The following is a 114,082-nucleotide window of genomic DNA, read 5'->3' on the forward strand; positions in this document are numbered from 1 at the left end:
CGGACTGGACCCGGAGTCGGAACCGGGTACTCTTATTAATCTGGGACACAAACCGGACCAGCACCAGGGTTTTTTAACCTTCATAAAAATCCCTTTCCCTCACTCCATGGCCATGATAGATATCCCTCTTGCTGCAGCCCGGCCACTTTGCATTGAAAGAACGACAGCAGTTTTTAATGCATATTTAATGTTTACAATTTACAAGAAAATATATTTACCTTCCAATAACCACAACAAAAGTAAAGCATAAAAAAATAAGAACATACACACGGGTGATTGTGCGATTCCATCATCATACGAGAAGTCTTCATATTGTTAATATTGATTATTCAGAAGTACAGGTTCTAGACCCTAAAAGGACCCCCCCCCCCCCCTCCCCTCCCCACCCAGAAATCTCCCCCCTCAGTATGAAATGAGAATTAAGACGGCGCTCCAGCAGTTAAAGAACGTGTCTGGAGAGACACAGCGCCGATAGCAAAACTACTGCTGTTCACTTTTAGCAGTTAATTTAAAATAAAAAAGCAAAAACACAGACCAAAAAAAAAACAAAACAAGACAAACATTTGCCAAAAATACACATTATTAAAATTTTGAAAAGAGAAAAGTTAACAAATAAACAGGTTGATGATAAGATTTTTGGCTGTGCAGTGTTGTGTTGCGTGTTACAGTGTGGTGTGTGCGTTGTGATGTGTTGTGTAGCGCTGTTCTGTGTGTTGTTGTGTAGCGCCGTGCTGTCACATCTCGTCCGCATGCACTGGCCCCGCCCCCTGCTTCACTCCGCTCCCGCTCCACCTCACGGTGGTCACTCTGCGGCCGGTGATGGGGTCAGCGCCGCTTAACCCCTCGAGCTCCAGGGCCTCGGCCTGGCTTGCGTTCAGGGCGGAGTCAACGAGGCCGTGCCCCTTCAGCAGCTTCTCGAGTGATGACACGGTGCCCGGCCCCTCCCCCTGCTCCGGCGCTGAGTAGACGTGGTCGTGCGCCACGGCGTGGAAAACACGAGAGGACTCGACGCCGTGGAGTGAGCGGGACTGCACTGTAGAGACAGAGAAACATTGGAACTGCCTGCAGTGTCGTATACTCTCAATACTGCACTGTGCAAACACATTGTCATGCAAAACACTACAGCTTCCGAGAGCACAGCACAGTGCGCGCTACAGCGCACTCCAGGAATCCGCCTCCTGGGGCTGCCTCCTCAGTATCACAGTCAACACATGGTTTTGCTGACCTCGCACTGGAATGAAGTCTCCACCCTCGTGGGCCACCTGGCTGTCAGAGAACGGGCGCAGGCTGGGGAAGAGGATTAGGGAGAAGGAGAGGAGCAGCACCTGGAGAAAGAGGGAGGGAGGGAGGGAGGGACAGCTTTATTCACTGACAACCGACCAATCAACAGCCCATTCCTCTATGGGACAGGCATGTCAGGAGCACTGCATGTGCTGGTGTGTGTGTGTGTGTGGGGGGGGGGGTGTCAGGGTGTGGGTGTGTGGGTCGGGGTGCAGGATCTCACCAGGATGCAGGTTCCAGTCTGCGCTGTCTTGTTGGAGCCGTGCATCACCAGGTCCTGCAGCTTCCTGAGCTGCGTTATCAGAGACCTGCACAGACACACAATATTCATCAGCAGTGTCAGGATGCAATCCTATACGGTTTATACAGTGGTGTATTAGACTGTATTACACAACAGTGGAATTGACTCCCCTTCGTACTTCTATGGGGGTTTCGAGTTCTTTTGAATTGGTGTCGATAGTATGAATAGCAGTGTTCAGTACAGTTTTAGTAGCAATGTGATTGGTTGTGTGAATAGCAGTGTTCAGTACAGTTTTAGTAGCAATGTGATTGGTTGTGTGAATAGCAGTGTTCAGTACAGTTTTAGTAGCAATGTGATTGGTTGTGTGAATAGCAGTGTTCAGTACAGTTTTAGTAGCAGTGTGATTGGTTGTGTGAATAGCAGTGTTCAGTACAGTTTTAGTAGCAATGCGATTGGTTGTGTGAATAGCAGTGTTCATTACAGTTTTAGTAGCAATGTGATTGGTTGTGTGAATAGCAGTGTTCATTACAGTTTTAGTAGCAATGTGATTGGTTGTGTGAATAGCAGTGTTCAGTACAGTTTTAGTAGCAATGCAATTGGTTGTATGAATAGCAGTGTTCAGTACAGTTTTAGTAGCAATGTGATTGGTTGTGTGAATAGCAGTGTTCAGTACAGTTTTAGTAGCAATGTGATTGGTTGTGTGAATAGCAGTGTTCAGTACAGTTTTAGTAGCAGTGTGATTGGTTGTGTGAATAGCAGTGTTCAGTACAGTTTTAGTAGCAGTGTGATTGGTTGTGTGAATAGCAGTGTTCAGTACAGTTTTAGTAGCAATGTGATTGGTTGTGTGAATAGCAGTGTTCAGTACAGTTTTAGTAGCAATGCGATTGGTTGTGTGAATAGCAGTGTTCAGTACAGTTTTAGTAGCAATGTGATTGGTTGTGTGAATAGCAGTGTTCAGTACAGTTTTAGTAGCAATGTGATTGGTTGTGTGAATAGCAGTGTTCAGTACAGTTTTAGTAGCAATGTGATTGGTTGTGTGAATAGCAGTGTTCAGTACAGTTTTAGTAGCAATGCGATTGGTTGTGTGAATAGCAGTGTTCAGTACAGTTTTAGTAGCAATGTGATTGGTTGTGTGAATAGCAGTGTTCAGTACAGTTTTAGTAGCAATGCGATTGGTTGTGTGAATAGCAGTGTTCAGTACAGTTTTAGTAGCAATGCGATTGGTTGTGTGAATAGCAGTGTTCAGTACAGTTTTAGTAGCAGTGTGATTGGTTGTGTGAATAGCAGTGTTCAGTACAGTTTTAGTAGCAGTGTGATTGGTTGTGTGAATAGCAGTGTTCAGTACAGTTTTAGTAGCAATGTGATTGGTTGTGTGAATAGCAGTGTTCAGTACAGTTTTAGTAGCAATGCGATTGGTTGTGTGAATAGCAGTGTTCAGTACAGTTTTAGTAGCAATGTGATTGGTTGTGTGAATAGCAGTGTTCAGTACAGTTTTAGTAGCAATGTGATTGGTTGTGTGAATAGCAGTGTTCAGTACAGTTTTAGTAGCAATGTGATTGGTTGTGTGAATAGCAGTGTTCAGTACAGTTTTAGTAGCAATGCGATTGGTTGTGTGAATAGCAGTGTTCAGTACAGTTTTAGTAGCAATGTGATTGGTTGTGTGAATAGCAGTGTTCAGTACAGTTTTAGTAGCAATGTGATTGGTTGTGTGAATAGCAGTGTTCAGTACAGTTTTAGTAGCAATGTGATTGGTTGTGTGAATAGCAGTGTTCAGTACAGTTTTAGTAGCAATGTGATTGGTTGTGTGAATAGCAGTGTTCAGTACAGTTTTAGTAGCAATGTGATTGGTTGTGTGAATAGCAGTGTTCAGTACAGTTTTAGTAGCAATGCGATTGGTTGTGTGAATAGCAGTGTTCAGTACAGTTTTAGTAGCAATGTGATTGGTTGTGTGAATAGCAGTGTTCAGTACAGTTTTAGTAGCAATGTGATTGGTTGTGTGAATAGCAGTGTTCAGTACAGTTTTAGTAGCAATGTGATTGGTTGTGTGAATAGCAGTGTTCAGTGCAGTTTTAGTAGCAATGTGATTGGTTGTGTGAATAGCAGTGTTCAGTGCAGTTTTAGTAGCAGTGTGATTGGTTGTGTGAATAGCAGTGTTCAGTACAGTTTTAGTAGCAATGCGATTGGTTGTGTGAATAGCAGTGTTCAGTACAGTTTTAGTAGCAATGCGATTGGTTGTGTGAATAGCAGTGTTCAGTACAGTTTTAGTAGCAATGTGATTGGTTGTGTGAATAGCAGTGTTCAGTACAGTTTTAGTAGCAATGCGATTGGTTGTGTGAATAGCAGTGTTCAGTACAGTTTTAGTAGCAATGTGATTGGTTGTGTGAATAGCAGTGTTCAGTACAGTTTTAGTAGCAATGTGATTGGTTGTGTGAATAGCAGTGTTCAGTACAGTTTTAGTAGCAATGTGATTGGTTGTGTGAATAGCAGTGTTCAGTACAGTTTTAGTAGCAATGTGATTGGTTGTGTGAATAGCAGTGTTCAGTACAGTTTTAGTAGCAATGTGATTGGTTGTGTGAATAGCAGTGTTCATTACAGTTTTAGTAGCAATGCGATTGGTTGTGTGAATAGCAGTGTTCAGTACAGTTTTAGTAGCAATGCGATTGGTTGTGTGAATAGCAGTGTTCAGTACAGTTTTAGTAGCAATGTGATTGGTTGTGTGAATAGCAGTGTTCAGTACAGTTTTAGTAGCAATGCGATTGGTTGTGTGAATAGCAGTGTTCAGTACAGTTTTAGTAGCAGTGTGATTGGTTGTGTGAATAGCAGTGTTCAGTGCAGTTTTAGTAGCAATGTGATTGGTTGTGTGAATAGCAGTGTTCAGTACAGTTTTAGTAGCAATGCGATTGGTTGTGTGAATAGCAGTGTTCAGTACAGTTTTAGTAGCAATGCGATTGGTTGTGTGAATAGCAGTGTTCAGTACAGTTTTAGCAGCAGTGTGATTGGTTGTGTGAATAGCAGTATTACTGTGGTTGTGACTCACGTGTTGCGTTTCTCCAGCTGGAACACCTTCCTCTGGAGCTCCTGGTTCTGAGCATTGCAGGCAGACATCCTGCAGACACAGCACAGCACAGCCATTTATCACTTGAGCCACTCTACACACTGTGAACCATTCCCACAGCCACTCTACACACTGTGAACCATTCCCACAGCCACTCTACACACTGTGAACCATTCCCACAGCCACTCTACACACTGTGAACCATTCCCACAGCCACTCTACACACTGTGAACCATTCCCACAGCCACTCTACACACTGTGAACCATTCCCACAGCCACTCTACACACTGTGAACCATTCCCACAGCCACTCTACACACTGTGAACCATTCCCACAGCCACTCTACACACTGTGAACCATTCCCACAGCCACTCTACACACTGTGAACCAGCTATCAACCACTCAATACAGCCACCAACCACTCAATACAGCCACCAACCACTCAATACAGCCACCAACCACTCAATACAGCCATCAACCACTCAATACAGCCACCAACCACTCAATACAGCCATCAACCACTCAATACAGCCACCAAGCAGCCATCGAACAGACATGCAAACCCAGGCCACGCGCACACACTCCAGCGAGCGGGGAGTCAGTGCGGAGCTGAGCCTCCCTGAGGGGCTCGTACCGGCTCTCCAGCCCGTCCATGTACTCCTTCTTCTTCTTGCGGCTCTCCTGGGCAGACTGCTTGTTGCGGATCTTCCTGCGGATCTTCTTCAGGATGCGCTCCTCGTACTGCGGGAAGAGGGGGAGGAGTGAGGAGAGGGAGGAGTGTGTGCGTGTGTGTGTGCGTGTGTGTGTGTGCGTGTGCGTGTGTGTGCGTGTGCGTGTGTGTGTGCGTGTGTGTGCGTGTGTGTGTGCGTGTGCGTGTGTGTGCGTGTGTGCGTGTGACAGTGTGTTACCTTGGTGAGTGGGAGCTGGCTGGGCAGTGTGTGAGTGTGTGTGTGTGTGTGTGTGACAGTGTGTTACCTTGGTGAGTGGGAGCTGGCTGGGCAGTGTGTGAGTGTGTGTGTGTGTGTGTGTGTGACAGTGTGTTACCTTGGTGAGTGGGAGCTGGCTGGGCAGTGTGTGTGTGTGTGTGTGTGTGTGACAGTGTGTTACCTTGGTGAGTGGGAGCTGGCTGGGCAGTGTGTGTGTGTGTGTGTGTGTGTGTGTGTGTGTGTATGTGTGTGTGAGTGTGTGTGTGTGTGTGTGCGTGTGACAGTGTGTTACCTTGGTGAGTGGGAGCTGGCTGGGCAGTGTGTGTGTGTGTGTGTGTGTGTGAGTGTGTGTGTGTGTGTGTGTGTGTGACAGTGTGTTACCTTGGTGAGTGGGAGCTGGCTGGGCAGTGTGTGTGAGTGTGTGTGTGTGTGTGTATGTGTGTGTGCATGTGTGTGTGTGTGTGTGTGTGTGACAGTGTGTTACCTTGGTGAGTGGGAGCTGGCTGGGCAGGCTCACTCCCTCCTTGGCCAGCAGTTTCTTCTCATCCTCATTCAGAACCAGCTCTTGAAAGGGCTGCTGGGATTGCTGCTGAGGCTGCTGGGAAGAAACAGACGCTGCTCAAGTAACAGGGAGTCAAACCAGACAACCAGACAATCCAGTAATCCCCACCAGGGACAAAGCCTCCCCACGAGGGACAGAGCCTCCCCACGAGGGACAGAGCCTCCCCACCAGGGACAGAGCCTCCCCACGAGGGACAGAGCCTCCCCACGAGGGACAGAGCCTCCCCACCAGGGACAGAGCCTCCCCACGAGGGACAGAGCCTCCCCACCAGGGACAGAGCCTCCCCACGAGGGACAGAGCCTCCCCACGAGGGACAGAGCCTCCCCACCAGGGACAGAGCCTCCCCACGAGGGACAGAGCCTCCCCACGAGGGACAGAGCCTCCCCATGAGGGACAGAGCCTCCCCACCAGGGACAGAGCCTCCCCACTCCCACTATCCTGCTCTTGAAAATCCTGATGGTAAACAAGCAACAAACCCACAAGAAGTTCACCACCCTGAAGAGGGCTGCTCAGGGTAAACGGATGCATGTCTCTGGAGCCCCCCCCCCCCCCCCGACTCGGGTGCAATTATGTCAGTAATCATGTTTCGTCCCCAGCGAGATGAAAAGCACAGAATTAAACTGATGCAATTACATTCTGAGCACGTGGATTATTATAATGGCAAAGAAACTCATTACAGGATGGTAATCAGAGGGTTTCAGAAAAATCTTCATCATTATTATTTTTTTTGTCACAATCATTAATAATCTCTAAACGATCAGTCACAGATTGAGGGTAAAACTTATAAACAAATTTATAATGTTCCGGCTAGTGCCTTCATCAGAGTACCGTGTCTTCCTATAATCATCCTCCCCCCTCCCCGATCCTTTCCCTGGACAGCGTCTCATTTCGCAGTCCCCCCCCCCCTGATCCTTTCCCTGGACAGCGTCTCATTTCGCAGTCCCCCCCCCACCCCGATCCTTTCCCTGGACAGCGTCTCATTTCGCACTCACCAGCTCGGAGGTGTTGGACAGCAGCAGGTCCTTCACTGTGAGTGGGAACATCTCAAAACCAGCTTGCTGCAGACGCACTCCCAGCCCGGGCTGAGAGAGGAACGAGGAGTCCCAGCCCTCTGAGGAGAGGAGAGGGTTAATAAACTGGAGAGGAGGAGAGAGGGGTGGGCATGTGTATAGTGAGCGTGTATAGCAGTGTGTATGCGTGCATTGTGTATAGCTGTGTGCAGAGTCTATAGAAGCATGTTTGCAGTGTCTATAGCAGTGTGTGAGTGTCTATAGCAGTCTCGTACCCAGGTCGATGGCGATGTCGGGCTCCAGCATGTCCATGGCCTGGGGGGGCTCAGTGCTGGCAGTGCCCAGGCAGGGGTGTTCGATTTGGGTCGGGGCAGGCTGGTAAACGGCCGGGCTGTCGGGGGTCTGGCAGTGCTGCGGACTGTCCAGCTGGTCAGAGTGGGGGTCCTCAGAGATGCCGCTGTCACTCGTGGCCGGTGACCACAAGGGGGAGCTGGACACTGAGTCACCCGCACCCAGCAGGGAGTTGAGGAAATCCTCACTGTCAGGATCTACCAGGAGCTGTGGGGAGAGGGAGTGAGAGAGGGAAGAGGGAGAGAGAGGGAATGAGACAGTGAGAAGGTAGAGAGGAGGTCAGTGTGTAGAAGAGAAAGAGAGACACACAGACAAACACACAGACAGACAGACACACACACACAGACAGACACACAGACAGGCAGACAGACACACAGACAGTTACACAGACAGACAGACAGACACACACACAGACAGACACGCAGACAGACAGACAGACACACAGACAGTTACACAGACAGACAGACAGACAGACAGACAGACAGACAGACAGACGTGCTTGACAGGTCTGCGCTGTGACTCACGTTCTGCTCTGTGATTGGCCAGCCCTGTGCGTTGCCGTGGTGCGCCGCCGCCCCCCCTAAGCCCTCGTTGCGGAGGATCCCGTCCTGCTGGTCGAAGAGGAGGTCGAGCAGCTCCATCCCTCCCAGCTCACAGCCCCCTGACCCCTGGGGGAGAGGAGGAGGGGAGAGGGGTCATCGGAGATCAGCGAGCCCTGCAGCCTTTCACAGCAGGCTGGGTGACAGCTTTAAAACCGGACTCATGCACAGACACTGGGGCTTGCAGGTAAGCACTACTCCTGCACTCAACGTCTGCTATTCAAAACCATTTTTGTTTTGTTATGTTTAAAGATTAGAGGGGCATGACCTATGTCCTCATAAGGTAGGCTGTGTCACACGCTCACACACACGCTCACACACACGCACACGCACACGCACACGCACACGCACAGCACTGTGCCAGCTCCAGATCTATTGCCTTGCTCTGACCAGTCCCAGCCAGAGCCTGTTCCAACAGTGCTGACAGGGGCGCCATCTAGTGTGCAAACAACGCAATAACAGCGTTGAGACATCTGCCTATTCCAATAGGATCAAAGACAAACGGAGAGCCAAATCTTCAACAGAAGAAAAGGACGATCCCTTACAAACGTTACCCGCAGTGAAAGCACAGCAAAGTGTAATAAAGCACAGTGAAAGCGTGGTAAAGCATGGGGAAGCATTGCAAAATGAGAGTGCGGCGTTACTGCGGTAAACCTTTCTAAGGGGTCAGTGCTCATAGTATCAGATGTCAGATAATGGCTTTCAAAGCCCTGGTCAGCACTCCTCTATAGGGAGGGGGCAGGGATACAAGCTGGTTCCAGTTTCCCGTTCCCGCAGCTGGGAGAGAGTCTCTGTCCTGCGCAGAAGCAATGGACTGTGAGCACAAACAAGGGCTGATTAGGAACGGCACAAACAGGGTAATTACTGAGCGATGCCTGATTACTGGGCTGTAAACCAGGGAGCGGTCAAGGACAATGAATCAGGGGTGAGAGAGGAGGAGGATGAGGAAGACAAACCCAACACCCTGAGCCCATGCCTGTCCAATGGCTACTCTGTGCGTTTACCATTACCCCTGGTTTGCCATGATTTTCAGCATGCTTAATCATAGCTCTCTCGGCCATGCTTTCGCTCTCTCTATCATGCTTTCGCTCTCCCCTCACCCCCTCTCCTCATCCTCCTCCCTAACTTCCTCCCTCCTCTCTTACTCCCCTGCTCCTCTCATCTCCCCTCTTCACCCTCCTCTCCCCTTCCCTCTACTAAAACTGCCACCAAGAAAAAGTATAACAATTTTTGCAATATTATTATTATTATTTTTTTTTTTTGATGGAACCCAACATCTGAAACAGTTCTGTGAAAACCCCTTCCTGTTATTTCAGTGCTGAAGGTATTCTGAGCCGCTGTTTCTACCTCTTTGTGGTCTATTCCACGGATCAAAAAACAGTGGATCAAAAATGCCTTGAACACTGAAATAAAATAAAGAGACCGCACTTGCTTTCAGAGCCGCGGATAATCGCCAGAGTCTCTCTCACAACGCTGTTCTGGAAGAATAAAATGCAAACTCTTTTAATAATGTAGCTGCGAATCCACTGGCCCCTGACAGCAGAGAGTCAGCCTGCTGCTGCTGCTGCGGCAGCTCCTCACTGTAATGCAGTGAGAACCTGGCTTGTGAAATGCTGCCTGACGCTTGTGTGGACCGAGAGAGCGAGCGATGCATTGTTTTGAGTTGAAAGCCGGATTGTTTTTGGAGTGAGGTTGGATTCGTATCAAGATTTAGAGTTTGACCTTTTTATTTAATGAGCATTAGAAACACAAACACAGGGACCCCCCCCCCCCACACACACACACGCACACACAAACACAGGGACCCCACACACACACACACACACACACACACACACACACAAACACAGGGACCCCCCCCCCCCACACACACACACGCACACACAAACACAGGGACCCCACACACACACACACACACACACACACACAAACACAGGGACCCCACACACACACACACACACACACACACACACACACAAACACAGGGACCCCCCCCCCCCCCACACACACACACGCACACACAAACACAGGGACCCCACACACACACACACACACACACACACACACACACACACAAACACAGGGACCCCCCCCCCCCACACACACACACAAACACAGGGACCCCCCCCCCCACACACACACACGCACACACAAACACAGGGACCCCACACACACACACACACACACACACACACACACACAAACACAGGGACCCCCCCCCCCACACACACACACAAACACAGGGACCCCCCCCCCCCACACACACACACGAACACACAAACACAGGGACCCCCCCACACACACACACACACAGACAAACACAGGGACCCCACACACACACACACACACACACACACACACAAACACAGGGACCCCCCCACGCACACACACGCACACACAAACACAGGGACCCCACACACACACACACACACACACACACACACACAAACACAGGGACCCCCCCCCCCCACACGAACACACAAACACAGGGACCCCCCCCCCCCACACACACACACACACGAACACAGGGACCCCCCCCCCCCCACACACACACACACACGAACACAGGGACCCCCCCCCACACACACACACACACACAAACACAGGGACCCCCCCCCCCACACACACACACACACACAAACACAGGGACCCCCTCCCCACACACACACACACACACACAAACACAGGGACCCCCCCCCCCACACACACACACACACACAAACACAGGGACACCCCCACACACACACGCACAAACACAGAGACACCTCCCCTCACACACACACACACACACGAACACACACATGTGAAACAAACATACACACAAGTGGCATACACACACACAATCACACACACAGATACAATCACATGTAGCGACACACACACACACACACACACTCACTGAATCTCAGCTTGTTCACTGTTAGTTTCTCTGCTAGCTCGCTCCTGCACTTTGTACCTACCAGTCCACGCATTGCCCTGCTGCTGCTCTGAACAGCAAACACTCCGAAAAGATTTTTTTTCAACCAAAAAAAAAAAAGAAAGTTCAAAGAAAAACAAAAAGTTAAAAGAAATAAAAGCCCCCCTCTGTGTAGGAAGCTGTCCCTTACCTTCTTCATGGTTTTCCGGTTTGAAGCTCAGGTGAGCGCTCAGATTCGAGTCAGTGTTGTGTGTTTCTGCCTCCCTGATTGATTACCTCTCAGCGCAGCTCAGCTCAGCTCTCGATCCCCTCTCTCAGCTCACAGGCACACTTCTGAGGTTCAAGATGAAACTCCAACAGGGCAAAAGTGATCTCATCGATTGCAACACCAGGCGTTCCTCCGATTGGCTGAAGCATCTGGAATCCCTTGACCGGCCAATGGGGGAGCTCGGAGGGGATTTCTGTTGTGGTTCGCAAACCCCCCCCCCCCATAGGTGGGACAGAATCATGACAGAGAGGGTCCAAAGTTCTCCCCATCTAATCACTGCGTGAACTCTGACACACTTCTGATACAGAGACTGTTACTTCCCAGAGCAGTGTCTTTATCACCAAGTCCTATCACAATAATATGTTATGTATATTGAAATATAGTAATATATATACATATACATGTTGCGTCAGTACCAGACTGTCTTGCAAAAGAGCTCCTGTCTATTGCCCTGTCTAATCATGCTGTTTCACCCTCACATGCTGAGGACTGAAGCAGCTTCTTGAAGGATCCCAGGGTGTCAGCTTCAACAACATTACTGGGGAGTTTGTTCCAGACCCTCACAGTTCTCTGTGTAAAAAAAGTGCCTCCTATTTTCTGTTCTGAATGCCCCTTTATCTAATCTCCATTTGTGATCCCTGGTCCTTGTTTCTTTTTTCAGGTCGAAAAAGTCCCCTGGGTCGACATTGTCTATACCTTTTAGGATTTTGAATGCTTTAATCAGTAAACCGCATAGTCTTCTTTGTTCAAGACTTTTCAATTCAATTCTTTTAGCTGGTCTGCATACGACATGCCTTTTAAACCCGGGATAATTCTGGTCGCTCTTCTTTGCACTCTTTCTTGCTCTGATGTTACTAACTGCACAGCACGTTGCCCCAAACGAATAGAAGACCACAGAGATGAAGTGTTTAAAACGACACGTGTGGGAAAGTTGACATGAATCCGGTTTGAGATCCCATTTTAATCCCAGTGTATTACACTGAAGAATCATGACCTGCCTGCCTACCTGCCTAGCAGCACCATTACCATGATGTGGTGCGTGTTACCAGCGCTTCCACTGTGGTACCATCTGTGCAATGGCAGCCTCATAGCATGGCTACATGTACACAACATTGCATTGCCACTGTAGTGCCCTGTCTGTCTGTCTCTCTGTCTGTCTGCATTGCAATTGTAATGCCCCTGTCTGTCTGTCTGTCTGTATTACAACTGTAGTGCTCCTGTCTGTCTGTCTGCATTGCCATTGCAGTGCCCTGTCTGTCTGTCTGTCTGTCAGTCTGTCTGTGTGTCTGTCCGCAGTGCCATTATGGTGCCGCTTGGTCCTCGGTTGGTGCCAGCTTTAGGGCTCCAGATTGTTTTATTGCTGTTTATCTGATGAGATGGAGACGGGTTTGGCTCAAAGGTTGAGGTTCGCTGGCAGGGTGGTGTGGGTGTGAGTGAGTGCAATCAGGGACAGTTGTGTGTGGTACAGCAGGGCTGGGATCCAGGGAGCAGGCTGGGACTGGGGCAATGCCATGGGTGTGTGTGGTACAGCAGGGCTGGGATCCAGGGAGCAGGCTGGGGCTGGGGCAATGCCATGGGTGTGTGTGGTACAGCAGGGCTGGGATCCAGGGAGCAGGCTGGGACTGGGGCAATGCCATGGGTGTGTGTGGTACAGCAGGGCTGGGATCCAGGGAGCAGGCTGGGGCTGGGCAATGCCATGGGTGTGTGTGGTACAGCAGGGCTGGGATCCAGGGAGCAGGCTGGGACTGGGGCAATGCCATGGGTGTGTGTGGTACAGCAGGGCTGGGATCCAGGGAGCAGGCTGGGACTGGGGCAGTGCCATGGGTGTGTGTGAATAGTGCGCGGGCTGCTAAAGACATCCCCAGTTATAGGTGTGATAATCTCTGCAGAGGCCCAGGCCTGTCCTGATTGGCTGGGTCCGGTTATTTATTTATTTATTTATTTATTTATTTGTGTATTATTAGAAGCCCTTATCCAGGGCAACTTACAATTGTTGCAAAATATCACAGTACAAAGTATCGCATTATAAAATATCACATTGCAGAATATCATAATACAGATAAGAGCAGCTATGAAAGTACAATAAAATCAATTCAAGTAAGAGCAAAATAAAGAACACAGTCAGGTATAAGTGAGAGCGAGTTCGACTCAGAGCAGCTAAAACTCATAGTAAATATTTGCTCATATGAGTAAAGTCCAGTAAGAACACATAGTAAGTATGATAAATGGATGAGAATGATTTCCCAATAAGAGCAATTATAAAAGTCATGCATACGGATACCTGGAAGAGTAAGATCAAGCACAAGATACAGGAAATATTATGATCAAGAGCAGCAGTAGAATACAGCAAAGTGTGGAGCAGCTCAGTGCAAGCTGATGCAAGTACTGCTACAACTGGGAGCCATATAGTCCAGTATAGCCGAGAGTTGAGAGGTTTACAGATGCTGTCTGTTCAGTGAAATTGTTTACTTAAATGATCTCTTATTTTTGTTTAAATCAATGTGAACACACAGCACTCAGGGGCCAACTAGTTAGCAAGCTATCTTATTATTTTACCTGTTTAAAAAAAAAAGTATATTTCAAGACAGAATGATGACGTTTCATAGAAATCCACTGTGTGTTTTCTTTCTGTAATGTATGTATTTATATTTTAATGGCAGTGCATTGGGATTGTACAGACTGCTAAACTTGAACTGCGTTGTGAAACCAGCCTCCGGGCGCTCTGAACTACTTTGTGAAACCGGTATCTGGGCTCTCTGTACTGCTTTGTAGAACCAGCATCTGGAATCTCAGAACTGCTTTGTAAAACCAGCCTCTGGGCTGTCTGTACTGCTTTGTAAAACCAGCCTCCGGGCTCTCTGAACTGCTTTGTAAAACCATCCTACTAGCTCTCTGAACTGCTTTGTAAAACCAGCCTCCGAGCTCTCTGAACTGCTTTGTAAAACCAGCCTCCGAGCTCTCTGAACTGCTTTGTAAAACCAACCTCCCAGCTCTCTGAACTGCTTTGTAAAACCAGCCTCCGAGCTCTCTGAACTGCTTTGTAAAACCAGCCTCCGAGCTCTCTGAACTGCTTTGTAAAACCAACCTCCCAGCTCTCTGAACTGCTTTGTAAAACCAGCCTCCTAGCTCTCTGAACTGCTTTGTAAAAGCAGCCTCCGAGCTCTCTGAACTGCTTTGTAAAACCAGCCTCCGAGCTCTCTGAACTGCTTTGTAAAACCAGCCTCCTAGCTCTCTGGACTGCTTTGTAAAACCAGCCTCCCAGCTCTCTGAACTGCTTTGTAAAACCAGCCTCCGAGCTCTCTGAACTGCTTTGTAAAACCAGCCTCCTAGCTCTCTGAACTGCTTTGTAAAACCAACCTCCCAGCTCTCTGAACTGCTTTGTAAAACCAGCCTCCGAGCTCTCTGAACTGCTTTGTAAAACCAGCCTCCGAGCTCTCTGTACTGCTTTGTAAAACCAACCTCCCAGCTCTCTGAACTGCTTTGTAAAACCAGCCTCCTAGCTCTCTGAACTGCTTTGTAAAACGAGACCCTTGGTCTCTGGACTGCTTTGTAAAACCAGCCTCCGAGCTCTCTGAACTGCTTTGTAAAACCAGCCTCCTAGCTCTCTGAACTGCTTTGTAAAACGAGACCCTTGGTCTCTGAACTGCTTTGTAAAACCAGCCTCCTAGCTCTCTGCTCGCACGCTCGCTTCTGCTGCAGGGGGAGGATCGCACGTCCTGCCGCGCGGGGCACGCCGGGCACGCTACGCACGGGCTACCAGCGGTATAAAAGCGTCTCTGTTGACGTCAGCACTCTCTTCCCTGCCTTTACCAGTAACTAAGGGCAGTGTTTGGTTTTTTCTGTGAAGATTATCGTCATCAATCCGCCAAAATGGTGAGTGGGAAATGGCTTGTTTTCTTTCAGCTTGAACACCTGAACCCTCTTCCCTCGCTATCGAGGGATATCGAGGAAAGAACGGGTTCAAGAGCCGTACTGTACAAGGATTTAAAAGAGGCGGCGGGGACCGGTGATGGGAGACGTCCAAAATGGCAGCTAGTGTTTTATTGTGTAATGCGACTGCCCGGCTGCGGCGTTATTACACCGCGGCGCGTTCTGCTTTCTGATTTCCAATAGGACTTTGTTGTATTTATATTTTTTAAAGAAAGCGGCTAATGTTGTCCAGATGGCTTCGGTTTAATTTTACTGTTTTATTTGAGCCGCTCCCTCTCGGCTGCGTAGCGGCGTGTGTTGTGAAGCTTGCCGGCTTGATGGTTTAAAATGGAGTCCAGCTCTGTGTGCTGCGTAGCATCTGCATTATTATTATTAACACGCTTAATTACATCAATTATACTTTCCGTTGACGCGGAGGAATTAAAAACGTCAACGCCCTGTATGTCGTCTTTTTTTAAGCGCATATTAATTTGACACGAGTGAACATGACGTCGTAATATTGCTGTTTTTTAGTGTCAGAAAGACGTTTAAATCTATTTGAGGGTTTTACAAAAATGTCTGTTTTTTTTTTTCCTCCCTCCCAGTTCACATTGCAGTAATTGTGCGGCCTCTCGGTTCGAACCCGTCCACGTGGGCCGGTTGTAGAGACCGGGGTCGACATTTTAAAAAGCGTCCGTCTTGCCTGAAAACAGTCGTCAAAAAAACAGCAGGGACACGCAGATAGACTTGATTCTTGAACAGTAGCCCCGGCTTCTTTATGGGAGACTGTGTTGCGGAGAGGTGGGGGCATTGAAAGCCGGCTCTGTTCTAGGCCCGACTTGGCACACGTTGCGCAGCCCATGCTAGCAGTATGCTGGCCGGCACAAGCGTGTAACTGGACTGTGAAGGATAATCGGCTGCAGCAGCTGAAACGCTGCGCTTGGCATTGAATTGGCGTGTTTTAAAAATGAATGCAAGCGCCTCCTGTCGCATGTAGGATGGTGGGTCTGCATGCAGCGGGTGAGGTGGCGTCCTCGCTGCAGTGTCGCGGTGTGCCGATGTGTTGAACCCGTGATTCAGAGCGCTCTCGAAGGCGGGCTGCGGTACTGCAGCCGCGCACTCTTCTATACAACAATGCGGAGCCCTACAAAATGTCTCCTGTCTACTGTCAATAAAGTCGAGTGCGCACAAGCGGGGTTATGTAATATGCGGTGATTGCGTGTAGCTTGGCAGACCGTACAGGATGTGTTTTTCTTTACTTTTTTTTTTCAAGAACAGGATTTTTAATGAGGTTTCTGCAGCATGTCTGTTGCCGCAGCGCTGCGGTTACATTGCAGTATTACAGAGAAGCAGCTTCATTTTGCAATTTTTGTACCCGTTTCAAAAACCAATATTTTAAATAGAACAATAGTTTTCGTAGACCTCCAAGTCCTATATGATTAAAGGATACGTGTGTTCTGTTTTTATGGAATTGTATTTAGCAGACTACTCCCTTTCACTGGTTTGTGGCACTAGCCCCAGTCTCTTGACTGACCCCCTCCTCACCCATTCCCTTGCCAGGTGAACTTCACAGTAGACCAGATCCGTGAGATCATGGACAAGAAGTCCAACATCCGTAACATGTCCGTGATTGCCCACGTGGACCACGGCAAGTCCACGCTGACAGACTCCCTCGTGTCCAAGGCTGGCATCATCGCCGGGGCTCGCGCTGGAGAGACCCGCTTCACCGACACCAGGAAGGACGAGCAGGAGCGCTGCATCACCATCAAATCCACGTGAGTGAACCGCACGCCCCTCCACACAGGCAAAACAATTGTAAAAACAAAAAAAAAACCTCTCAACAGGAGAAAGAAACTTGACTTCAGATGTGCGTTTTGCGTTGCGCCTCACTGCCTCTGTCTCTCCCCTGTGTGTCTCAGTGCTATCTCCTTGTTCTACGAGCTGTCTGAAAAGGACTTGGCCTTCATCAAGCAGTGCAAGGACGGCTCTGGCTTCCTCATCAACCTGATCGACTCCCCCGGGCACGTCGACTTCTCCTCCGAGGTGACGGCCGCCCTGCGTGTCACTGACGGGGCCCTCGTCGTGGTGGACTGTGTGTCCGGTAAGCAGCTTCCTTACCCTCGCAACATCAGCGAGAAATAAAGCAAAACTAGACAGACTTCAGTCAAGGGTGGTTTTGTTTTCTCTAGTGTCTTCAGCAGTGTTTGGATGTAACTTCAAACAGACTGTTGTAATATTAAAATGAGTAAACTTGTTGTGAAGCTGCATGTGAAACAGTCAAATGTATTGATTGTGTTTTCCTACTTGGTGGGAGTACAGGGGGTTAAATAGCCCTGCACTCGCTTGTGATTATCAGATACCATCCCTGCATGGGACAGCATGTGTTGCACATCAGAAACTCGGTCCAGGCTACTGATGAAGGCATCTAGCTGAGATATTGGTCTGCCTGACTTAAAAGTTCAGCTGTGTTCTGTTTTTTTTATTTGAGCTTCTAGAAGTTCTGGGCGTGTTGCCGTGGGTGACTAATAACCAAGTGGAAACTGCGTACGCTGCACTATCCTCCTAATCGCTGCTTTGACTCCATGCCAGTTGGCGTTTGTACACATTTCTTTTTTCCCCCTGGCGTAATGCACGTGACTCGGAGCAGCCTCTGAGTTTGTATCTTCCCGCTGACCCCCTCCTCTCCGCTCTCCCTGCCCAGGTGTGTGCGTGCAGACTGAGACCGTGCTGCGTCAGGCCATCGCCGAGCGCATCAAGCCAGTTCTGATGATGAACAAGATGGACCGGGCCCTGCTGGAGCTGCAGCTGGAACCCGAATCCCTGTACCAGACCTTCCAGCGCATCGTGGAGAACGTCAATGTCATCATCTCCACCTACGGAGAGGACGAGGGCGGGCCCATGGGCAACATCATGGTGAGTCGGGGTGCGGCGATTTTATATCCTGAAGAGGCTGAAGATCGCAGAATGGCTCTACAATAGTGTGTGGTGTGCTTTAAAACGTCATGGAAACAAACCGATCCCCCTGTCTGTCTGTGTGTGTGTAACTGCTGTACCAGGTGCAACTGGAGGATGACTTGAAACCAAAGTGCTTTGTGCATCCCAAGTGACGGTCGTTTTAGGGAGCGAGTTGAGACTGGACTCACCCTGTCCCCCTTTCCTCTCCAGATCGACCCGGTCGTTGGTACCGTGGGTTTCGGCTCCGGGCTTCACGGCTGGGCCTTCACCCTCAAGCAGTTTGCTGAGATGTACGTGTCTAAGTTTGCTGCCAAGGGAGATGCCCAGCTGAACGCGACCGAGCGGGCCAAGAAAGTGGAGGACATGATGAAGAAGCTGTGGGGAGAGAGGTGAGGAGGAGGAGGAGGGGCCTTCAGGGCTGGGAATGGGGAGAATCAACAGGATTTCAAAACCGCACACCCTGCTTTCACAGACCTTGATTAGCACTAATCCTGGACTGCAATGTTGTAGGTACTGTCGTTTGATTGCTGCTAATCAGGGGCTTGTGAAACAAGCCATATGTTCTCGACTACATTTTCCGCAAGACAACCTGTAACTTGTTAAAAGTTTCAGACCCCTGTTGAAAAGCAGTCTGATTGCAAAGTGTCGCACTCCAGTGCCAGTCTGTGGATTGAAGCGTGTATAAGTAACTGGCTTCCTTGGGCTATAATACATTAGGGTGGCTTTCTGTGGAAGTGTACAGTGTTTGTATGAGGGTTGCATTTGAGTTGGCGGTGCGTTTACACCATAGAGCACAGCAATGCCTAAATACAGGAGCAGTGGTCTCTCCACTTCTTTGGTTACAGATAGTGTAAAAATAGAAGTTCAGTATGCCTTTTCAGACCACCGTATGAAAATCACTTTAGCAGGCAGCATGGAGACAATCCTGAAAGATGATCACCCCCTGTAGAAAATAGCAAGCTTGCGTTACAGGCCATGCAAGCGACACGAGAGCTTTTAGATGAGAAACCCCCTCAGTGTCTCCCCTGTCTGTGGAAAGGCTGGGAGTGTGAACCCCATCTCTCTGCCCTCTAGGTTCTTCGACCCGTCCAACGGCAAGTTCAGCAAGTCGGCCACCAACGCAGACGGCAAGAAGCTGCCCAGGACCTTCTCCCAGCTGGTGCTGGACCCCATCTTCAAGGTGAGCCCTGCCAAGAACACATTGAGCAACACAGTCATAGGGCTGCCCGTCCACAGCAGGGCTTGTGTCTGCAGATGATGACTTCAAACATTCTTCACTTTGACCTGACTGTCTAGTGATGAGACTCTTCAGTCTGATGCCAGCACACTCACGGGTGCCTCAGTTAATACCACTTCAAATGGGACGGAGGTCAGCAGCCTTTTGGCTTGCTGAGGTTTCTAAATGGGTTGAGTTTACAGTCAAACACACTGAAGAGAGGCCACCTTCTGGGCTCTAGCCCGCTCTAGTTTATTGTAAATAACAATTGATACACATGTGGAAAAGTGAACTGACCAACTCGGTGACTTTGAGAAATTAACTTTGGGCTTTGGAGGTTAATAGTTGCTTGATATCCTTTGGGTTTGTCCTGTAGTTTTAATCTCTTCCTCCTCTGCCTGTCAGGTGTTCGATGCCATCATGAACTTCAAGAAGGAGGAGACCGCCAAGCTGATTGAGAAGCTGGAAATCAAGCTGGACAGTGATGACAAGGAGAAGGAAGGCAAGCCCCTGCTGAAGGCAGTGATGAGGCGCTGGCTGCCCGCCGGCGAGGCTCTGCTTCAGATGATCACCATCCACCTGCCCTCCCCCGTGACGGCTCAGAAGTACCGCTGCGAGCTGCTGTACGAGGGACCTGGCGACGACGAGGCTGCCATGGGTACGAGACTGCGCCCCAACACTAGAAAGTGATTCCTTTAGCCAGGGTAGACAGAGGCTGCTCCCCAACACTGCAAAGTGATTCCTTTAGCCAGGGTAGACGGAGGCTGCGCCCCAGCACTGCAAAGTGATTCCTTCAGCCAGGGTAGACGGAGGCTGCTCTCCAGCACACATTGCAAAGGGATAGATGGAACGCTTGAGAGACCGCTCATTTATTCAAGGGGGTCCCGACAATAGATGGCAGCAAAAAATAACGTGTTATAAAATCAGTGGCAAAAAGAAACATCATTCAAATGGGACAAAAAAAAAACCCCACTTGAAAACAATCCTAAAGTAATGTAGAATAAAAGCATACAGAAATGTGAACAGTAACCCAGTACTGGTGGGGGAGCACAGCAGAAACTCTATACGCGGTCGTGTGTTCAGTCTGCTACTGCCAGCTGCATGCACAGCCTGGTGAACTCTGTACACACAGCATGAACCCATCTGTACAGAGACTGCATCAACACTCCCTGTACAACACATTGCTCTGGGTGGGCACAGAAAACTAAACTATATACACTCCACAGAAACACTACATGCATGGCCTTTGAAATACTGTACCCTGCCATCTGTACAGACAACAAACTCTTGCATAGACTCTCCTCCCTGACTCTCTCTCTCTCTCTCTCTCTCTCTCTCTCTCTCTCTCTCTCTCTCTCCAGGTATCAAGAACTGCGACTCCAAGGGCCCCCTGATGATGTACATCTCCAAGATGGTGCCCACCACTGACAAGGGTCGCTTCTACGCCTTCGGCAGAGTGTTCTCTGGCACCGTGTCCACCGGGCTGAAGGTCAGGATCATGGGACCCAACTACGTGCCTGGCAAGAAGGACGACCTGTACATCAAGCCAATCCAGAGGTGAGGGGGTCATCCGGGGGACCCAAACATTGAACTAATGGGGAACTCAAAATCCTTCATGCATTGTCTTTTTTTTTTTTTTGTCTTAATGCTTTTTAGACCAGTGTAATGGAGTGCTGTCTACAGCCACCCAGCTATACAGAATTCCTGGGGAAAACCCTGAATAAATCTAAGTGACTCGGTAGTGCTAAATTTGATATGCTTGAATTCAATGACGAAAGTGTAAGACTTAGTCTAACTTTATTTATTTATTTATTTTTTTTCATATTGGTATAAACTGCCTCGTGTGGGTTTAAGTAAAGTGATCTGAAACCCATTAATCTACAAAATCTAACCTTTACAGCCTTGGATAACTTGGCTCTTTCATTCCTGTCCAGTGGAGCAGCCCCCTAACCTCTCCTCCTCCTCCTCCCCGCTCTCCTCAGGACCATTCTGATGATGGGGCGCTACGTGGAGCCCATCGAGGACGTGCCCTGCGGCAACATCGTGGGTCTGGTGGGTGTGGACCAGTACCTGGTGAAGACCGGCACCATCACCACCTTCGAGCACGCCCACAACCTGCGCGTCATGAAGTTCAGCGTGAGCCCCGTGGTGCGCGTGGCCGTGGAGGCCAAGAACCCTGCCGACCTGCCCAAGCTGGTGGAGGGGCTGAAGAGGCTGGCCAAGTCGGACCCCATGGTGCAGTGCATCATCGAGGAGTCCGGGGAGCACATCATCGCCGGAGCCGGGGAGCTGCACCTCGAGATCTGCCTCAAGGATCTGGAGGAGGACCATGCCTGCATCCCGATCAAGGTGAGCACAGTGGAGCGGGGAGCACCGTCCCGGCTGGGGGGGGGGGGGGGTAATGCCATGTCTTTAAAATCAGGGGATTTCCTCTACAAGGATGTAGAATTGACACCAACCCTGAGTTTGTTTGCAAATGTAAACCCTGTACTCTGCTTGCACAATGCACGGGTACACTGTTCTTGGTAAATTCTCTGCACTTGCTGGAATGCACAGCATGGGCACTTTTTAGGATTAGCTTTATGTATTTGTACACACCAAGGGAACGCACAGCTCTGTAACCCAGTTCACACGACCAGAGCAGTGCAGGATCGCGTTGTGAATGCCAATTGTGTGTTGAGTCTGCATTCAGGTTGTTTGGACAGGGTCTAGTTTTACTTTGAGGGTTTCCTATAGTGACACTCTCTTACATTGTTACCAAACTACACAGTGAATTGACTAGTTTGCCAGATACTTTCTTGACTAATTTGTAAGGTAATGCGTCTTCTGTGCTTGTCATTTCATATAAGACTCTCTTCAAAGTTGTGAGGGATAAATGTGTTTAACATTCCTGTCTGACTCTCTCCTCTTTCCCCCTCTGCAGAAATCTGACCCAGTCGTCTCGTACAGAGAGACTGTGAGCGAGGTTTCTGACCAGATGTGCCTGTCCAAATCCCCCAACAAGCACAACCGCCTGTACATGAAGGCTCGCCCGTTCCAGGACGGGCTGGCCGAGGACATCGAGAAGGGGGACGTGACCGCTCGGCAGGAGCTGAAGGCCCGCGCCCGCTACCTCACCGAAAAGTACGAGTGGGACGTGACGGAGGCCCGCAAGATCTGGTGCTTCGGGCCCGACGGCACTGGCCCCAACCTGCTGGTGGACGTCACCAAGGGGGTGCAGTACCTCAACGAGATCAAGGACAGCGTGGTGGCAGGGTTCCAGTGGGCATCCAAGGAGGTGAGCTGGGGGCTGCTGCAGGCAGTCAGTGTGTGCACTGTGTCTTCCGTTCCAGGTGACCTGGCTTAGCTGAATTACTGTGGGGATGCATTCCCAAGCGGATTTGCTTTTCTGACTCCTCCTCTTTTTACCCTGTCAGGGCGCTCTGTGTGAAGAGAACATGCGTGCCGTGCGCTTCGATATCCACGACGTGACCCTGCACACGGACGCCATTCACCGCGGGGGCGGACAGATCATCCCCACAGCCAGGAGAGTCCTGTACGCCTGCCAGCTCACCGCCCAGCCCAGACTCATGGAGCCAGTCTACATGGTGGAGATCCAGGTGAGAGATGTGCAGGGCACCTTCTCTATCTCTACACAGTTGAATTGGGGATGTGAGTGCTCCTGACTGGTTCTGTAGGGTGCTTCTCTTGGTATATGAATATTGAAGCCTGTATTCCCATCTCCCCCTCAGTGCCCAGAACAGGTGGTGGGAGGAATCTACGGCGTGCTGAACAGGAAGCGTGGCCACGTGTTTGAGGAGTCCCAGGTGGCTGGTACCCCCATGTTTATCGTCAAGGCTTTCCTGCCTGTCAACGAGTCCTTCGGTGAGTGTCAGTCCAGCAGCAATGGGGGGTTCAGGGCAGCGGTCAATCCATTTGCGCTTTTCCAGGGAATTCATTTTTAAAAGGGTTTGATCTCAACCCTGGTGCTTGCTGTTCTAAACATTGACTTGGTGATAGAAAAATGTTCAGATTTTTACTAAATTTACTGTAAGTAAAACTAGTGTTAATTGTGGGGGCTTTTATTGTGTTGGGATACAGAAAGAATGTTTAACAGGTTTGTTTTGAGATGCAATAAACAGATACATACCTCTTTTTAAATTGCTGCCTGAGTTGAACAGCTACTGTTTGTTAGTTTCACAAGAACACATTTCACATCCGACCATGTTAACTCTTCAATATTTACCAAAGCAGACTTGCAATGTAGCTTCTGATAATTTACTCATTTTGTGAACTGCAAGTGTCATCTAAATGTAATGCATGAAATTAGATAAATGCAGCTTTTGTTTTGTTTCTCTCTCTCAAATGAATGTGGTTCTCGACTCGTCTCCAACGTCTTGCACCCTCTCTCTCCTTCCAGGTTTCACCGCTGACCTGCGCTCCAACACCGGCGGGCAGGCCTTCCCTCAGTGTGTGTTTGACCACTGGCAGATTCTCCCCGGAGACCCCAGCGACAGCTCCACCAAGCCTTTCCAGGTCGTGGCAGAGACCCGCAAGCGCAAGGGGCTGAAGGAGGGCATCCCGGCCCTGGACAACTACCTGGACAAACTGTAAACTGACCACGAGAGAGAGAGACCAACCACGCCTGATGGACTATTTGCAGATCTGAAATTATTAATAATGAATCTTTAAAAAAGAGGAAAAACTTGCCAAAAACATGCAAAGAGAAAATAACAATAAAAAAAAATGAGTAACTGTAACCTGTCATTTTGACTTTTTTTTTAATTTATTTTATTTTGGGTTTTTTGAGGAACGGAGGGAGAGGAGAATTGTTGCTGTATTATAATGGCAACAAAAAATCTGAATCTGTATATATCCTGATTCCCTCGCAACAGTTGGCTGCTTTTGATTTATATTTTAAATAAAGTGGGATGCCTGCTTGCTTAATGGTGACAAACTTAAATTCCTCTGAGAAAACACTGCATTTCTTTTATTTGGCTTCAGTCAGTTTGATTCTTGACGTGAGGTTTGTTTTGCTCCGTTCTAGTGGTTGCCTCCCCTCCTCGACACTAACGGCCGCTCTAGAGGGACCCCACTTTGCCTTTTCCTCTAACCACAACGAGACTCGCTCGAGTGGGAAGTGAACGAGGCTCTGTGGATTTGCTGCTGCTTGTAAACCAAGCTGTGTGTGTTGTATCTTTAAGCCACCTGCAGAGGGCAGTATGTATTGCAAGGATACACTGGGGGTCAGACAGTTCGTTCACAGTGGGGAAATAATGACCAATAAACTTAAGATGGTGTCTATACGTATGTGTCTGTCTCCATTCTTAATGTGGGTGTAGAGGACATGGTATGGAGACGTGTTTGTTTTCCCTGGACATCAGTTGGGCCACGTCCTATAAGATGAAGATCCAAGACTCGCTCACCCTGGCGTCTGAGCCCTGCGCAGGTACCGCCTGTTCAGCAGCGCCAGGATTTAAATCTTGTTTAACTGAAAATGCCTGTGTGTTGTCCTTAAATTCTCCCACCCTGGCACTTTCCTCCCTTCTACACCAACTATCACTGTGCCAAATGGCAGTAAAACTAATGCTAGGTATTAAACTGTTGTGCAGGTGGTGAAGGAGAACTCTGTCTGCAAATCCCCTAGTAGTGCATGCTGTGCTATTACTTCAATACTGAGGACTGCTGTGGCTGTGTTTAGTGAATGAGTGTGCTGCGGATTTAACCATTTCATGCATGGCAGCCTCCTGGGAAGACCAAACTCTTCCAGACTTCATGTGGGAGACACAAATGCATGATTGCCTCGTACGTCCCTTTTTTTTTTTTTAAAAGCCTGAAAGTGTTGAACAAAAAAGGGAATTTCTGATTTTGGAAGGGATTAAGAGCCATGTCTAATAATAAAAAGCACAGGCAACATCTATAGTTTATATTTTTAATGTATATGTACAGATCTTAAACTCACAAAGCAGATGCAAAATACAGACGCTACGTTCACTTGAACACATTGATCATATTAATTATTAGTTATTTATTTTTACATTCGTTCAAGATAGTCTTTAGTACTTTTGGTGGCTGTGTGATTTCAATAGTTTTTATCTTACAGTTTGGTTTACATTACCAGTCATTTTTTTATTCCACCAAAGTGGAATATGGTCCACAGTGAAGTTGCAGATTCATTTCTTTGCTTCTTCATATTAACTCCCTAATCTCTGGGGTTCCACCACCTCGCCCCTACAGGGGTGCACCTGTACCAGTTCCACTCAATCATTGAGGAGATGTTACCAACACAGACCTGGACTCCCCTCCCAGGACAGAACCGTTTGAGCTGTTCCAGGTTCACTCTGCTGGTATTTCACTGAAAGCTAACTGCTGTGTTTGTTTCACATTTACAGAGGCTCATTAATGAGCTACCGTACACTTTCTTAATGACGCACGGAGCACACAGTGATAAGTGAATATCTCAAAACAAACAGCACCAAAGCAATCGCTGTGTCTCCTCCGAGTCACGTGATGAAAGTGCATTTTCACCATGACTAGGACAGCAAGCAGGCAAAGCCGTGCACAAGCCAAACACAGTTCAGTGGAGGAAGCTTCCTGTTGTTTTAATCACTTGAATGAAGTGCGAATGATTCTTCACCCCCCCATTCCCGAGACAAACACAGCACAGCGTCCAGGTTTCCTCCGTTTTATAACTCAGTTTTCTTTTGAAACTGACAGAGATGCACCAGAGCAGCAATGGGAAGCTTTGTGTGAACGTGGGAATGTACAAGCCGAGCTCCGGAGAGAACGCTGCTTAGGGAGCCGTGGGCTTTTTGTTTTGTTATATAATGTTAGTGATGAGGAACAGCAAGACTGCACCGGACCATTTCTGTACTCCTCTCAGTCTCTCCGTGTCTATGTGTAGAAGATGAGCTCTGGTATCTCAGCCCCTCTCAGTCTCTCTCCTCCCAGCCCCTCTCAGTCTCTCTCCTCTCTCCTCCCAGCCCCTCTGTCTCACTCCTCCCAGCCCCTCTCAGTCTCTCTCCTCCCAGCCCCTCTCCTCCTCCCAGTCTCTCCGTGTCTATGTGTAGAAGATGAGCTCGGGGATCTGCCCATCCTCTACCGAGGTTCCGTTGTTGTTCCCGGCCGCGTAGCAGAATGTGAAGCAGGTCTTGGTTCCGGTGGTGGAGGCCTCGTGGATCACCTTCCGCAGTCCCTTCGTACCGTAGTGAGAGTCCGGGCCCTGCGACAGAACCACAGACATGTCAGAACCACACTGGAGCAAACACACCTATCAGAACCACGCAGAGCATCAGAACCAGAGCCTGGGCCCTGGGGCAGAACCACACAGAGCTATCGGAGCCACTAAGACATCGGTGTAGTTTAGTCCCTTGCCTGCTTTAGCTCCCTTCCTCCCTGTGTAGTTCCCCCCGTCTCTCTAGCCCCCCCTGGTGCTGGTACCTTGAGCGTGGCGCAGGCAGTGTAGTTGACGTTGGGCAGGATCTCGACCGGCTCCTTGAACATCACGCGGAAGGTGCTGGCCGTGCCGTCGCAGCTGAAGCCCGTGTCGTTCTGACCCAGAGCCGTGTTACTGTCCGTGTGGATGATCTGGAACCACGAGGAGAATCACAACAGGGATCAGTGCAGACCGGCTCTCCCGCCCCACACGTCACTAACACGGACACGGTTCACTCCCCTTACCTGGATATTGACCTGGTAGTCAGTGGGCCCGTGGATCGAGCCATACAGGCCGAACCCGACCACGAATATCCTGCGATTCACCGAGAACCTGCCGGGAGAGAAAGGGTTAACATGAGTGAGTGTGTCCAGTGTGTGCAGTGCAGTGTGTCAGTGTGTATGGTGCAGTGCAGTGTGCACAGTGTGTATGGTGCAGTGCAGTGTGCTCAGTGCAGTGTGTCAGTGCAGTGCGTATGGTGCAGTGCAGTGTGCTCAGTGCAGTGTGTATGGTGCAGTGCAGTGTGTAAGCGTGTATGGTGCAGTGCAGTGTGTACAGTGTGTATGGTGCAGTGCAGTGTGTCAGTGCAGTGCGTATGGTGCAGTGCAGTGTGCTCAGTGTGTATGGTGCAGTGTGCACAGTGTGTATGGTGCAGTGCAGTGTGCTCAGTGTGTATGGTGCAGTGCAGTGTGCTCAGTGCAGTGTGTCAGTGCAGTGCGTATGGTGCAGTGCAGTGTGCTCAGTGCAGTGTGTATGGTGCAGTGCAGTGCAGTGCGTCAGTGGCTCAGTGAGTTACCGGATGCGGTCGCTCGTCCCGCTGTACCCCCAGCGACTCTCCACCTGCTGGAAGCGGTTGATGTTGCACTCCTTCCCCCGCAGGCAGCACCGCGGCCGGTCGATGAACTCCACGCGTGGCTTCGGATTCACCGTGAAGTGCAGGAAGAGACTGACCACCTCCCTGTCCGTGAGAATACCCGACTGAGCCGGGCCTGGGGGGGGTGGGAGGGGGGGCACTGTGAACACACAGGCACTGCAGCGCGTGAAGTCCACACTGCTTCACATTAGAGACTGACCACCTCCCTGTCCGTGAGAATACCCAACTGAGCCAGGCCTGAGGGGGGCACTGTGAACACACAGGCACTGCAGCGCGTGAAGTCCACACTGCTTCACATTAGAGACTGACCACCTCCCTGTCCGTGAGAATACCCGACTGAGCCAGGCCTGGGGGGGGCACTGTGAACACACAGGCACTGTGAACACACAGGCACTGCAGCGCGTGAAGTCCACACTGCTTCACATTAGAGACTGACCACCTCCCTGTCCGTGAGAATACCCGACTGAGCCAGGCCTGAGGGGGGCACTGTGAACACACAGGCACTGCAGCGCGTGAAGTCCACACTGCTTCACATTAGAGACTGACCACCTCCCTGTCCGTGAGAATACCCGACTGAGCCAGGCCTGAGGGGGGCACTGTGAACACACAGGCACTGCAGCGCGTGAAGTCCACACTGCTTCACATTAGTTCACTGCTGCTGCTGCTGCTGCTGAATTAGCCACAGCGGACAGACATCAAGCTCAGGTGTCTTATTTGACAGTAAAACCAGGAATGGATCAAACTGCTATGCAATGGGAGTCTTATTTCCATCCCTGTTAGCAGTAGCAGTAGTATTGGAAACTAAACTGAAGAGTGGACTTAAACACAACCCCACACTCAACGCAAGCCCCGCACTCAACACTCAGCACACACCCCCCCTCAGCGCACGCCCCGCACTCAACACTCAGCGCACGCCCCCCCTCAGCGCACGCCCCGCACTCAACACTCAGCGCACGCCCTCCCTCAGCGCACGCCCCCCCTCAGCGCAAGCCCCGCACTCAACACTCACGCTCCGCACCTGCGGCGAACTCCTCGATGGTCATGAGCGGGAAGCGGATGAGGGGCAGCGCCTTGCCCAGGACACGACGCTTGTTCTCGGGGCTCGGCTGCAGCTGCTGCCTCTGGGACTCTGCGTCCGACCAGCGACTCACCGCCGTGAAGAGACGGACCTCCCGAATACCCAGCGTGTCCCGCTCCAGCACCGCCATCAGCGTGTCTGAGAGAGAGGGGCAGGAAAGAGCTTACTTTGAGAAGCAGCGTGCCCCGAGGACGACAGCAGGGCGGCTCAGCGGTGTGAGAGGAGGGGCTGGCTGAGCTCTCACCCAGGTCGATGTCTGTGAAGCCCTCTGCGTTGATGGCGTCAGACGTGTTCTTGTCGATGTTCTCCAGGCAGAGGCTGGCCAGCTGGGGCTCGTCGAACAACCGGGCCTGGAGCAAGAGACACAACACACAACACAGTGAGACACACACACACAACACAGCCCTCCCTCTCACTCCTCCCCCCTCACCTGTGTGAGCAGCATGAAGGCGTTGTCCGCTCTCAGGTTCTTCTTCAGGAACTCCACGCAGTGGGCCTCCAGCGCCGGCACTGCGTACTTCTTAGCCGTGTACAGCGTGGTCATCACCGTCTCCGGCCCGATCTGCACCTCGTCCGAGTACAGGAACCTGCGAGCGGGGAGAGAACACACACACACCTAGAACCAGGGAGCCCAGCCAGGAACCTGCGAGCGGGGAGAGAACACACACACACCTAGAACCAGGGAGCCCAGCCAGGAACCTGCGAGCGGGGAGAGAACACACACACACCTAGAACCAGAGAGCCCAGCCAGGAAGCTGCACTGCTGCACCTCCGCAGGGATGGAAATCAGACTCCCACTGCACAGACGTTTGATCCATTCCTGGTTTTAAGACGAGTTCGGGGTGCAGGGTCAAGTAAGTTCAGGGGACAGTTAGTTTAAAGTGCAGTAAGTATTAGTGGTTAGGGGACGGGGAGCAGTGTGTTAAGGGTTAGTGGTTAGGGGTGCAGGGTGTTGGGGTGCAGGGGTTAGGGGTGCGGTGTGTTGGGGTGCAGAGGTTAGGGGTTAGGGGTGCGGTGTGTTGGGGTGCAGGGGTTAGGGGTGCGGTGTGTCGGGGTGCAGGGGGGTCTCACTTGAGCAGGGCGAGGAAGGCCGCTGGCTCCACGTCTGGCAGCTCGATCTCAGTGGACGTTGTCGCCATTCCCCCGTTGAACATTGCATCGAACACAGCGCTGCCCACCGCTAGCACAAACCTGGAACAGGGCAGAGACACGGGCACAGGGTTACAGGGGTACACAAACACAGGGCTACCTACACAGAGCTTAAAAAACACAAACTTGTCACCTTGTTGTTCTTAAGACAGAAAATGCCATCTCAGTAGACTAACTCAAACACATTGAAAACGGCATGCAATACAATAGAGAATACTGGGGCTGATCTAAACACACACACACACACACATATATATATATATATATATATATATCTATCTATATACACACTGTACTGACTTCGCTCCCAGGATTGTACACAGTCACAGGGAGGGAGGGAGAGAGAGAGCAGCGGCGGTCGGATTCCAGAAATGGTTCAGCAACCGCAGCGCCTCCTCTATTGTCAATACTGAGAGACACGCTTCCTTTACTTTAGCGTCAAAAATAATTACTGCTGTTGATTTGATAAACCGCCCCCCTCTACAATAACAACAACAAAAATAATAATAATAATAATAATAATAATAATAATAATAATTCATGTTACCGGTATGCCCAGATTCAGTAAACCCAGTGTACACCGACTGTATTCAATATTATTTACACATTCGTATTTATCAACTAATCTTAAAATATAAAAAGATAGATTCTGAGTTTTAATGAAATTATTAATACTGTCAGACAGACACTCTGCAGGGCACAACGCCACAGCTAGCAAGCAAACATGAGAGATGCAGTGATTAGACACCGACACAGCGGGACCAGCCCATGCGTTAACAAGCATCCGTATACTGACCCAGTCAGCTAGCGCGCTGCCCACCGAACCCCGTCTGCTGCATATGTACTATTATTATTATTATTATTATTATTATTATTATTATTATTATTATTATTGTTGTTGTTGTTGTTGTTGTTAAAGGCGCAGCTGGCCTCGGTCCCTCCCTCCCTGTGTGCCGGGCCGGTGCTGCCTCCGCTCCCCCTCAGGTGATTGCTTACCTGTGCGCGGGTATCCTCTGCATTCCCATCCCCTTGCCCACCAGAAAATGCACGTCGCTGAGCACCTCGGTGTTGAAAAGGAAGGCGAACCTCTCCTTCACCGTGCTTTTGGTAGCCTGCCAGTTATACACGGGCTCCCGGTAAACGAGCACCGAGGCCGCCTCTACCCCGGCCCCCGCCGGCTGCTGGGGGGGACTGGAGGGCACTGTCACCGGGTTAGCCGCAACTGCGCCGCCGCTGCCTCCGACCGGGCCCAGCTGGGGGTTAAAGTTACTGGCGCGCCCGGATCCCCCTGCCGCCGCCGCCGCCGCCGCCGGGGCGGCTCCCCCGTTGCTGGTAGCCGAGGCGTGGGCGCTGTTGCTCGGGAGGACGTTGCCGAGCGGTCCTGGGATGGACACGTTGAGACACGGAGCGCCGCCGCCGCTCCCTCCCGCAGCCATCTTGGATTTAGGAGATTGCAGCAAGGCGAGCTGGAGAAGAGAGCAGCGCCGCATGAGAGAGGCGAAGCGGGGGGACCCGGGGCGGGGGGACCGGGGGGGACCGGGGGCGGGGGGACCGGGGCGGGGGGACCGGGGGGACCGGGGGGACCGGGGGGACCCGGGGGCGGGGGGACCCGGGGCGGGGGGAGCGGGGGGACCCGGGGGAGCGGGGGGACCGGGGGGTATTTATTATAGCACGTGTGGGGGTATGTGTAGAAATGCATGCTCTCTTTGTTGTGGTGTTTATTTTATTGGGGATATGTTCGCAATGTGTGGGGTGTGGGGGGGGGGGTGACGCTGATCTCTCAATCATGATGTCATATTTTCAGGCTGTCTGTATCAACCGCAAGAGAAGCAGCGATGCTGTCAAAACACGCGACCCCTGTGCAAATATTATTATTATTATTTATTTATTTATTTCTTAGCAGACGCCCTTATCCAGGGCGACTTACAATTCTTACAAGATATCATTATTTGTATATACAGTTAGCCATTTATACAAATATAAAATAAATAAACCACGTGTTTATTATTATTATTATTATTATTGTAATGTTTGTAAGCTGTTTCCATCGGCTGTCGTGGATTGGGTTGTGTGTGGATTGTGTGTTTTTTTACAGATAATAATAACAGTGGTAAATTTGGCCTTAAAGGAAATGCGTGTTATTATTATTATTAGTTTATTTAGCAGACGCCTTTATCCAAGACGACTTACAGAGACTAGGGTGTGTGAACCATGCATCAGCTGCAGAGTCACTTACAATTACATCTCACCTGAAAGACGGGGCACAAGGAGGTTAAGTGACTTGCTCAGGGTCACACAATGAGTCTGTGGCTGAGGTGGGATTTGAACCGGGGACCTCCTGGTTACAAGCCCTTTTCCTTAACCACTGGACCACACAGCCTCCAGTTCTTAACATTGTCACCTGAATTCAGACCCCTTTAAATTGCTCAGTGTGTTGAATTCACATATTAAATGGAATAATATGTCGGCACTGTTTTTATCATAATAGACAAACCCCCCCCAAACCGAAATGTTAGCAGTGTGTGTGTGTATTGTGTTACATGTCATTTATGCTGCAGTGCACTCGTTAAACACATTTGGGAGAGTGGGTGGGAGGGCGCGCACCTGGGTCAGACATAACATTTTAAACATTGGGACGGGGTGCTGATAAACCCCGGCACACAGAAACCATTCCCGAAGAGCCGATTGGTTAAAACTCTCCCCCTTGAAAACCTGAAACTGAACGCCAGCTTCTTGATAGGTCAGAGGAGCGTGTGGGTTTTTTTTTTTCTACAGCCAACCAATCACATCACAGGAAACAGCGTGGTTTTTACGCACCGGTTTTTTAATTGGGAAGGAACGGACCATTCAGAACGTGCCAATGCCTACAGGAGCCAATCAGCGACCGGAGACAGTCTAACCCAGTTTCACTCAAGGGTGGTTGAGAGCAGAGGCTTGATCGAAGAGGCGAATTTCTTCAAGAGGTAATTAAACACCAAAGTCTTTGTTTAATAACGTTTAATTAAACGTGTTCCGTGCACCGAGTGCGGTGCTAATTGACCTGTCGTGCGTTCACGATGTAAACCGCGCAAAATGCGAATTATTTTACGGTTAAAAACAAAACAACAAAAAAGCAGTCCGGTTGCTAATTGATGTTACAGTGTAATAAAGACTCTGTGTTGAGGTGCGGCGCTACGCAATACACACTGCACAAAACCAGCCTGTTAAAACTGACATAACGTTTAAGCATGTTAGAAAAAACTTTTATTAGTATTATTATTATTATTTGAAATATATACACAAAAAAAAAAAAAAATCTTCATAAATGCAGACGTTTCGACTGACGAAATTGAAGACGATCCCGTACATTACTAGCGGAACCCCCTTTTTTTTGTGATTGGTTGTATTCAGTTGGTTCTGTGCGAGTATTGATTAATGCTGCACCCGTGTCTGCTGCGTGTCGGAATGTGACGTCGTTTTTCTGCACAGGGACTCGGCCGCCGTGCAGTGATGTCACAGAACACTAAGCACCACAATGCGGGCCCCGCGTGAGTATGACGAGCAGTTCTGGGGTTTATTTCAGAGCTTGTTTGAGGTGTTGTGCACGTCACAGGGTCATGTTTGGTTCTGCACAAGGAGTTTCTTTTATTAGGTCGCCTGTGGTCTCTCTCGACCCCGGTGCAAAAGCGAGAGCTTCATTGTGTAGCTGAGTTAGTGGCAGCGCTGTGCTATAGCAGAGAGACACCTCACGCTGTGTTGCAGGGCCCTGCCTGCGCGGAGCCAGGCTCTGAACGGGGGAGTGAAGCTGGAGCAGAAAGAGGGGCCTCCCCGAGGGCCACCGCCTGGAGAGAGAGCAGGGGGGAGTGCGGAGGAGGTCAGTACAGCTCGCTCTCTCTGTGACTCTCTCACTGTCACTCAAACACTGTGACTCTCTCTCTCTCTCACTGTCACTCTCTCTCTCTCTCTCTGTCTGTCGCTCTCTCTCTCGCTCTCTCTCTGTCTCTCTCTGTCTGTCACTCTCTGTCTCTGGCTCTCTCTCTCTCTCTCTGTCACTCTCGCTCTCTCTCTCTCTTTCTCTCTGTCACTCTCTCTGTCTCTCGCTCTCTGTGACTCCGCTCTCTCACTTTCACACTATCACGCTTACTCTCTCTCTTGCTCTCGGTCTCTCTCGCTCTCCCTCATTTCTATAGTATCTAAGAGCTGTTTTTTGGGGGTGTATCGTCATGACGCTCAGCCTGTTCACACGTCTCCCCGCAGCCAGTGAAGAAGCGCGGCTGGCCGAAGGGGAAGAAGAGGAAGAAGGTTTTGCCGAACGGGCCGAAGGCTCCGGTGACGGGGTACGTGCGCTTCCTGAATGAGAGGAGGGAGCAGATCCGCAGCCAGCACCCCGAGCTGCCCTTCCCAGAGATCACCAAGAGACTGGGGGCCGAGTGGAGCCGACTGGGCGTGTCGGACAAGCAGGTGAGGGGAGAGGGGTGAGGGGAGAGGTGAGAGGTGAGGGGTGAGGGGTGAGGGGGTGAGGGGTGAGGGGAGAGGGGGGAGAGGAGAGGAGAGGGGAGAGGGGGGTGAGAGGGGGGTGAGTGCCTGCGTCTCTGTGTCTCTGCATTAACCCCGCGTGTGCCGGGGTCTCTGCGCAGCGATTCCTGGACGAGGCTGAGAAGGAGAAGCAGCAGTACATGAAGGAGCTGAAGGAGTACCAGCAGAGCGAGGCCTTCCGTCTGAGCAGCGACCAGATCCAGGACAAGAAGATCAAGAAAGGTGAGCCTGGCACCCTCCCCCCTGCACTACCCCTGCCCCCTGCACTACCCCTGCTCCCTGCACTACCCCTGCCCCCTCCACTACCCCTACCCCCTGCTCCCTGTCCCCTGTCCCCTCCACTACCCCTACCCCCTGCTCCCTGTCCCCTCCCCCCTCCACTACCCCTCCCCCCTGCTCCCTGTCCCCTCCCCCCTCCACTACCCCCAGCACAGTTTATTTATTTTGCTTTTGCATTTCCAGAAGAGCCACCCTCTGTGATCATCAACGCTGCTGGAACCGGGCTGGGGATGAAGGTGAGGAGGAGGAGGGAGGGAGTGAAGCCGTGGGGGTGGGAGGGAGGGAGGGAGGGAGTGAAGCCAGGGGGGTCGGTGGGAGGGAGGGAGGGAGTGAGGGAGTGAAGCCGGGGGGGTGGGAGGGAGGGAGTGAAGCCAGGGGGGGAGGGAGGGAGGGAGGGAGTGAAGCGAGGGAGGGAGGGAGGGAGTGAAGCCAGGGGGGGTGGGAGGGAGGGAGTAAAGATTGTTACAGAAGTGATTGAACAGGTCAGTGAATTCCTCCTCTCTTCTCTTCTCTTCCAGAGTTGTGACCTGTCGGACCGCTTCTCGAAGTTCGATGTTCCCATCTTCACCGAGGAGTTCCTGGACCAGAACAAAGGTGAGGCTGAACCCAGAACCCGGATCCAGACTGACAGCAGGACCCCCCCCCCCCAGGCTGTAACCCCGTCTCTCTCTCTGTTTGATCCTCTCTGTGGCTCTCGAGTCGGAGCTTCGCAGGCTGTAACCCCGTCTCTCTCTCTCTGTTTGATCCTCTCTGTGGCTCTCGAGTCGGAGCTCGCTCTGCAGGCTGTAACCCCGTCTCTCTCTCTGTTTGATCCTCTCTGTGGCTCTCGAGTCGGAGCTCCACAGGCTGTGACCCCGTCTCTCTCTGTTTGATCCTCTCTGTGGCTCTCGAGTCAGAGCTCCACAGGCTGTAACCCCGTCTCTCTCTCTCTGTTTGATCCTCTCTGTGGCTCTCGAGTCGGAGCTCCGCAGGCTGTAACCCCGTCTCTCTCTCTGTTTGATCCTCTCTGTGGCTCTCGAGTCGGAGCTCCGCAGGCTGTGACCCCGTCTCTCTCTCTGTTTGATCCTCTCTGTGGCTCTCGAGTCGGAGCTCCACAGGCTGTGACCCCGTCTCTCTCTCTGTTTGATCCTCTCTGTGGCTCTCGAGTCGGAGCTCCGCAGGCTGTAACCTCGTCTCTCTCTCTGTTTGATCCTCTCTGTAGCTCGCGAGTCGGAGCTTCACAGGCTGTAACCTCGTCTCTCTCTCTGTTTGATCCTCTCTGTGGCTCTCGAGTCGGAGCTCCACAGGCTGTAACCCCGTCTCTCTCTCTGTTTGATCCTCTCTGTGGCTCTCGAGTCGGAGCTCCACAGGCTGTGACCCCGTCTCTCTCTCTGTTTGATCCTCTCTGTGGCTCTCGAGTCGGAGCTCCACAGGCTGTGACCCCGTCTCTCTCTGTTTGATCCTCTCTGTGGCTCTCGAGTCAGAGCTCCACAGGCTGTAACCCCGTCTCTCTCTCTCTGTTTGATCCTCTCTGTGGCTCTCGAGTCGGAGCTCCGCAGGCTGTAACCCCGTCTCTCTCTCTGTTTGATCCTCTCTGTGGCTCTCGAGTCGGAGCTCCGCAGGCTGTGACCCCGTCTCTCTCTCTGTTTGATCCTCTCTGTGGCTCTCGAGTCGGAGCTCCGCAGGCTGTGACCCCGTCTCTCTCTCTGTTTGATCCTCTCTGTGGCTCTCGAGTCGGAGCTCCACAGGCTGTGACCCCGTCTCTCTCTCTGTTTGATCCTCTCTGTAGCTCGCGAGTCGGAGCTTCGCAGGCTGTAACCTCGTCTCTCTCTCTGTTTGATCCTCTCTGTGGCTCTCGAGTCGGAGCTCCGCAGGCTGTAACCCCGTCTCTCTCTCTGTTTGATCCTCTCTGTAGCTCGCGAGTCGGAGCTTCGCAGGCTGTAACCCCGTCTCTCTCTCTGTTTGATCCTCTCTGTGGCTCTCGAGTCGGAGCTCCGCAGGCTGTAACCCCGTCTCTCTCTCTGTTTGATCCTCTCTGTAGCTCGCGAGTCGGAGCTCCGCAGGCTGTAACCCCGTCTCTCTCTCTGTTTGATCCTCTCTGTAGCTCGCGAGTCGGAGCTCCGCAGGCTGCGCAAGGCGAATGTGGAGTTTGAGGAGCAGAACTCCGTGCTGCAGAAGCACATCGAGGACATGCACAGCGCCAAAGAGAGGCTGGAGGCGGAGCTGGCGCAGGACGAGCGGGAAACGCAGGTGCTGCAGAAACACCTGGGAGCCATTCGACAGGCCCTGAGCAGCAGCCTCTCGGGGGTGCCCCTGCCAGGTACCGGTGTGTGTGTGTGTGGGGGTGTGTGGGCGGGTGGGTGTGTATTTCTCTCTGTCTGTGTCTGACTTTGTGTGTGTGTGGGAGTGGATGTGTGTATCTCTCTTTCTCTCTCTCTGATTGTGTCAAAGCATCTGTTTGTTTCACAATAGTAAAATTACGTGTCTGTGTGTCATGCTGATGATGACCTCACACTGCCCCCCCCGCCAGGTTCCGGCGAGACCCCCACCCCCGGCACGCTGGACTCCTACATGACCCGCCTCATCAGCGTCATCGAAAGCAGCCCACTGGAGTACAAGAGACTCGTCACCAAGATAAAGGACATCATCAGCCACCTGGACAGGTAACCCTGCATGCAGGCTCCCCTCCCCTCGCTCTCCTCTCACCCTGACAGAGGGTTGCTCTACCGGCTTGCGTTGCTGTGCTGGTTGCAGGAGCTGGTTAGGAAGCAGTGAGGGAGATGAGGGTGTTATTTACAGGGCTGTGTGGGGATTTATTGAGAGAAGTCCAAGGTGCTGTTCTGTGGGGTTGCCAGCAGAGGGCCCTGAGGGCTGCAGTAGCACAGCACTGGCACAAGGGGGCCTTGGAAGCTGAGGAGCTGAGAGTGCGGGCTGGAATAAAGCTTCAGTTTTGCTTATTAAACACAAGGTGGCGCCCTTTCCCCACTTTGCGCAGGACAGCAGCTCTCCAGGAGCAATCTTCTGTTGTGAGTGATTGTTAAGTTGAGTGACGGATTGATGTGTTTATTGCACAGTGTGTGCACTTACTGTTAAAACCATCATGTATATTTTACAAATTTGTGTAATAAAATCAAAATTAGTGGAAATGTCTTGCCAGCAAAACATTTCATGTTTTACACTTAACATTCTCTCTCTCTCTCTCTCTCTCTCTCTCTCTCTCTCTCTCTCTCTCTCTCTCTCTCTCTCTCTCTCTCTCTCCAGTGAGAACCTGTGAGCTGCACACTACCCCCCCCCCTCCTCCTCACAGACACATCACCCCCGATCACTGCCCCCCCCCCCCCCCCCCCAGAGCGCTCCGTCACGGACCCCCCAGTCAGAGCAGCAGGACACTGTGAATACGAGGTGTATGAAAAGCATTTCAAAGCCTCGGCTTGGCTTAAGTTAAAGCTTCAGATATCTATTTCAATCATGTCGTTTAGAGTCAGGCACAGGGACTAGGAATAAAAACTGTTGTAACTGTGGGTGCTATATATATATATATATATAATGTGTGTGTGTATAATTATTATTACTGTTCTGTTTTTCTGTATGCATTGCTCTCTGAAATATATATATGATGTGTGTTTTGGGTCTCAGAAGTGGTTTTCTTAGGTTGAGTAATGAAAGCCTTATTAGCATAGAGAAACTCTCAGATGGTGAAATGTGTTTCGGATTGTCAGGGCTCATAATGTTGTGGAGTCGTGTGACTCTGTATTTGAACACACGGGTCTGCCCTCTGAAAGAGTGTTACTGAGCAACTACACAACCACACGCACACACACACACACACACAACAGAGCAATCAAACAGATACACAATAGAGCAATCAAACAGATACACAACCACACACACACACACAACAGAGCAATCAAACAGATACACAACCACACACACACACACAACAGAGCAATCAAACAGATACACAACCACACACACACACACAACAGAGCAATCAAACAGGTACAAATAATAGTTTTATTTCATCGTTATAATCAAGCCAGTGTATTTGGTATTTGGATGTTAATAAAGGCGTGTCTAAGTGTTTTTGGCTGGGTGTTGGTTGTGTTTGGATGTTAATAATTATTATTATTATTATTATTATTATTATTATTAATAATTTCTTAGCAGACACCCTTATCCAGGGCGACTTACAATCGTAAGCAAATACATTTCAAGAATCACAGCACAAGTAATACAATAAGAGCAAGATAAATACAATGACTTTGGTTCAAACAAGTACAAGTGTGACAAAATACAATTCAATAATACAGCAGATAACAGTGTCAGTGATAGTTACATCAGGATATGATTAAATACAAAATACTACAGATTAAACACTTGGCAGATTACAGTACTCTGAAGTACAGGATTAAACGCAGTAAAATAGGGGGCAGATAAGAGCAAGTAAAGCGCATTTAAGGAAGGTTGATAATAAAGGCGTGTCTGAGTGTTTTTGGCTGGGTGTTGGGTGTGTTTGGATGTTAAAGGCGTGTCTGAGTGTTTTTGGCTGGGTGTTGGGTGTGTTTGGATGATAATAAAGGCGTGTCTGAGTGTTTTTGGCTGGGTGTCGGGTGTGTTTGGATGTTAATAAAGGCGTGTCTGAGTGTTTTTGGCTGGGTGTTGGGTGTGTTTGGATGTTAATAAAGGCGTGTCTGAGTGTTTTTGGCTGGGTGTTGGGTGTGTTTGGATGTTAATAAAGGCGTGTCTGAGTGTTTTTGGCTGGGTGTTGGGTGTGTTTGGATGTTAAAGGCGTGTCTGAGTGTTTTTGGCTGGGTGTTGGGTGTGTTTGGATGTTAAAGGCGTGTCTGAGTGTTTTTGGCTGGGTGTTGGGTGTGTTTGGATGTTAAAGGCGTGTCTGAGTGTTTTTGGCTGGGTGTTGGGTGTGTTTGGATGATAATAAAGGCGTGTCTGAGTGTTTTTGGCTGGGTGTCGGGTGTGTTTGGATGTTAATAAAGGCGTGTCTGAGTGTTTTTGGCTGGGTGTTGGGTGTGTTTGGATGTTAATAAAGGCGTGTCTGAGTGTTTTTGGCTGGGTGTTGGGTGTGTTTGGATGTTAATAAAGGCGTGTCTGAGTGTTTTTGGCTGGGTGTTGGGTGTGTTTGGATGTTAATAAAGGCGTGTCTGAGTGTTTTTGGCTGGGTGTTGGGTGTGTTTGGATGTTAATAAAGGCGTGTCTGAGTGTTTTTGGCTGGGTGTTGGGTGTGTTTGGATGTTAATAAAGGCGTGTCTGAGTGTTTTTGGCTGGGTGTTGGGTGTGTTTGGATGTTAATAAAGGCGTGTCTGAGTGTTTTTGGCTGGGTGTTGGGTGTGTTTGGATGTTAATAAAGGCGTGTCTGAGTGTTTTTGGCTGGGTGTTGGGTGTGTTTGGATGTTAATAAAGGCGTGTCTGAGTGTTTTTGGCTGGGTGTTGGGTGTGTTTGGATGTTAATAAAGGCGTGTCTGAGTGTTTTTGGCTGGGTGTTGGGTGTGTTTGGATGTTAATAAAGGCGTGTCTGAGTGTTTTTGGCTGGGTGTTGGGTGTGTTTGGATGTTAATAAAGGCGTGTCTGAGTGTTTTTGGCTGGGTGTTGGGTGTGTTTGGATGTTAAAGGCGTGTCTGAGTGTTTTTGGCTGGGTGTCGGGTGTGTTTGGATGATAATAAAGGCGTGTCTGAGTGTTTTTGGCTGGGTGTTGGGTGTGTTTGGATGTTAATAAAGGCGTGTCTGAGTGTTTTTGGCTGGGTGTCGGGTGTGTTTGGATGTTAATAAAGGCGTGTCTGAGTGTTTTTGGCTGGGTGTTGGGTGTGTTTGGATGTTAATAAAGGCGTGTCTGAGTGTTTTTGGCTGGGTGTTGGGTGTGTTTGGATGTTAAAGGCGTGTCTGAGTGTTTTTGGCTGGGTGTTGGGTGTGTTTGGATGTTAATAAAGGCGTGTCTGAGTGTTTTTGGCTGGGTGTTGGGTGTGTTTGGATGTTAATAAAGGCGTGTCTGAGTGTTTTTGGCTGGGTGTCGGGTGTGTTTGGATGTTAATAAAGGCGTGTCTGAGTGTTTTTGGCTGGGTGTTGGGTGTGTTTGGATGTTAATAAAGGCGTGTCTGAGTGTTTTTGGCTGGGTGTCGGGTGTGTTTGGATGTTAATAAAGGCGTGTCTGAGTGTTTTTGGCTGGGTGTTGGGTGTGTTTGGATGTTAATAAAGGCGTGTCTGAGTGTTTTTGGCTGGGTGTTGGGTGTGTTTGGATGTTAAAGGCGTGTCTGAGTGTTTTTGGCTGGGTGTTGGGTGTGTTTGGATGTTAAAGGCGTGTCTGAGTGTTTTTGGCTGGGTGTTGGGTGTGTTTGGATGATAATAAAGGCGTGTCTGAGTGTTTTTGGCTGGGTGTTGGGTGTGTTTGGATGATAATAAAGGCGTGTCTGAGTGTTTTTGGCTGGGTGTTGGGTGTGTTTGGATGTTAATAAAGGCGTGTCTGAGTGTTTTTGGCTGGGTGTTGGGTGTGTTTGGATGTTAATAAAGGCGTGTCTGAGTGTTTTTGGCTGGGTGTCGGGTGTGTTTGGATGTTAATAAAGGCGTGTCTGAGTGTTTTTGGCTGGGTGTTGGGTGTGTTTGGATGTTAAAGGCGTGTCTGAGTGTTTTTGGCTGGGTGTTGGGTGTGTTTGGATGTTAATAAAGGCGTGTCTGAGTGTTTTTGGCTGGGTGTTGGTTGTGTTTGGGGGTCGCTTGAACGCGGTCCCGTCAGTATGGAGGAGCCGCTGTCCTCACCTCCAGCACGGCCTGACTCACTGAGCGGAACTCGCAGGATTGCCAGGCAGTGCGCTCCTGAGATACATACTAATCGGATTCGCGGAAACCCTCACCGGCGAGTCCGGAGCGGGGAGATTGATGAGCGGGGGTGAGTCACCGCTGAACCGCGGCAGAGCTGCCTCCAGCGGCCGTCACATCAAACCGTGCATTCCTCAAAAAAAAACAGGGGTTCACCCGCACGGGGGGGGGGGGTTGGGGGGGGGGGGGGGGGGGGGGATTCCCTGATGCTGTAAAGCAGTTCAAACCCAGAAACGAGCCGTGCATGGTTTACCACGATGATACGAGGGCTTATCAAGCGAGCCCCATGTACGATGGTAAGAAACGCGGTGGGATGCAAAGCGTTCTGTCTGGAACCTTGGGGCTTCGATGGAACTTTCATCTCGTTCTACAAAGTGCTCGCCGGGTTCCAAAACAGAACCGCTCGCGTTCAGTGGATATGCAAGATAACAATACTTTAAAAAATACAAATCTGCTGTAAAAATGTCTTCAAAACGAAACTCTCTGTAATTCTTTCTTAGATAACAGATGTGCGCAGCGAGGGGGGTGGGCGTTGTAGCCCAGATGCGTGTTGCATCCATACCCTGTCATAACGGAAGCAATTCAACCTCTAATCGGGGGCGAATCCATCCGTTATGTTTTAGCCAAAAGGGTTGGACCGGTCTGCGCATGAACAGACGCGCTGTGCCTTTAAGAACCCCCTCCCCGTGTTCCAGGCAGTCAGGTGTCTTCAGTCCAGGTCTCCTGCCTCTCATCAGCGCGGCGTGACGTCAGGAGCTGTCCTCGACGGCTGGTGCTGAAACAAAATGGCTGTGTGTTGAAGGGAGGCGAGCTGAGCCGAGCGGAGCCGAGCCGAGCCGAGCCGAGGGAGCGAGTGTACCTGCAGGAGCAGCCACGGCGTGCCACCTCGCACCACGCCACCGAAACGCGATTAGAAATTATAATCCATTCAAACACACGCACAGCATCGCCAAAGAGAAGAACCAGCGCGGCGGAGAGTCCCGGGATACAGACGCCAAGAGAGCCAGCCATGTCCCTGCTCTGCGTCGGCGGTAAGCAGAAAAACTACCGTGGGGTTTGTGGAGTGAGGCAGGGAGGCAGGGAAGCAGGCAGGGAGGCAGGCAGGCAGGCAGGGAGGCGCGTTACATGCGCTGGCTGTTTTGAATTGTGGTTTGTGTTTGTTTCTGACACGGTGTTTTTGAAAGCTGCTGTTAAAGTGGTGTGCGGGTGCATTCGCTGCTGCTCGGCGGACTCGTACACAGAAATCCTACACGGCAGCATCGCGGGATTGTAACCCGTCACTGTCACGGGGATCCGGAGAGAGAGGAGCGGGCGACGCCTGCCTCCAGAGCTGCTTTGAAATGTGCATCGAAAGAGAGGAACGCTGTAAATCAGAGAGGATGAAAGAGGATGCGGCTCCAGCGATCTGCCGTGGTGGGGTGGGTTCAGACGAGGATGCGCTTATGACTATTAGGGTTATGATTATTGATTATTATGGTTATTATGGTTGTATCTGATTTTATAGGGCGAGTAAAAACACGGGGAAAAAAAAACTCTGCGAAAAACATTCAGCTGAAACTAAAATGCTGGCGCGTGAAATAAACAGGAGGAAACAAACAGAAAAACAAGAGCCGTGTATAAATCACAAGAGGAGTCCTGCTGACGGCTTACTAGCGAGGAAACACGGGGGAGGAGAGGAGGAGGAGGAGGAGAGGAGGAGAGGGGAGAGGAGGGGAGGAGGGAAGAGGAGTAGAGGAGGAGAGGGGAGAGGAGAGGAGGGAAGAGGAGGAGAGGAGGAGAGGGGAGAGGGGAGAGGAGGGGAGGAGAGGGGAGGAGGACAGGGGTGGAGAGGAGAGGAGGGGAGAGGGGAGGGGAGAGGAGAGGAGGAGAGGGGAGGAGGACAGGGGTGGAGAGGAGAGGAGAGGAGGAGAGGAGGAGGAGAGGGGAGAGGAGAGGAGGAGAGGAGAGAGGAGGAGAGGAGGAGAGGAGAGGGGGAGGAGGAGAGGAGGAGAGGGGAGAGGAGGAGGAGAGGGGAGAGGAGGACAGGGGTGGAGAGGAGAGGAGGGGAGAGGGGAGAGGAGAACAGGGGTGGGGTGGAGAGGGGAGAGGAGGACAGGGGTGGGGTGGAGAGGGGAGAGGAGGAGAGGGGAGAGGAGGACAGGGGTGGGGAGGAGGGGAGGGGAGAGGGGAGAGGAGGACAGGGGTGGGGAGGAGGGGAGAGGGGAGAGGAGGACGGGTGGGGAGGAGAGGAGGGGAGAGGGGAGAGGAGGACAGGGGTGGGGTGGAGAGGAGGACAGGGGAGAGGAGGACAGGGGTGGGGAGGAGATGAGGAGGGGAGAGGAGAGGAGAGAGGAGGACAGGGGTGGGGAGGAGAGGGGTGGGGTGGAGAGGAGAGGAGAGGAGGAGAGGAGGAAAGGGGTGGGGTGGAGAGGAGAGGGGTGGGGGGGTCTCTCCGTCCTCGGGGCTTCAATTCTATAATATATTCTACAAACTCCACATGTTGTGCCGGTGGTACACCTCGTATGCGAATCTGTGAATTGCATTATTCTGTGGCGGTCCATCACCGCTACCTTACCGTGGTGTAGCCAAGACACGGGTCCTGTCGACTATATACACCCCGACACGGCAGGTGCTTTATAACACAATAACACGCCCACTAAACTAGAATATCGCGTTATTATTATTATTATTATTATTATTATTATTATTATTATTATTATTATTATTATTATTATTATTAACAAGGCACTGACAGAAGGAAAGTGATGATGCCGCTGCCCGAGCATTGATTTCCACTGATTGATTTCGCTGCTGTTCTGCTTCTCGCTTCAAAATCTTCTGCTTCCTATATTTAGAATCAGGTGCTTTTTAGTAACGAGAGGAGCCTGACGCGCCTCGGGGCTCGCCGGCTCTCGCACCGAAGAGCTGTTTCTGTGAATTCCGGGGGGAGGGGCATGGCAAAGACGAGAGAAAACAAGGGTGTTGACCAAGCAATGGCGCTTTATACACGAGGAGGATTGTGAGTGTGTAAAAAAAAAAAAAAAATAATAATACTGAAATGCATTCCCAGTGGAAGCACTAATTGCACTTGTGTTTATGTGTTATTCTCAAACATCTGTGTGGCAGGGAGTCCGGGCCGCAGTGCGTGGGTGTGCAAAGGATTAGGTGTGCGTGTTTGCTTGCTACAGGCGTGGATATGAGGGAATAATGGAGGGAGGGTTTTATTAAAGCTTGTGTGTGTGTGTGTGCGTGTGTGCGTGTGTGTGTGTGTGTGTGTGTGTGTGCGTGTGTGTGTGTGTGTGTGTGTGTGTGTGTGTGTGTGTGTGTGTGTGCGGTGTGTGTGTGTGTGTGTGTGTGTGTCAGTGTGTGCGTGTGTGTGTGAGTGTGTGTGTGTGCGGTGTGTGTGTGTGTGTGTGTGTGTGTGTGTGCGGTGTGTGTGTGTGTGTGCGTGTGCGTGTGCGTGTGTGTGTGTGTGTGTGTGTGTGTGTGTGTGTGTGCGTGTGTGTGTGTGTGTGTGTGTGTGTGCGTGTGTGTGTGTCAGTGTGTGCGTGTGTGTGTGAGTGTGTGTGTGTGCGGTGTGTGTGTGTGTGTGTGTGTGTGTGTGTGCGGTGTGTGTGTGTGTGTGTGTGTGTGTGTGCGGTGTGTGTGTGTGTGTGTGCGTGTGTGTGTGTGTGTCTGGGCGGGTATCAGGGAGTGTTGCCTCTGCGTTCATGTCTGTGTTCAGCAGTGCCCAGTTTGAGTGCGCACGCACAATCTGAATTCTAGAATGGAGAGCGATGTCGGTATTCTGAATCGAACAGCAAAGGCGCGTCCCTGCTTTCATTCACAAAGAACGAGCAAGACCTTTCACACACACACTCTCTCTCTCTCTCTCTCTCTCTCTCTCTCTCTCTCTCTCTCTCTCTCTCTCTCTCTCTCTCTCTCTCTCTCAGAGTAGCAGTCATTCATATGCAAATTGCCATTCTCTGCCTGCGATATTTGTTAGAGCAATGCTCGGGAGAACCTCCTCGACCGTCATCACTCAAGAAAATATGAAACAAAATGTGTAGCCTACTGGAAATAGAAATAAAAACGCACAGCATTTCAATGATGGGCGTTCCCAAGGAAACCCCGGCCGCTTCTACCGGATTCTATTGTATAATTGCGGGGTTGTGTTAATATGGGAGGCGCTGCACGGCATTAAAGGAATTGGCAGCGTGATGCAGCAGCCTGGCATTATAATATCACAATTTCAGGACTGCGCGCATTGTTTAATAATGGGGTTTTAATGAAAACAGTAATTGTTTGTAAGCATGGTCATGGTCTCTGCAACGCCTCGTTGCGCCGTGCCGTGACGTCACTGCCATGCTTCTGCAACGCATCTGTGCCGCTATCTCAGAACTGAATTGCAGTTGATCAGTCAGGACCACTGTCTTTAATAACTGTGAGGAGGGCGCGACACCTTTATGTTGATGTAAGAATGACTTGAAATAAAAGGAAACACATCGCATATAAACGCGTGTGTGGGGCAGCCTGGTGTTCGTGAATGCAGTAGCGCACGCAGCTGTGCATTGTACACACCCTTTGTCTGCATGTTACGTTTGTTTGTTAAGCGATATCAAACATGCATGTACATTTACTGCAAGACAGTGAAACAAACAAACAAAAAAACAAAACCTAAAACAACAATACAACATATATCTAGAAAGAATCATTTTTAAAAACGGCTCGAGTTATGATGCTGAATAGCTAGGAGACGGTGAAAACTTCAAAGCCTTTTATTTTTTATTTATCGATGTGTGTGTATTATTTATTGATAAATAGCGGTGCTCTGTGTGTGTGTGTGTGCGTGTGCGTGTGTGTGTGAGAGTGTGCAGCTGGCGGCGCGAGCCCGTCTCCTGCTCAGGGAGCAGCTCGAGAAATTTTTTTTGAATGAACCCGCCGCGTGCCAGCCTCAAGAACATACTGACTGACAGAAAACGAACTCTGCTCGAGCCCTCACCCGTCCCTCCGTCTCTCTGTCTGTCCTTTTTTTTTTTTTTTTATTCCGTCTACTTTTTCATATCTCGATGTATTTATTTGTTTCCAAAATGTACCTTTTTGATCATTTAAAGTGTACATTTCTGATGTTCTAATCTGGTATTACCTTCATTTTGTTTGTTACTTTTGTTTTTTCTTCTCTTACCTCAGCTCAGGTAAAGGCCTTGTCCTGATTAAAACCTCGCTTTTCTTTCTTTCTTTCTTTCTTTCTTTCTTTCTTTCTTTCTTTCTTTCTAGACCTTGTCCTAATGTTGTATATATGCTTGTATATATTTTGAATGTGTACACTTGGCCCCTATTTTTAAGTACACACACCGCGGCCGAGCAGGTAACACGACGTCGCAGGGCAAGTTGTACGGCCGGTGAGTTGCCGATTGATAAATTGCTTTTATTAGTATTTTGATCTATTATTATTAAGCAGCAGGTCTTTGCTTTGATTAATGCAATACCGTCTTCATTGAGCGACATGGAAAAAACGCCCTGTATCGACGGATTACAGCAGCAGGTTTTTAGTGGCCGGAGCATTTGGGTTTGTTTCAATATTGTAGAGTTTTTTTTTTTTTTAAGTCAATCGCATATTTCAGCTAGGAGCAATAAATTTAAAAGCGTGCCTGAGCTCAGTGGTAATTACAGACTATGTACTCGGACTATTAAGCTTTTTGATCATATTAACTTTTGTGCAGTTTGTCAAGACTATGAATAATGAAAGCAGGCAGAAAGTAATGGTTATGAAAAGTGTAGTCCCTAGAGTTTTATAAATCCACTCCAGAATATATCATTAGGACAGTTCTGCACTGCTCACTATATTTTGCTATATATAGTTTTATAAGCGCTTTCCTGAGGTCAGTACGGAAATTCAGAATTAAAAAAAAATGTGCATCCGAATATATTTTCCTCTGGTTGTTGTAAAGGTGTGTGAATACCAGTTTGTCGAGGTTGAGTTTTGTATTGGGGTCTGGGCTGCAATGCAATGTCTCTCTCTCTCTCTCTCTCTCTCACACACTCTCAGTTATTTTTAGCAGCCGGAGTGTGGACGGTTCTGCGTTCGCTTCAATGACTGCAGAGATTAATAGAGCGAGATGGAGGGTCTGAGCACTTGCGAGGAAACCATCTGGAGGAGAGAGAAAGAGAGCGAGAGAGAATAGAGTTTGAGAAAGAGAGTGGGTGGGAGAGAAGGAGGGAGGGAGTGAGACCTAACGGATGTACTAGCCAGTGCTCATTTTCTTATTGTGGATATATGGTAACATTAGGCTTGTTGTACCAGTAACAGCTGTTTAATCAGATTGACTTGCAGACGAACCCGTGTCCGAGGGGTCCTTGCAGAGGCACCTCTTCTTTATTTTTTCGCAGTCAGGACTGCTCTACAGATTCAGTAGATTAGAGGCATCTGAGGGGATTAATTCAGAGGTTGAATATGAATCTGCAGGGTTTGTCAGCAGGGCCAGGCATTAATAATGTATGGAGTGCTATCGGGAGTACCATCAAAGACTTTGTTAGGAGGAGATGAGTGCGATTTTGCACTCTGCGGTGGCGGGGCGGCCCCCATAGACGCCTGGTCTGGGATCCATCAATATCTCAACCAGGAGGGACTCAGTAGAAACACTAACAAGAAACGTAAATTAATTAGTTGCAGCTAGGGGGTGATTATAATGATCTGCACTAAAACCTGTAACCCTAACCATTTTCCTCCCACTGTATTCACTGTGTTCAACAAACTTCAATAGGGGGTTAGTACAGAGTTACACTGTGTTCAACAAACTTCAATAGGGGGTTAGTACAGAGTTAGTGCAGTAGTGAGATCCTGATTGCAGTCCACTTTCTAACCCCCCCAACCCCCCATCCTCTCTATTTGTGTTGCAGTAAAGAAAGCCAAGCTGGATGGACCCCAAGGTGAGTGTCTCCCTTCCTCTCTCACTCTCTTTTCATTCCTTTCCCCTTCCCTCTCTCTTTTCCTCACTGGCACGCTCCTGTTTTCCTCTGTTTGTTTACTGATCCTATCCTGCCTCTCACCCTCTCTTTGTCACTCTGTCTACCTCCCTGTTTTTTTCCTTCCTTGCTCACTGGCACGCTCCTGTTTTTCCCTCTACAGAGAAATTCAACACGTACGTGACTCTCAAGGTGCAGAATGTCAAGAGCACGACCATCGCTGTGCGGGGGAGCCAGCCGTGCTGGGAGCAGGACTTCATGTTGTGAGTGTACTGGGAGTGAGTGTGGAGTGTTAGTCTCTCCGCTGCTCAATTCGAGTGCCGCAATGGCGGCGAACCGTTCAGACTGGACAAGTCATGAATGTCAGAGAGACTTCTTAATGATCACACGGCTGTGTCTGAGGATAGACCCGTCACATCTCATCACATTACATTGCCTGTCGGAGAAACCTCAGGCTGGTCGTTAGTGTGACATAGATTACTAATCGGTGTAACAAACGAGAGACGTTACTGGTTTAGAGTTTAAAGGGTTAAGCATTTGAGAATTATTCCTCACCCTTTAAGCATTCTCAGGTGTATGCGGGTGTGACAAGAATGGCTGAGTGGGTGACGTCAGACCAGAAGACAGGAACACAAACGACAGAGAGATGTGGAGTTTGGTGGAGCTGAGCGAATGCTTTCGCTCAGCATTTAATGAATAAACAGACAGAAAATAAACGTTTGTAACAAAACACAAAAAACAGGACACGGCACTTGCGCCAAAATAAACAGACATACAAAACGACTAACCACTAAACAGACGGTGCAAGACAGACGAACAAACACGGTGAGTGAAAACACTTATCTTTACGATTTTACTTTACTTTTACTTTATAATACCCTCCGTCTCCTAACCCGTTCTCCACTCACCGAACACCAACCCCCAGTGAGTGAAAACATGCAGCTTTTATGCAGTTGTACCGAGATTCGATTGCTAGTCAATCATTCAATTGGAATCTCGGTACAACTGCACGTGAATTAATTAAAGTGCAATTCCCCGTGCTCACATATTACTTTTTACTTGCACGTGATGTGATGTGCCATCCCCGTGCCTAAATACAAATATACAATTTACACACACGTGAAACACAGACCGCTTATATCCCGTGTACCAATGCCTATACACCAACATTTACACACAACACGTAACATATAACACACACAGGGGGGGCACTTTGCCACAGCGGGTCAGTTGTATATGTTGTGCAGTGTAACAATGCTCTTATTATATTATATTATCAGCCGTCTTATCTTTTACTGTTTCTCTAAGTTGTTTGGTATATTATTAATTGTTTATCTGTAAAGTGCTTTGAGGTGATTTTCTCACGAAAGGCGCTCTATAAGCAATACAGATTGATTTCCCATTTACACAGACCTGTTCACATGCAGTCTTGCACGCATTAATGTTGCGGAGCGTCGTAAAAAACACAAATTCTCAATACGTGTAAGTTTGAACGAGTTTAATCCTCAAAAGATAACAGTGTTTGAATAGAATGTCTCCGAGTTCCAGTGTTCTGTGCACCTGTTGTATCTGCAGTGTGAATATTACAAGACTTCCAGATCCACTGCAGATGATAATGATAAAGATGCTCACTGATTTGGGAGTCTCTGAGAGTGTAATTGCAGCCCCACATTATTGACAAGGGCAAAGCTCTCAGCCCCTGTCTCGCGTTTCCCCGGCCCATTTCTTTTTTTATCTTTTCTTTTTATAATCGTCTCTCTGTGTGTTTCTGACCTCCCTTTTCCCCTTGAAAGTTGTTCTTGCTCGTTCCGAAGGCAGGGTCGAGTTTCTGCTGTCTGCCTGGTAGGTGACACGGGGAGGAAGGAGTCTTGACAGGCTCACAGTAATAATGGCTATAACATAAGCCATGCGATAACCAAAGCTTTAACAGGTCCGTGTTCAGGATCTGTTTCCCAGAAAGTACTTGAGGTAATTTCATTAAAAATGAAAAAATATTGAAACATGATAGGACGGGCAGCTTACTGACAAAATAATGTTTTCACTATGTTTTTTAAAAATGAAAAATTTGTCTCCCCTGTGTGCAGTGAGATCAGTCGGTTGGACCTGGGTCTGACAGTGGAGGTGTGGAACAAGGGGCTGATCTGGGACACCATGGTGGGCACTGTGTGGATCCCCCTTCACAGCATCCGCCAGTCCAACGAGGTACTGCAGCTCTCACTCCTCCTCCGTCACTCACTTATTCACCCTCTCATACTCTCACTTTCTCTTTCAGTCTCGCTGTCTCCATTTCACTCCCACTCACTCTTCAACACTGACAGTCTCTCTCTCTCTCTCTCTCTCTCTCTCTCTCTCCCTCTCTCTCTCTCTCTCTCTCTCTCTCTCTCTTTCAGTCATTATTCATTCAAAACTAGTTAATACTGGCAAGTCTTTGATTAACAAATGTATTAATTATTTATTTTGATTGCTAATTCAGAAAGGGTATTCCTGCAGTGAATCATGTCTGTACGCATGTCTGTCTGTACGTACCCTACTGTATATCTTTGTCACCACAAGCCCCAGTTTGAGGAATATGAGTGTGGGCATGCATTACAAGCAGTCGTTCTCTCTTCTGTGAATGCAGGGGTGTTATTTTGGCTGGGAAACTGAAGTCAGCGTAGTGTTCAGCTTGTTCAATTCAGTGTTTTATTGTTGTTCTTCAAATGTATTTTTTTGTCTCAGTATTTGATGGCTGTGCTTTTAGCAACAGCTTATAAATGTCTAGCACATCCACTTTGAAACTTAACCTAAACATTGCCTGCCTGCCTGCCTGCCCGCCCGGCCCCCTTGCTTGTGGGACACATTTCTAAGGGATGGCAGTGTGTGGCGGGCTGCAGGACTGTCCTGTTGGATGCTGCTGCCAGGTGGTGTGTCATCATCGCGCTCGCTGCCAGTCTCTCTGATCACTGTGAATCCAGGCTGGACGAGACTCAGGCATGACTCAGCTGCTGACGCGGGCAGGGTGGGGAAGTGGTCTGATTTTATTCAATAACTTATTATTCAGCTGGGGGTCACTCCCAAAGTCACCCTGTTCCACACTGCTCGATATGGAGAATGACTTCATGTATTTTGTGTGAATGAAAGCACCTCTCTCTCTCTCTCTCTCTCTCTCTCTCTCTCTCTGTCTCTCACTTTCTCTCTCTGTCTGCTTGTAGGAAGGGCCGGGGGAATGGCTGACCCTCGACTCGCAGGTCATAATGACGGACAACGAGATCTGCGGCACGAAGGACCCGACCTTCCACCGAGTCCTGCTGGACACACGCTTCGAACTGCCCCTGGGTAAGAGGGTTGGGGTTGATTCATTTTATTAGGCGAACATTTTTGCAGCTTAGTCTGGTGTCTGAAGTGATGTTTGTTTCTCCCCTCCTGCTGTGCCTCTTCTTCCTGTTTCCTGTGTCTTTCCCAGATATCCCAGAGGAGGAGGCACGCTATTGGGCCAAGAAACTGGAGCAGCTGAATGCCATGAGAGACCAGGATGTAAGGCACTGCCGTGGAAGTGGGGAAGGGGGGAGGGAAGGTCTAGGCATGGCTAGCATTCTGGGTCTGCAGAAAGACTAAGAGCAAAAGCGGGCTTTCTCCATAACTGATTAATTAATGTATGGATTGAGACAGGATTAAATGGGTTCTTTACTTAGCTGATTAATATGGGATGGGAGGAGTGCCCGAATGAAGAGTTGAGAGAAACGGAGAGAGAGAGAAAATATTTAAACCGAGGTTGGGTATTATGTCTGCTCTCAGTGTCTTATGTGTGTCTGTGTGTCTGCTCTCTCGCAGTATGCATACCAGGCAGAGCAGGAGGGGCCGCTGCCAGTGCCAGGGACTCAATGCTGTGAGTATCTCAACTAACCCCCTCACCCCCTCTCTCACTGTTTGATTGCCATGCTTCGCCAGGCTTCTTCTATCCTTTCATATGGGGTGTGCAACATTGGATCCCTGGACCTTGAGAAGTAAACAACCCCCAGCACCTCCTGGTCTCCCAGCCTCCCACACTGTACATGTGTGTCTTTATTTACTGTATCGATTATAACACAGAGTAAGCAGTGGCTAAACTGTGGTATTCGAACCCAGCTTCATCGTCTAGGTTCCAGTAGCCTCACTCACACAGTCCCAGTAACCTCGGCTATGGCCAGTAGACACACGCTGGGTTAGATAATAAGACTGCCTGTGTTGTACTTGTAATGATCTAATTTCTTATGCAAATGTTAACCTCCTGTTCTTCGCTCTGTTTGTGATGCAGGTAACTGGAGTCTATGGGGAGATCAGCAAAGTAAGTATCCTGCTTCACTTGTCACCTTGTTTTTATAACAAATTCCACACCAGGTTGGTAAAACTATACTTCAGGGCAGCTTTCTGGCTACTAGTTGTGCCCAGATTTTATAAAATACATTTCTGTGCAAAGTCCAAGCAACACACAACGGAAATTAGTTAGTTACACTGACAAAAACGCACTCCGAAACCTTAGTCTACTGCTTGCCTTGGATTCTGCAAAGCTGGATAATGTCCCCTGAGGCCCAGCCAGTTAGGGAGCATCTCTTAACTCCCTCTTGTGTTCGCAGATGATGACCCAGACAGCGCAGTGGACGACCGGGACAGTGATTACCGCAGTGAGACCAGTAACAGCATCCCGCCCCCTTACTACACCACCTCCCAGCCCAACGCCTCTGTCCACCAGTATCCCATGAGGCACCAGCAGCAGGGCTCGCGGGACTCCTACACTGACTCTATGTACAGCTGTGAACTCGATTACTCCGACAACCAGAGAGGGATGAGGTAATCGCGTCTAATCTGAGTCCTCTAGCCTGGCTTGCCTGTTGAGCTCCCCAGTGCGATCCTGAGAAGCATTCGAAAATATGCCCGGGTGGGCGAGGGGCGTCCCCATGAGACACCAGAGCCACACATTAAAAACGACTCTGGAATCCTGAGAATTGGGGTTTAAAAAATCTTTGGTGTTTTAATGGGATATATGGTGATTTCAAAAATATTGAAATGTATTCCATCACAATCTTAAGGGTTTACACAGTGTAAGTGGGTCAGTTTACTTAAATAGAGTTGAACAGCTATTGGGTTATCTGGTGTGAATTTGGCTGCCTGACCCCCCACGAGAGCCAGAGCATATATTTCGAACCCTGACCTCTGAGGGAAGTGAACAGCTTGTGTTACTGGTAGCAGTGTCTAGGAAAGGCACAGAGAAGGCAACTTTGTGATGTATGATTCAGAACCGGTTACAGCCCCAGCACCTCGGCAATGCTGAAATGTTTTTTTTTATTTTTTTAATTGCATTTTGCATTGCGTGCCCTGGCATCCGTAGATGCTGTAAAACCCAGAGAACAGATTTCGTACCAGCCGAGGTGCTGACCAATACAATCAAGCTGCTCTTTCTGAAACATAGTTGAAAACCTGGCTCTCCCTGAATCTGCTTGACCACATGCTTGATGAGAATGGATTTTCTACCTGTTTACCTGCAGACAGCAATGCTAGAGCGTAGCTCCCTCCAGGGAAGTGGGATTCTGGAGTTCAGAAACTAATATGGTGAAGATTTTTTTTTTGGTTTTTTTACACTTTATTAACGACATACAACGAGCAATCCAGCGGAAAGGGCAGGGTTTAGGACCAATTTTCTAAATGATTTGCACCCCTCAGGGTTACCAGATTTAGGGGCAGCAGCATTACGCTGTATTAGAAGACCCCCAGTGCAGCTACAGCAACACAGCGCTGGTTACTGACGATGACTACACAAGACACTGTGCTTATTCTCATGACCCCACTAGCCAGGGGTCCTGATGTGCTGTTTTTCTTTTTTAATTGAACCCGTGCCACTCAGTGGATTGCTCTGCACCTCCCAGATGGCTGCAGCAGTGCACGTTAGTGAGCAAGCGAGCGCACTGATGACTGTCTGTCTGTCTGTCTGTCTGTCTGTCTGGCTTGTGGGTACTGATGTTGGTCCTCTCCTCCCTTCCCTGGCAGAAGCTATGATAGTTTAGACTCTGCCACCAACGGCGGCAGCGACCTGGAGTCTGTCTCGGGGTCTAGCCGGCGGACCAGTCGCCAGTACTCGCTAGACAGTAGGCAGTCCCTGTCTGATAGGTGGGTCCCAGCCTCCTCCTCCTCCTCCTCCACCTCCTCCTCCTCCTCTCCTCTCCTCGCTAGCCTTGTGCCTTCCGCCAGACTGTACTGCTGTACTGTGTCAGTGGACTTGTCTTGTAGTTGAGCTGGTAGCTGTGTGCATGCGCGCTTCTCTCACTGTTTTAATAAATCTCTCTCTCTCTCTCTATCTCTATTGGGTTACTGTGAATACCTGAAGGTTCCGCTGGGAGACATTTTAAGGGGGGATGGGTACACGTGTGTGAGTTGTTCTCTAATTGTTTTCTAGCTGCCAAAGAAACAGCTTAGTTGCAGGAAGAATCATTTTTATTAAACATTCTGAGTTAGCTAGTTTGAGTAAATTCTAAGGATTCTGTTCCTCAGAAATCTTGCTTGTGCCTAAATAGGGGTTTTCCTTCCTTCCTGTGTTACAGGCAATAGGGTCCTCCCTGAGCCTGACCATCACACTGTGCGTTTTATTTTTTGGTTTTTTCATGCATCTCCAGCACTGTTAATAGTGTAAGATTACCTGCTGCGGATGTGAAACTGTGGAGCATTTGACGATCCAGTTTCAAAACTCTCTTTAGAAGTTGTGCACAAGGGCCAGGCTTGCAGGGTTTGAGTTTGAGTTTTTGTTGGTTTGAAGGCAGTAATGAGCAGAGCTCTCCCCTGACTGTGGATAGATATCCCAGCCAGTGTGGTTTCACTCAGCCTAACAACGCTCCCTCTCTTTCTTTTATACATTATTGATAACCAGATAGCCCTCCTGGATAATTAGACCCGAGATCAATACCAGAAAATGCGTGTGTGAGTCTATGTGTCTCTCTCCCTCTCATGCTATCTCCTGCAAAAGCCTCATTCATTACAGTTGATAAATATTATACCTTCCAAATTACTCCCTTAATGACCTACTTCTGTTGAGAGAGAGGGAGGGGGCAAGGAAGGAAGGAAGGAAGGAAGGAAGTACCACTATAGACTACGGTTTAATTGATTGGAAGTCCATTTCTTTCTTTCTTGCTTTGTTTGTTTGTTTCTTTCTTTGTCTTCCTTCTCTCTCAGCCCCACAGGGAGTGGTCTCGACGCTTTGCCAGTAGAGTTGAGGTACCTCCCAGATGAGTGTGTGTCAGCTCTGCTCCAGTATCTGACTCTCTCTCTCTCTCTCTCTCTCTCTCTCTCTCTCTCTCTCGCTCTCTCTCGCTCGCTCTCTCTCCCTCTCAGCCCCACAGGCAGTAGCCGCTATGCCTCCTCCGCAGAGCTGAGCAGGGGCAGCTCCCAGCTCAGTGAGGATTATGAGAACGGGAGCCTGCGGGGCTCTGGGCTGGGGGAGGACCTGGAGGGAGAGGACTCCTACCACTCCTGCCACAGCTCCGTCAGCTACGCCAAGGAGTCTACGGACTGGGATCCCGAGGACGAGGAGGAGGGGCTGGGCGAGTACAGTGATGACGGGGGGTACCCCAAAGAGGGGGGCGAGGGAATGGGGGTGGTGGAGGGAGGTCTGTGCGAAGACGGGGAGGAGCAGGACGCCATATACGAGCCTGACGACCTGTATGACGAAGAGGAGCTGTATGAGGACGAGGACCTGTACCCCGCAGAGCAGACCCCAGAACAGACCCTCTTCCCTCCCGCCGAGCCGCCCACCCCCACCACCACCTCCGCTCGCCCCCCCCTGGAGAAACAGCCCTCCCTGCAGCAGCAGCCCCAGCCCCCCTCTCAGATTCCCCCTCAGCCACCCTCTCAAACCCCCTCTCAGGCCCCTGCCCCTACCCCTGCTGTCACTGCCCAGCCATCCTTTGAAGCCCCCCCCGTCATGCAGGAGACCCCCATCCCTTCCCCTTCCGCTGCCATGGACACTGACGAGCAGGAGACTGAGAGACTGCCAGACAGGTAGGGGGCACGGGGTGCTGGCTCTGTTCTTGCTGTTGTGTTTTGAATTTATAGATGGGGAAAAATGAATGTGTAAATAACTGAAACACTGCATTTCCTTGTCCTTCTCTCCTCCTGTCTCAGCTATGGAGTGGGTGATGACAGCCAGGCCTCCATGTCCAGAGCCAAAGCTAACTGGCTGCGAGTCTTTAACAAGGTCCGCATACAGCTGCAGGAGGTACGAGGGGCTTAGAGGGTCACAGACTCAGTGGCACAGATTACACCTGAGAAACACACACACACAGCGATAGACACACACAGACAGACACAGTCACAGAGGACCTCTATGGTCACAAGGACACACACACACACACACACACAGACAGACTTAGTGTTCTTATAAAAGCACTCACACTCCATGTTTATTTGTGCTGTTCTTTCTACCTTGTCTTCATATAGTTTTATACTTTTTTTGGTTTGTTCTGTGTTTTCAAACTGTTTGCACATTATTATATAATTTTTTTTTTTTTTTTTTTATAATTATCATTGTTGATATTCACGTTTTTGATTTTGCTTCACGTTTTTTGTGTGCATCTTTTTTGTTGTTTTTTTATTTCAGTTTTACGCGGTATCCATAGCGATTTTCATATTGTCTGATTTTGATTGGTCGAAACTGGAGCAGACACACAGGTGGGTGTGAGAGTTTGGATCGCTGTGTGTAGATTGCAGCAGGTGTGAGGATATCCAGGGAGACAGAGAATGCAGTCAGCTTGCAGGCCCAACAGTCGCTTTGTTAGTAGAGGCGATACAGCGCCTACACACATGCAGTCCCACGGCCTCATTAACAGCAACTGCACAATAGATTGCACCATTCCAGTTTAAGTCTTTCACGAACACATCTTTATCAGGTACCTTGTTAATATGATCACGTTCAAGCTACCTGTCTGAGGAATCCATTCCCAAACCCTCCTCCTCTGTATATTGTGTATGCAAGCACAGTGTCTCCATGTCAGTTAAGGTGCAGTTCTGTTCGCCACCTGCCCTGGGATCCTGCAGCGCCCTCTGCAGGTAAGGGCCTGGTCTGCCTGTGGCTCTGGGGGTGATTGCTGGCCCCTAGAGGCCTGAGGGGTCAGTGTCAGTTTATCTGTACCTTGAGGAGGCTCTGCTCTGTGTGAATCCTGACTCTCCCCCCTCTCCCCCTGCAGGCCCGTGGAGAGAGTGCTGGGGCGCAGTCACTGTGGTTTAAAGGAGGGTGAGTAACACACACATTGACACACTCACACGCTCACTCACACATATACACAGACACACTCACACACATACCTACACTGGCACACTTAAACTGCCTGACGCACACATACACTCACACACATGCTGGCATTTACTTACGGTAACTGTCACACACTACCTGATACACACGTGCTAACGTTCGTTTTATATATAAAACCCTCCCATTGCAGAGCACTCTGAGCCACTCTGAGTTTTACTGTGAGCTTAGTGACAGCTGAGCTACTGTAACTGAATCAGACAGCAGAGGGAAAAAAACTCACAGTGAATCCTGGAGCTGCTCACACTGCCAGCATTGGAGGCTTCTTACTGTCAACGCCATTGAAGAGTCAGAAAACAATGGAATTGTATTATTATTATTATTATTATTATTATTATTATTATTATTATTATTATTATTATTATTACAGTAACCCCTGATGGCTCTGTCTCTCTCTCTCTCTCTCTCTATCTCTCTCTCTCTCTCTCTCTCCGTGATCCATCCCTTACTCACGTCTCTGAGACGTTGGTGTGTGTGTGGGGGGGGGCTGTCTTGAGGTGATTAGCCTTGGTGCCAAAAACTCTCAGAGTGAAACTAGTGAGGGAAGAAGAGAGAAAGAGAGGGGGAGACAGACTGGGAGGGAGAGATAAGGACCAGGAGGGGATGGATTTCTCTTGTTTTATGTTTTTTTATTTGGTTGGTATTTTTTTAAGGTGGGTGAGGGGGTGCTGGATTCTATACTCCAGAAATAAAAATACTGTAAAAATAATACTGTTAACAAAACTGTGTTGCAGCTTCCCAGTGTGTGCCATTCTGCCCACAGTTAAAGCTGCTCTGCAGTGAGTCTCCCCTCTACTCTTGTTCTCTTTACCCCTCTCTGCTGAATTCCTGGCTGATTTCACAGAGCCTGATCAGCACTATCCTTGAACTGCCTTTTACACAAGGGATCATTAGGTAGTCTATGATTGGTGCTAATCACGGGATGCTATTTCTTTTCATTTTTTTATAAGGCTTCCTAGCCAGGAAGAGGCAAATTGACAGTTCATGTTTGAATGATAAAGATTACCCCCCCTCCCCCAACAAGTGAATGCTAGATTCTGAATTCCATGGTGTTACAGGTAAGCCCCAGTTGAACAGGGTATTGTGAAACCTATAGCCTGTGGAGAAACTGGGAAAGAAGACCACGGTCCTCGAGACAGGATATAGCTTAGTATTTCTTTGCCAGTGATCTTTGTACCCAGTGATCTTTGTAAGGCCTGATTCTACCGGCCCCTTGGTGTGGCTCCCCCTACACAGGGTACGGTTTGGTTCCTCTTCCCTTATAGCCAGGGTAAGATTTGGTTCCTCTTCCCCTATAGATAGGGTAAGATTTGGTTCCTCTTCCCCTATAGATAGGGTAAGGTTTGGTTCTTCTTCCCATATAGCCAGGGTAAGGTTTGGCTCCTCTTCCCTTATAGCCAGGGTAAGGTGTGGTTCCTCTTCCATAAAGGGGCATTCAGAACAGAAAATAAGAGGCACTTTTTTACACAGAGAATTGTGAGGGTCTGGAACCAACTCCAGAGTAATGTTGTTGAAGCTGACACCCTGGGATCCTTCAAGAAGCTGCTTGATGAGATTCTGGGATCAATAAGCTACTAACAACCAAACGAGCAAGATGGGCTGAATGGGGCCTCCTCTCGTTTGGAAACTTTATTATGTTCTTATGTTCCCCTATAGCCAGGGTAAGGTGTGGTTCCTCTTCCCCTATAGCCAGGGTAAGGGGTGGTTCCTCTTCCCCTATAGAGGGGTGGTTCCTCTTCCCCTATAGCCAGGGTAAGGGGTGGTTCCTCTTCCCCTATAGCTAGGGTAAGGCTTGGTTCTCCCCGCATGGTGTTAGTCTAGCAGAGCAGATGCTGACGGTGGTGTTGCTGTCTTTCCACAGGCCGGGCGGTGCGCTCTATAGCATAGACAGTATGCCGGACCTTCGAAAGAGGAAAGCCATCCCTCTAGTTAGAGACTTGGTGAGAGCTCCAGATAAACCCTACCCTTCTGCCCTTCTACCCTTCACAAATACCTCCTCTCCCCTTATCACTCCCAGCCTCCCTCCACTCACAGCGCCCTCCCGCTCTCTCTCTCTCCCTCCATCCTCCTCCCCTCCCCTCCCTTCTCTCTAGATTGGCTCACTGACTCTCCTCTGCAGGGTGTCTGCTGTCTGGAGACTCTCAAACACTTGCCCGCTGTTGCTGCTTCTTTATTTTTATATATTTATTTGATTGTATTACAGTTTTCCTCTGTATTGCTGAGCTGGTGTAGCCTCCTCCTCCTCCTCCTTTCTTCTCTGGCCTTGTTAATCTTGTTGATGCCTCTCTATTTGTTTGTCTGTCTGTCTGTCTGTCTGTGTGCGACTGTCCTGGGTGTTGTGTTGTTTCCTTTGCTCTGAGCAGTGGAGCTGCCGCGGTTAAGTTCCTGTGCAGTATTGACAGCATGCCTGACATTAAGCCGCGCCGCAAATCCCTCCCTTTTGTCAGCGACATGGTGAGCTCATCACAAGAGGCAGAGCTTGTACTTAAAGGGGCGGCGCATCCTTCAGTGACAATTTAATAACTAACGGGAAGAGGGAAAGAGTTAAATACATTAACAACCATGAACCAACAGACCTGGCAAGGGGACCTACAGCAAATATAGCAACCAGCCGGGCCTGGTTTAACAGTGAATGGGCCTAATTAACAAACATGTTAACAAATTGGATTTCACATGACTGTAAAGATCAAATATAATGAACTAATTATTTGAAATAATTAGGTGCAGTATTATTGGTTTTGTGCAGCTGGGACAATAATTTAAATGCTCCTTTTATCTAAAACAAAGTCAAGCTTTGCACTCACTTTAGGCCGCATATGAGATGACAGGTCTATTTTAATGATCTAGTCAGCATCTGATCTAAATACCACCACCTTTGAGCTAAACAAAAACCCCCAAAAATACAGCAGAAAGAGATCTGCAAAACAACAGGTCTGTAAGCTGTATGATGGCATTATTGATTCGGGTCCAATTATCAGTTTAATTAGGTGTTAAGGAAAGATTTAAATTGTTAACTCACTGACCGTGAACGCGCCAGGACGCCGCCCCTTTAACTGAGGTCGTCGGGGGGACAAGCCCCCTTCCGCACTGGCTTCCTGTCGCTGCAGCACTTTCAGGAAGCCTGGTTTCCAGCTAATTCAATTAAACAGGAATAGTTTTGAAAATGACACTATATATATCATTTTTTTTATTTATTTTTATCATTTAAACCATTAGTTCCTTGTAGCCCTGCCTGCCACTGGTTTGCACTCTGACCACTGGAAACCAGACTCCCTCTTAATGTGCCCCTCTGAACCAGCTTGTTTTTTGGCTCCCCGTGTCTTGCGTGCGTCACGTGTGTCATGTGATCGGTTCCGTTTCTCTGGAAATCCAGACTAATGCACACATAAAGATCCTGAGAAATCCTTCACTGAGTGGCCGCATTCCCAGGCTGCTGATTGGTGGAATCCGGAGGAAGTGAAGCTCGAGCCAAGAGATTCGTCAGATTGTCTCTTAATTCATCACACATACTACAAAACCGAGTGAAATAGGATGCTAAAAGGACAAGAAAAGGATACAGAGACAGACTGACAGAAAAAAAACATGAAATGTATTAAGATCTGGTCAATTAACAATATAATGAATGTATTACTTTAAACAATTACTACACTGAGTTTATAGACAGTGTATCTATACTTTATGTACTCGCAGACATCTGTTGCTGTAAATATGTCCATAGTTGGACAAAATTAAGTTGTTGCTGACATCTGCAGTTTTAAAGTATATAGACATTCACATGACCAGATCCCCTGCGGATCAATACCAATGGTGCCCACCAGTCCACGAGTGTGATGCAAATATAGCCTTGGGAAGATCTCGAATCTTCCTTCAGGACTGACTTGAATGACCAGGTCTAGTCTGAAAGGAACAGCTCAGACTGCATCCCGCCCCCCCGACTCTCCTGCTCTCTGGCTCCCCCTAGCTTCACCTTGCCTACATGACCGTAGTGCTGCTCGGGTTTCTCTCACTCGCCACCAGGGGCCTCAGTGTCCACAGTGCTGCCCAGGACCCTGTCTGTCTGTCCCCCTGTGTGTGGTTCTCTGTGTCTCCAGTAAGCTGGTTTTGTTCTAACAGCTGTCTATATTCCTCTCTCCTCTCCTCACCCTGCTGCTGCAGGCTATGGTGAGTAAAAAGAAAAGTCTACTCCATTATTCAGAGTGCATTGCCTTAAATGTCACAGGACAGCCTGACACACAGTGCTATTATTATTATTATTATTATTATTATTATTATTATTATTATTATTATTATTATTATTATTTACATTGAATGAAACTAATGTTTTATTTGATATAAAACCGACCCATATCTCAGATAATCTGTCATTCAGATATGCAATAATGAGTTTGAATTTGTATATATGTACAGTATCCATCACAAAAAATGTAATGCATGAATACATAGAATACATTGGGGAAACAGTACTATGCAATACATTGTTCTTATAATTACAGCTATAAATCTAATGGAATCAGCCTCACAACCCACTCTCTCTGTCTTCTATCCTTCTCTCCTTCCCTTCTTTCCCAGTCTCTGGTCAATTCTCGGAAGGCAGGAATCGCTCCGGCGCTCGCCTCCAGCACCCTGAATAACGAAGAACTGGTGAGAGGCTGTGTATATCTGTGTATATTCAGCTGTGCATCTCTGTGTGTGTGTGTCACCTATACAGTGTGGTTTCTGACCCCAGCCTCTCTCTCTCTCTCTCTCTCTGCAGAAGGCCCACGTGTACAGGAAGACCCTGCAGGCACTCCTCTACCCCATCTCCAGCACCACACCCCATAACTTCGAGGTGTGGACCGCCACCACGCCCACCTACTGCTACGAGTGCGAGGGGCTGCTGTGGGGCATAGCCAGGCAGGGCATGCGCTGCTCTGAGTGCGGGGTCAAGTGCCACGATAAGTGCCAGGACCTGCTCAACGCAGACTGTCTGCAGAGTAAGAGACTAGGAGGGACTGTGGGGAAAAGTGACACCAAGGCATTGGCCGAAACATTTCTCTGCTTGACTTGCTATCTTCTGGTTTTGCCTCAATAAAAGCGATGAAGGAACTAGCTGAAACATTAGCTGCCTCGCATACACGCATTCAATTCAAAAGGTCTTCATCATCATGACCCAAAATACTGGCAAAGTTAGTGCATCCAAAATACAGAATGTAATCTTCACAATAAAAGTAGAGCAGATGCACTGAGAGGTCTGTGCTGAGTGTTGGGGTGTGTGTGGTGGCAGGTTCTCATTCTCTCCCCTCTCCCTCCTCTCCTCTCCCCCTCTCTCTCAGGAGCTGCTGAGAAGAGTTCAAAGCACGGTGCCGAGGACCGGACCCAGAACATCATCATGGTTCTGAAGGACCGCATGAAGATCCGCGAGCGCAACAAGCCTGAGATCTTCGAGCTGATCCAGGAGGTGTTTGGGTTGTTGAAGGCGCCGCACACCCAGCAGATGAAGCAGATCAAGCAGAGTGTGCTCGACGGCACCTCCAAGTGGTCAGCCAAGATCAGCATCACAGGTCAGGGGAGAAGGGAGGAGAAGAGGAGGAAGAGGGAGGGGTTGGAGATCAGTACCACAAGTTAAGGGAATTAAAGAACCAGATGTGCAAACTCTGTGAGGTTTCGGTGGAATCTGATTGAAACTCCAGCTTCGTTCCAGCTGGGATTGGCTTCTGAATGTGGTGAGAGAAACCCGGTGTGTGAGTCTAATTGTCCCCTCTCTTCTCTTAGTGGTGTGTGCCCAAGGGCTGCAGGCAAAGGACAAGACGGGCTCCAGTGACCCCTATGTGACCGTGCAGGTGGGCAAGACCAAGAAGAGAACCAAGACCATCTATGGGAACCTCAACCCAGTGTGGGAGGAGAACTTCCACTTGTGAGTGCACACTGCTGCATGCAAGGGGACACACGCACATCACTGCTACACTGTTAATGTACAGGACAGCCTCCTCTTTTTTTGTAACTTTTCTTATGTTCTTAGCTGTGCAGTGAGGAGGCTCTGTTCTGGTTAATGGTTGTCTGTTTGTAATGGTCTCCCCTCCCCTCCCCAGTGAGTGCCACAACTCGTCAGACCGGATCAAGGTGCGAGTGTGGGACGAGGACGATGACATCAAGTCCCGTGTGAAGCAGCGGTTCAAGCGCGAGTCCGATGACTTCCTGGGGCAGACCATCATCGAGGTGCGCACCCTGAGCGGGGAGATGGACGTGTGGTACAACCTGGGTGAGTACGGAGAGGAGAGGAGAAGAGGAGAGGAGAAGAGGAGATGGCGTGGAGGCACTAACCCCAATGCGTGTGTTTTGTTTGTTTGCTGGTTGGTTTGTTTGTTTGGTTCAGATAAGCGCACAGACAAGTCTGCGGTGTCGGGAGCGATCCGGCTGCACATCAGCGTTGAGATCAAGGGGGAAGAGAAGGTGGCTCCCTACCATGTGCAGTACACCTGTCTACATGAGGCAAGTACCTGCACAGCCTGTGTGTCTCAGTCTTGTGCTGTTGCTATTGCTTACCTGAGCTAAAGCAGGTGTGCCCATGTGTAAAAAGGAGATCAGAAAACCTGTTGCATTAACCCCTCACTGCCTCTGTTGTACATTAAACCTTGCTGGCTGACTCTGCCCCCCCGTGTCTGTACTGAGCCCTCGCTCTCTGCCTCCCTCAGAACCTGTTCCACTACGTGACGGATCTTCAGAATGGCGGGGTGGTGAAGATCCCGGACGCAAAGGGGGACGACGCCTGGAAGGTTTACTTCGAGGAGACGCCGCAGGAGATTGTGGACGAGTTCGCCATGCGCTACGGAGTGGAGTCCATCTACCAGGCAATGACGTGAGTGTGGGACGGGACGGGACAGGACGGGACAGGACAGAGGCATCCTGAGGTTCTGGAGGGGGGGGTGGGGGAGGGGGGTTGAGTAGTTTCACTCTTCTTGCTTTGACTCGCTCTTCTCACAGACACTTTCCCTTGTGATAGGAAGGTCTCTCTCGCTCTCTCTCTCTCTCTCTCTGATGATTTGCCTGTGTGGTGGTTCTGTAGTGTAACCCTGTCTCTCTCTCTCTCAGACACTTTGCCTGCCTCTCCTCTAAGTACATGTGCCCTGGAGTTCCCGCTGTGATGAGCACGCTGCTCGCCAACATCAACGCCTACTATGCACACACCACCGCCTCCACCAACGTGTCTGCTTCCGACCGCTTCTCAGCCTCCAACTTCGGGGTGAGTGGCAGAGCTGCAGGGTCCCTCTCTGCACACAGGCTGCCCTGGGAGAGGTAGAGTAGGGGTGGAAGGGCTGGTTTCACACACCCCTGATTAGCATTAATCTTGGACTACCCCTCCTCAAGGTAACATTAGCTACTCCGAGAGTAGTTCTAATCAAGGTCTGTGAAACCTTAGGTAAGTGTTTTATACTGAAACTGAATACAGAGTTGATAAGCTCTTTTTTCTTTTTTTTCTCTACAGAAAGAGCGGTTTGTGAAACTCCTGGACCAGCTTCACAACTCTCTGAGGATTGACCTGTCCATGTACCGGGTAAATCCAGATCACTGTATTAGACAACAGGCACCACAACACTCCAGTGTACTGCAGTGTGAAATATGGAACACAGTCCTGTTTCTATGGCCTTCATGACCTTTTAAATTGTGGGGGTTAAAGTTGCCATGGTTATATGTAGGGATGGAAATAAAACTCCTATTGCATAGCAGGTTTTAATACATGATTAAATTAGCCATAGTGTATAAGTAACATGCTCAGGTGTGTCTTAGTAAAACCAGGTATGGATCAAACTGCTATGTAATGGGAGCCTTTCCATCCCTGTTATATGGGAGGGGTGTTGGTGGGTGTGGTTATTTCATGTAACTCATCTGTCTGCCTGTCTGTCTCTCAGAATAACTTCCCCGCCAGCAGCCCCGAGCGTCTCCAGGACCTGAAGTCCACAGTGGATCTGCTGACTAGCATCACGTTCTTCAGGATGAAGGTGCAGGAGCTGCAGAGCCCCCCCAGGGCCAGCCAGGTGGTGAAGGACTGCGTGAAGGCCTGCCTCAACTCCACCTACGAGTACATCTTCAATAACTGCCACGAGCTGTACAGCCGCGAGTACCAGGCCGACCCGGTGAGCATCGCGGCACTCCATGAAAGCAAAGCAAAGTGGAATAGTGGAAGCATTGGAAAGCATAGCTGAGTGTTGTAAAGCACCCGAGATGTATGGTGCAGCGTATTGAAAACATGGCAAACTGTGATGAATGCAAACTATAACCATGGAAAAACTACAAAACTGCTTTTGCAAATGAACTGTGGTAAACTGTTGTGAAGGTGTGCTGCTCTGCAGTGTTAGCTTGTGGGTGAATCTCGCCTCTCACTCCTCCTGCAGGCTAAGAAAGGGGAGGAGCAGCCCGAGGAGCAGGGCCCCAGCATCAAGAACCTTGACTTTTGGTCCAAACTCATCACTCTCATCGTCTCCATCATTGAGGAGGACAAGAATTCCTACACACCCTGCCTCAACCAGTGAGTGCCGCCCAGCCCCAGGGACCAGGGGCTCTACACCTAAATACCTTGTGTTGTAATGATCACACCCTAATGGAAGAGGTTGTAGACTGTCCGTGCTTCAGTGAAGGTGCTGTTGACCTTCCATGCTTAGTGAATAGTGTTCCTGCGTCATCCTGTTCTAATGAAATGTGTTCTAGACTATCCCTTCCTACTCTAATGAATCTAACCCCACCCCAGGTTCCCTCAGGAGCTCAATGTTGGGAAGATCAGCGCGGAGGTGATGTGGAACCTGTTTGCTCAGGATATGAAGTACGCCATGGAAGGTGAGAGGCTGGATAATATACACAAGACAATTCATACAGTCAGCTGGGTATAGAATTCCTTATTGCTGTTACTGGGATTGTGATCCCCCTCTCTCTATCCTTCTACCCCGTCAGAGCACGATAAGAACCGTCTGTGTAAGAGTGCGGACTACATGAACCTGCATTTCAAGGTGAAGTGGCTCTACAACGAGTATGTGAAGGAGCTGCCCTTCTTCAAGAGCAGAGTGCCCGAGTACCCAGCGTGAGTGTGGGGATTCCACTACTGCCGTGGTCACTCTGACAAACAAAATATCACTCCCAGAAGCCTCTCCTAGCTAAACTACAACTCCCACAATCCTCTCCTAGCTAAACTACAGCTTCCAGCATGCTCTCCTAGCTAAACTACAATACCCACAATCCTCTCCTAGCAAAACTAGAGCTCCCACAATCCTCCCCTTTCTGAAGAACCCTTTCCCCCACACCCCCCTGCATGTCTGTCCTGATGGCTGGCTGTCTGCTCTCTCCTCAGCTGGTTCGAGCCGTTTGTTATCCAGTGGCTGGACGAGAATGAGGAGGTGTCCCGAGACTTCCTGCATGGAGCGCTGGAGAGAGACAAGAAGGACGGGGTAGGGACTGGGAGCACTGCACTGAACTCAAGGCAATGAGCCTGCCAGGAACTTCCTCTAAATATATTTTTTCTCATTCAATCTCTCCTCCCTCTCTCCCTCTCTCAGTTCCAACAAACCTCTGAGCACGCTCTCTTCTCCTGCTCAGTGGTGGACGTGTTCTCCCAGTTAAACCAGAGCTTCGAGATCATCAAGAAGCTGGAGTGCCCAGACCCCCAGATCGTGGGCCACTACATGAAAAGGTTTGCCAAGGTACGAGAGTTTGCCTGCCTGTAGCGTCCCCTGCTGATCACAGCCAGGCAGAGTAGGGCAGGGTTGCTGTAAACGCTGGTTATACACATGCTGTTATTCTGAGCTGAGTTTGCAGTGTTCTTTTTATAACAGTACATTTCAACGTCTGTCTTGTATTCCTAGATGATGCCAGGCTGTGTGTGCTTGACGTGTCTCTGATATCTCTCTCTGCCCCTCTTATTCTCTCACTTTCCCTTCTTTCTCCTTCTCTCTCCCTCACTCCACAGACCATCAGTAACGTGCTGCTCTCCTACTCTGACATAATTTCCAATGACTTTACCAACTACTGCTCCAAAGAGAAAGTGGTGAGTCTGCCTTCACTGACTGCTTGGTCTTCTTGTATTGCAGCTATCTCTTTGAGTGTGCGAAAGGGGTTTGTAATTAAGTGTTATTCTCTAACTATCAGTGTTTGTGTGTGTGTGTGTGTATATCTATTTGTGTGTGTGTGTGCTTTGTTATTTACCTGTTTGTGTAACACAGTGTGTATTTGCATCTCTACAGCCCTGTATCTTGATCAACAACATCCAGCAGCTCAGAGTCCAGCTGGAGAAGATGTTTGAGGCCATGGGGGGAAAAGATGTGAGTATTATTATTGTTATTATTATTATTATTATTATTATTATTATAATAATATCATCATGTTTGCTGGGATGCCAGGTGGTGCTGTGTGAATGAGTGAGTGACACTGTCTGTCTCTGCAGCTCAACGTGGAGGCCAGTGACATTCTGAAGGAGCTGCAGATCAAACTCAACAATGTGCTGGATGACCTGAGCAGAGTGTTCGCCACCAGGTGAGGGGATGCACTGACAGACACACACTCTGCATTGACTTCATTATAGTGTTACTATAATGAAACATCAACCCCTATAAAAAACTCCACAATGTGTTTTTTTTTTTATTTACATTTTTTTATGTTGTTCTCAATCTGTTGTTCTATAGACAATACCCCTCACCCTCTTTCTCCCTCTCCCTCTCTCTAGTTTCCAGCCCCACATCGAGGAGTGTGTGAAGCAGATGGGTGATATCCTGAGCCAGGTGAAGGGGACAGGCAACGTGCCGGCCAGTGCCTGCAGCAGCGTGGCTCAGGATGCAGACAACGTGCTGCAGCCAATCATGGACTTCCTGGACAGAAAGTGAGTGACGCGTGGTCAACCACCAACACATCCAGAACTAATCGACACCTAACAGTGCGGAATTCAGAAATACTAACGTTCAATGACAAGCGTTTCGATTTTAGATTTCTTTTTCAATGTCTTCGAAGACATTGAAAGAGACTTTGTTGAGATGATTGGCATTGTATTTGAGTTTCTTTTAGCATCTCTTAAGATCTGGGTCCAGACAGATTCGGCACACACTGACAGACGCCAGCCTCACCCTCCTCTCCCTCTTCTCCCTGCAGTCTGTCCCTGTTTGCTAAGATCTGTGAGAAGACTGTTCTGAAGCGAGTTCTGAAGGAGCTCTGGAAGCTGGTGATGAACACCATGGAGAAAACCATCGTGCTGCCGCCCCTCACCGACCAGACAGTGAGTACAGACACGCAGCGCACACGCACACACACGGCCCAGAGCTCGCTCCCAACACCTCCCCCTCACACACAGTGTGGGCCTGGAGAGCACTGAACACAGAGAGAGACTGGGCTGTCGCTGGAACCTGCTGGAGAGGAGAGAGAAAAGGAGAGGAGAGTAGAGGGGGAGAGATGAGATGGGTAGACAGATGGGGTTCAAACACTGGGAAGCAGCCTTATAGAATACAGAAGAGAAGACACAGAGTTACTGTAGGTGAAGGGAGAGTGGGGGGGAGCAAGAGACAGGTTCAACCCAGCATACACACCAAGAGATTCTCTCAGTCTGTGGGTCAGGATCAGCAAACATTTAACCCATTAAAACCAGCGTCAACCAGTGTGAAGCGGTGTTCTGTAGAAACAAAACCAAACTGAACACAGGGACCCTTAAACCTTGAAGTGAGGAGATTACAGGGGAGCGCCCCGTTCCTGTACCGTGTACCTGCTGTGTACAGACTGCTCTGTGTGCGAGACAGAGCTGTTAACATTGCCTTCTTTGAATGAAAAGTAGTTTACAATCCAGCGAAAACTGTGTTTTCAACAGCAGACCCCCCCTCCCTCCCTCCCAGCCCCTCCACTCACAGGGTGCACATCATCATTCAAACCCTGGTTCAAGGCACTTCCAGTTCAGCAGCCACAGCCAATCAAACTCAGCCAACTACATGAGCTGTATTTTATATTCGGTACTGTGATATGCATAAAAACAATCCATATCTTTAAAAAGATATCCATATCTCTGTGACTGCTAAACAAGAAACTAGCCCTGTAAATGATTAATTTCATTCCATTATGAATTCATTCATTATTATTTTATTTATATATATATATATATATATATATATATATATATATATATATATATATATATATATATATATATATATATATATTATTTTTAAAAGAGCCCCATATCCTTTCCTCTCTGGCCTGGTGATTAAAAACTAAAATGAAAGCCAGTGAAGTGCCAGTCTGGGAGGAGTGTGTTTCCACTGGTCATCTGTGCAGCCTGGTCAGTGCAAAGACACCTTCCACAGCTATATTAATGCAACGAGACAAGTTATCGAACAGTGGAGCTGATAAGCACAGGATCCCATTATAGAACAGTGGGAGCCATTCCAGGTTTCACTGGGATTAAGTGTGTCCAATGAACTGTGTGAAAACAGCAGAGGGGATCTCCCTCAATATGATTTGAATTGATTTAAAATCTCTCTTGATTTAACACATCCTTCATGTTAATCAGTAATACATTTCTTATGCCTGTGCTGTACTGAAGGGGTCTACAGGACAGGATGACCAATGGAAACTAGATGTGCTGAGACTGGGAGCTGGTTTCAATATTATTATTATTATTATTATCGTGGTTGCTGCTGTTGTTATTGCTGATTGGTTGATCTGGGGCCCTTTTGTAAATTACTGACCCTCTTCTCTAATATTACATCCCGCCTCTCTCTGGTCACTCCACAGATGATTGTAAGTACGGCACTTAAGTGTCTGTCTGTCTGTCTGCAGTGCGTCAGTGCAGGTGGCCAGTCCTTGTTATGTGTGGCTGCAACCCACTTCCTCTCTGTCCTCCCTCTCCTCTCTCCTGATCTCCCACCTCTAATCTCGCTCTCTCTTCCTAGCTCCTGTCTCTCTCTCTTGCCCCCGTCTCTCTTCAGACTGCAGCATGGTGCATTTCGACTGACTCCAGCTAGCCGCCCCCCCCACCCCCCCCGCAGTGGCTCCGTCTCACATTATCTCTCTGCATCCTGCTACCTGGATTTCCTGTTTACTATCTGCAGTGATTATTATTATTATTATTATTATTATTATTATTAAAATCCAGACGTTGTCATTTCTATCTCTCGCCCTGCCCCCTCCCTCCCCACCAGTTTTATACATCTCTATTTCTTCTTGTGGACCTGCTGCTTCAGTTCTATACTGTTTTATATAAAAGTCTTTGTAACTGGAACTTGCTTTGTTTGTTTTTCATTATTTATTTTTTTTCATTTTTTTGCATTCACTAAAAAAAAATGTCTGAACTTCTGATTTCTTCAGTTTTGTCTTTTTGTATTGTACGTTTTCAAATGAATGCTGACCTTGTTGCTGTTGTGTTCAGCGGTGTTGCAGATCTCTTTAGTCCACTAGAGGGCCTCAGCATGTGGTTTGAAATGGCCTCCAGGGGGAGCTGTTGTTAAAACACAAACAATAGCTAAACGGTGAATAAAATGTCAAGGTTGACCCTCTGCTTACCACAAGTTCTGCATATTTGTTAATGTATTAGTTCATTTGGTCTATTTATTTATTGTAATTCATAATCGCATACAACCGCTTAGAGCCTTAATTACAAAACATTGCTGCAAGTCTCAGAATGTTATTTCCTGGGTTAATAAAGACACACCCACACACTCCCTAGCAGATACCGTAACCTTAATAAAGACACACCCACACACTCCCTAGCAGATACCGTAACCTTAATAAAGACACACCCACACACTCCCTAGCAGATACCGTAACCTTAATAAAGACACACCCACACACTCCCTAGCAGATACCGTAACCTTAAGAAAGACACACCCACACACTCCCTAGCAGATACCGTAACCTTAAGAAAGACACACCCACACACTCCCTAGCAGATACCGTAACCTTAATAAAGACACACCCACACACTCCCTAGTAGATACCGTAACCTTAATAAAGACACACCCACACACTCCCTAGCAGATACCGTAACCTTAATAAAGACACACCCACACACTCCCTAGCAGATACCGTAACCTTAATAAAGACACACCCACACACTCCCTAGCAGATACCGTAACCTTAATAAAGACACACCCACACACTCCCTAGTAGATACCGTAACCTTCATAACTTTTTACCTTTGAGCAGGCCGTGCACTGGGGGCATGTCTTTGCAGCTGATTGGCTGGTTACTGAGCCGCGCAGTTCTGCTCAAAACACTGCAAACTTGTGGCAATGGGTGGGGCTTGGTTCAGCCACCGTGATTGGCTGGAGGCACTGTGATCATCCTGTGATGTCATTAACTGTACTCTCTTTGCAGGGCAGGGTGAAGCTTGTGTGTCACACTGATGTAAGGATACCTTCCCCCTGAATGTGTTTCTCTCTCTCTGTCACCATTTCACTTTGACCTCTCCTCTCCGCTCCTCCCCTCTGTGCACTGGGGTTTCTTGCATATATTTATATAAAATAATTTTTAGAGATAATAAAAAATAACTATTACTCTCTCCTTGTCTACAGTGCCCTGTTCTTCTCTTCCATGTCAGTGTTGCTGCTTCACTCCTCTAATCTCTTTTGTGGTTCAGTGTGGTTTACACTTTTTTTTGTCTTTCTTTCAGTGAATTTAATTGGGATATATATATATATAGTAATACAAAAGTAACTCCTCTCTCTCCCTGTCTACAGTGCCCTGTCCACCTGTTTTCATAGTACAACTATCCTGTCCTCTGTTACTCTCTCCCCCTCTCCCTTTGCTCTCTGTTGCATTTTCTCTCTCATTCCCCCTCCCTCTCACCCCCCTCTCTCCCCCCGTCTCTCAGTCTCCACTGTGCCCTGTTGCATTGTGCATCTCTCTCCCTCTCCTCCTTGTTCTCTCATTCCCCCTCCCTCTCTCTCTCATCCCCCTCTCTGTCACCCCCCTCTCTCTCATCCCCCCCTCTCTCCCCGTCTCTCAGTCTCCACTGCGCCCTGTTGCATTGTGCATCTCTCTCCCTCTCCTCCTTGTTCTCTCATTCCCCCTCCCTCTCTCTCTCATCCCCCTCTCTGTCACCCCCCTCTCTCTCATCCCCCCCTCTCTCCCCGTCTCTCAGTCTCCACTGCGCCCTGTTGCATTGTGCATCTCTCTCCCTCTCCTCCTTGTTCTCACTCATTCCCCCTCCCTCTCTCTCTCATCCCCCTCTCTGTCACCCCCCTCTCTCTCATCCCCCCCTCTCTCCCCGTCTCTCAGTCTCCACTGCGCCCTGTTGCATTGTGTATCTCTCTCCCTCTCCTCCTTGTTCTCACTCATTCACACATGCTCAGCCTGGGGGTCGGTGTCACAGTGTCTCTCCTCTCTTTCAGGGCACGCAGCTCATATTCAATGCAGCCAAGGAACTGGGACAGCTCTCCAAGCTCAAGGTAACCCTCCATTTATCGTAGAATTAGAAAAGCACTAACAGATGCTGTGTCAGGATGGTTTGAGCTTCTTCTGACTTTGCTGACGCAGGGTTCAAAGGTGCTGGATGAAAGGTATAAGAACGGTACTCACATGTTAGTGCCGCGCCCCAGAGCTCCCCATTGGACTGTTTCTTCTGTGTGATGCAGATTGATGCTTGCTTAGGAGCTCTGTATTGCTTTCTGATTACTGATTTTCTGTTTCAGGATCACATGGTGCGGGAGGAAGCCAAGTCCCTCTCCCCTAAGCAGTGCGCTGTGGTGGAGCTGGCACTCGACACCATCAAGGTACAGAGAGCCAGGGACAGGCAATCAAACACACTGAGAAACACAGCCTCTCTCTTACACACACGCACACACACAGAAAAACAGACAGAGCTGACACAGTCCCACTTCAAATCTGTTTGCTTCTGTTGAATCGCTGATTCAACACAAAAAACAGGACTGATTTCAAATCACTTTTTCTCCCTCCCTCCCGCTCTTCCCTCCTGTTTCTCTATCTCTCTCTAGCAATATTTCCATGCAGGAGGAGTTGGTTTGAAGAAGACGTTTCTTGAAAAGAGTCCTGCCCTGCAGTCTCTGCACTACGCACTGTCCCTCTACACACAGGCCACCGACACCCTCATCAAAACCTTCGTCCAATCACAGAATGCACAAGGTATGGGACCGCCTCCGCTCGCTCTCAGTTCAGTGCAGTATTGCTAATGCATTAATATTAACTATTAGGCACACTGGGGTTAGGGTTGGGGTTAGAGAGTTAGGGGTTTAGTTAGGGTATCTTTGTATCTCTGTACAGTGTTGTTTTATGTGTGTCTGTTTGTGTGCCTATAGACTGAGATAAGAACTGGGCAATACAGCAACAGCACAACAAACATTTACAGAAAGCGCTTTTCATGGTGCTGTAGATCTTTTAAATTGTTTCATGTTTTATATAAATGAGTTTCAATAGAGCCACGCTTCGGGGCTCTTCATCCTCCTTGTGTTTTTACACAATTGAAATGTTCATTAATTAACCTTCGTCTGTTGAGCTTCTCAGAGGACTCTGAAGTGAGTGCAGAGTTTGACTTTTAACTTTGTAAAACAGCAACAACAGCTTCCAGCAGCAAGCGCGCGCTTCTCACTAGTGTTATAATAATGTGAATAATAATAATATTCTGTAAAGATGAATCTGAGAGCCACTCCAGGACACTGCTTGCCTAGTCATTTAGCCCTGTCTGTCCTGGACTGCAGTGGTGCAGGTCCAACTGTACATATAAACTATTAGAAATCATGTTTTAATTAAATAAGAACAGTACATAGTTAATGCCGTTATCCAGGCCTTCAGAATGTTGTAGTCTAAAGTTTACAAGACAACACTTCAGTCAAAATAAGACGCACTTGAACGTTCTGATATCTACCGTTTTGTTTGGCCGAGAGTGTCTTCTTGGTTTTATAACAAACAGAATAAAATAAAAGAATAAAAATGACAGTGATCCTGCTTGCTGCCACACCTGTGTCTAGGATAGAACGGTCAATCATAAACTCTGCACAACTCAAACTAGAACAAACTCAGTCCAGCAGACAAACGACTGGGCTGCTGCCTCCTCCGTTACTATAGCACCATACTGCTCGGAGGCTGAAAGCCTTCCTCTGCTCGGCTCAGTTTCTTGTGGCGACTCGTTTGTTTTTTTGCTTCTCACCAGTGTTGTTTCTTTCTCTTCTCTTGTTCTCTCAATTCTTTTTTACTTGTTTTTTTGTGTCTTTTCTCTTCTTCCCTCCCTCCTCTCCCGCTAGTTCACGGAGGCAAGGGGGTTAGGTTCACCCTTAGCGAGGAAGTTTACCCAGAGAAGGGTACGTCTCCCGGGAGCAGTGATCCCACACAAGGCTTCCAAGACTCTGCCAGCCCCTCTCACCCTCTCCCCTTCTCCCTCTACCTCCTCGCACCCTCTCCCCACACACACAGCCAGAGTCACAGCTTAATCAGGGTGCTGTCATGGCAAATGGCATTGGGGCAAGTCACATGATAGTTGTGTCCAGCCAAATCAAGTGCATCACGGATCTCGTACTAAAGATGTTTATATAATCATTTTTAAGTAAAGTACCGTGTTATTTATAATTAAGTCTAAATTTCTACCACAATTAAACGACATGCTGGGCTTTTGTTTTGGTTTGATCTATAATGGGTTTTTATACAGTATAATAATCACAATATTTTTGTATCATAAATATTATTTATGTTTGTACCCTATTTTCAAGTGAATCATATAGTAATGGAATGCGCTGACGTATGTCTTTGCCACGACAGTTTACCCATCACTGTTTTAACCCAAGGAGCACAAACACTTTGAGAAGGGTCTGTGCTCTGGAACTCCAGCTTTAGCACAGTTTGTGCTTGTTTTAAGGTGTAGTTATTAGAATGTAATCCTGGCCTGTGTGTGTGTGTCCGCGTGTGCTATTACAGGTTATGCACATTGTCTACATGTTTGTGTACACACACACTTTTATATGCATTTACTGGGTTTAATATGTTTCGCTCCAGTGTGAAATTTACATCTGAAATCTATCAGATACAGTCACTTAACATTTGTTCATGAAGCAGGATTTGCCTTGTTTGAGGATATTGAGCTGTAAATATGCGTGCGCGCGTGTGTTCAGTTTGTTAGGAGGCAGCGTGTTCCCAGGCTCTTGGTTAATTCGCAGACAGTCCTGCAGCTCAGTCTGGTGATGGGGACAGAACTCCAATCGGACTCCCTGTGACTGGCTTGCTGGCCACAGTAGAGGCTGTGTGAGAGTACAGGAAACACTGTGGGGGTGCTGGCACACTAGCTGAAGAGAGCCATGCAGCACAGTGGATCATACAGCTCTTCTTAGACTGGACTGAATCGCATGAGGATTAGCAGCCGTGTGTAACGAGTGCTCATTGGGATCCCATTCGTTCTTCCAAGATATGAAAATGTTCCTGAGGTTGCCCTTCAATACAGAACCACTGCAGTGCCCCTTTCTGTCTGCGTTGCTGTTGAAGATGTCTTGGTGAGGGGAGTCTATGGTCCCTGCTCTGTAGGGAGGGAGATGATCCCCACTGCAGTGTGTGTGTCTCTTCAGCCACTGTCCCAGCAGACCCACTCTGGCTCTTCCCGTTGAAACCGGCACAGTGGAATCCTTTGCTCTTTCTTTACTGTGTGTCACTTGGCAGGCTGGATTAACTCCAGGACTCTGGAGCCACAATTAAGAGCAATTGCTTTCCTGGCACACTGCTGATCAGGGAAACCTGCAGCTCAGCCAGCAAAGGTCCTTCATATTTTGCTGTTTGTTGTAAACGGTGAGTTTTATGTACATTACAATCTATTAAGGGATTAGGGTATTTAGCACAACATGCTGAAGGGCCATTTTGAAACCCTGGCACAGGCACACAGCATTTTCAATTAATTTGCACAGGGGACTGAATCCAACTCACATCAGCTGTTTAAAAGCCTGCCCCTGCATACATGCTCCCTCCCTTCAGATCTCAGTTTAACATAACTTGTGGTTTTTGTGATCACTTTTCTAGAAGGAAGAGACTATATATTAATAGTCTGTGGACTATACTGATCAAAATACAGAAATATATCCGCATCTTCTACACCGTGCTGTCAGGATTCAGGGATACCTGCACAAGCAACGTTCAGATCCCGTTAGTGTCATTTGAAACATGTTTGAATGTCTAAATTACAGTAATCCTGTAGTTTTATTTTTTAGCACTGTATTTTTCAGCCAGCCTGAGTGACGGTACGCTGTGTCCTATTAATGAAACTTCAATTTGCGCGCAATTTCAAGAAGTCAGTGAGGTTTGAAATAGGAAACTGCAAACCTTCGTAAAGAAAAAAAAAAAAAGTCAAGAAAAGTTTAACGAAAGCCAGCCCCCAATTACTTCAGCAAAGGGTCATATCATTTTTCTACGGAACGAAAATCCATCTGGTAATGTTTATAAAGCTAATAACAGGCTGGCACATGTGTTGCTGCTGGTTTTGTTGCATTCAGTGTCACTGAGTGCGCAGCTTGCTGATCGGACCCAGGTGGCGTGTTTCTCCCCCAGACTCTGAGCCAGGCCTTCTAACAAACTGAGCCAGCTGCCTGAATGCAGCCCCCAGACTGGGGCAGTGCATGCCTTACCCCTGCCCGTCAGAACCCGTGGCATGGGAATGAGGTTCAGCCCGACCCGGTCACATCAGCACTGCCTCTCTCCAGGGCTGCAGGATTCCTCAGTGCCGAGGAGGAAGGGGCTCGTTCTGTGACTCCCTTGAGGGTTCAGAGATGGAATTGGAACGTCACACTTATCTGGCATTCTTAGACCTTGATCACTCCCTCCCGGTGCTGGTGGAACCTGAACCCAATGGAAGCCGCAAAGGGGTGGACTGGGTTCACTCTGGTCTGGTTCTGGTGTGTTTGGGTTCGGACTGGACCGGTCCGAATGCTCGCTGTTGGTTGTTTGCTTGCATCTGGGCAGGGGAATCAGGAATGGATCTGATTGGATGAGTTTTAGAGCATGTGACTTGCCTGCTCTTCTCTGTTGAACCAATAGGAATCTGCCATCGACCTACCCACCCAACAAATTAGAACAGCCCACATCCTTTAACCAACCTCCTGCCTCGCTTTGCACTCAGCGAGGCTCCTATTAGGTGCTCGAATGAACCAAGACTATGGATTGAAGAACGACCCTCTGCAGTCACGGACTGCAGCTAAACAGCAAGCTGACTCATCAGGACACTGCAGCCCTCCTCCCCTTAGAGAAGCATGCTTGCCCTTTAGTTATGTCTATTGACTTTCGCCTCTTGGCTGTTTTCATCACCCTGTCTGGTTGTCAGTGACTGCAGGCCATGATCCATAGTCTTGACCCCGACAGGGGAATTCCCAGCATAGGAGGCCTCCTTCCTGCCAGACCCCCAACTCCCAGTCAAACCAGTGCACACCAGCCCTCTCACAGATGTTTAGTTACGCTAGTACTTTTAATGGCCAAAGATATTGTGGTGCCACATTACAGCAAAGTACGATTTCCTAGAACTCAATCTGAAAAGCTGCTTTGCTTTTGTATTTCAGTTCAGTTCTGCTCAGTTAAGTGATCTTGTTTAAAGTAAATGTGCACAAAATTTGGTTCAGCCCCCAATAAGCTGTATAGTTGAGCTCAGACAGGTCCCTGCGTCTGTGCAGTGTGAAGGAGCCCTCCTCGCAGTTCAGACAGGTCCCTGCGTCTGTGCAGTGTGAAGGAGCCCTCCTCGCAGTTCAGACAGGTCCCTGCGTCTGTGCAGTGTGAAGGAGCCCTCCTCGCAGTTCAGACAGGTCCCTGCGTCTGTGCAGTGTGAAGGAGCCCTCCTCGCAGCTCAGACAGGTCCCTGCGTCTGTGCAGTGTGAAGGAGCCCTCCTCGCAGTGCTGGTGTTCTTGTTTGGCCCTTGTGGCCCCAGCCTCCTCTTGAGCACTGACCTGTCCTGGCTTGACCCGCAGGCTCCGGTGTGGACGATCCTGTGGGAGAGGTGTCCATTCACGTGGAGATTTTCACCCACCCCAACACCGGGGAGCACAAGGTCACAGTGAAGGGTGAGTACCCTGTACCCCTGCACCTCCTCTCTCATCCCTCTCTACTGCTGCCTCCCAGACCTCCTTTCTCTCTCTTCCTCACCCTCTCTGAGGTGTCTGTGGTCTCTCTCTCTCTCACCCCCTATTCCACTCTTTCCCCTCAGTTGTGGCTGCGAATGATCTCAAGTGGCAGACCTCTGGGATATTCCGCCCGTTTGTCGAGGTGAACATCATCGGCCCACACCTCAGCGACAGGAAGAGGAAGTTCGCCACCAAGTCCAAGAACAACAGCTGGGCTCCCAAATACAACGAAACCTTCCCATTGTGAGTGGACAGCACGCTCTCCCTTCAGTGCACTTTCAATGAGATTGCTCTGTGCTTATAATGAGGACTTGAGGTTTCTGAGCATGTTGTATTTGAAAGAGCATGTTAACTTAATTGCAGTATTGAGTTAGCAGGTGGAAATTAAGTGGAGACAGACTTCGGACAGGGGGTGGGTAGAAGACAATTCTTCACACAGAGTGGTGAGGGGATGGAATGGGTTACCTAGTCATGATGTTGATGCTGAATCATTGGGATCTTTTCAGAACCGACTTGATAAAGAGATGAACCTGATGAGCACTGATGGGCCAAATACTCTTGTTTGTATTTAAAAAAAAACAAAACAAAACAAAAAAAACAATTTAAGTGTCCTTATGTGAAATTAATTTCACCTGATTTCCATTTTCTCCCCCTTCCTCTCAGCACCCTGAGCAGCGAGGTGGGCCCGGAGAGCTACGAGCTGCAGCTGTGTGTGAAAGATTACTGCTTCGCGCGCGAGGACCGCTCGGTGGGCATGGCGGTGATGCAGCTGAAAGACATCGTGTCCCGGGGCAGCGTGGCCTGCTGGCTGCCCCTGGGCAAGAGGATCCACATGGACGAGACGGGGCTGACCGTGCTGCGCATCCTGTCACAGCGCAACAACGACGAGGTCGCCAAGGAGTTCGTCAAGCTCAAGTCAGACACTCGCTCCGTAGAGGAGGGGAGATAGAGGGGCCAGCCGGGGGACCGGGACCAGGACCTGGGTGCACTCGAGGAGCCAAGACAGGACAAGCCCTGCTGATAGAGGTCCAGGGACAAGGCTGTGTCTCGCGCACCCTACCCTCCTACCACCAGACATGAAGGACACTTCTCCGCCACCTCGAAGGAGTCTCTCTCTCAGTGCCTGCTGGGCACACTGACTGCGGTTTGCATTTTTTTTTATTGCGCATGAGTAAAACAAGAAAGGTTGTTTAAATGAAACGGTGCGTAAAAAGAAGTGCGTCTGGAAGTGAACAGTGTGTGCAGCAGTGCACTGTCATTACAGGAGAGGGACGGGTAGCAGTGTGGAGCGCTTTGAATTCAGACACAGTCTCCAGACTAGATTTTACAACACTCCTGGTGCTTGGAATTGGACTCTAAATCAGCAGGACCAAGACCTGACATCCCCCAGTCCTCCCTGACTGCTCAAGTGCCTCTGTGACTGGCCCCGGGTTCACAAGAACACAAAATAATCCACAAGAACAAAACACACATTAAAATAAAATAATAATAATAATTTTTAAAAAAATTCTATTTCCTTTCAGAAACTTTTTACTTTTTTTTTTTTTTTTTTTTTAAAACACCAAACAAAACAAATATTGAATAAAGACACTTGTTAAGCATTGCTTTGATGTTCTGAAACAATAAGTTTGCTGCATGCAACAACAAAGCGGGTTTCCCCCCTCGTCCCAGCCCGGATACAGGACTGCTGACCAGCTGGTTTCCTGGGAGGGGTTATGCAAATCCAGATGATCACGCCAGTTCCTGCCCCTGAAGGAAGGCCAGACAGAAGAGGACAGGATCGGGCAGGAACAGGAGCCTACAGCTGTTGAGTACAGACTCTCAAACTACAACTCCCGTGAGTCTTTTTTGCAGCAAAGGACCGTTTACATTTCCTGTTCCTGTTGGAGCTCACTCAACCCTGGAATGAGAGGAATGGAGCATGCAGGGCAAGTTTGAATTCAATAGCCATTGAGAATCCTCTCTCCCTTTTAATAAGATGTTTTGTTTCAAAGATACTTTAAAAAAATAATAATAGGCAATTCTAATTACCAGTGGATTTATTTATTTTTTAAAAAGCAAAAAAAAAGTCTGCACTTTGATTTTTTAATAGTAACCGGTGGAAGTGTCGTGTGTTGGTCGGTGTGCTCGAGTATCTGTGTGTCCAGGAGTCCTGTTTTGATATATAGCCACACCGTTTCTGTTCATCTGTGTCAATAGTAAGAGTCTGCATGAGAAACGGAAGCCTCCCAGCACTGTGATTAACTACACGGAGACTGACAGAACTGATATACCTCCTGTGCAGAGATCTCTATTTACCAAGGAGATTTCACCACGAGAAAGCCTGCTTAACTTCAGAACTGCCAAAGTGTCTCTTACTAAATCCCACGGATGATAAAGCTGTGTGGTTTTTTTATTTTATTTATTTGTTTTAAGAAATATATACGTATTATTTATTTATTTATTTTTTAACCAAACACATTCCACTGCTAGTGAGCCCCAACGCTATGCCCTGCTCTATAGCTGCCTGTGGGGCTGGATCACAGGGCTATGCAGGTCTGACATGGGGAGCGCATGGTTTTGACTGTAATAATGTGAGTCCTCCAGCACATTCATAATCACCTTGACCGGCACCCACCGCCGTTAGATCTGACAGAGGAGCTGTGAACCCGCACCCCGGTACTGCAGGAAAGGGGAAGCACCACCAGCGCCACCTAGCCAGCTCTGAATGGTACTGCAGATGTACTAGAGCTGTGACTCTTAAACTGCTACAGCAGCGAAGCGTGGACTTGGCATGAAAGCAGCAGCACCAGTCTAGGACAGAATGTGATAAACCAGGAGGCGTTTGAATCTGCCAGCACTCACACGGCCAGCAGCTCCAGCAAGGAGGGACTCCACAGCTCAAACCACAGTGCTGGAAAAGGATTGAGCAATTTTTTTTACCCTCTGTGGTATAAACAGTATGTTAAAAATACACACACTTGAGAAACTGTTATTTTCAGGTTCATGTTTTTTCATTGTCCTTAAGTTTTGTAAATGTTTACAATTGATATGGTTGACTTTAGCGCTGGAAATCAAGGGGTGTATTTAGAAGTAGAAGCGCAGTCTGCATTGCAAGCACGAAGCGTAGCTGGTGAAACTGGGAGAATAAAGAGAGATATAATACTAACAGGAGGAGGAAACAGCACAACAAAACTGTATTAAATGCTCATTTCGTGCTCCTTGTTTTTTGTTACAAATGTGAGAAACCTTTGATGACGGGGTAAAATCTACCGCAGTTCCACAAAGAAGCCCCATAGATTACTTAACAAGGTGACCTGAACTGCAATGGAATTGGGATGGGATCACAACCCAGACCAAACCAACACACCCCCCAAAACAGAACCCTAAACCCAACCACCTGCACAGCTATTTCATACAGTGAATTTAATAACAGTGCAAATACTGGGCCAATTATGTGTTCAAGAATAATGTATGTTCTATTTAAAGGTTAAGTCAGTGAACTGAACAGTACAGGCTTGAAGCAGTTCTGACATCAGCTTTTACAAGCCATCCGTTACTTTAGCTTAAAAACGGGGGGAACAAAAGCTTCTAAGTGCAATGCAAATTAATCATTTCTTATCCTTCAGGACTGGCTTCAGCATGCAGTTCCAAGGAACCATGCATTATAAATGGGAAAAACTGAAGCAAACATAAAACACTTTCATGCTACCCGGCCCACACAGAATGAAATGAACGCAAAGCAACGCCTGAATAAAATGTGTTACCAAAGTGGAGAGTCCCTCTCCCAGGCCCAGCAGAGCTCTGTGTGTGTGTGTGTGTGTGTGTGTCAGCATCACACACTCTGCAAGTAGAAGTGCATGCTGTGAAAGCACCCGGACCTACCTGCCAGCACGTGGCTCCTCTTCACTGGAACTGCCAACTGTCGTCTCTGTAGTTTATTTACTTTTTTAAATGAAATAAAATAAAAAAAACAACAATGTGTAGTGGTCAGTGGTACTAGCATGAAAGAGGACTTTTATACTAAAAGATATTTGTAATCCTTTTTTTAAACGGGGTGGGGGAGAGTTCAGCCTTGCACTGTCTTCTGCTTCCCATTAAAAAGGCCTCTTACCTGTCTGAAACTCCTCTCTTCTCTTCATTCTTCGGGTGATGTCCTTTCAGAACAGCGGTTAATGAGCACCAGGCTTGCACAGACCAGCAACTCGAATGCATCCGTGCAAATGCTTGAGAAGTCACACCTTTGACATGTCTGACAGTCCTGTGAATATACGGCCCATCCAAGTGGTTTGATACCTTTACACAAAGACATCTGATAACTGGAGGACAGGCACTTGCACTGATGGTTGCAGTTACAGTTCTTCACACTATAAAAAATGTTTATGTAATGTAATATTTCATTATTCCCATGTATGATACATGATACTGTATTGTCAGTTCTGTATCACTTTTAAACATTTCAGAAGACTACATTTTGTTTTCAGTTGTCCCAGTGAGAGATTTGTTATTTTTATTAGTATTAGTTGGTACACAAACAAAGCAAAAAAAAAATGTAAACTTTCATTCTGACACACAAAACAAAGTTGTGAGGCAAGGAGATTGGGAGCCAGCAGTGTATGTGAATGTTAATATACTGCACACATCTCTGAATACCCCTGACATGCTGCGGGTCAGTGCAGGCAGTGGGAGAGCACACTCCTCACCCCTCAGACCCGCCTCAGGAAGGCCAGGTTGAGGCTGTCTGGGATCTGGAGCTGCTCTGGCTGCTGGCTGGGGGAGGGGGAGAGGGAGGGGGGGAAGGTGACCGGGAAAACATGGCGCACATCCATCAGGAGCTGGCGAGCCTTCCCCCCGGGCCGCTCATTCAGCAGAGCCTGGGAGAGGGAGAGACATGCCATGTATTGGGGTGTACAGTTATATAACAACATGCAGGTCAACGGTAAATGCAATGGCAAAAAACAATACTGTGCACATTTACCCTGGTAAGCTTGTATAAGAGAGTTCAGTACAGAGAGGATTAGGGAGTCAGGGAGCTGGGAATGGGGTGTAATGTATTGTTGTATAAGAGAGTTCAGTACAGAGAGGATTAGGGAGTCAGGGAGCTGGGAATGGGGTGTAATGTATTGTTGTATAAGAGAGTTCAGTACAGAGAGGATTAGGGAGTCAGGGAGCTAGGAATGGGGTGTAATGTATTGTTGTATAAGAGAGTTCAGTACAGAGAGGATTAGGGAGTCAGGGAGTTGGGAATGGGGTGTAATGTATTGTTGTATAAGAGAGTTCAGTACAGAGAGGATTAAGGAGTCAGGGAGCTGGGAATGGGGTGTAATGTATTGTTGTATAAGAGAGTTCAGTACAGAGAGGATTAGGGAGTCAGGGAGCTGGGAATGGGGTGTAATGTATTGTTGTATAAGAGAGTTCAGTACAGAGAGGATTAGGGAGTCAGGGAGCTGGGAATGGGGTGTAATGTATTGTTGTATAAGAGAGTTCAGTACAGAGAGGATTAGGGAGTCAGGGAGTTGGGAATGGGGTGTAATGTATTGTTGTATAAGAGAGTTCAGTACAGAGAGGATTAGGGAGTCAGTGAGCTGGGAATGGGGTGTAATGTATTGTTGTATAAGAGAGTTCAGTACAGAGAGGATTAGGGAGTCAGGGAGCTGGGAATGGGGTGTAATGTATTGTTGTATAAGAGAGTTCAGTACAGAGAGGATTAGGGAGTCAGGGAGCTGGGAATGGGGTGTAATGTATTGTTGTATAAGAGAGTTCAGTACAGAGAGGATTAGGGAGTCAGGGAGCTGGGAATGGGGTGTAATGTATTGTTGTATAAGAGAGTTCAGTACAGAGAGGATTAGGGAGTCAGGGAGCTGGGAATGGGGTGTAATGTATTGTTGTATAAGAGAGTTCAGTACAGAGAGGATTAGGGAGTCAGGGAGCTGGGAATGGGGTGTAATGTATTGTTGTATAAGAGAGTTCAGTACAGAGAGGATTAGGGAGTCAGGGAGCTAGGAATGGGGTGTAATGTATTGTTGTATAAGAGAGTTCAGTACAGAGAGGATTAGGGAGTCAGGGAGCTAGGAATGGGGTGTAATGTATTGTTGTATAAGAGAGTTCAGTACAGAGAGGATTAGGGAGTCAGGGAGCTGGGAATGGGGTGTAATGTATTGCTATAGGAGAGGCTTGCTCTGAATAGAAGCCAGGGAGCTTTCCTCACCTGCACGGAGCGGATGAAGTTCAGAGTGACTCTCTCCTCAAACTCATTGAGGGGTGTGTACAGGCTGAGGATCTTCACAATCTGCAAGGGAGGGAAGAACAAGATCAACACCCAACACTGACAGAGCACTCAACACTGACAGTGCACTCAACACTAACAGAGTACTCAACACTAACAGAGCACTCAACACTAACAGAGTACTCAACACTAACAGAGTACTCAACACTAACAGAGCACTCAACACTGACAGAGCACTCAACGGCAAACACTTTGACTAGCAGTCTTTCTCAATGTCTTGGTATTTCTAAATTTGTGTTTTAAGTTACAGACGATTTCTCTAAAACTACCAGCTATGTATTGAAACAGTGCTTTGTGAACGACAGTAAAGATCCCTCTGCTGGCTGCAGTGATTTGCTGGTAGAGGCACTCACTCACCTGCGGAGGAGACAGGGCAGTGCAGGTCTCCTCGATGGCCCGCGCATCACTCTCTGAGCGCTTGCTGACCTGCAGGAGCTGGGCGGCCTGGATCAGCGGCTCCAGGGAATCCACAGCGCCACCTAGCTTCAGGGAGCGGCCGCGCAGCCAGTCCTCCAGCTGACTCACATTGTACCTGAGAGAGGAAGCAGCAGCAGCTCGTTCAGAGGGAGCAGGGAGGGAGAGTGAAGGAGAAACAGAGGTGAGAGAGTGAAGGAGAAAAAGAGAGAGGGCAGATTGACTGTACCTGATCTGAAGGACCTCGCTCCAGTGGCACATGTCTTTATACAGCTGGAGCTAGTGCAGAGAGTAATGTGAAGGAGACACAGAGAGAGCGAGACTGTACCTGATCTGCAGCCCCTTGCTCCAGCTGCACATGTCCTTCCTGAGCAGCAGGTTGTTGAGGGTGGTGGCTGTGAGCAGGTGGCTGATCTGGCGGAAGGCCTGTCTGCACACTTCAGGGTGGAGAGCCTGGTGGCTCAGAGTGTGGTGCAGGGAGCTGAGCTCTCGCAGGAGGGAGTCCATCGTGTGGGGCTGCACCCCCTCCCCCTTCTCCCTAGCCCCGCTCGCCGCTCGTTTGTGGGACCCCAGACTCTTCCCTCCGCTGGACAGCCCTGGGATCGTCTCACTCTCCAGCATCGCCGGCACTGAGGGAGGGGGGGGGATTATGATGAAGCACCTGGGAGAGTCACACACACACACACCCCCCAAACAAGGCAACAACCATCATCTCTCGCCATTTATAATTTTTTTTTACAATTTCTCATAAGGGTTTACAAAGTCTCCCTTGGATGAGCCCTGACACACTGACACAGTTTCTCCCTCCCACTCTCTCCCCGGCTCACCGATCATGGGCTGCAGCCTGCTCTCTGCGATACGGATCAGCTGCTGATAGGTCTGGATGGACAGGTCACTCAGGGCTTTGCGCAGGTCACTCGGGTCAAAGGTCAGCAACGTCTGCTCATCTGTCTGAGAACTCTGAGGGGGTCGCAGGGGCAAGGTCAGAGGTGCACAGCAACAAACACAAATTGTTTTTATTGTACTTTTGATGTCCCGAGCAAAATAGTTTGTAGTTACATTTTTATATGTTTCCCACTGCATATCTCACCAGCAGCCACAGTAGTACCTGAGCTGTTAAATTTAGCAAATTAGTGTTTAAGCCATTCTAGGGTTAATTAATCTCTAATCAAATCCTGGAATGAATCTAACACACGCACTGGCACACACACACACACACACACAGGCACACACACACCTCTCCAGGGCTGAACTGTCTCAACAGGTGCATCAGCAGGCAAGTGTTGGAGAGCCAGAAAGCCGCCAACTGAAAGTCGTCGGAGTGTTTCTGAAAAAGAAAAAGAAAAAGTTTTGTTCTAAAAACTGCTGAGAAAAAAAGTGGTTTTTAAGATAAACCCCGGACAGAATGCTTGTGCGCTGATCGCATTAACCTATTTGGTTTTTTTTAACCATTACATCAGTATTTAGTTCATTGGTTTTGTTCACAGTAGTGTGCTTGGTCTAACCGGATTCCCTATCCTCACAGTCAGGCAGAGACAGGTGCGCGGGTTTCACAGTTCTGCACTCTCCACATTTTAATTTCCCAGCTCCTTTCACTGCTGTATGAGCAGCTGCCTCACAGAGAGGATACAGCACCCGCCTCCGCTCACACCTCCCCCTGCCTGAGAGCCACTAATGAGACACACACAGTCTCACCTCTGTAAGCGCTCTGAGAGCTACACTCCCCGGATTGAGTATCAGACTGCATTAAACTAGAAGAGAAGAAGAGGAGAGACAGACAGACAGAAAGGAAATGTGTGAGAGTGAATTCCAGAGAGACCGAGGTGAGAATTCTGTCGCTTATCTTAGTGACACGGCTGCCCTACGTCACACACACTTCTATTCTTTCCCCAACACCTTGTTTATTTAATCCGTGTCTGTGCTGTGCTGGGAGCCCGTGAAGCCGGTGTCTAAGCAGCAATCGATGTGCTAACGACCGGCAGCCAGCCAGACATCCACACACACTCAGAGAGGAAACGAGCAGGGAGGCTGTCACAGAAGCGCTGCCATGCTTGGTAGCACCTGGCAAAACGAAAAACACTTTGTGACGGGGGACTGCCGGAGCCAGCCAGGCCCTCTGCTGAAACTAAGCTAAAGGAGGGCCCACAGCCCCACATTCCACAGCAGTCTGATCCAGCGCACAGTCAGCCACAGCACACAGGTAACTAGCTCACACTGAAACCTTGTGTGGCTCAATCAACTCTGCTTATTCTCGTTAATTCGAATCACTAATCCCCCGGGTTACTTTGTTTAATCAGAGATGTTTGTGAAATCTTGGTTCCCATCCTTATGCAGGCCTCCCCCAGTCCCCCCCTGCAGGATTCCCAGCCCTGCCCACGCTGAGCCCCTGCAGAGCGGGCAGTGTTACCTTGAGCGCCCCCTTGATGGCAGTGACGGTGGCGGTGCACAGCGCGCGTGCTCGCTGCTCCTCTCCTCGCCAGTCCGCCTGCCTCATGCACAGGAACAGGATGTGAGCTGGCAGCCCTGGTGTCAGGGTTCGAGTCACTTCCGGGCGCAGGCCTGAGGAGACACAGCGAGTACAAACTTCAAAACACTCCATCAAAAAAATACATCAGCGTTCTGAAGGCGGCACCGGACAGAACACACGACTACCTCACTTGGTTTGCTGGTATTACCTAAAACACATACAGGGAGGAACCGCTGTGGATTAACAGTAATATTTCATTTGCTGTTTGATTATTTTCACGAAGCAGACAGACATGACTTTACATCACTCAACTCTGCTACCGTAGAGAGTTCATTACAGTCTCATCCATTGTTCGCCCTGTTGAGGGAAGACAGCAGATCATTACAGGAATAAATGTCTAACATGGTCTGCTGGGCAGGGCAGTGCATCTATAGTATCTATAGGGGGCAGCGCTGGAGAACTCTCGGCTCTCTTGCTCTCTTTCTTGCTCCACAGCTAAAGAACATTTTTCTAGTTTTTTTTTCCCCCAGAGCTCTGAGTGGATTGTAACTCATCAACCCCTGACGCTTGTCCCTCAATACGCAGCTCTCCCAGCTGTCTGATCATTTTTCAAATCTTTAATTACCGCTCAGCCTCAGGCCCAGTCCCTCAGGACGCCCTGGAATGGAGAGATCATTATACCTCCCTCAGACTCAGTCTCTCACACACTGCCGGCCATTCATCCTGCTGCACTGACAGGGCTAACTGAAAAAGTGTCTGGGGTGTGTGTGTGCGAGACAGAGAATGAGAGAGAGAGAGAGAGAGAGAGAGCAATACTACAAACACATCTGTACTCTAGTTAACAAATGCTTCATCAAAAGTGTCTCTGGCTTCATGACTTTGTGATTGAGCGTTGAGGTTACGATTGCAGGACTGAGCGTGTGTGAGTTAGTGTCTTACGTGAGTGCGTGTGGGGTGGGGTGTGTGTGTGTGTGTGTGTGTGTGTGTGTGTGTTTGTGGGGTGTGTGTGTGTGTGTGTGTGTATGTGTTTGTGGGGTGTGTGTGTGTGTGTTTGTGGGGTGTGTGTGCGTGTGTGTGTGTGTGTGTGTGTGAGCGTGCATCTCGGCTGTCTCTGTGGATGAGGGAGTGTGAGTTTGAGTCTCACCTGTAATGAGGTTCTTGATCAGCCGCGCCTCGTCCTCCCTCCTGCACTCCAGCAGGCCCTGAAGCTTGGCTTCTTTGTGAGGAGCGGGCATGGCATTCCCTCCAGAGAGAACCTCCATCCCTCGAGCTGGAATGAGAGACAAGAAAGGGAATGGTGCAAAGAGGGAGAGGGATGGATCATCACAAATGATAATAATCCATGCCTGTCTGTCTGGGAACTCTGACTGACCTGGTCCTGCAGAGCCCCAGCCGGCCTGCTTCAGCGAGTGCAGCTCCCTCCTGAGCCTGCGAGAGACCTGCTCCTGACTCTCCACCTGCTCCATCAGCTCCTGGGGAGAGAGAGGATGTGAGACCAACCAACACACACACACACACACACACACACACACACACACAGACACACACACACACACACAGACCTGCTCCTGACTCTCCACCTGCTCCATCAGCTCCTGGGGAGAGAGAGGATGTGAGACCAACCAACACACACACACACACACACACACACAGAGACTCTTTGGGAGAGAGGGAGGGAGAGAAACCCTGACACGCACACTCACCCTCCCCCGCACTCCACTCACCAGGTTGTCGGCTGCCAGGTGTGCGAGTTGTTCCTGTAGCCCGAGCTGCAGGCTTGTCCCGGGGGGCAGTGTGAGAGTGTGTGCCAGTGCCTGGCTCTGCCTGTCCATCTCCTCTTTCTGAGCTCCAACCTGCAGCCGCAGAGCCTCCGTCTCGCTGTCCCACTGCTGCCGCTGGGACACCAGCTGGGACTCCAGGAACCTGCGAGGGGAGAGAGAGAACGAACAAGCTCAGCGTGATACGAACCTGATCTGCTTCAGTGTACCGGGGACAAGCTCAGGGGCGTCTGATGAAGCTCGCTTTATAAATACTAAAACAAAACTTAAGTTAAAATGACAAACATTTCGACTAGAATGCCTTTTTAAAAAAAATTTTAAAAATGAGACTTCTAGTCTAAACATTTGCAATGTATCTTATTAAGTAATAAATCTAGCTGTGCTAAGTGTTTAACAGTTATGAAACCTGAAAATCTAATTTACAGAGAATTTACTGAATATCCTCCTGCAATAGCACCCCCCCCCCCTCCCCAACATCATCCTCATGCCTGAACTCAAGACTGTAACCAGTATAGTTTCACACCTTGAAAAGATACAAAGAAATAAATGTCTATTTACAATGAACACGCTAAAAATAAATCCTGAGAACCACAAGGTGCCAAAGCGTCAGACGCCAGGCTGAGCCGAGCGTGTTCCGTGTTCTCAGCGGTTTCCAAGGTGACATTCCCGCTCTCTGGAATGACGGGCCGGGAGCAGATGGCGAGAGCAGCAGTGCCCCCACTCCTCCGACCTGGCTGAGACCTGTCAACACACCAGCCCTGGGGGAGGAGGACCACGTGCACAAGGTCTTTCTCTCGCGTTGTCTTCACAGAGTCGCACAGTTCTCCTTCTGTCACCAGTGCACCTGTGTGTCTGCTGAGCCCCTGCACTCAGTCAGTTAGTGTCACTGTGCATCTCCTTGTCCTTCAGTCTCTGTGTATCTCTCTCTACATCTGTCTCTCTATCCATTGCTGTTCAGTCTCTATCTCTCTAGTTCACTGCTCTCACAATCCCCCCTCTCAGTCTCCCTGTGTGCTTCTATCTATTTATCTATCACTCTCTCCCTCTTAATCTACCTGTATAAATCTCTGTCATGCTCTTTCTCTCTCTCTCTCTCTCTAAATTGCCTTGTAGCTATCTAGCGCAACAACAACACTAAAGCCACACTGTGCATGGAATTGCCTGATCAACAGTTTCCATAAAATCAATAAACACTTAAAGACAAAAAGGCACTCTGCCCAGTCTGGTATTCCACGTCTGGCTGTCACAAAGGCTGCAGCGGGGTCCCTGTGTTTAACTGTACTGAACGATGTTAGGGTTGGACTCACTTGTTGGCCACGCGCACAGCATCGTAGGCGTGTCTCAGATCCTCCTCCCTCATTCGCCCATCTTTAAACAAGCCGACCGCATTCAATAAAGAGTCCTGGGGGGAACAGAGACGAGACATGGGCTGGGCTGAGCAGACAGGGTCACAGCTTACACACTGTGCATCGTGCACCCAGCTGGGAGAGAGGGCGTGACTGTTGGCACACATGTGCGTAACCAGGTACAAGTCAGTCCCAACAGTTATCTGAACGGCTACAATTTGATTTACTGTGCGACACTGAAGAGTCATTAATGACAAATACATTTTTGTAACCAACTTTATGTTCAATTGCTGTATCGGGTATGCAGAAAAATGGAACACAGGCAGGCTGACAGACAGACAAGAAGAAGACAGGCGACTCTGTACCGCAGGAGAGGTTGCTATGGGGCTGCTTGGTGATGTCACAGTGACTCTGCGCACTCGTTCCGGTGATGTCATGGTGACTCTGCGCTCCAGTTCTGGTGATGTCACGGTAACTCTGCGCTGCCGTTCTGGGGATGTCACGCTGGTTCTGGCCTCTCTCTCACTGGACCCGGCTGGGATGGGCGGGCTGATATCCAGAATCAGGCTCTGTGAGGACGCATTCCTCCTATGACCCAGGAACCTCTGGAACAGAAAGAGAAGGACAAGCAACTAGTAACAACACCAAGACAATACCGTGACAACAGCATTGCAACAATACTGATACAATAGGTGGAACAAACATTACAAAAAATAAATAAATAAATAAATAAACTTCCCATGCCAGGGATAACACTCTCCAAGTGGACACTCTGTTGTCAAGATCATCTGTATTTACTTTTACCAATCACTGAGTTTCTCAAAGTTACGGAGCTCATTCAAATCATGCCTGGTATGCAATTTGAATTAACATTGCTTTAGCATTAAGGTGCTTAGGTTTTGGAGTAGGAAAGTGACTTCAGACCCCTTGACTGCAGCCTGCTATTCATGAAACTGCAGCGAATGCCTCTCTCTCTCCAGCCAGAGGAAAAAACAGGTACTGCAGGTGATACAGGGACCAGTGCAGCAGCCCCACCGCTCTCTCCTCTCAGCTCCCTTAGACTCTGCTGCCCCCAAGTGGTAGACTCTGAAACTGCTGCCTGTGACAAGGGTACCCAATACACTTTCCTCTTTGTTGTTTCTGGTAGACCTTGTTTATTTTTCATGTAAATATATATATATTTTTTAGAGTAAAATATTGTTTAAAAGTTACAAAACTTAATACAGCCATAGTTACTAAACACTTAAAAGTGCTGAATTTAAAAACACTAAAAGAAACTTCAATTCAAAATGTTCCGACTTCAAAAGACGTTGAAAAAGACTTCTAGTCTAAGTCTTATTCACAAAAAAAAAAAAAAAAAGCACACACGTCAGATATAAGTTTTTAATGTTGTTTTGAATGGTAAGGGTGGGGCGGGAGTGTGTCACCTCGCTGAAGGTCATCTCGTCCTTCAGGTTCTCGTATCGCTGCTCCAGACGGGAGAACTCTTTCAGAAGACCCTGGTACCGGCCGCGCTCCTCCTCCAACTCCGCACGCAGCCCGGAGCTCACCAGCGCCACCTGCTGACTGAGACGCTCTGTGACAGGGGAGTGAAAGAGGGAGAGGGAAGTCAGAATGAATAAAGAAAATAAATACATCAATATATAAATATAACAGGATAAATTTAGCTACAAACAGACAAACAAGAACTCTGACAGGTGCAAATAGTCAGAGAAAACACACACACACACACAAGCAATATACAGACAGGCAGGCAGGCAGGCAGACACCTTCACGCGCTCTCTCGTGCTCTTGTAAGGAGGTGTTCAGTTTCTCCCTCTCTTGTATCACAGCAGCTTTCTCTCTCTGAAGAGACTCCACGGCCTGCAAGAGTGACAGTGAGGAGGAGAGAAGAGTGAGAGGGGCCCTTCATCAGAAATAACAATACATTCGGAGGTCAAGCAGAGGTGCAGTCATATTTTTCAGTGGAACGGTTTCTCACAAGTCTTGCCCTGTAATATTTGATTGAGTGCTGCCTCCTTCACTGTGAAGACGCTAGTCTAAGTTTAAAGTGTGAGCTATCACAACGAATCTCTGAACAGCGCTCACAGTGCCCACCTGCGTGAGCCGAGTGATCTCCTGGGCCGCCCTCTGCTCTGCACTCCTCTGCTCCTCTCTCTCTCGCTCCCTCTCCCCTCGCAGGGCGCTCAGTTCCTGTGCCAGGGCTGTGCTCCGAGCCTCGTCCTGGACGCTGCCTGCCAGCCTCGAGAGCTCCCCCTGCAGGCGTGCCAGCTCAGTGCAGTGAGCCGCTCGCTCCTGGGATAGACGCTCCTTCAGGAGGCTGCTCTCCCGGGACTGTAGCACACCGACAGACAGAGAGACATTACAAACCATTAGCACATCCCAGTCAATAAACCTATGCAAGCATCACCAACAAAATGCAATCACCACACAGACACACACACATATATATATATAAGATATATATATGAAGGTTCTAGACCACATTCATCTGTTAGCTAAAACTGTGTATAAAATCATCCTTTTATATCCAAATGCAACCCTAAAAAAGGTTCCTAGGAGGTGGAGTCTATGATAAAAGTCTGTAAAAGACTGGTGAGACTTGGGCGGTTATCCAGATACTTTTTTTGTTTTTGATGGGATTTAATAAAAGTTGTCTGCAACCTTTTTGTATTGTTGAAGAGGCCAGCTTTAACAGCCTGGAACAGTTTTGTGGATGTCAAACTATTTAAAATTATCAGAAAAACTATTCTTTAACTAACTTCTGAGTTAAAAGCTTTTGTGGCAGAAACCTACCCCAACCTACCCACTCACCTGAAGCTACTCCCATTCCTGTCAAAAATTCACACACCCCACAATCTGCAGTTGCCTCACTCTCAGTACCCCCCGTACTACCTGCTCGTCTGCCCTGCGTTGAAGCTGCATCAGTTTGACCTCCATGCCCTTGTTGAGCTGTCGGTAGTGCTCCACAGAGCGGGCCTCCATGCGTCGCTGCTTCAGCTCTCTGCGCGCTCGCATGCGCCGGTAGCAGCACTGCAGGTACAGCACGGCCCCGCGAACACGCAGGAAAGAACGGCGCGCAGACCAGCCCCGCACACGAGCCTGCAGGAGCACAGCCGTCCTCTCCGCACGCAGCTGCGGACACAGGACGTATTGTATTAAAAATACTTGTGATCACAGGCAGCCAGTTACAGCATAAGCAATCACATGCTAAAGCTATTGTTTTTATAAAACGCTTTAAAAAACTGAGTGTACAATATATAATCTGGTATTAGCAATGTTTTGTATGGCAGAACCAAAAAAATAATAATATTAACTCAGTTTAATTGTATTGGTATGTTCTGGAGCTGCAGGTGAGTGTGCGACAGCGTACCTGCCGGTAGAGGCAGCGTGCAAGCGCTCCTCGTGCGAAGGCCTGGATGGTGACAGCGGCGGAGCGGATCAGCAGGTACAGCCGCCGCACCTGGACCATCCGGTAGCTCTTCTGCAGAACCAGCGCTGCCCTGGTGTAGCGCAGACTGTGTGCCAGCCTGACAGGACAGAGAGCAGGGCGTTAGAGAAGGGAGGGTCTGTCAATGCCAGTGAGCATGTGTCAGAGTGCGAGTGTGCGTCTAGTGTAAGTAAGTGTCTGCCAGCGTTTCAGCGCTCGATGAGTGTGTCAATGTGAGTGTGGGCGTGTCAGTGCGACCCCTGGTGTATCTCTCCAGTGTCAGTGAGTCAGTGTCTGATATTGTGTTACGTGTTAGAGACAGTGTGTTTCAGTGTTCGATGAAAGTGTCAGAGAGTGTGCCAGTGTAACAGTGTGTGGAGTGTGTGTGTCAGTGTAACAGTGTGTGTATCTCTGCAGTGTGTGTGTGCGTGCCAGTATAACAGTGTGTGAGTGTGTGTGTGTATCTCTGCTGTGTGTGTGTGTCAGTGTAACAATCTTCTGCACTCACCTCCGTGCCAGCCAGCCCCTGGTGTAGTTCTGCAGTGTCAGTGCTGCCTGGCGGGTGTGTTGGTAGCGCTTGCGCTCCAGCCAGCCTCGCACCCTCCTCTGCACCTCCACGCAGGCGGCACGCAGCCGGCTGGCTCTCAGCTTCTCCAGGAGCGCCACCTGGCCCGCCCGGAAGAAGATCTTTGTTTTCCCGAAGCGGTACTGATCCCGGTCTGGAATTAGGGAGCCCAGGGCGGCCCGGCACGCTGCCTGCCTGTCCTCCAAACCCGGGTCACGACACTGCATCATCACCCGGTACCGCTTAAAGAACTCGGGGTACGTCCACCTGCAGCAGCGAGAGGGGAGATGAGAGAGTAGAGAGAGGAGAAAGAGGGACATCTCTGGCAACCTCTGTCTAGGCACATTGAACAACAGTAATGAGATAACTCTGAACACTGAGAGGATTGCATGGGTTAGCTACAGTGCAGAAGGCTCTGGTTACCTGGAAGGGTAGCCGGCGGCGCTGATCCGAATGGTCTCCAGAACCCCACAGGCCCGGAGCTGCTGGACTGCACGCTTCGGGTCGAATCTGAAACCAGAATCAAAACGGGCCCCAGATAACAGAGCGGCAGAGTGTCTGGTGGGGTACAGCACCCTCCGCACAGACTGTGTGCTACAAACACATTGCTTTACAAATCTGTTTAAATGCTGTAATGTGGGTCAAGCCCACTCACAGAATAATCTAGCTTGGTGTTCATGTGAGCCTGCCTCAAGTGTGTGTGTGTGTATGTGTGTGTATTCACTCTCATACCTGCTCCGTAAAAAGCACACACACCAAAAACAGGTTTCCTTGAATGGTTAGTGTGACCCCCAAACCTCAACACTGACCCTCAGGCTGCAGGAATATATCTACCCGGTAGAAATGTCATTCTTAACACTATTTAAAACTGTAGCTCTCCAGGTTGTAATATTTGCGTCACCTCATTTATGAAGCCTGTTTCGCAGCATACTTCTTTATTTTTGGAACATGATTCACTTGAGCTGAGTTGGCTCAGGGGTTTACATAAGCTGGGGCTTTACCGGTTACAGAGCAGACAGAAACACATGAGCCTGAGTCAGGGTGCCCATGTGGATCCATGCTTACCGGGACAGTTCGGGTTTTTAAACACTCACACTCCCAACGCATTTTACCTCTCTCTTTTCTGTAAGATAGTTAAGACTACTGTCTAAATATTCAGTCAACAGAAAAAGAAAAATCCACACTGTAATCCCCACTGATTTGTTGACAACTGAATTTAAGAATGGGGGACAGCATTGCCAGTTAAATGAACCTACAATCACATGGTCACCCCAAGCTCCAGCTTATCTACCCTCAGAGACTGGGTGTAACACGTGAAACTGGGGCTGCTACTAGAGCACTGACATCACTTGCACTGCGCGCACTTTAACCCAAGCAGTCGCCCCCTCACTGCAGGTGAAGTGCACTGAGAGTTTTATCAAGGCTAGCGGGTTTAGCACAGGGACTCACAGGAAGGGCTGCTTGAGGTCGTTGGGTTTGATGCAGCGCACGTAGTGAGGGGTTGTGGAGTTGAGAGTTCCCATCAGGAGCTGCAGGGATTGCCGGAACTGCAGGGAAGAGGGGAGATTCACAATCATCGCTACGGCTGTCAGCGTTTAAAACAACTACAAACAAACTAGCCAAAAAAAAAAAAAAAAAAAAAAAACACCTTTAACGTCGTCTTCACCACCAGTTTAACTGAAAGGGTGCTCTTTATTCTTAGACTCTCTTCTGTCTTTCATTGATTACAAAAAAATAATGTATTGCCTAAGATTCAGTCCTGCTGAGTAATTATCAACCATCTACGTCAGCGATCAGGCTTGCAGTGTTCAGTGAAGTCAGCCAGCCTCTAGGGGCGCTCACCTGAAAGCCCACAGTTTGTTTGTGCTCCCTGCGTGCCGTGCTCCCGCCCTTCCTGCTGGACCGCAGGCTCCCATTGGGCACTGCAGTCGTCACTCCAGGGAGGGGTGGGCCATCCCCTCCTGACTCTTGGAACAGCTCTGCCACCAGCTCCGACTGAAACAGGGACACAAGAGGGGCAGTGAACAAACTGAACACAACAAGAACAAAGCAGTGAACAAACTGAACACAACAAGCACAAAGCAGTGAATACTGGAATCTGAAGAGACACAATGATGAGAGGAGCGCACCTTGCTGGCTTTGAGAATGTTGATTGGCTCCTCAAAGACGGTGTCTCTGTTCTTGTCTAGGAAGCCATCGCACTCATACTGCACCTGCGGATAGACACACACACACACAAATAGATAAGCAGGCACCCACCCACACACACACACAAAAGATTTGAAATTTGAAATAATAATAATTTCACCTCAACCGAATACATCAGTTGATAAGTTTTTTCCCTGATGTAAAATTTTAAAATATGTTTTTATCTGATTGTAAAAAAATAAGGTGCCTCACCGTGTCAGCGAAGTGCAGGATGATGAAGGCGGTGTTGGAGAGGCGAGGCTTGCTGAAGTGTGGGTTCTGGTTCTGGTGCCGCTCGTACAGCTTCTGGGCCCAGCTCTCGTCAGACCCCCTGGGCATCTATGATTGGACATGGAGAACTGTCAGACACAAACCACAGCCTATACCAGGCACAGAACCTAAACACTACCATTAACTAACAAAACCAGATTACAGTGATACCCTATAAAGGTAATTATTTAATAATTGTGAAAAAAAAAGTTATTAACTCCTTTGCAGAGACTCGTGACATGTTTCATTAGCTCTCCCCCTCCCCCTTACCCTGCACTCCTCGTCCAGCAGGTCCAGTACTCCCAGTTTGCCCTCGATCAGCTCGATGCACGGCTGGTTGTCGCTGAACTCGATGCGGGTCCATGGGATCTCCTCCCTCAAGTACTCCTCTTGCTCCAGCTGGAAGACGTGCTGGGGGCCAGAGAGGAAACGGTTAACCCCAAGAACACCCAAACACAACATATTTAGCGATGCCAAGCAAAAAAAATATTTAAAAAAAATAAAAGTATATTTCATCCCTAATGTCTTTCAAGGTATACCAGGAAACACACTGACAAAGACTTTCCTTTTAAAATTTTACACCTGAAGCCCTGCTTGGAAACACATAGAAGTATAAAAAAAAATGCCGAACACAAAACTCCAGACCTACCCGATTGAACTGCTGCTGTAGCTTCTCGTTGGCGTAATTTATACAAAACTGCTCGAAACTGTTCTTCTCAAACGTTTCAAACCTGCAGTGCAAAAACAAATATAAAAACTCCCCATTTTTAACTGTTTCTAAACAAAGTAGCATTACAGAAAGTTAACTCTTTAGAAAACAAACATTAAAACATGTTAGTGTCTTTTAATGAAACATAGTAAAGGGCTTTGTGATTTATTTTTTTGGCCAGGTTGAGGGCAGGATAATTTTTCTCTCGACTTAAATAAAGAATTAACAGATGGCTCAAAAGTAGAGACTGAGAGCACAGGCTAGTGCATTCTTGCAATGACTTTATTTCCTCTTCTTCTAAATCAGTCTACTGTGTCAGTTGTCATCTCGGGCACAAAACACTGGTCTCACTCTGGGTGGGCACAGCTTTGAGGAGCCTCCTTGTCCATTGCCCATGCTCACCCGTAGATGTCGAGGACCCCAATGAAGGAGTGTGGCTGTCTGCGCTGTGCCTGCAGGGCCCCATTGAGCCGGCCGACTGTCCAGGTGAACAGCTGCCCGTACACGTGCTTGGAGAGGGCGTCCCGTGCCTCGCACGCCTGCTGCCATCCCATCGGCTTCACCAGCATCTCCCCGGCAACCGCCAGCCGTCGGTGGCACAGCCAGTGAGCCATCTGAGAGCGCTCCACAGCCAGCAGCTGGCAGAAGAGATGCAGGGACCGGTCCTCCGCCTGCCAGGGAACAGGGGAGAAGAGCTAGAGTCAGTACTCTCTATCCATTCCCACGTGCTTTTCTTGGTTTGGTTTTTGTCTGTGGTTCCTGTTTAACGCCCCTAGTATCTGTGCAGCCGCTGCATGCTCATCATGTTAAATTCAGAGGCGCGGTCAGAGACTCACGTTGACGCTGCAGCGCTCGCCGTCTCGCCCGCTGCTCTGGATCCTTACGTTCCCGAGGTGCAGGATCGCTGCCAGGATCCGGAAGAGCTCCATCTGCAGGCCGGGGCGCACACCTGCAGGGAGACAGGCAGGCAGGTTACATACAGGTAACTCACCTGCCCATTCACAGCAGACAGAGCACCGAGACAGGCAGGCAAAACCTGGAATGGGTGGAACTGTTATGCAACAGGAGTCGTATTTAGGTCCCTGTGCCGCCCAATCCCAGAGTTAGACTGACTCACCCAGCACAGGAATTCAATCCCAGAGCTAGACTGATTCACCCAGCACAGGAATTCAATCCCAGAGCTAGACTGACTCACCCAGCACACTGAAGGAATTCCTGGTTCGCTCCAGATCGGCGGCGTCATCAGTCCCCGGGATCTGAACATTCCCGCCCTGGCTCGTGTACTGGAACTCTTCCGCGCGACCTGGATGGGAGCCACTCAGCTGACATAATCTAAATCCAGTACTGAAGCTGGTAAATCAATTGAACATGGCACACTCGAAGCAATTTGTAATACCTTTACAGTCAGAATGCATCACCATTTTGTACCTTACAATATCGGTTACTTACATCACCGCTAATCGGCTCGTTTGAATTATACACGAAACGTAAGGCTGCTTGCTAGGCCAGGTGACAGGCACACCGCGCAAACCGTAAAAGTTTCAGATCAAACTTTAAAACTTCATAACTTTCACAAAATAATTAGAAAACTATGAACCATCAATTTAAAAAAAGGAATATGTAATTTAACACTTAGACCACATTTCTCTAATTTTACCTTTGACAGCCTTCGCCTGAGGTTCTCTCCTTTGTGTCGGTTTATTAAAATGTTTTACCCTATTTTGTCCGTTGTGTTCCTGTTTTCGGTTTCGTTTTGTCTGTTTTGTTTTTTTTGTGTATCTTTCGTCGTTTTATTAAATCTGTCCAGTTATATTAAATCATATTATACTCTTTTATTTACATAGTCGCCTCATTTTAATGGGCGTTTTCTTGTCAGACTGACTGACTGTCTCTTCCAAAGGCGCCAACTGTCTCTCTCGCGCGTAACTGTTTTTTTTTTGTATATATAAATTTCCCGCGCTCGTACTTAGCTGTCTCGTTCTGGCAGTGCCACGCGCTGTCGCTGTTAATGTTTTCAAATTCAAACCGCCAAAAATCGGTATCCCTCAGTTCACAAGCTGTAGGCGTCGGCTGTAGCTATCAAATCAGAAGGCAGTTGAAGGAACATTTCTTTTTTAAAAAAATAATAAATAAATAATCAAATAATAATAATATTTATATTTGTCGTTTTTTTTGTTTTGTTTGTTTTTTAAAGAAGCGGTACTTGGTGCTGTCCTGACATGGCGGTTTCACCTCAAATGAATCTCTGGTACTAGAGTTGTGACAAACAGTCAGTCTGCCAGTGCCAGTGGATATTGTAAGTACAAAACTACTAAAAAATACTAATATATATATAGCAATGGGTATTATTTTTCATTGATAATTTAATATTAATTATTTGTCAGAATTCTAATTTTGAAAACGTACCATATATAAACAAAGAAAACAATATAAGGCGGTTTTAACTTTGCAATGGGACGCGCGCTTCACAGACCATCCCATCTTTTCTGAATGTGTCTCAGAGTGTCACACGGCACTTGAAAGTCATCTTTATATTATTGTCCTCTTGCTTGTTTTGTTGCTGGTGGATCGCGGATCCCACTGATATCTACCCTGATGGATCGCAATACCGGCTCATTGGCCGCCACTGGACTTGCACATAGCTTGTGACTCAGTGTACTCACGCAGCCCCAGCGCGCTGAGCTCAGGCAGGTGTCTGGAAGCACACAGCTGGTAGAATATGTGGTAGTTTCTCTCTTCTGTAGTCTACTGGGGGAGAAGACAGTCAACGAGTCTATCCACTATTTACTGGCAATCATTTTTAGCTTATATTTAAAAATAATAATTACTCAAACAAATTAGATCATTGAAATCCACAATAAATGCATATCACTTTTAAATCTGGTTTTAAAACATGTGACTCTTGAATACATTGGGGCACCTGAAAGATGACCCTGGATTTCTCCAGCAGGTAGGTCCTCATGTTGGCTCCGATGATGTCACCCTTGCGCCCGAATCCGATCTCGATGTACTTTCCGAAGCGGCTGCTGTTGTCGTTCCGCGTCGTCTTTGCGTTCCCGATCGCCTGCGTAGCGGTCAGGGTCACACGGGTCATTAAGGGTTAACCAAGCCCTGGCTTTACCAACCCCCCTCCCCATACAGAGACTCCCCACTCACAACAAGCCAATCAGACTAACCAACCACACAATCTGTATGGCTACACCCGCTGCCAGCGATCCATGATGGGGTTTGACTTGAGCATCTCCCTCGCCATGTCCCTTTCTCCCTCTCCTCTCTTCCCTCCTCCTCCTTTCCCTCTCACCTCCATGATGGGGCTGGATTTAAGCATCTCCCTCTTCTCTACCCCTCTCCCTCCCTCTCTGGGGTTGGGCTTCCTCTTCACTCTCCCTCGCCCTCCCTTTCTTACCTCCATGATGGGGTTGGACTCCAGCACCCTCTCCTCCACGCTTGTCTCCCGTACTGACCCCCCTACAGCAGCGAAGTACCTCATGGTGAATTTGGCTGAGACGGTTTTCCCCGCCCCGGACTCTCCGCTGATAATGATGGACTGGTTCTTCTCCTCCCTGCAGGAGACAGCCGAGCCTTCCTTTACAACTAATTTCAGGGAATTCTCATAGGAAACAAGACCCTTACTGTATCATGATTGCCAAATAAATAAATACATCATCATAATAATAATGACATTGTGAATCAGGAGGACCTAATAATTCATTTAAATTCTGCACTGCTTTCCAGCGCACACAAAACAGCACTCACAGACCACCTGATCGGAGACGCTCAGTTAGGTGGGGCCATCACTGCAAGTAAGTTGAGTTACCTTGCTAGCAAGTGGCTTAAACGGTATGCAGAGAACTGAAATTCCTTATGTCAAGATGTCAAACACATCTGAACAGCAGTTCAGAGCAAGAACCTGTTAATCTTGTATTGTCACAGACACCTATGAGAAACTTAAACGCCAGAGCAGGGCACTTCTAGTAGGTTAAGACAGCTCTGAGTGTTAGTAGACCTGAGCCCCTGACCGTGCCATCTGGCGATATGCCTCCTCTGCCACAGAGAAGATGTGTGGGTCCATGTCTGCCATGTTCTGCCCGCTGTAGGCATCAATCACGTCCTCCCCGTAGATCGGCAGCTGCTCGTAGGGGTTGATGGCCACCAGAATGATGCCTGGCAACCGGGACAAAAAAAAAAAAGAAGAGATTACTAATGTTTTCATACCTGGCTCGTGAAGGTTTCATGAGCAAAGTGAAATGGGTTGTTTTATTGTGCCGAGACGCCTACTGTCTATATCTTTACTAGAAAGAGGTTTATCTGGAGTGTAGTGTGAAGAAAATCACATCATAAAACAATGTAGTCATCATCGTTTAGCTCTGGTTTATGACAGTTTAGTGACTCTAGTATTAACCCCTTGCTCGCCACAGCAGTGTGACTCCAGTATTAACCCCTTGCTCTCCGCTGCACAGCACAGTGACTCCAGTATTAACCCGTTGCTCACCGCAGCACAGTGACTCCAGTATTAACCCCTTGCTCACCGCAGCACAGTGACTCCAGTATTAACCCCTTGCTCTCTGCAGCACAGTGACTCCAGTATTGACCCCTTGCTCACCGCAGCAGTGACTCCAGTATTAACCCCTTGCTCTCTGCAGCACAGTGACTCCAGTATTAACCCCTTGCTCACCGCAGCAGTGACTCCAGTATTAACCCCTTGCTCTCCGCAGCACAGTGACTCCAGTATTAACCCCTTGCTCTCCGCAGCACAGTGACTCCAGTATTAACCCCTTGCTCTCCGCAGCACAGTGACTCCAGTATTAACCCCTTGCTCACCGCAGTAGGTGTAGATGCTGCTGTAGTCCAGGAAGCGCACTCGCAGGTTGTGCAGCACGGCCGGCTCGTGCAGGTAGCTCAGGGCAGTGAGGTCATTCTCCCCCTCCAGAATATCAGGGTTCCGAAGGGGGGGCAGGCCAGGGGGGGGCCCGGGGGCCACAACGTACTGCACCTCCTGAGAGAGAGAGAGATTCCAGGATTTACTATGAACTCAACCACCATGTGTCTCATAAATCTAACAGTAAAACTGGATTAAACTTTATTGATATATGATTTATTATTATTATTATTATTATTATTATTATTATTATTATCAGTCAATCAGTGACTGATTGATTGATTGATTGATTATTATTATCAATCAAGTTATTTATTTATTATTAATAATATTATTGTTGTTGTTGTTGTCAGGTTAATTCTTACTGTTCCGTCTGAGAGCTGAAGGTGGAGGCAGTCATCTCCGTCTCGGTAATCATGGCTCAACTGAGCAGGCACCCAGACCTGCTCGGGATCCGGGACCCACACCCTAGTCAGCTAGAGGGAGCGGGGGAGCAGTGGTATGAATTATACTATTCACAGTTTAATACTGATGTATATACAGTATGTTGCTTTTCAACAGTTGACATCGTGGTGAATGTGTATTTTTATATAACTTAAACATTCACACAGTTTCTCACGATGACAGACAGAAACCTGTTTTCAGCACAAATTGGTTTGCGTTAAAAATTAACACCAACAAGCAATCCAAATGTCAGCTGCTCAGGATTACTCATTAGGTTCAGGCAGCTAACACAGTACTGCCATGCCTTACCTTCCAACTGCCCTTAATGTACAAATAGAATAAATAAGTGCAGATGAAAATGGTAAAGCATAGCATAGTATGTGAAAGTTTACCATGCTCAAGTTTTATCAGGACTACTTGATTCCCCACAGCCAACTAGTGGGAGCTAACTTATGATTTTAAGTCTTCACTGCTTTGCAGTGCACTCAAACACTCAGAGAGCTGCACATCACTGTTAGCATCAGAGCCAGCGGGGGCGGTTCAAATTTTAAAATATAATTCTAGAAATGATAGGGCCCTCACTACCCAAAATCTGAAACAGATTGTACCTTGTCTTAAGCACTGCTCAGCTTCAACCATCTCAAAATCACAAAGTAAGCACTTTGTTCCAGCAATTAACCCTTACGTCTCTGTAGCTGCTTTTAGAAGGTAGTGATGGGAATCAGTGGGTGAAAACGTCGGTGATAATTACACCTTGCAGGTTAAGGAGTCTCGTACTGCCCTTTTTGGTTTTTTTTCAGTCAGTTCCCTTAAGCACATAAACTCCATTTAACTTCATAGCAATCCTGTCCCTGCTACCACAGCATAACAAAAAAAGCAAGCATTATCAATAATTGTTTATTGAACTAGAAATAACCACTTCAGTAAATTTAGTAGTTTAAGTATATTTAGTAGCCAGCGTTTACCTTGGTGTAGAGATCAGCTGCAGACATGGCTCTTGGACAGTTCCTGGGTGGCTGTGTGAGTGTGTGCATATGTGTGTTGTCTGGAGCAGCACAAATTTTTTTTTTTCAGAAATAGCAGATTACAGGACACTTATCTGACTCCCTCCATCTCTCCTGCTCAGCTGGCCGGCGAGTGAGAGAGTGTGGAGGAATTCTCAGAGTGCACTTTGCTCTTTAAAGAAAAAAAAATCTCTTCCTGTCCTAAAACAGAGTCCAGGGCAGGTTAACTGTTAACTCACTCAAGGGCAAGGAGCACACAGTCCAAGAGACACTACACTGGGCTGTGCAGAACATCACAAACACCTGCTACACGCAGCACACACTTTTGTGCAAGCAGGCATTCCCCTCGCATGATGGTTTATATTGTTATGAATCCCTTGTATCTGTTTTTTTTTTTTTTTAAAGGAACAAATTTACTGACATTGAGCAATAAGAAGCCCTTAAATGGGATAAAATTAATTTTAAAAATGTAATAAACACAGGTGTAGAAACAGTAACAGTTTCTTAATTTGTAATATGTGGGGGGGCGCTACTCCTTTCAAGTCTGAATGACTGTAATTACAATGCAGATTACAATGACTGATGGCAGGAGAAACGCACGTGGTTTATAAAGACAGGGTGTCTGGTACACTGGAATGGATTTGCAGGTTACAGGCACGCTCCTCTGTTGCATAATCACTTCAGTGGATCACTTGTGTTCATCACTCAAACCAGGTTCAACTTAACAGTGCCCTACAGCCAGGAGATACTAGAGAGGGTTTGAGAGAGGACATCTGAGGCAAGATTTCCAGACTGTCAGACACCAGTGTGAGGGCGCAATCCATCTTTTATATGTTTCTTCCAAAAAAAACCTTTAGTGATACAAATTAAAAGTAGATGCACAGATGTTTTAATTCACTTTTCTGTAAGAACTCAAACCCACTCAATTCTCTCCAGTGCAAACGTAGGGCTCCGGTTCTCATTAGCCTCAGCACACATTATTGTATTGTCCATTTTGGTGGGGGTAAGGGACCAGGCTGCACCCCGTGCCTCACACAGCCTGACCTTGCAGCACAGTTTCATACTTATTTAACCAACACCAAACTCGATTAAAAAATAACAGACAGACACACACACTACACGTTCTGTACAGTAAAAAAAAAACTTTATTAAGAAGCATAAAAAATAAAACTCTTAATACAATTTAACCGTCAAGTCAGTTCAAATATATATATCAGTACTTTAGCTGCGCCAAAGTTTAAAAGGTCCATAAATTTAAAATAAAATATATTTAGTTCTTAATTTCTTCAATAAAAGTTCATTTCTGCTATAAATTGCCTACATGTTGTATACAGGAAGAGGTAAACAAAAAGGTCACAGGGTGCCCTGGGACACTTGGGGGAGGAAAGTGGGGGGGGAGGAGAAAAAAAAAAAAAGAAAAAGTCACTGTCTGACGGGTCAGATACATGCAGATCTGAGTTTACAAATGAAATACAATTACTTGGATCCTTTTCTCATCATGATACTCATTATTTATATTTCTATACATTTATCCAAGAGCTTTTAGTATTTATACAGATAGTTTCAGGATGGTGCAAGCCTAGTAAAAGGGAGACTTTGGTTATTTAAAAAAATTAAAAAATAAAAAAAAAAAACAGGGCAGGCAACCGTTATTGTAAAGCAAGGAATACAAACTGGAGAAATGTCTACAGCACGAACCGTGTGGTAAAAACAATCCGGTCCCCAATACATGAGAACAGACGATTTGTTTACTGGGAACTTACTGACAATGGCAGATCTTGCGTCCCTTACTACTGTATGAACAACCCACTGGTTTTGAAAACGAAGTCTGTGGACAATTGTTCTAAAAAAAGACTGCATGAAAAAGCTCACACTAGATATTTTTCCTTTTATAAATAAGACTCCTAGTTAATGCATCAGAATGTAAGGTTCTGCATTTGTTTGGTATTTAATATCCTAAATGTAGTCAGCTATTCACACACACACACATAGAAAATGTCCATTGATCAGACACAGAAACAAACTGAGGATGTGGTGTCACTGGTTAGTATAGCAATGGTCTCCAGAGATCACAAATTCTGTGGTGTGTTTAACACTCCTTTCTGTGTGTGTGGGGGAGGGGGGGCAGTTTCTAACAGCTAGGGTGTGGGGTAGTTCATGGCTATGGTACTGCCTTTTCTGTCCCTAGCAGAAGCCCTTCAAGGTGGTTACTGGAATAACGATACAGATAAGGCAAGAAAATGCCCTACTGAAAGCTACCTTTTGCCCCCTGCCCGCCTCGCCCTTTCTCTTCCTTCCCACAAGGATTAGACTACAGCCCCAAGTAAAGTTTGACCAACAGTTTCATATCTAGAAGTGTGCTATTAATGCATGCTTACTAGGGAGTTCAGGATCAGGGAAGTGTATGAAGCAGCCCAATTTCTCGTAAGGGGGCAATATGAGACAGCCTGATTTTTACCTTGTAGACCCCAAGCAGTGACTGTGGAGGGACTGGGGCCAGCTCTGAGTGTTAAACACTGCTGAAGGAGAACTGGAAGCTCGTGCACTTCAGTGTTGAAACTGTTTTCTGTGCGATTTTGTTTTCCCCTGGACGAGAGTACAAAAAATAAAATTATACATATATATATTTATAAAAAAAAAAAAAAAGGTTTTGTACAGTTTTTTTTTTCTGTCAAGATGATTTCAAACACAAAGGACGTTTTAGAAAAACAAAAACACCCTCCAAGTTACTTTTGGTCTTGTTAATTTTTTCATGTACAAGATAAAACTCTGCTTTAAAAAAAAAATAATTAAAAAATAATTAAAAATATCTTGCTACCTACAAATCCCTGAACTCTACACACGTGCCCCCCACCCACCCCTTAAACTTTTTATATTTAAAAATAAAAAAAAAAAAGTGCTGGACCTTTCCTGTTTATTAAAACTCATGACGGAATGCTGTTTAAGACTTGCTGAGACTTTCAGAAACAGAAGCATTGGACTGATAACACCTTAGAGTCTCACCCATCCCATCCCCTCCCTCAAAATCACCAAGCTTTTGTGTGTTTGAGTAAACGTTCTTCGTTTATCTGGGCAACATTATACCTTCTGCAGTCCGAAAAACAATAATAATAATAATAATACTAATACACAAGTTTAAGTCCGTCTTAAAAATGTATCTATGTGGTAGCAGTAGTCGTAGTAGAGTAGTAGAGTGTTTTGCGTCTATTTTTTTCTGGGATCGTTGGATGTGCAGCAGCTGTGTCCGACAGGATAGTAAGTCGGTGTCTGTCTTTTCTTTTCTCCTCTCCCTCCCCCTGTTCATTTCATCTGTTATAATAAGATACGGATGGCCTGGGTAGCTGGGGCGTGGCAGACTGGGCACTCCGGTTCAGCTGACTTGCAGATCTGAGCCGCGCACTCCATGCAGAACAGGTTGTGTCCGCAGGGGACGAGGGCGGCTGTCACCTCGCTCTCGAAGCAGACCGAACACTCCCGTGCGCTCTTCAGGCGCCCCAGCATGCCCCCTTCTGAGTCGGTGGGGGAGCCACCGGAGGCTGCAGAGGACAGGCTGCCCGGCAGGGAGGAGGCAGAGGCAGAGGAATAGCCAGTGGTGCTGCCAGAGAAGGAAGACGCGGCTGAGCCGCTGCCGTGCAGCCAGGAGAGGGCGCTCAGGGGGTCACTTTGGGCTCTGCGGGCCAGCGGGTGATCCAGAACCACAGACTCAGGCAGCGTGGGGGACAGCCGGGGAGTGAGGGCCCCTGCGCTCAGCCCGCTGTTGCGCCTTTGCTGCTGCTGCTGACATGCAGTCTGAGACAAGCCATTGACAAAAGGAGCCCAGATGTTGCCCGCGCCGGTGGTGAACTCGAATCCCAAGTCGTCAGCAGGCGGGAGAGCAGCATGGGGGTCTCCTCCAAACGCGAAGCCCCCTCCTGCACCCCCCCCGCCAGCGCTGCCAGTGCTGAAGGGGCTGGTCGGGCTGGTGTCGGCGATGCGGCCCCCGGCGCTGCTGTAGTGCGACTCCGTGGATCCCGAGCCGAGCGAGCTCAGGCTGCCGTTGCGGAAGGCTGCAGTGGCGATCTTGCGAGCGGCGGAGGCGGCTGTACCTTGCGTGCTGTTGGTAGGCCGCGCCCACAACCCCGCCCCCACCACCAGACCAGAGGCGTCCAGGCTGACGTCCGTGCCGTTGCTGTGGAAGTCGTTGTCTCCCTGCAGGTCCACGAAGGCACCGGTCCGCAACGTGATGTGCGTCTCGATCTCCTCGCGGGCGCGGTCCACGTTCTCCGGCATGCCCGTCACCTCGAACACTGGGTCCTTGTCCCGGCTGGGCGTGACGATGTAGGTGTGAGTCTGCTGCTGGATCCTCTTGATAGTGGCTCCCTTGGGCCCCACAACCAGCCCAACGACGCGGTAAGGCACGCGCACTTGGATGGTGGTCTGGCCTGGCAGGTTGGGGGGTCCGGGGACGGGCGCACCCACCAGCCCCGCCGCGCTGGCTTTGTTCCTGGAGGCCCGGATCATGGAGAAGTGCTCGGCGGCAGAGAGGATCTCCCTCTTGGCCATTTCCACGTCCTCCTTGCGCCCCGTCACAATGAACATGGGCTCCTCGCCGCGCACCGGGGTCTTGATGTACGTGTTAGTCTTCGCTCGCAGGGCCTTGATCTTGCAGCCTGGGCAAAGGGAGGAGGGGAGAAGACAAATAATTACTCTATTACAACCAGCGAAGGGGCCAGAGTCAGTCTAAACACAGACAGCAGGGAGATCGAGACACAATTTTAAAAGTTACATAGTCTGAAGAAACTTTTTCTAGCAGACAAAACGCTTTCACAAGAAAAGCGTCTTTCAACAGATGTATAAACGTTTGTTGAAAATTGTATGTTGAACTATTGAAGTTTCTTATAGGAAAGCTTTAGATTGTCTCTCCAAATTAAAAAAGACTGACAGAAGTCATTTTCCATTTACAAATTACCATAAAAAAGATCAAATAAAAATTCTCACTACCATGGCCAATAATAATCCCAAAATGTCACATATTTTCTTTCAGACAGCGCACCACAAGCTCCCTTTTATTCACTTGAAGGCTGCAGCTGCATGGGTCTTTGTCGCTCACCAGTTAATTACTGTTGTGCTGAAATTAAACTAGTCAAAAGAAATGAGACTACGGGGGGAATGGATTAGCATAGGAGATGGCCCCAATCTGATAATCCCTCCATCTGTGTATCAACTCAAACTATTTTAAATTTGTACCGTGTGTTTTACTTCAGGGACTTCCTTTGTTCCAAAGCTCAGCTTTCAAACACTGCTGCCTGGCACGAAGATACATACAATTAGCAGATCTAGACTGCTGGCTGCCACTCGATCCAGACCCTCTAACAGTTATCATTTAGAGAGTAATTGTGGAAGGCACTCAGCATCATTTGTTAGGTTTCTGATAGTGCTGCTTTGAGGAGTCAGGCAGCTCACCAAAAACAAACAAACTCCTTAAGTCTGCATTGATCCCTTACAAATATAACATGTATTCCTGTGGTACGGTAGACTTGCATTAACGCCAACTTGGACGCTGTTAATATTTTTTTCACCCATATACATCAAAAGGCCCTGATGTCTTGTATTTTTTTCCCCGTGCATTTGGTTTCTGTCCCTTTAAAAAGGGCGGTGGGTAACGGCCAACCAATAAGATGCGAAGGCTGTGATGTCACCGTGCAAAAGCAGCAGCATGGTTTTCAAACAAAGAGAACAATGGGGCATCTTGCTACTGCAACACGGCAGACACCCCGAAAAGCATCGCTAACACCCCGCCGCCTGCTCCCCAAACACAGCCAGGTAAAGTCTGCACCAGGGGAACGTGCAACACCGCCTCATTTAAATTATTATAAAAAAAAAATCATAAAAACTACAGGCTGGAGTAACTCGCGTGGCCACCTTGTTTATAAATGCACATCAATACTGTAATCTACTGTGCAGTTCACAGCAGTACATTAAAATAGGGCGGGATCCCTCCTGGCATTATTTTGTAAGGCAACATAAAACTAGCTCAATATACATTTAAAGGGGAAAGCACGCGTGTCCCTTTGTTAAGACGAGTGCAGACATGCCCAGTTAGTTTGACCCGGGTGCTTTGTCTGGCTCCCCCTCCCCCTCCAGCTTACACTACCCTTGCATTAACATAATAAAACCGCAACCTTCAAGTTCTTATTCGTATACATTCCCAATGGTGTAGGTCTCCCGGGCGCTACCCTGTATGCCGCACTGAATGGACACGCGAACTTTCCTTCCCATAATCAATCTGCTCAAAACGGCCACAAAGAAGTTTGCAAACAAAGAGCAGACATGTTTTTTGCTGCCTTCATTTTGAATACAACCAAGCGTGGTACCTTTAGACTACAGATGGGTGGGGGGGTGTCAGTGTTTTAAATCCAAAACCGCCAGACAACCCCCCCACCCCCCCAAAAAACAACACAGTTCAACTCACAGTTTTATTCAGGGAAACGTCTCACGCAGATAGACGCTACATCATAAACAGTAGGGACACTTTTCTGTATACGTTTGTTTTGTGTTCCTGTTCGCAGTAAATCGAATGCTTTCAAGTCTTGCATTAGGATAAAAGCACGTGTTAAGCTGTTACTTATTAAGACGTTGTTCCCAAAGAAAGGGACGGGGCGTTCTGTACTTAACAAAACCAGAGAGATTATGTAATGCTTGCTCCTGTATCTGTGTTGAAAGTTTGCACTAGTGTGATAACCAAATTGCTCATATATATATATATATATATATATATATATATATATATATATATATATATATATACATACATATATACATACACATAATACGCGGTGTTTACTTTTGTAACAGACTGGTGCACGCTGTGCGGTCTCTAGTCGAGCACCGCTACCCCCTCTTTGTTTGAGTCTGGGGGTATGTGTCAGTCTCATTTCTTATTTTTAAAACAAGTAAATGCAGATATTTACCTTGTCTGCCAACGATTTCGGCGACGTGTTCGGAGCTGGGCACCGGCACACACTCGGTCATGTTCACACTCCTCTTTCGGCATCCTATCACGTTCACCTGTTCGCCCAAGATGGAGTGCTGGTGTTGGGCTGCCATGTGGAAACCCGGGCCGAAGATGTCTGGAGGAGGGGAGCAAGAAGTCGGCGAGGACGAAGGGCCGCCGGGGTGCTCCATCATCTGCAGCCCGATGAATCCAACCCCGACGCCGTTACAGCTTCCATCGTCCAGCCCGACTAGCGTGGGGTCTGTCTCCCCTGTCCCTCCGCACTCGCCCCGATCCTCCAGCCCGATCAGCGAGAGCTGGTCCAGGGCGAACCGGAGCGCTTCTTGGTGCTGCTCGTCCCGCTGGTGCCCGTCCTCGGTTTCTGTAGTCATTCCTCCGCCGTGGTGGCTGCTTACAATCAACTCGCCTTCCATGATGTCTGGGTGGTAGAGTGAGCTTGGCATGGTCTCCTTCCTAAAGCATAGGGACCGCTGTTTATTGCTAAGAAGACACCAACTAAAAAACTAACGAGGGTATCCAAGAGACACACACCGGGGGGAAAAAGCTAAAAGTAGCAATTCTGGGGTAAAGTCGTCTGGAAATAAGGCGTCACCGTGCGCCTTGAACCAGCGTCCCCTTTTCCAGTCTTTGTCTTCCCGGAGTAACTGGTTGATTAAGGTTTTTTTCCCCTATTACTTCTTATATAAAAAACAGTTTCTTTTCTTTGTCCTCTGTTTTTTAGGACCCGCAAAACGAAATCAATCGTGGTAGCGCGTTTCTTCCTTCTACTCTGTATCGCACACTTTTTATATTTGGTAAAAAGAAAGAAAGCAAGCAGTTTATTTTTTTAGGGCAATGCCTGCGCTTCTCAGTCTCCGCTCACTTTGTTTGTCTGCCTCAGTGTCTTTCTCTTTCTCCTTCCTTCCTTCCTTCCTTCGTCTCTAGAGGGTGGGATGAAGATAAATGGGTGTTGGGAGGGGGAGGCTGGCTTGTGCAATTACAGCAGGCTTCCCCTCTATGTCTCTCTCTCTAGCTAGCTATTTTTCCTCTCACTCACGCTACCTAGCTTTCTTTCTTCCAGTCCCTCTCTCCCTGATCCTCCTTTGTTTGGCCAGGGCGCACACCGCCACACTGACTCGGGGCTCCTCTCCCTGCTCAGCGCGCTGACGTCACCCGCAGCACAACAATGGGTTCAGAGGCCACGCACATGTGCACGGCGGCGCCACGCACTGCGTCAGTCAGCTGGCAATTGAGGGGGAGGGGTAGTGTGGACGTGCGTGGCGAGGCCCAGTCGTTTTCTTTTTTTTAAAAAATTTGATTTATTTAATTATTTCATTAAACATTCAACAACGTCATGCGCTCTCCACACTTAAATAATATACATGTTTGTTTTTTTTAGTTTTTTTTTTAGTATTGTTATTTTACATATTGTAGAGATAGACGTGTTGCTGAAGACGTGTTGCAGAAACATTTAAAAAATAACATTAAGAAGATGTATTGTTCATTTGAAAATGTACGTGCCAGTGTTAGGTTTTGTATGTAGAGCAGCCCAAAGTGTGATTAACATATACATTATATGCATTATATCGCTGGAATATTAAATTAATCTGACCTTCATTCAGCCAGGGCCCGTTTCAACACTGCATGTCCAGTGTGCTGTGTTGTGCCTGGTGTTCAGTGCAATCGAAACCAGTTCAGATTTAATAACACTGGTTTAGATCAGGAACAAAAGACTGAATACTACTGGCCCGCTATAAATAGGTCTGGAGATGGCAGCTATCCTGCTATAGTTGTGCGTGTGATTCATTTGTTTATTGTAAAGGCTACTAAAAACAAGTTGTTGATTGTTTTTAGTTATGTGCAGGATTAATTGAAGCATGGTTTTCCTGATTTCCTTTGTTCACAGATTTCCAACGGGTGTAGTTACTACAGGGGTGTTTAAAAGACTCTAAGCAAGTGTATTGGCAATAATACATACAGCTTTGTTTTGTTTCCCTATGATCAACAAAAACTTTCTTATGTAAAAACGGTACTCTGATTTCAATTAAGGTACACAAGCTTTTGTGCTTGCATACGCAGCTAGTTTATCTGCTTTTGAGCCAAAATTAACCCGGTAGTTATTTTTATGAAATTAAAAACTCAAAATTATCCTTACTACAGTGTAAACTTACCCACCCCCACCCCAAACTAATGAAATCAGCATGTGGTCTGGGCCTAGCTGGCAAAGCACAAAGCACTGTGGTTGTGTGCGTGTGTATCCAGATGAAACTAATTGCTCCCTGCACCCCACACTTCCTCTTCTTGCAGACCTGGGTCCTGTAGTCAGTAGGCTCTCTGACCTCTGTGAACTCCGCTGCAGCACATCCTTGTGAAGTTCCCAGATGCTGATGCTGCAGTCCTGGAAGAAGCTAGGCCTCCACATCTGGAGCCAGCAGAGCCAGGTTATCAGACATTTCACAGCGAGCTGCTTCTTAGAGGCATGACACGGAACTATCTGTTTGTAGTTTGTGCATCGTCCTTAACAGGACCATGGAATGAAGCACCGCCACAGCACTGCGAAGAACTGTGCGACTGTGAAGACAATGAAAGAGAAAGAGCTTGTACACGTGGTCCATGCAAGACAGGGAAACAGGCTCTCCCATTGCAGGACCAGCACTTCAAGAGAAAGCATTGCTATTGCATAGAGGACA

At 48.4% G+C, this 114,082-nt stretch overlaps 7 protein-coding genes and 1 non-coding gene across 10 annotated transcripts; 4 read left to right on the forward strand and 4 right to left on the reverse strand.

Annotated features, from left to right (window-relative positions):
- Window positions 1–379: 379 nt before the first annotated feature.
- On the reverse strand, window positions 380–11,281 carry LOC117966148 (cyclic AMP-responsive element-binding protein 3-like protein 3-A). Its single transcript, XM_059014177.1, has 10 exons — window positions 11,133–11,281; window positions 7,951–8,094; window positions 7,351–7,633; window positions 7,058–7,176; window positions 5,988–6,098; window positions 5,212–5,318; window positions 4,560–4,628; window positions 1,505–1,589; window positions 1,226–1,325; window positions 380–1,033 (listed from the first exon to the last, which is right to left on the reverse strand). Exons 1-10 carry the CDS (start codon window positions 11,139–11,141, stop codon window positions 735–737), a joined length of 1,326 nt encoding a protein of 441 aa, XP_058870160.1. The 5' UTR covers window positions 11,142–11,281; the 3' UTR covers window positions 380–734.
- A 3,668-nt stretch (window positions 11,282–14,949) lies between these two features.
- On the forward strand, window positions 14,950–24,575 carry LOC131721061 (elongation factor 2b). The gene is made up of 13 exons (XM_059014178.1): window positions 14,950–15,083; window positions 16,680–16,894; window positions 17,039–17,220; window positions 17,821–18,032; window positions 18,285–18,463; window positions 19,149–19,254; window positions 19,696–19,948; window positions 20,652–20,847; window positions 21,273–21,639; window positions 22,214–22,567; window positions 22,707–22,889; window positions 23,022–23,154; window positions 23,690–24,575. Exons 1-13 carry the CDS (start codon window positions 15,081–15,083, stop codon window positions 23,881–23,883), a joined length of 2,577 nt encoding a protein of 858 aa, XP_058870161.1. The 5' UTR covers window positions 14,950–15,080; the 3' UTR covers window positions 23,884–24,575.
- Window positions 19,325–19,393, forward strand: LOC117966406 (small nucleolar RNA SNORD37). The gene has a single exon (XR_004661692.1). It is a non-coding gene; the product is annotated as a small nucleolar RNA SNORD37 (small nucleolar RNA).
- A 612-nt stretch (window positions 24,576–25,187) lies between the features above and the next one.
- LOC131721062 (BTB/POZ domain-containing protein 2-like) lies at window positions 25,188–31,303 on the reverse strand. Of its 2 annotated transcripts, none has more exons than XM_059014179.1 (9): window positions 30,802–31,303; window positions 29,728–29,847; window positions 29,087–29,243; window positions 28,901–29,006; window positions 28,588–28,794; window positions 27,501–27,693; window positions 26,950–27,037; window positions 26,710–26,856; window positions 25,188–26,491 (listed from the first exon to the last, which is right to left on the reverse strand). In XM_059014179.1, the coding sequence occupies exons 1-9, from the start codon at window positions 31,293–31,295 to the stop codon at window positions 26,330–26,332; spliced, it is 1,674 nt and encodes a 557-aa protein (XP_058870162.1). In that variant the 5' UTR covers window positions 31,296–31,303; the 3' UTR covers window positions 25,188–26,329. The 2 variants fall into 2 exon arrangements, with proteins under 2 accessions (XP_058870162.1, XP_058870163.1); XM_059014180.1 differs by having other exon boundaries at window positions 28,597–28,794; window positions 30,802–31,301.
- Window positions 31,304–32,629: 1,326 nt separating this feature from the next.
- On the forward strand, window positions 32,630–38,587 carry LOC117401333 (SWI/SNF-related matrix-associated actin-dependent regulator of chromatin subfamily E member 1-related). Of its 2 annotated transcripts, none has more exons than XM_059014181.1 (10): window positions 32,630–32,768; window positions 33,274–33,332; window positions 33,547–33,658; window positions 34,042–34,245; window positions 34,422–34,542; window positions 34,783–34,835; window positions 35,118–35,193; window positions 36,683–36,898; window positions 37,109–37,241; window positions 37,840–38,587. In XM_059014181.1, exons 2-10 carry the CDS (start codon window positions 33,295–33,297, stop codon window positions 37,850–37,852), a joined length of 966 nt encoding a protein of 321 aa, XP_058870164.1. In that variant the 5' UTR covers window positions 32,630–32,768; window positions 33,274–33,294; the 3' UTR covers window positions 37,853–38,587. The 2 variants fall into 2 exon arrangements, with proteins under 2 accessions (XP_058870164.1, XP_058870165.1); XM_059014182.1 differs by having other exon boundaries at window positions 32,672–32,768; window positions 33,196–33,332.
- Window positions 38,588–42,147: 3,560 nt separating this feature from the next.
- Window positions 42,148–82,764, forward strand: LOC117962291 (protein unc-13 homolog A-like). Its single transcript, XM_059014071.1, has 42 exons — window positions 42,148–42,434; window positions 48,262–48,291; window positions 48,491–48,590; window positions 50,412–50,529; window positions 51,519–51,642; window positions 51,770–51,840; window positions 52,138–52,192; window positions 52,601–52,630; window positions 52,920–53,133; window positions 54,328–54,447; window positions 55,663–56,328; window positions 56,452–56,545; window positions 57,513–57,559; window positions 59,998–60,088; window positions 62,204–62,275; window positions 62,388–62,607; window positions 62,947–63,174; window positions 63,386–63,527; window positions 63,703–63,872; window positions 63,987–64,102; window positions 64,306–64,469; window positions 64,703–64,853; window positions 65,097–65,165; window positions 65,521–65,745; window positions 66,004–66,137; window positions 66,357–66,442; window positions 66,557–66,683; window positions 66,951–67,047; window positions 67,156–67,299; window positions 67,566–67,643; window positions 67,840–67,917; window positions 68,040–68,128; window positions 68,319–68,471; window positions 68,738–68,861; window positions 71,945–71,974; window positions 72,961–73,017; window positions 73,261–73,341; window positions 73,564–73,711; window positions 74,827–74,883; window positions 78,509–78,601; window positions 78,745–78,904; window positions 79,325–82,764. The coding sequence occupies exons 1-42, from the start codon at window positions 42,413–42,415 to the stop codon at window positions 79,608–79,610; spliced, it is 5,361 nt and encodes a 1,786-aa protein (XP_058870054.1). The 5' UTR covers window positions 42,148–42,412; the 3' UTR covers window positions 79,611–82,764.
- Window positions 82,765–83,118: 354 nt separating this feature from the next.
- LOC117401469 (unconventional myosin-Vb) lies at window positions 83,119–104,562 on the reverse strand. The gene is made up of 35 exons (XM_059014072.1): window positions 104,381–104,562; window positions 103,337–103,447; window positions 102,914–103,088; window positions 102,112–102,256; window positions 101,499–101,655; window positions 101,013–101,156; window positions 100,756–100,837; window positions 99,288–99,395; window positions 98,929–99,041; window positions 98,495–98,763; window positions 98,033–98,114; window positions 97,654–97,794; window positions 97,327–97,452; window positions 97,056–97,139; window positions 96,769–96,921; window positions 96,376–96,473; window positions 95,350–95,436; window positions 94,870–95,193; window positions 94,305–94,461; window positions 93,827–94,066; window positions 93,029–93,265; window positions 92,701–92,794; window positions 92,359–92,507; window positions 91,297–91,536; window positions 90,893–90,987; window positions 89,532–89,730; window positions 89,180–89,279; window positions 88,952–89,077; window positions 87,748–87,899; window positions 86,578–86,667; window positions 86,168–86,300; window positions 85,669–85,969; window positions 85,284–85,458; window positions 84,849–84,929; window positions 83,119–83,514 (listed from the first exon to the last, which is right to left on the reverse strand). The coding sequence occupies exons 1-35, from the start codon at window positions 104,447–104,449 to the stop codon at window positions 83,347–83,349; spliced, it is 5,205 nt and encodes a 1,734-aa protein (XP_058870055.1). The 5' UTR covers window positions 104,450–104,562; the 3' UTR covers window positions 83,119–83,346.
- A 979-nt stretch (window positions 104,563–105,541) lies between these two features.
- LOC117401295 (RNA-binding protein MEX3B-like) lies at window positions 105,542–112,672 on the reverse strand. The gene is made up of 2 exons (XM_034001866.3): window positions 111,370–112,672; window positions 105,542–109,068 (listed from the first exon to the last, which is right to left on the reverse strand). The coding sequence occupies exons 1-2, from the start codon at window positions 111,854–111,856 to the stop codon at window positions 107,732–107,734; spliced, it is 1,824 nt and encodes a 607-aa protein (XP_033857757.1). The 5' UTR covers window positions 111,857–112,672; the 3' UTR covers window positions 105,542–107,731.
- Between the last annotated feature and the right edge of the window lie 1,410 nt (window positions 112,673–114,082).

This window comes from Acipenser ruthenus, chromosome 47, assembly GCF_902713425.1.
Source record: "Acipenser ruthenus chromosome 47, fAciRut3.2 maternal haplotype, whole genome shotgun sequence".
Lineage (NCBI taxonomy): Eukaryota > Metazoa > Chordata > Actinopteri > Acipenseriformes > Acipenseridae > Acipenser > Acipenser ruthenus.

Coding starts and splice junctions, on each gene's coding strand:
- LOC117966148 (XM_059014177.1), bottom strand. Junction 7,177..7,350: donor CGACATCGCCATCGACCTGG/GTACGAGACTGC, acceptor TCCTCTCCTCAG/AGGGCTGGGACTCCTCGTTC. Junction 1,326..1,504: donor AGACTGGAACCTGCATCCTG/GTGAGATCCTGC, acceptor CTCTTTCTCCAG/GTGCTGCTCCTCTCCTTCTC.
- LOC131721061 (XM_059014178.1), top strand. Junction 20,848..21,272: donor TACATCAAGCCAATCCAGAG/GTGAGGGGGTCA, acceptor CGCTCTCCTCAG/GACCATTCTGATGATGGGGC. Junction 22,568..22,706: donor TCCAGTGGGCATCCAAGGAG/GTGAGCTGGGGG, acceptor TTACCCTGTCAG/GGCGCTCTGTGTGAAGAGAA.
- LOC131721062 (XM_059014179.1), bottom strand. CDS start 31,295: ATGCGGCGCTGCTCTCTTCTCCAGCTCGCCTTGCTGCAATCTCCTAAA. Junction 29,007..29,086: donor CCTTCATGCTGCTCACACAG/GTGAGGGGGGAG, acceptor CTCTTGCTCCAG/GCCCGGTTGTTCGACGAGCC. Junction 26,857..26,949: donor ACTACCAGGTCAATATCCAG/GTAAGGGGAGTG, acceptor TCGTGGTTCCAG/ATCATCCACACGGACAGTAA.
- LOC117401333 (XM_059014181.1), top strand. CDS start 33,295: ATGTCACAGAACACTAAGCACCACAATGCGGGCCCCGC. Junction 33,333..33,546: donor CACCACAATGCGGGCCCCGC/GTGAGTATGACG, acceptor GCTGTGTTGCAG/GGCCCTGCCTGCGCGGAGCC. Junction 33,659..34,041: donor CAGGGGGGAGTGCGGAGGAG/GTCAGTACAGCT, acceptor GTCTCCCCGCAG/CCAGTGAAGAAGCGCGGCTG.
- LOC117962291 (XM_059014071.1), top strand. CDS start 42,413: ATGTCCCTGCTCTGCGTCGGCG. Junction 65,166..65,520: donor TTGACCTGTCCATGTACCGG/GTAAATCCAGAT, acceptor TCTGTCTCTCAG/AATAACTTCCCCGCCAGCAG. Junction 78,905..79,324: donor TACAACGAAACCTTCCCATT/GTGAGTGGACAG, acceptor CCTTCCTCTCAG/CACCCTGAGCAGCGAGGTGG.
- LOC117401469 (XM_059014072.1), bottom strand. CDS start 104,449: ATGCACACACTCACACAGCCACCCAGGAACTGTCCAAGAGCCATGTCT. Junction 95,437..96,375: donor GACCTCAAGCAGCCCTTCCT/GTGAGTCCCTGT, acceptor TTCTGGTTTCAG/ATTCGACCCGAAGCGTGCAG. Junction 92,508..92,700: donor GCACGAGAGAGCGCGTGAAG/GTGTCTGCCTGC, acceptor CCCCTGTCACAG/AGCGTCTCAGTCAGCAGGTG.
- LOC117401295 (XM_034001866.3), bottom strand. CDS start 111,856: ATGCCAAGCTCACTCTACCACCCAGACATCATGGAAGGCGAGTTGATT. Junction 109,069..111,369: donor CGAAATCGTTGGCAGACAAG/GTAAATATCTGC, acceptor CCCTTTGCCCAG/GCTGCAAGATCAAGGCCCTG.